Source organism: Capricornis sumatraensis, chromosome 18, assembly GCF_032405125.1.
Source record: "Capricornis sumatraensis isolate serow.1 chromosome 18, serow.2, whole genome shotgun sequence".
Taxonomy (NCBI): domain Eukaryota; kingdom Metazoa; phylum Chordata; class Mammalia; order Artiodactyla; family Bovidae; genus Capricornis; species Capricornis sumatraensis.
In genome coordinates, this window is record NC_091086.1 from 30776143 (window position 1) to 30920321 (window position 144179).

Consider the following 144179-nt stretch of genomic DNA (forward strand, 5'->3'; position numbering starts at 1 on the left):
GGAGAATGAGAAGTGGGGGCCGAGGAAAAGGGTGCAGGACCCGTTATTACGAAACATTTTTGTTTCTAGTATGGAAAGAACGTTAATTCACAGAACCCGCTTCTTTGCCCGCCAACCCTCTCGCCTCCTGCGGCTCTGCAGCCCTCCGCGCCCGCCGCAGCTCAGACCCGCCACGGCTCGCGGCAAACCTTGGCGCTTCGGAGCGCGCCTCCGCGGACAAAGAGCTGGAGGCTGCGGGGCGGGGCCGCGGCCGGGAGGGAGGGAGGACCCAGGCGCGCGCAGGGGGAATCCCTCCCGGAGTCTGACGTCACCGCAGTTCTGGCCAATGAGAAGTCGGGTAGGGGAATTCCCGCTCAGGCGGCCGCCCAGCAGGCTTTTTAAACGGTACTCTGGGGACCACGCTCTAAGAGAGGTGGGAGGAGGGGGAGGAAAATGGAGGTTAGGAGTGAAATATGACCGTCCTAGGGGACAAGACTCCAGAGGTTTGTCGATTAAGGGTCAAGACTGGCTTATTCTTGGGGGACAAAACCAAAAGCGGTCGAGGAGAGGCTACGCTCGAGCCAGTAGGACAAACGCCTCCAGAGATGGAGTGGAAACTGGAGCGCGCCGCCCGGAGGAGGGTCCGCACTGAAGAAGAGATTCTGTGGGTGAGTAACGCTCCTCCGTTTCTTCGCCCCAACTTCCTAAAGGGGTTTCTTGTCGAAGTCACTGTTTGTAATACCTGTCTAGGACCAAGAGGTAGTTAGAACTCTAAATCTAATATTGAATTGTGTAATTTATATTCTGGAGATGGTTGTTTGCTTTAAAAGTGAATGTAATTTGACAAGCTGAGGCTCTAGAAACATTCACACCTAATATGATGATTTTTGTAAATAGTTTGTATTCCAATATGTTGCCTCTATTTTCAAAGGAGGATGTCATGCGGGTGCTCGACAAAGACATGAAGCAGAGGAGAGGTCAAGTTTCTCCCAAGGTGAGTGTCCAGTGCTTAATCGAGCTCTCTGTCTTAAATATGACTTTGAACAAACTAATTCTTGCTAAAGAAGATATTTGTTGGAAGTATGAAATGGTCTGAAAATGTAGAAAATTTGCACGTCTCATATCATCACTAACTACAGAGTCTATATCTAAAACATTTTTGTAAGTAATTGAAGATCTCTGCCAAATAACGGTAATCATTTGTATCTGAATGGTGCTTTCCAGTTTTTGCCTCTACAGAAAAAAAAAAGCTTGAATGTGTCAGGTAGGCAGTGCATCTCTAGCTGGCTGTTAAAATTTCATTTTAACAGTTGCTAGTTGCACTCCCCTCTGTTGCATTCATAATCTTGCCTTCCAAAGAATCGGAAATGGTGCCATCTTGTGGTCAAGAGGAGAAGTGCATAATTCACCGTCCTAGCTTAGTAATTTAACTGTTGATCCAGTTAATTTCACCTTGAAAGTCTGAACGCAAAGGTTTTCAGCTTCTCTTGTAATCACTGTGAAAACAAATCCAAAGATTTTCATCTTAACTTTTACACATAAATAGCTCTTTTATCTTTATGGATCCCAGGTGGCGCTAGAGGTAAAGAACCCGCCTTGCCAATGCAGGAGACAAAGGAGACGCGGATTTGATCCCTAGGTTGGGAAGATCCAGTGGAGAAGGAAGTGGCAACCCACTCCAGTATTTTTGCCTGGAGAATTCCATGGACAGAGGCGCCTGGTGGGCTGCAGTCCATAGGGTCGCACAGAGTCAGACACGACTGAAACAACTTAGCATGCATGCATATGCTTTAGATTTCTCATTATCAGGATTCACTTTTTTTCCTCTCTAAATAGTTCACATTCCTTTAGTCTTTACGCATCGATTCTAGTTTCAAATCCACCAGTTTTAGAGTTTTCTAGACCTTCACATTTTTCTGTATTTCATTGGTGACACAATAAATTCAACACACAACTTTCAGAATGCACTTTCAGAATGCAGGAGAAAACAAATGGCATTTAATTCCTTAAATTCCCTGAATACTCATATATTTATTTTTCCTGAACATAGCTGAAGATTTGTCTTATGCCCAGATTTTGGATAACCATGACTCCTAGATATTTTACTATTTAATACAAACGACTGGCTTTTTGGTCTGTAAATAAAAGTCATTGGAAAAACTGTAGTTAATTATAACTTTCTTAATTCACTTGTAAGCCATAACTATTTTCATATCTGAGCCTTAGTTTATAAACCTAAGTGGAAGTATTTTGAAATTTTTTTTTAAAGTTTTTGAATAGATGAAAAAATATTGATTTTATTTCTTATAATATTTTTGGAGAAACAGGTTTTGTCTATAAGTTTTAAAACATGTTACTATTAAGATGAAAGTTCTGCCACTGTTTCATGTTACAAATTTAGCCTCCAGTGACCTCATGGGCCATGATGAGCAGCAGTGACCTGAATCAAGTAGGCAGTGTATTGTTAGCTGGCTGCTTTGGGTCAATTCAGCAGCCATAACTGCCCTGCCACTTGCTTCTGGATAAATTCTTCTTGTTAACAAAGTACACCGGTGACCTATGTGTGATGGGTTGGCAGTGTATTGTTAGCTGGTTGAATATGTGAGTGCCATCAGCTAACATGCAACTGCTATCTTATTGCATGTATAATGAGCATCAGTAATGGGTATAATTAAATCTAGGTAATATGTGTGTGTGTATGTGTACTTTTTGCCATGAACCAGGACTCTCTTTACATAATGCTTATTACGACTTTTCACTTATAATACAATGAACAGCTTTATAATGATGAAGAAACTACTCAATAATAATCAACTATTACTTAATCATGTTAAAAATTTCAGATAATATTCTGGAGTCTGTCATACTTGTAGACAGTATTAAAGTATTTGAGAAATTATACATTTGAAGTACAAAATTTAGAATATAATGACAATTTGGAATGGAAAAACTAAAATGTTTCCTCCAATTTTCAACTAAGTCTTCAATATTCCTTTTGAATGATTAGTTTCTTAATTTGACATTAGAGTAGGTCTCAGTTACCATGTGTGTATACAGCTAAAGGTAGAATGTAGGTAACTTGCCAAATGAATCAGTCAACTAAAACATTTTCACTTGAATATGAAGAAAACTGGGGATCTAGAGGAGCTGGGGGATGGGGTTGATTGTGTAGAAGACTTGTCTCCAGTCTTCATTTTCTGTAAAATCACAGACTCATACAGTGTTTAGAAAAGAGCATGAGATTTAGTTTGTGAAGGGGGAGAACTGACCATTCAACATAATTTTAAATATTTTCTTATTCCCTTGGAGCACATTTTGACCCATGGAGCAGTTCCAGGTTTGTGCTGGGTCCCAGACACACTGTGGTCGTGTAGACATTTGCAGCAAGTTCTTGGAACTGACTTTTGCTGGTTTGGTCAATTATTTTTACCCTAAATTAGGTGTAAGAAATACATTACATTCTTTACTGCATTGGATTATAAGTTATTGGTAAAATAATTTAAATTCTTATTTAAATGTAAGTGTTTTTAGAACCATGGGTTAAATAGATACCTATGATTTGACTCTTAAGTGTTTTGCTACTTTCAAATCGTATCTCCTTGTTGTTGCCTAGTATCATTCCATTTTCAGCATCTTTGTATATAAGTATCCTTTACATGTAAATATTGTTTTCATCTTGTTTTTCTGAGGTTAAATTTCAATATGTTATTTTCTATAGACAACCACTGATCTGTTGATAAAAAATAAAACCTACTAAATTTAAGAGGCTGGTCCTTTGTGTTTCACTTTTTAAAAATTTTTGTAAAGAGCAAGACATAAAATGCCAACATTGATACTGAATAAACAGAAGACATAGTTGTTCCTATTACTGAGATGATGAGAAAGAAGAAAGGATGGAGTGCAGTAAAAATAAATGAGATCAATGGGTAATAAGGTGATTATATATATAAATTCAAAAAGAAAACGTTGCCATAGAAGTGAGAAGGAAAGAGAGGGGTCACACTTGGGATGTCAAAGGATGAGAAGAGGAAAGAGGGTTGAAAAAGAAGAGGGAGGCAGGCAACACTGGTTCAGAGTATTTTTTCTTGGGTGTTTTCTCTTGCGGCAGCCGCATTGGTGCTGGGGATGTAATTGCTTCCCATCACACCCTCTGGAAAATATCCTACTTCCTCACTACTCTTTACTTGCCCTCCCCCAGCAGCTCCTGCCCCCAAAAGAGAAGGCTTCCCTCTGCAAAGTGTGGCCTTAACTATTCAGAGGGAAGAGGGTATGTGAAGAATGGGAAGAAGTGTTATGTATTAGTTTCTTGGTGTAACAGTTGTTAGGATTTTATTGTTCCCTGGGGAAGATGAAGTCAAGCTGAGGGGTAAATATAGAGTGTCATCATATTAGCTTCACCCAAAATGACATTTTTCTTTCAAAGGGACATGTAGTCAGGACTACACGTGATTTTGTACAGGGATCACTCAGGATTTTCCAGCTCATGATGGGCAGTCTTGAAACACAGTCGTTATGTTTAAAGAAAATAGAGAAATAGTTTTTGTTTTCCTTCTTAGATTTTGTATATATATTTTTTTTCTTATTTTTTTTACTGGAGTGTCTTCCTACTTGAAATTACCTGAAGTCCAATTAGGTCATTTGCTGGGGTCCAGCCCCCGTAGGATCCAGGGAAACCCGAAGGAGAAACGGCGTTGGCGATTGCGATTGATTTAGAGAGAGATAGATAAGAATGTTGTAGATAAGAAAATAGAGGAGAGAAAGGCTGATATTCCTTGGTTTACATAGAGAACCAATAAAACTTCAAGACAAGAAGTTTGTCCTGTTCACAGAGGCCACAGGTGCCCTCCCGGTCTCCTGAGGGAGTGAAGACGCAGAACGTCTTCCCGTTCAGGTCTTAGAAACCTGGGCAGATAAGTGAACGCAGGGAGCTCCCATGCTCCAAGGGATCAGCCTGAAAAAGAGAGGGAGAGGGAGAGAGAGAGAGAAAGATAGAGAGAAGAAGAAACACGGGGTGACCAAGCTTCTGCGAGGCCCCCTGTTAATGTCAGAGGAGTTGGTGAAAGTCATGAAACAGTAAAACAGACAGATTCTGGTTTTGGGGTAGATGCTCGAGAAAGCCTAGGGAGCCCCTTGAGTTCTGAAGCCTTGCTTAACAGCTCTTCCACATGACCTTTGTCATGGGTGGGATCTCCCGTGGTGGCCTCCGGCAGTCATTATAGTGTGAGTATACAGTTAAAATGTTAGCAGCTTTTCATAATTCAGTAACTGCATATACATCCACATTTATATATAACTTGTCAAAATAGTATATTTGTGATAACAAGAAGGAGTATATATGTTATGTTTTTGCTTCAGATTTTTCTCTTTCGAGATTCTTATGATACTCTGATTAAGTCTGATTTAAATCTTTTTGTGCTAGAGCCAGCTTGTCCTAGTTGGTGAGAATCGATTGCTAAATTTTCAGAAATTTTACAAGCCCGTTATGAAACAGTAGATTAAAATTGACTATGTGCAATTGTTCACACCATAGAAATTGGAAATGCCGCAAACTGGAACTCCTCCACTAGGGATTTGGTTGTTAAGCATTCATGAGTCACCACTGTATGTTTGTTACATGGTGGTGGTTTAGTCACTAAGTCCTGTCTGACTCTTGTGACCCCATAGACTGTAGCCCACCAGGGTCCTCTGTCCATGGGATTTCCCAGGCAAGAATACTGGAGTGGGTAGCCATTTCCTTCTCCAGAAGATCTTCCTGACCCAAGGATTGAACATGGGTCTCCTGCATTGCAGGTGGATTCTTTACTGAGCTACCAGGGAAGCCCATATATACGATCAGGTCAGTTCAGTTCAGTCGCTCAGTTGTGTCCGACTCTTTGCAACCTCATGAATCACAGCATGCCAGGCCTCCCTGTCCATCACCAACTCCCGGAGTTCACTCACACTTATGTCCATTGAGTCGGTGATGCCATCCAACCATCTCATCCTCTGTAGTCTCCTGCCCCCCATCCCTCCCAGCATCAGAGTCTTTTCCAATGAGTTAACTCTTCGCATGAAGTGGCCAAAGTACTGTAGTTTCAGCTTTAGCATCCGTCCTTACAATGAATACCCAGGACTGATCTCCTTTAGAATGGACTGGTTGAATCTCCTTGCAGTCCAAGGGACTCTCAAGAGTTTTCTCCAGTACCACAGTTGAAAAGCATCAGTTCTTCAGTGCTCAGGTTTCTTCGCAGTCCAACTCTCACATCCATACATGACCACTGGAAAAACCATAGCCTTGACTAGACGGAACTTTGTTGGCAAAGTAATGTCTGTGCTTTTGAATATGCTATCTATATTGCTCATAACTTTCCTCCAAGGAGTAAGCGTCTTTTAATTTCATGGCTGCAATCACCATCTGCAGTGATTTTGGAGCCCAGAAAAATACAGTCTGACACTGCTTCCACTGTTTCCCCATCTATTTCCCATGAAGTGATGGGACCAGATGCCATGATCTTCGTTTTCTGAATGTTGAACTTTAAGCCAACTTCTTCACTCTCCTCTTTCACTTTCATTAAGAGGCTGTTTAGTTCTTCTTCACTTTCTGCCATAAGGGTGGTATCATCTGCATATCTGAGGTTATTGATATTTCTCCCAGCAATCTTGATTCACAGCTTGTGCTTCTTCCAGCCCAGCGTTTCTCATGATGTACTCTGCATAGAAGTTAAATAAGCAGGGTGACAATAACAGCCTTGATGTACTCCTTTTCCTATTTGGAACCAGTCTGTTCAGTTTTCATGTCCAGTTCTAACTGTTGCTTCCTGACCTGCATCTAGGTTTCTCAAGAGGCAGGTCAGGTGGTCTGGTATTCCCATCTCTTTGAGAATTTTCCACAGTTTATTGTGATCCACACAGTCAAAGGCTTTGGCATAGTCAATAAAGTAGAAATAGATGTTTTTTCTGGAACTCTCTTGCTTTTTCGATGATCCAGTGGATGTTGGCAAATTTGATCTCTGGTTCCTCTGCCTATTCTAAAACCAGCTTGAACATCTGGAAGTTCGCGGTTCACATATTGCTGAAACCTGGCTTGGAGAATTTTGAGCGTTACTTTACTAGCGTGTGAGATGAGTGCAATTGTGCAGTAGTTTGAGCATCCTTTGGCATTGCCTTTCTTTGGGATTGGAATGAAAACTGACCTTTTCCAGTCCTGTGGCTACTGCTGAGTTTTCCAAATTTGCTGGCATATTGAGTGCAGCACTTTCACAGCATCATCTTTCAGGATTTGAAATAGCTCAACTGGAATACCATCACCTCCACTAGCTTTGCTCGTAGTGATGCTTTCTAAGGCCCACTTGACTTCACATTCCAGGATGTCTGGCTCTAGGTGAGTGATCACAGCATTGTGATTACTTATAGTTATTAAGAATTACATTTATGTGTGTATATACATGCTATAGGTACACTATGATTAGTATAAAATTTCAAAAATGAAATACAACTTCTAGGGAATATTTCTGGCCAATTCATATTTATTCAAATCTCCAGCACACTCTGCTATATGTAACAGCACACTCTGCTGCCATTAGATGAAGATCAGGAGTTAGTAGGAAGTACTCCTCTCCACTTCCCAAACAAACTGAAACAAACTTGAAGTCACTGAATTATTAACCACTAAAAGTAAAATAGATTTTGTCTGTGTCAGAAGGGCAACTGCTGAATACTCTTTTACCTACTATTTTTCTGTTATCCTTCTCAGTCAGGCAGCCCATAGCAGTTTATTTCCCAGACTTTTTGATGCTGAGATAGAGCTTATGCTCAATTCAGGAAAGATGCATTATTTTTTCCTCTGTGTGTTTGTTGGCGGTGTTCATGAGTCATTTAAGGTCTGGGCAGCAGAACATGAGTAAATGGCTCGCTTCCCTTTTACCACATGTAGCCTGGTTGGACAGGCTTCCCAGCTGACTCAGTGGGTAAAGAACCCGCCTGCAATGCAGGAGATGCCAGAGATGTGGGTTTGATTTCTGGGTGGGGAAGATCCCCTGGAGGAGAGCATGGCAACCCATTCCAGTATTCTTGCCTGAAGAATCCTGTGACATAGGTCACATCGAGTCGGACACAACTGAGGTGCCCGAGCACACAGCCCAGCACAGCCTGGTTGGACGCCATAACCCTGAATGGACACCCATACGTCACACATTCAAACCCCCACCTCCCCTCCCTGCATCCTCAGAGTGGTGAGAGAATCAAGTCCAATCTCGTGGAGACTGCAGAATGAATAAGGCAAGCAAGTCAGGAGATACATGAGTTAAAAACCCACTTTATATGCCTTTGGAGAGAACTGATAGTTTGGGGCAGGATGGACATCTGAATTGTGTTCTCCGGGACAGTTCTGGTCTGTCTGGCAGTGGGGTGTCTGTGTAGCCTCTGCACTGCTGCACATACCCTGATGTGAGCACATAAGCACCCCAGCAGTCTCACAGCACTGCTGTGAACTCATGGAAGTCATAAGTGGGAATATATGGCAAGAATGTTCCGGAAGCAGCACTTGAAGGCTAAACAAAGTTTTGCTTAGAGGCCCAGAATTCAAATTGCTTAAAGGCTTTTGGGGGCACACTGGCAAAGGACAGATAGACTGGTTAGGTGGTTTCCATTTCTTCAGCAATAGGTTAGTATTGATTCCTGATCACTTGACTCACCTTGGTAATTCGGAAGGGGCTTTTTGTTCAGTTTGACTCCCTCTACCCCCACCATAACCAATTTACAGGTGAGAAAACTGAAAAGTAGTGGCCTGGGTAAAGGCCCTGCTGCTGGTGAGAGGGAGAAGCAGGCTTGCTTACACTGACCGCCATTCTTCAGGAGCTCCTGCAGATCCCCTTGACCTGAGGGGAACCACACTCCACCCCTACCTGAGAGCTTACTAAATCCATTCAGAGCTGAGGGTTGGACATATATGTTGAAGCAGAAGGTATTCCAGGATATATTTGGTTTAAGAACTTGTAAGTGCTGTAGCAGAATTATATACTCAGGTGGGCATTGCTGATTTCATCATGAAAAAGAATCTTCACTTTCACTCATCAGGTCAGAATTGGAGAGTCAATTCACTTATTTAGACTGGGTCTTCCTTCTTAGCCAAATTTTTTCACATTGTTTTGCCCCCACTATTCCTGTTTAATTCCTTTATGAAATGAAGATATATTTCATGGGGCTAAGGTTGCTTTGTTAGTAATTAGAAGGCTGACAAAACATAAAGATCAGGACTTTGGGAGAAAAGATATATTGTGATTCTCAACAAACTCAGTGATTGCTGACGTTTCTCATGTAATTACACTCACTCCCTTTTTTTACATTAACCATTTTGACTGTTTGGAGTTGATTCTTCTTATTATAGCCATGGGAATGATGTACCATTGAATTCTTTCCAAATGGCTAATCTAGTTTGACCAGATTAGCAACCAAAATTAACCTGTAAGGAATGAACTAAAATTAACCTGAAGGAATCAAGCTGAATGATCATATACTTATGGCTTTTTTCTTACACTTGGAATTTTCACTCAGAAATACAGACTGACTCAAGTGTTAATATTTTGATTGTGGAATTTGAGTTACTTCTGGAAAATAAGAAATATTGAAAATGATCAAGGCTTTTTCAAATGTTATGTCATTTATATTGACATTAAATGATAATGTCATTAATAAACAACTATGCAGAGTACATCATGAGAAATGCTGGGCTGGAAGAAGCACAAGCTGGAATCAAGGTTGCCGGGAGAAATATCAATAACCTCAGACATGCAGATGACACCACCCTTATGGCAGAAAGCGAAGAAGAACTAAAGAGCCTCTTGATGAAAGTGAAAGAGGAGAGTGAAAAACCTGGCTTAAAACTCAACATTTGGAAAACTAAGATCATGGCACCTGGTCCTCTCACTTCATGGGAAATAGATGGAGAAACAGTGGAAACAGTGTCAGACTTTATTTTTCTGGGCTTCAAAATCACTGCAGATGGTGATTGCAGCCATGAAATTAAAAGACGCTTGCTCCTTAGAAGAAAAGTTGTGACCAACTTAGACAGCATATTAAAAAGTGGAGACATTACTTTGCCAACAAAGTCCATCTAGTTAAAGCTATGGTTTTTCTAGTGGTCATGTATGGATGTGAGAGTTGGACTATAAAGAAACCTGAGCACCGAAGAATTGATGCTTTTGAATTGTGGTATTGGAGAAGACTCTTGAGAATTCCTTGGACTGCAAGGAGATCCAACCAGTTCATCCTAAAGGAAATCAGTCCTGAATATTCATTGGAAGGGCTGATGCTGAGGCTGAAACTCCAATACTTTGTCCACCTAATGTGAATGAAGAACTGACTCATTTGAAAAGACCCTGATGCTGGGAGAGATTGAAGGTGGGAGGAGAAGGGGACGACACAGGATGAGATGGTTGGATGGCAACACTGACTCAATGGACGTGAGTTTGAGTAAACTCTGGGAATTGGTGATGGACAGGGAGGCCTGGTGTGCTGCAGTCCATGGGGTCGCAAAGAGTTGGACACAACTGAATGACTGAACTGAACTGAACTGATCTGGCTGGACTGGAGAAAGAAATGGCAACCCACTCCAGTATTCGTGCCTGGAAAATCCCATGGACATAGGAGCCTGGTGGGCTACAGTCCATGGGGTAGCAAAGAGTCAGACATGACCAAGTGACTAAATGACACTGATCTGGCTGGCTATGGTAAAACATACCATGACCCTGTACTTAACAAAATTCGGTATGTGAAACAAAAATACATAAGGATTAGAATCTATGTATATTTCACATTTTCAATGTTTATTTTGCCTTTTATTACATAAAAATACCATTTACAGTTACTCTGGAAATGTCACACGGTATCTTGAATTCAAACAGTGGTCTAGTGTATTGACATTTCCATCAAGTACAATCCTAGAAAATGTCAAGTGAAATAATAGGATATTGAAGCACATTGGTATTCTGAATTATTTAGTGTGGTTGGATGAAGTATTTAATATATTTCATTTAGAGTCATTGGCTGCTGTTTATTTTTGCTTTAGGTAACATCTGTACTGTGGACATTCATTACCACTCACAAGATAACATAAAAGGAAAGTTACCCTTCAGTGCCATATTTAATTGTCAGAGTTAATTTAAAAGGGGATCAAACCCTCATGGAGACATTTTGTATTCTATTGCCGTATAATGGTTCAATGGCATTTTCATAGATCCTCTTTCTTTTTTATAATCATTTGTCTAATCAGAGCTGCTATTTCAGGCCTGATGACTTCAATGGGTTCCTCTGGCCTCCAGGACTTTACAACTTGACCTTCAGGGTTGACCAGATACTTCCAAAAATTCCACCTTGGTTCCTTCTTTGAAGAATCTAAAATATCAGAATATATTTTCATGAGTAAAATTTTATTCTTTGTCAAGATTTTCATTTCTATTAGTATTTGAATAAATTACAAATTTAGAATCAAGTTCTAAAATTGTCATCATTGCAAAAACTGAATTAAACAAAAAGCAAAACATCCAAACTCAAAGTCTGTGTAATCAGATGTCTATATACTTGGTGACTTCACTGAAGATTGTACTGAACTAGAATCATGAAATGAAATAAAACTAGATTTGTTGATCTGAACCACTAAAAAATTTACCTTGTCACTAGCTGAAACTTTCAGTTGCTTAACATTTTTTTTTAAGATAAAGTGACACTTTATGGTCTTTGGTAACATGAATGTATGGATTACTTTTCATAGTAAGTATATGTTTTTGATATTGTTATGTATTACATAGTAAGGAATGCTAAATAACTGTAGACATCCTTTTGATACATCTTAATTTAGGTAAGAAATGTAGAACTTTTTTCTATTTATATCATACAGGATTTGTGTGCATTATTATTGACTAGTATGAAAAAAAAAAAAGGCTTCCCTTGTGTCTCAGCTGGTGAAGAATCTACCTGCAGTGTGAGAGACCTGGGTTTGATCCCTGGGTTGGGAAGGTCCCCTGGAGAAGGGAAAGGCTACCCACTCCAGTATTCTGGCCTGGAGAATTCGATGGACTATACAGTCCATGGAGTTGCAAAGAGTTGGACATGACTGAGCAACTTCACTTCAAGAGAAAAATAGAAATAATTATTATATGCCTAGTAATGTATGCTTAGTGCTTTCAATGGATCCTCTCATTTAATCTGTATAGCAACCCTGTAAAGCTTGGCTATTATTATTATCCCCATTTTGCAGATGAGAAAAATGGAGGTCTAGACTCATGGTCACATAGCTAGTGAAGGTAGAGTCCGGACTGATATCTAGTTAGTCCTTTCTATTAGAAGAGCTCATGCTCTTAAAATAGGGGACAAGGCAAAGCAAGTAGATATTAGGAGAACAATGACAAGTTCATTTTTGTACATGAGGGGATTCAGGTTATGTGGGACACCCCATCAGAGGAGGCTTTGGAGCTTAGGAGCTAGAGCTCACCCAGGGAAAGGGGACAGAGTAAGGAGAGCCCAGGTGGCTGTGGCAGAATCCTGAGGATCAGTAGAGGTAAGGGTGGATGGAAAAAAGGAACCTGGAAGGAAGAGAAGGAGCTGGAGTAGAAGTCATAGGCACTGAGACCCGCTAGGTTCAGGAGGGTCGTCGGAATGGGAGATCAAACACGGTGATCTAAGAAGGAAGCAGAGACAGGGAGGCAGAGAAACCAAATGTTAACTATTCTTTCAAAGATGTTAGTGATGAGGTGGGTAGAAGGAACGTACTGCTTAGAGTTTTTAAAGGTGGGGGATCCTTTGTTTATGCTGGGGAAAGAACCAATAAGGGAACATGGGTTAAAAAAAATAAAAAGTAGCCTAATGTTTACTTATGTGTGCTATACTTTTCGTACTGTGCCAAGCACTTACACTGATTATTTCATTATTAGGAGTATTGCTGACTAGCTCAAACATCATTGACTTGGTAGGAGCATCATATTATTGGTTAAAGTCTTCTTAAAATCATTCTGAAAAATAGACATTTTCTATAATGGAAAATGTATTTTAAAAGATAACACTCATCTCTCTAGGCAGTATCTGTGTGAATTAGAAAAAGATACCCTTCTAGGTGGGAACAGTCCCTAGGCACATATGTTTCATTTGCCTGGGTTTCAGCTCCCATGTGACCCCTTATTCCTGTTCAGTGAACAACCTGCACACCTGTACAGAGCCATCTTGTTTGTGATCACATGATCAGTTACTATCTATTTTGGCCAATTTAAAAAGATCTAATTTTCATTTAGCCATCATTTCATAGTCTTTGTCTTTGGAGCTTCATCTAACTTTGGTGAAACCTTAAATCACTGTTACCTTTTTGATTACACAGGGTAAGTGGAGTTTCTTTTTTAGTGACAAAGGGGAAGAACCTAGGAGCTATTGTGCTCAAGTATTTGGCTCTTATAATTGAGAGATGACTACACAGGCACATACTGTGGCTTTTCTTCACCTCAGTGTACACTGGAAATAAAAGGAATAAAGACCTCACTTTTGTTGTTATTGATGGTGTTAGGCGTTATGCTGACTGTCCCTAGAAATTTGAATACAGTGTCTTTGGAAGATTCTGCTTTCATACTTAAATAGTATAGAATATCATTAGCTGGTTTGTTGGATTGGAAGACTGATTGCCTGGCTAAGGTCATGGTTTTAGCAAAATTCAAATTACCTGCAGTGGAAATGACTGAGGCAATCATCCACCTAAGTTAGATGAGAGGACGTGAGCTGAATGTCCTTTAGAATAGGGTCTGGCACAGTGGAAGCTCTGTAAGTAAGTACTTTATTTTTACTATTAACAACTTAAACCTCCAAACAATCTTAAGGGGTAGATACTATTGATGTCATTTTACAGAGGAGGAAACAGACAGAAGTTAAGTTATGTGCCTGGAGTCACACAGCAAAGGTAACAGAGCAGGGATTTCAACCCAGGTATGCTGGGGCTAAAGCTTAGCCCTTAGTCTCAATACTGCACTCCCTTTATGCTGAAAAAAGTCTTTAAATAGACTTCCATAATTAGCTTAATTACAGAGGTAGCCTAACACTACCCTCCTCCAAAAAAAATCAAGATGTGTATTTTGAATTTTACCAAAAACCACCTGGCAAACTGAGATGTTCACCCGTGAGGATAATATCTCAGATAAGGCAACATAAAATTAACCAGAAAGATTAGTTTAACTAGTAATGCTCAGCAATATTGATAAGAGATGTGTAGCCAGCTTAAAGTACATTCTTTGGGAAAATAATAAGGAAAATACACTATAGTAGATTTATTTTGCCATCCAAGAAGTTAAAACATTGATTTTAGGAAAACATAACTTCTAGAAAGTTACAGAGGATGAGAATCTAGTTCTTTGATAGTTTTATAAAACTTTCCCACTAAAACATTTAAAATGAAATAGGAAAGTATGGTCCGGGTACATTTGTTTTAAAAATGAAAGCAACTAAAAACATTAAATTGGTGAGGCAAGGTAGATATTTACCAACAAGAAATCTAAATGCAGGTTCTGCTTCGGATCCTAGAATCTTAATCTTGTGGAAGATGGGGAATGTTACTCCGAAGTTATTTCTTGCAAAAGATACTACTTCCTTGCTTGGGCGGGGCTCCGATTCTCCAAACTGATTGCATGGAAAAGCCAAGACGCTGAAGTGGAATGGTCCAAACTCTTTGTGCAGTTCCTGCAGTGCTAAGTAATTTCTGTCTGTGAGTTGGCAGTCACTAGCCACGTTTACAACTAGTGCAACCTCCCGGAAAAAGAAAAAAATCCAACCGGAAAGTGAAGCAAATAAAATATTAAAAAAAATTCTGCAAGTAGTTAAAACCCTAAACCATTTTGGAGGAATACAACCTTTGATAGATGATTATTTCATATTTTTATGAAATTTATTCGATACAGTAGATGTCCCCAGTTCTACTGAAAATCATAACCCGAATGCCTGAGTTAAAACTCTGAAAGATCACAACCATTAATAAAGCCCTAGGTACTCATGAAAGTTTTTTTTAAAATAAAAGATAAAATATGATTATTGACAGAGTGCTTTTTAATGCTGTTAGATTGTGGAGTTAATACTTTCATATTCACATTATATGGCATACTCCATAATCACATTACTATTAGAATTTCCTAAATGATTTAAAGTATTAATCCAGCACTTAAAACATCTTAAAGCAAATAGTTAAGATAATCAGTTATCAATTAGCATAGAAACTATGAGAGCACTGATGGCTAAAGTGATATACTAATTTCTCTGAGGACTAAATTATAACATGAACATATAACAGTAAAAAATAGACTGTTACGACAATAAGCAGAGAACATGGACAAACAATAGAAAAATCAGAAGGTGCAACTTACTTTGCCTTTAAACTTTTCCAGAGAAACCGCTCTTCCATTTGCATCTTTCACTTCAAAAGTATAAAAGCTGTTGATTTTAGGTCTTAGGAATTTGAGTTGTAGGAGGAATAGCATTACTGTGCACAGAACCATAGACAGCAAGACTGCAAATGCCTTTGCTTTGGGCCCTGAACATCTCAAAGGGTAGGCTGTGAGAGGCTCCATTTTGGATGATTCTAGAGGAAAGTCTCAGCAAGCTGGAATTCAAGGAGGAGCTGAAACTTGAAACCAGCTCTGCTTAACGGAAAGTCAGGAAGGACAGACTAGCTCCTGTCACTGCTGGGGAATAGAAAGCTCCTTTTCAGAGATGGAGCCAATTCCTAAATGAAGTACAAAGCTCTAAAAATATCAATGTATATACGATGTCAGTTGTAATTTTTGCTCGAAAAATGACATTTTTGGTAGCTCTTTCATATCTGCCCAACAAAGAAAATCTTTCACCAGAAGATGGTGCCCTTGTATCTTAAAAGCTGTAAAGTGCTTCCAGCAGTTGACTGAATGTGGCGGATTGGGTGTATAATACCTAGTAATTCAGAGTGGCAATTAAATTGGTCTATTAGTATGTCACCTAATCAGTAGGAATTTGATATTTATATGTATATAAAGTCATATGGCTTAAGCATACTGTAACTTCAAGGAATTTATAGTGGAAAAGGCAGTGAAATATCTGAAAAAGCTACTTGCTCCGACCTCATCCAGCTAAGGCAGAGCCAGGTGAATATAGTAAAAATAAAAAGATGAAAAACAATGACGTCTTTAAAAAACCCTCCTCTATCATAAAACAAACTGTAGTTCAGTGAGTTTTCAAATTTGTGGTTATGGTGCACAGTGAGAAATGCACTTTATGGTATAACTCAGTACATACACAGACAGGTGTAACCGAGAAGTTTTATTAAATGAGGTTTCCCCTTTGAACTGCAGCACATCCTGGTCTATTGTGTTTTTAAAACAGCCTGCTTTTGATTTCAAAATGATTTCAAGGTTCACCAATGGGCTGCAAACTCTAGATGGGGAAAAACTTAACTCTATAATAACACAGGACTTTTAGCAATTAAATAAGATGGTGGTGGTGGTGGTGATTTAGTCGCTAAGTCATGCCTGACTCTTGTGACCCCATGGACTGTAGCCCGCCAGGCTCCTCTGTCCATGGAATTTTTCAGGCAAGAATACTGGAGTGGGTTGCCATTTCCTTCTCCAGGGGATCTTCCTAACCCAGGGATCAAAGCCAGGTCTCGAGCATTGCTGGTGGTCTCCTCATTGCAGGCAGATTCTTAACCAACGGAGCTACCAGGGAAGATATTTCTATACAAAAGGCAAACACTGCTCCCCATAACCCCCTGCCCCCACCTTTCTACTTGGGTGTGTCATCTAGTTGTTTCATCTTTTGTCTTCATTTTTTTCTGTGGCTGCCATCTTCTATGGGAAGCCTAACTTTGTTGAAAATTTTAGGAGCAAATATGGAAAGGGAATTGAAGGCTGCATATCCCGAAAGCCGTGGTTCCTTTAGCCATTTAAAAAAATGCCCTGTTTAGGACACATAGCAAGTTTTGAATGAAGTTGCTTTGTTCCACCAGGGCCTGGCTGTTGATGTTGTGGTGAATTTGCAGAAAGTGCTAGGAAAGTGCATGGAATGATTTGAGAAGCTTGTGAGAGTCCTTTGCCATTGCTGTTAGATCTCTGGAGATTTAGAGGAAATGCTAAAGTGGCTGCTAGCCCTGCTCCTGCGCTGTGTGTGTTTGGAGGCAGCTGAGCAACGCACACTGCTGAGGCACCTAAACCTTCAGAGACCATAAACCACTTCACTCCCACTCTTGGGCCCTGATAAGAATGGATACAAAAGAAAACTAATCTCTTGTAAATAAAATTTCTAGTAAAAACTAAAAATATACACAAAATGTATTCTATCACTTAACTGTGATACTATTATTTTGGTGTTCTCTAGCAGAGTCATTGAAAAAGATAAAGCCCCTGTGTTTATATTACATCTGAACACTGCTATCTGTAGCTTAAATTCTCTGGTTTTCCTCCTCCAATTCTGGTCCTTGTTTGTAGCACTGCCATCACCTGGATGCTTGTTAGAAACACCGCATTTCAGTTTCATCCCAGCCTGTTTTGAATCAGGGTCTGCGTTTTTACAAGATCCCCTCATGACTCAAGAGCACATTTAAGTCTGAGAAACTTTAGACCTTAATCTTTTTCTGGTTTACAGAGCAATAAGCTTCTTTCATTTCCCTTTATCTTCCACACTAAATGTATTTCATGTCTCTGTGTCTACAGCAGCTACGTTAACTCCTCAGACTATTTAAGCAAATAGTTTTAAAATTCAGTTCACAGACCCTGCTATAATTTGAATCATGTAAATCCATCCCATTATAACTGTGCTTTGAGACAGGGGACCGAGGGAGAACTCTGGAAAGGATGTTGACTGACCATCTCCCAGCCAGGGCCCCAAAGGGTGATGTAATTTTAATAAAATCATTATGATATCTTCTAGTCCATTGTTTTCTGAGACTCTCCCATTGAGTGATCCGGAGCTGAAAGGGCTTGAGAAGGCCAATATTATGCTGTATGAACTTGCAAGAAATTGCTGTAGAAGCCACCATGCTAGTTTTTACAACCAGAAATATAACAATTGTGCAGACCCGATGTTTTATGTTAGTTTGACCAGAAAATTCACTCTATATGGAAACGACTTTGAAAGCTTAGATAAGTCTCTTGTCATGGACAAAATCAGATCAGAGTAGGTTTGTTAATTTTATGATTCTTAAGGCTTGGGAGCATGATATATACATATATAGATATATATTTATGATATATAAGTATTCATACAGGCCCATTAACCAAACATTCAAGACAACAGTTTGGAGAATTTCCACCCTAGACAGTGGTGAACACAGATTCTGGATCTTAAAAATTTCTCCTTATTTCATTTGGCAGAGTCTTTCTCTGTATATATTTGATTTCATCATCTCTTAGCTTTCTGGGGATCTGTCATCATTGCTTACATGTTCTATCCGTACTGAGACCATCTTCAGATTATAGATAAATCCACATTTAAGATTTCTCTTCATAGAGGATCATATGTTAGAAAACCTACCAACACTCTTTCAGAAGATCTAGGAAAGCTTCCAAAAGGGGGAGAAGAGATTGATGAGGTTGAAGGTCAAGGTTAAAGGAAGCTATTTGGTTAAGAATGGGCTAAAGCAGTTGATTCAGTTAATTAATCAACTCAGGCAAAGTAGAAAATTCCATAAAGTGTAAATGATGCAGGCAGCTTTACACAAGTATGGAATCAAGTTTGGACACAAAACACATGAAACAACTAGGGAATGATTATAAGGAAGCAAATAACCAAGTGCTAAAGAAATGACTCACGTTTGTAAGAGCTGTATACTACACATGATTCTAATCACATTTGTAGAGAGCAATTTTTTATATTTAATACATAGGTATGTACATAGTTATGTTAAAGGGAATCATGTGTTGTATAAAGATCTTTATAGACCTTATGTAATAATTTTTTGAAATATGAAGAAGTTAATAGCTCCTCATTATCATAACTAGTAAGAGGGACAGCTAAAATTAGAATTTAGGAATTTCAACTTCATAAGCAAAATTATTTTAAAGACATTAAACTACCTATTTTTTTGTAATAGACAAAATATGCTTCAGTTCAGTGCAGTCGCTCAGTCATGTCCGACTCTTTGCGACCCCATGAATCGCAGCATGCCAGGCCTCCCTGTCCATCACCAACTCCCGGAGTTCACTCAAACTCACGTCCATCGAGTCAGTGATGCCATCCAACCATCTCATCCTCTGTCATCCCCTTTTCCTCCTGCCCCCAATCCCTCCCAGCATCAGAGTCTTTTTCAATGGGTCAACTCTTCGCATGAGGTGGCCAAAGTATTGGAGTTTCAGCTTTAGCATTAGTCCTTCTAATGAACATCCAGGACTGATCTCCTTTAGAATGGACTGGTTGGATCTCCTTGCAGTCCAAGGGACTCTCAGGAGTCTTCTCCAACACCACAGTTCAAAAGCATCAATTCTTCAGCACTCAGCTTTCTTCACAGTCCAACTCTCACATCCATACATGACTACTGGAAAAACCATAGCCTTGACTAGATGGACTTTTGTTGGCAAAGTAATGTCTCTGCTTTTGAATATGATATCTATGTTGGTCATAACTTTCCTTCTAAGGAGTAAGCATCTTTTAATTTCATGGCTGCAGTCACCATCTGCAGTGATTTTGGAGCCCAGAAAAATAAAGTCTGACACTGTTTCCACTGTTTCCCCATCTATTTCCCATGAAGTGATGGGACCAGATGCCATGATCTTCGTTTTCTGAATGTTGAGCTTTAAGCCAACTTTTTCACTCTCCTCTTTCACTTTCATCAAGAGGCTCTTTAGTTCCTCTTCACTTTCTGCCTTAAGGCTGGTGTCATCTGCATATCTGAGGTTATTGATATTTCTCCCAGCACTCTTGATTCCAGCTTGTGCTTCATCCAGCCCAGTGTTTCTCATGATGTACTATGCATATAAGTTAAATAAGCAGGGTGATAGTATACAGACTTGATGTATTCCTTTTCCTATTTGGAACCAGTCTGTTGTTCCATGTCCAGTTCTAACTGTTGTTTCCAGACGTGCATATAGGTTTCTTAAGAGGCAGGTCAGGTGGTCTGGTATTCCCATCTCTCTCAGAATTTTCCACAGTTTATTGTGATCCACACAGTCAAAGGCTTTGGCATAGTCAATAAAGCAGAAATTGATGTTTTTCTGGAACTCTCTTGCTTTTTCGATGATCCAGCAGATGTTGGCAATTTGATCTCTGAACCAGAGATCTGCCTATTCTAAAACCAGCTTGAACATCTGGAAGTTCACAGTTCACGCACTGCTGAAGCCTGGCTTGGAGAATTTTGAGCATTACTTTACTAGCATGTGAGATGAGTGCAATTGTGCGGTAGTTTGATCATTCTTTGGCATTGCCTTTTTTTTGGGATGCAAAATATGCTTACTTAGGAGAAAACGTGAAAGGTCAGACTGCTGGTGAATGTGACAGTACTACCCTCTGGTGAAGGGGTTTTATTCATGAGGAGACATTTAGTTTTATAAGAAATCACTGTAAGGGTCTGAAGAGGGGAGGGAGTGGAGAAGAACGGCTGAAACCTTGGCCATGTGTACTGAAGTTCTCTGGAAGGGATCAGAGTCTGTAGAGCAACAAGTCAAACAGAGAGACTAAGGAAGGCAACCTTGGCCAGGGACTTAGAAAGGAAGGCATAGATGCTAAAGACACCCTGGAGGCCCTAGTGGCAGGTGTTGGCAAGACAGAATTAAGAATGTCTCATCTTGACAGTCTTTGCTTGGGTAGTGTTGCTCCCTAGGACAAGGAGGCATTGGACGTTAAAGAAGGAGAAGATAAACATTTTGGTCTTCACAATTAACCTGAAATAGTACTGAGGCCCTGAATTTGAAATGCCTTGTGGACTGCTGTGTTGGGCTTGTGGTGGTGAGGGTGGTGGTAGGGGCAGACATTCAGAGGCTTAGAAAGGGTGGTTGGGGGGATATGTTGGATAGCTATTGGGCCATCTTTGTTACTTTTGTCTCTGTCACTGGGTTCTAGAAAGATCCTGACATCACCAGCATGTCTTTCCTTGGGATGTCTGAGTTTTTCCCTCCCACTGAATATTTGTGTGTCAGATTATTTATCACTAGATATGTATTTGTTTCTATTTTCCTAGTTGTTTCATTTTGTTACTTCCTGACCTTATTTTTAACCTCTCTATCCTATTTATTTTTTGGCCCTGGTGCCCTGCATTCCTCCCGATTTAGTGTCAATATGATGTGAACTCTAAAGGTAAACAAGCCACACTGATGTGCTTGGACTATCAAGTCATTCATCCCTTTTCCCTTCTTTGTCTTATTTTTCTTATCTTCCTCTTCCTCTCTATTAATAAATACTTGAGTCATTTAAAACTATGCGACAGGCATTTCCTTAGCAGGAGATAGATCCTGAAACAAAAGTTTAAAAACATTGAAGATGAAATACCACAGTCTGCAGCAGGGTTTCTTAAGCTATAGTTATTTGTCTGCATACCATTTTTTAATGACTTAATTTTTTTTTGTTCAAATCGTCATTTATTTTACTTGAATTAATTTTCATAAGGGAAAACTTTCTATCAACTTTGAAAAAGTTAAAACATTAAAAAGCACACATTAAAATACATAACTCGTAAAAAATGTTCATCTGTGCCCTTAAAAACCACATGTCCTTCCTTCATGGAGGGGCTGCCTGAGAGCTATATATTCAACATGTTACCAGTGATTGACTTGTCATTTGTGTTGGATACAGATCTGCCTCCTCCCATGCATCAGGGGTCGGTCCTAGTTTTGCAGGGTCGGTCCTAGTTTTGTCACAGGAGAGCAACACAAAAATACGTTTTTGCTTTTATTTCATAAATTGCTTCCCTTTAAAGAAGACAGTTCCAGGACTTTCCAATGCAGGGATGTGGGTTCGAATCCTGGTGGGGGAATCTAAGATCCCACCAGCTGTGTGGCACAACTGATAAAAAATGAAGAATACAGCTCCGTTTGGGCCTCCTTTCCTCTGGACTAGATACCCCAGGTGCCTTCACCCCACTCATGTGTCGCTCTGTTACTGTGTTTTCCCTGATCTCCTATTATTGTGGTCTCTTTCCTCCAAATAAAATCAAGTTTTGAATCCTGGCTTGTCCATCTCCTTTTAAAAGAATGGTTCTAAGACTGGCTGCAGTTCTCCAGATGAGTTCCGACTTGTGCAGAGATAATCAGATTTTGCTTGCTTTTTTCCTGGACATTGTTTTTTCCTTAATAAGAGCTAAAATTGTACTACTTAAGCAAAGTAATGGCGTTATACTGTTGTCTCATATTCTGGAGGTGGTTGTTTAATACTGCCTGTCATTTTTACTTCTTATCAGTTCTTTCCCACATTAGGCCTGTGCAGTGAAAACAATCTAAATGGGAAGATTTTTCACATATTCTTATGGAATGGAATTTTGCTGACTTTGGTCTTTGTCCCAGGCTTTATATTTTTAATATTTTAACTTTCTTCTCAACTTGGGAAAAATAATTTTGATAAATTCCCATTCAAACCACTAATAACAAATTGAACAGTGTTAGGCCAGGGACAACCCCCCTGTAGTATATTGCAGGGGGATTCATTCAGGCTCACATGGATTCAATAAGACTTGTGCCTTCTGGACTGCTGTCTGCAAGCTACTTATTTCTAGTGACTTATTCCTCCTGTTGGAAAACCATGAAAAACATCTGTCTATCTAAATTTGGGGGGGCATTTTCTCATTTGTCATCATAGATCACTAATCAGTGTCCATTCTGGAAGTGTTGCCAGTGTTCTGAGGACTGGTCCCAGTGATTGAACTTATTTAAATTGCTCAGAGGAGTACTCACTGCTTAATTTATCTCACTCTTCAGTTTCTGCAGAAATGTTTATGATATGCTGTCCAATTTGAAAATCATTCTTAATGGACAAGAAAGAAAGAAGATAGCTTATTTCCCTGCCTCTAGATTGTTTCTTAAATCCCTTGTGCCATTTCAGGATTAATTGCCTCAGAGGAAAGAGATTCATTCATTTGTTCATGCACTCCTAGATGCCAATAAATATCCTGTAATCTGAGGCTAGTAAGAGAAAAGACAGAGTCTCTGGTCTTTAGGAACTGCTGATATAGTAGGACATAACAATAATCAGGAAAGTGAAACATGAGCCGTCTTAGTCTGTGTGGGCTGCTGTAACGAAACACCACAGACTGGGCAGCTTATAAACAATAGGATTTTATTTCTCAGTTTTGGAGGCTGGAAGTCTGAGGTCAGGGTCCCAGTGTGGCCAGCTGAAGGCTGTCTGCTGGGCTGCAGACTTCTTCTTGTGCCCTCCCATGGTGGAAGGGGCTGGTCAGCTCTGTGGGGCCTCTTTTCTAAGGGCACGAATCCCATTCTTTACCATCTGAGCTTCCCTGGTGGTTCAGATGGTAGACTCTCTCTCCAGTATAGGAGACCTGGGTTCGATCCCTGGGTTGGGAAGATCCCCTGGAGAAGGGCATGGCAACCCACTCCTGTATTCCTGCCTGGAAAATCCCATAGACAGAAGAGCCTGGTGGGCTACACCCCATGGATTTGCAGAGTTGGACATGACTGAGCGACTAACTTTAGGGGAGCGACACAAACACTGAGACTACAGCGTGAGCAGAGATGTTAAAAGCGCAGGGCCTGAAGACTGAATGGCTTTGTGAGTTGGGACTGCAAGTTGCCCTGAGCGGTTAGGAGGCTGTGCACTGCATGCTGCAGGGGCTGTCACACTGCCTACAATCGCGGTGGCCTGAATCCTGCATCTCCTACTTGTCGGCGCTGTGTCTTTGCTCAAGTTATCTTGTTCAAGTCTGTTAACCTTCACTTCCCAACTCTGGAGAATGGGGGAACCAATTGTACCTATCTCATGGCATTGTGATGAGGTTTTAAAGAAAAATCCTCTAATGCTTTTATCTCAGTGCTTGGCACATACTGAGCACTCAACGAATGCTGTTATTATTCATAATCGGCTCTACTGGAAGCACACACAGTGAGCCATGGAAGCATAAGGAGTGCTAAGTATTAGTTTCTAATGACTGATGTAATAAATTACCACAAATTCTGTGGCTTAAAACAGCACACGTGTTCTCTGACAGTTATGGAAGCTAGAGGTCCAAAGTCAGTTTCGCTGGCAGAAGCCAAGGAGTCAGCAGGGCCTTGCTTCTTCCAGAGGCACTAGGGGAGGAGCTGTTCCTTGCCTCTTCCAGTTTCTGGTGAGCCAGCATTTCTTGGTTGAGCAATGCTCCAGCCTCTGCCTCTGTGGTCGCATTGCCTTCTCCTCCTCTGTGTGTGGTCAAGTCTCCCTCTGCCTCCTTCTAGAGGGAGGGGTAACCCACATAATCCGAGATGATCTCTCCATCCCAAGGTCCTGACCTTGATAAACACATCTGCAAAACCTCTTTGTCATAGGAGGGAACATTCAGAGGTTCTAGGGATTAGGACCTGCATATCTTAGGGGGCCACTGTTGTATCAGGATTCTCTGGAGAAACAGAATCAACAGGATATATGACAGAGACATAGACATAGACATTAACATAGACACAGACACCAATAGAGATATAGACAGAAGTTCGTGAGGTTATGGAGTAAACCCCACAACCTTGCCATCTGCAAGCTGGAGAACCAGGAAAATGGTATGATTCGGTGCAAGTCCACAGGCCTGAGAACTAGGGAATTGCTGATATAAGTCAAGGAGTCTGAAGGTCTAAGAACCAGGAGCTCTGATATCTGAGGGCAGGAAAAGATGGACATCTCAGTTCAAGAAGCAAGAGAATTTGCCCTTCCTTTGTCTTTTTGCTCCATCTGGGCCCCTGGCGGATTGGATGGTGCCCATCCATTTTGGTGAGGGATCTCTTAGTCTACTGAATCAACACTTTCGGGAAGGAGTTCCAGCTGATCCCAGCTACAAGGCTAGAATTTGCTCCGGGAGAGAACAGTTGAAAAGCATCCCAGATGGGGGCACTGTATGGTGAGAGTAACAGTCAGAGAAACATGGCTCAGTGTCAGTGTCAGTGTGAAACTGCTTAATCATTTTTCTTAGCTGACCTATTCTTTTCATATTGATATGACATATATTCAATTCATATTCAATTGGACATACTCAAATTCTTCTTTATTTTCCCTCTTCTAAACTCAGGATTATTTTGTTTTTATATATTTAAATTGGAGCTCCAAGAAAACCTTGGATCAAGAGCATCATGTTTGGCTCAAGTTAATCTTCAAATATGGTGGCTGCTCTCTTTCTTGCCACCAAGAAGGGAGAGGGTGGCTTGGCTGGTGTTTGCAGAGGTTGCAGACCTAACCCACAGCCTGAATGGGGCCCGTAAGTTTGCTTTCCCATGGCATTTGAAAATTTTTGAATCATTTGAAGACTAAGAAACAAGAAAATTGATGAAAAGTCTCAATTTCTGTTAAAGCAGGGACAACATGCCCCTCTGACTTTCTTCTTCTTTTTTTTTAAAAAAATCATTTAATTATTCACTTTTGGCTGTGCTGGGTCTTCACCGCTGCACGGGCTTTTCTCCAGTTACAGCGAGCAGGGGCTGCTCTCTAGTTGCCGTGTGCGGACTTCTCACTGTAGTGCCTTCTCTTGTTTCAGAGCACGGACTCTACGGCGAGTGGGCTCCAGCAGTTGCGGCTCGCCCCAGGTTCTAGAGCACAGGCTCAGTAGTTGTGGTGCCTGGGTTTAGTTGCTTTGTGGTATGTGGGATCTTCCTGGAGCAGAGATCTGACCGTGTCTCCTGCATTGGCTGGAGGATTCTTGACCACTGAGCTGTGGGGGAAGCCCCTTGTCTTTCTTGGCTGAGACATGAGCCTTACAGTTGGGGAGAGATTCCCACCACCCAGTCTCCTTGTGCCTGCGGCTGAACCTCTCTAGTCGTTGAGTTGATTCTGAGGTTTCCTTGGAGGACAGTACCCTAGAAGTAGGAAGAGGAAAATCTGAGTGGGCCACATTTCTCCCTGGGGGTCTGCTCCTGCCAGTTCCTTCCCTGTTGCCCCCTTGTCTAGACTTCTGAGCGGGAGACGCCTGATTTATGTTTCCCGGGCTCTCTCCTTCCTGCTTTTCAGCTTTCCTGTTCCTACTCAAAAACAATTACAAGGGTAGAACAATTGAAAGGCAAAAAAATCAACCCCAAGAGACACTGTTCATAGACACTGTTCATGGCAGCGGAGACCTCAGGCTCCTGACTTCTCTTTTTTCTAGGGAAGGTGTCCTTTTGATGCCTTGGGGAGAGAATTCTTCTTGCCTGATGAAGCAACTGCCTGTCTGCGGTTGGGAAGGACAATCACTTTCACACATACTCACTAAAAAAAGCAAACAAAACCAATATTCCCTGCCTTAAATGTTCTCGCATATTTTCTTTCTTCCTATCTTTCTTTTATAAATAGGAAGTGGGACCATATTGGAATACTCTTGTATAGTGTCCTTTTTTTACTTGTTAGTAGAGTGTAAGCATTTTCATGTTTTATTGAATTTTATTCTACTTGAAAGATTTTAAAATTGAAGTGAAATCATAAAATATAAAAACATAAAAATAAACATTTTCAGATGAAAAATTCAGCGGCCTTTAGTACATTCACAGTGTTGTACAACTGCCACCTCTATCTTCTTCCAAAATAATTTCATCATCACAAAAGATGACTCAAAAAAAGAAAAAAGAAGACTCCATAACCATTAGGCAGTTTCTTCCCATTTCCTCCTTCCCCCAACACATGGAAACTACTGATTTGTGTTCTGTTTCTGTGGAGTTTACCTATTTTGGGTATTTCACATACATGGAATAATACAATATGTTTCTGGCTTTTTTCACTTAGAGTATTTTCAAGGTTTATCCACATTGTAGCATTTTATGAGTACTTCATTTCTTTTTATATGAGTAATATTCATATATATATATGTTGTCATATAGGAATATGTATGTATTCCATTGTACACATACTTCTGCCCTCAATTTGTTTATCCATTTCAACCTTCTGGCAATTATGAATAATACAGCAGTGCAGGGAGGAAGCCAGTTCTGACCCCAGATGTTCTGATGCTTTTTTTCGCTTTTGCTATTATTCAGTTCAGTTCAGTTGCTAGTCGTGTCTGACTTTGCAACACGCCAGGCTTCCCTGTCCATTTATTATTATACTGCACAGAATGGTTTGCCTCAGAATCCTGCCCGTCTGCCTGCCTGTTAAACTAACATGTGCCTTTGTTCAGAACCCTGTCCACCTGTGGGTGGCAGGAAGGGAGAAATTAACACATCCCTTGCCTGAGGCTTGCCATTCTAGGAGATGTTTGCAAGATTAACAGCTTTTTTACTTTGCTTCCTCACCTCCCCCCATCCCTGATCTATAAAAGAACCTGGCTTCCAGAACACGATAAGATGGTTATTTTGAGGTGCTAGCCTGTCATCTTCTTGGTCTGCTGGCTCCCTGATTAAAGTCTCTTCCTTTCCTCAACATCTCGTCTCTCAGATTCATTGGCCTGCCGTTTGGCAGCGAGCAGAGTGAGCTTGGAGTTGGTAACACTACTATGAACATCCGTACATCGGTATTTGAGTACCTGTTTTCATTTCTTTTGGGTATATACCTAGGAGTGGAATGCTGGTCATATGGTGATTCTAGGTTTAGCTTTTTGAGGAACTGCCAGACTTTTTCCACAGCAGCTGTACTGTTTCACAATCCCATAAGGAATGTACAAAGATTCTAATTTCTCTACATACTCACCAACAGTTATAGATAGATACATTTATTGATTATAGTAGTGAGTGTGAAGTGGTGCTTCACTGTGGTTTTGATTTGCATTTCCCTAATGTGTGTCATCACTTCTAATGACTGCAGAGTATTCCTTTCTATGGATGCCACAGTTTACCTGATCAGTTCTCCCGTGGTGAGCACTGAGTCCCCTCATCTTTTTCCCTTATATACTGCAGTACACATCCTCGTGTTCTCAATTGAAAGTGTGGACTGTGGAGCCAGACAGAGAAGGTTAGGGTATAGCATCTCCATTTACTCACTGTGTGGTCTTAGGCAATTCACTTAACTTCTGAACCTCAGTTTCATCATTGGTAAGATGGGAATAAATAACAGACTTGCTTCACCAGGTCTTTCTGAAGATTATATGTGAATGTGCATAAAGCTCTTAACACATGGGTTTGTATGTGGTAAGCACTCAATAGATGCTGCAATCTTTGGTTTCTTCCTTGAATTCTTCGAGGTGACATTGCTAGGTCAGTAGAGGTTAGACACATTATAAAGGGCTTTTAACACACACTGCCAAATTGTCCTTTCCAAATACTAATTGACACCCCACCAGTACTGCATGCCAGTGCTTGTTTCTAGAACCTTCAACATTAGGAAATGTCATTTTTAAAAATTGCTAACAATGGCATTCCACTCCAGTACTCTTGCCTGGAAAATCCCATGGACAGAGGAGCCTGGTGGGCTGCAGTCCATGGGGTCGCTAAGGGTCGGACACGACTGAGCGACTTCACTTTCACTTTTCACTTTCCACTTTCATGCATTGGAGAAGGAAATGGCAACCCACTCCAGTGCTCTTGCCTGGAGAATCCCAGGGACGGGAGAGCCTGGTGGGCTGCTGTCTATGGGGTCACACAGAGTTGGACACGACTGAAGCGACTTAGCAGCAGTAGTAGCAGCATTATTGTTTTAAATTTGCATTTTTTGATTACAAATGAGCTTGAATATTTTGGGAACATTTATATCTCTTTTGTGAGCTGCCTTTTTATGTCTCATGCTCATTTTCCCATGGGATGGCAAACTTTTCTACATTTCTGTAAGAGCACTTTATAGAAGGATATTAACCTAATATGGGCTTCCTTTTTAGCTCAGCTGATAAAGAATACACCTGCAATGCAGGAGATCCCGGTTCGATACCTGAGTTGGGAAGATCCCCTGGAGAAGGCTATCCACTCCAGGGTTCTTGGGTTACCTGGTGGCTCAGACAGTAAGAATCTGCCTGCAGTGCAAGAGACCTGGGTTCAATCCCTGAGTTGGGAAGATCCCCTGGAGGAGGGCATGGCAACCCACTCCAGTATTCTTTCCTGGAGAATCCCCATGGATAAAGGAGCCTGGTGTGCTACAGTCCATGGAGTCACAAAGAGTTGGACATGACTGAGCAACTAAGCACAGCATATTAACCTAACATGGGGCTTCCCAGGTGGCTTTAGTGGTAAAGAACCTGCCTGCCAGTGCAAGAGACTTGAGACACAGGTTCCATCCTGAGTCAGGAAAATCCCCTGGAGGGGGCATGGCAACCTATTTCAGTATTCTTGCCTGGAAAATCCCATGGACAGGGGAACCTAGGGGCCTATAGTCAATAGGGTTGCAAAGAGTTAGACATGACTGAAACAACTTAGCGGGCACAACTTAATATGCCTGTCATTTTGTTAGAAAATAATTCATTTTCATTTTAATTCCACATAGCTCCAGGGCATAGCTCACCACTAAAGGATCTATAACTACCAAACTCCTGTTGTTTCTCAGAAAGGATGGACAGACGTTGTGCAAGTTAGGCCTCATTTTTCCTATCTGTGAAATGGATTGGACTAGAAAATTGCTGTTTATTTTCAGATTTTATGATTTTATGTAAGCATCTTATATGCTCAGTATATAGTGTTATTCAACTTCATATTTTATATTTGTATGTAATAGTAATAAACATAAGCATAATCATTTCCTCAATTGCTTTGGTGTCTTGAGACCCTCAGCAGAGGCTCTGAGTATGTGTGTCTTTGTTAAAATATGTAATCATATGTTTATTTTATATGCATATGTAAAATAACATTTTCCCAGGTCACAAAAATTAAAAATTTCATGTATATGTATCAACGTATACATTTTGTATTGTACTAGATGAGTTGTTTATAATTCTCTTTAAGGAATCTTAATGATTGTGTCATTGAGGGTACTGTAAATCATGGATCTTTTTGTTATTAAATAGGTATTTAATGTAGTTAACACTACATACTCTAACTTCACCAGCAACTTGGCAAAGAGAGTATCAGCTGAAGTTCCTGTTGCCAGTAGCCCGATTACCGCAAGATGGCGGCAGAGCCAAGCTGGGGATGTGACAGCCCCTTCCTTTGGGGAAGAGCATTCAACTACTGACCTCCCAGAAACTGTGCTGGAGATGACTCCTGAGAAAGAGACCTTAACTCCAGGTGAGGTAATAGAAATGCCACAGGCCAGTTTTCTAATCTTAAAAAAAGATATATTTCTGAGAGAATCTGTCTTACAGAAATACCTAGTGTTGTATTTAGTAAACTGCTTTCTGTTTTTCTCCTTTTGAAGAAGAAATTTCCAAGGGGGCAGGGGAAGGGGAGGGCTGAAACAAAACCAAAAGAAAGTATGTTGTATTTTAAATATGACATTAGACACAATGAGGCACCATAGTCCTGCAGATTGGAAGGAGCCCAAATCTTTTTTAAATCAATGAAATTCTCATGTAATAGTAAGTACCAATACTGAAAATAGTTGGCTGAAGCAATAAGAGATACAGGGTAGGAGGAAGGTCATCCTAACGGCTGTCTTCTGAAAGATATTTTAAATCGAGGGGTGATTTTAATGCTGTTTCAGAGGAATTTCTGACTAAAGTGGCTCCCTTTTCTTTCATAGATCCTTAATTAACTAGTTATTTTCAAATAAGGCATTGCATGAGAAATTTAGAATTCTAAGAGATAATCAGACAAAATAATTTTATAATAAAGTCTATTTTATTTTCTATTTAAGTTTATATTGCATATTAGTCAGAAACATTGTTTTCTTGGTGTTTTGCTGGTGGGATTTCTTTCTTTTTGTTCCAGAAAGGTGAACACTGAGGGCCCTCCCATCCTAAAAGGGATGTTTGTAGAGAGGTTCATTGCTGTCATGATTTGTGGACAAAATCTGAGAGGTCCAGGATTCCTTAGGCTGGTGGACGTGAACTCTTTGTTGATAACTGGGATGATTGTCAGTACTACCATTCAACTGCAACATTTTCTTTCTCATTTGAGGTTCAGAGAGCCTGCTTCTTCTCCTCTTTCAGTTCAGTTTCAGTTCAGTCGCTCAGTTGTGTCCGACTCTTTGCGGCCCCATGAACCGCAGCACGCCAGGCCTCCCTGTCCATCACCAACTCCCGGAGTCCACCCAAACCCATGTCCACTGAGTTGGTGATGCCATCCAACCATCTCATCCTCTGTCATCCCCTTCTCCTCCTTCCCTCAATCTTTCCCAGCATCAGGGTCTTTTCAAATGAGTCAGCTCTTCGCATCAGGTGGCCAAAGTATTGGAGTTTCAGCTTCAACATCAGTCCTACCAATGAACATCCAGGACTGATCTTTAGGATGGACTGGTTGGATCTCCTTGCAGTCCAAGGGATTCTCAAGAGTCTTCTCCAACACCACAGTTTAAAAGCATCAATTCTTCGGCGCTCAGCTTTCTTTATAGTCCAACTCTCACATCCATACATGACCACTGGAAAAACCATAGCCTTGACTAGATGGACCTTTGTTGACAAAGTAATGTCTCTGCTTTTCAATATGCTGTCTAGGTTGGTCATAACTTTCCTTCCAAGGAGTAAGCATCTTTTAATTTCCTGGCTGCAGTCACCATCTGCAGTGATTTTGGAGCCCAGAAAAATAAAGTCAGCCACTGTTCCCCCTGTTTTCCCATCTATTTGCCATAAAGCGATGGGACCGGATGCCATGATCTTCGTTTTCTGAATGTTGAGCTTTAAGCCAACTTGTTCAGTCTCCTCTTTCACTTTCATGAAGAGGCTCTTTAGTTCTTCTTCACTTTCTGCCATAAGTGTGGTGTCATCTGCATATCTGAGGTTCTTGATATTTCTCCCAGCAATCTCGATTCCAACTTGTGCTTCCTCCAACCCAGTGTTTCTCATGATGTACTCTGCATATAAGTTAAACAAGCAGGGTGACAATATGCAGCCTTGAGTACTGCTTTTCCTATTTGGAACCAGTCGGTTGTTCCATGTGCAGTTCTAACTGTTGCTTCTCCTCTTTACTTGTCTACAAATATCACAAAACAGGCATGCATAATTTTGCAGGACAAAGAGTAAGATCTAAAACTTTGCAGAACATTTCTGCAAAGTTAAAATTAGATTTTGGATTCTTCCTTCCTCTTAGATTTTGGATAGCCCAGAACTTGAGGGGTTGGGCTCTAGGAACATCAGTGACAGCTTATCCAGCACATGTTTGTCCAAATAAGAAGAGATTGTCACATGGCAAAAGGCCAAAATACTTAATCCATTTGTCCCTTGGTTCCTCTGATGAACAAGTGATATAGCAGATATTTAACTTAAGAAGATGACTTGTCATGGTTTTCATTGCAGTTAAAAGTCTGGTAAAGGGCTTTCTCAGTCTTGAGAAGAGAATAGACATGGATAATAACAAGGTAAACAACATTGGCTCTTCCATGACAGTACCTTTGGAAGTATTTTACTGAAGTCATCTCAAACTAGTTTTATATCTTTGTGCGCCAGGAAGAGGGAGAGGTGAAGTGTTTTGCTATAATCATGTAGTGAACATCAGTGACTGAAAGGCAGGCATCCCATAGTGACTTCCTGGCAGGATGTTCACCACCTGCGCAAACCAGCTACTCTTCTCACCATCATTTTAAACTTTGAACTGTTTGTATCCATTCTTCAAATGCGCAAATGTGTTCTTTCCATGCAGAGTTAAAGTGTTTCTGTTGCTGCTGCTGCTGCAGTTGGAGTCAGGTCTTTAATCTTGACATTTCCTCCTGGTTCTGAGGCCACCGAGGGAATTTCTCACCCAGTGTTCACTCATGAACCCAGTACCCTTGACTCTGTGTCACCCCTCCACCCCACCCCGACTAGGGCTTTGGAGAGATGAGGGCCTACATGTTCATGTTCTGTACATGTCAAGGACTGACCTCCCACCAAAGGTTTAAGAGATTATGGTGGTGGTTTAGTCTCTAAGTTGTGTCCAACTCTTGCGACCCCATGGACTGTATGTAGCCTGCCAGGCTCCTCTATCCATGGGATTCTCCAGGCAAGAATACTGGAGTAGGTTGCCATTTCCTTCTTCAGGGCATTTTCCCAACCCAGGAATCAAACCCAGGTCTCCTGCATTGCAGGCAGATTCTTTACCAACTGAGCTATTATTTTAAAAACCAAATTCAAAGTTAAATGTTTTCTGGCAGGATCCTGCAAGGAACCACTGAAGACCCCCAACAAAGAAAGTTCTGGAACAAATAACTCTGCTTTCCAGTTTGGCAAGGCACCTCATGCAGTGGACAGAGGCCGGAAGGATAAAGTTGCTTCAAAAGACCTGGTGGGTGAAGAGAGAAAACCAAAGATTTCTCATCTTGAGAAGCTCAAACAGCTGAGTCCCAAACGTGAGATAAGAGCTGGCTTAGCCGCTCTTACAAATCAATAAGGAAAGGATGGGTTCCTGATAGGAAAAATGAGTGTATGAAAGACACTTCCAAAAAGAAACAGGGTTGTTAAGTAACACAAAAAAATATTTAATTAACATCAATCAAAAAAGTGAAAATGAGACTAACCATCCAAATGGTAAAGATTAAAAACAGAGGGACTTCCCCAGTGGTCCAGTGCAGGGGGTGTGGGTTTGTCCCTGGTCTGGGAACTAAGATTTTGCATGCCAAGCAGTGTGGTAAAAAAAATAAAATAAAATAAAATTATGCATACTATGTATGTTTCCTCTCAGTGCAAAGTTCTGTTGTGCAGTCTTTTCCCAATTCTTTGGAAAGTGTGTGGTAATATGGTCTGCCCTTTGTCAGATTGGTTTGACTCCTCCTCTATAAGATGGTTTTTTCAAAATTTCCCTTAAGTCTTTGTGGTTTTTTAAAAAAAATTTTCTATGAAGTTAACTTAATTATTTTAAAGATCTTATTGATTATGATTCTAATATCATAGTCCACCCTAAATCCTTTGGGCACATTAAATATCAATAGCATGATTTTAGGTTTATTGAATCCAGGGAAGAGCCTCTGAAGGAATCAATGTTTCATTTAGAAAACTGAACTAGGAATGTCATAAATTCTCAATTTAGGCAAAGTTGGTCATTTGGTGTGTGCTTCCTGTGTTTGGCATATGTGTTTTGCGGGAGGAACAATAAAATATTGTGAATGTGAAGTTTAATTATTTGAACTTAAATGCAGTTGAAAACAATTGTATTAGAGCAAGTCTTCTCCTAGGTGCTTTGCTGCTGGGTGGGGCTTCCCTGGTGGCTCAGATGGTAGAGTCTGCTTGCAGTGTGGGAGACCCGGCTTTGATCCGTGGGTCGAGAAGATCCCCTGGAGGAGGAAATGGCAAATCACTCCAATATTCTTGCCTGGAAAATCCCATGGATGGAGGAGCCTGGCAGGCTACAGTCCATGGGGTCGCAAAGAGTCGGACATGACTGAGTGACTTCACTCGTTACTTGCTTGTTGCTGGGTAAGGGTAAGATGGCCAGGGAGTTATGTTGAGGGAACTATGTGTGCTGTTGAACTCACGCCCAGGCCAGGCTATTAGCACCACTGTCCTTTCCACCCTCTTCTGGTGACTGGAGTTTTTACTGCCCTGACTTCCAGGACTTCCCCTTCCTTTCCCCTTGTGCTGTCTGGTAACTGGCAGCAGCAAAGTTGGTGGCTCTGTTGGTGGGGTCACGACAGTGCGGGCAAGTTACCATCAATACAGCAATTGTTATCCAGCCTGAACATCATCCCAGTTTCACTGGAGAACCTGGGCAGGGGATAATGGAAGCTGTTTTACTACTTTATGTAGAGCATTTATTGTCATGACTAGTTGGGAGTCCAATAGCAGCAAAAACGGTGCAGATGTAAAGCGAGGTCTTTCACCTTGGCGGTGAACAGGTGTCTTCCTGTGGTCCTCAGAGATCATCCAGCGGGTATTTCCATAGTGAGAGCTGACTAGCTATGGAGATGTTCAGAATTCTCATACCCAGCCAGCTGTATGCCACGTTGCTCATTAAAGTAATAGGAGATCTCACCCAGCGAAGAGTATCCCTGGGTGCATGGAGCGCAAGCACACTATCTGGGAAATGCCTGGGTCAGCTTTGTTGTCTCTACGGGATTCTGAAGAATGAATCCTTGAAGAGTGGCACTGAGCTACTGGCCAGCAGGGCATTTAGAAATGGTATTTTATACCAGTGCTTCTCAAACAGGGGTGATTTTGTTCCCCACAGAGCATCTGACATGTCTGAAGATAGTTTTGAGGATCAGAAGCCAGGGGGAAGGTATCTGGTAGACCACAACAATGCATTATTTGCCCATATTTCTGCAGTTGTGAAACACTACTGTATATTTAAGTTTTCTACTTTGAATACCTAAACATCCATGATTCATTGACTGGCAGTGCCTATTATATGACATAATATCTGGGAAGAAAGCCAAAATATCATAGTGATGCTTCGCGGAGAGACTTCTGTCTGAATTATAGTGATCCAGTGATTAAATGTATCATTGAGAAGGAGAAAAAAAAGAATCTTCTCTGTTTTGACTCTTCACTGTTATATTTCTAGAATAAGTACTTTTGTTTCCCCCTTTTACTAATTTGCCTCTTTGTTTTTGATCAGAGTTAGATGTAAGAATGGGGCTTCCCAGGTGACTCTAATAGTAAAGAACTCGCCAGCCAATGCAGGTAGATGTGAGGATACAGGTTTAATCCCTGGGTTGGAAAGATCTCTGGGAGGAGGGCACGGCAACCTACTCCAGAATTCTTGCCTGGAGAATCTCCACGGACAGAGAAGCCTGTCAGGCTGCAGTCTATAGGGTTGCATATAGTTGGACAGGACTGAAGCAACTTAGCACACACGCACAGATATAAGAATGTCAGGAGGGCTCATTGTATACTTGCCCAGAGAAATAGCAACTTGATTTTTGTGCTCATGTAAATTTAGACAATTGACTTAACCTGTCTGTGAGTTGATGTTTCCATTTCTCATGGGAAAAGGAGTTAGTGGAAAAGGACCTTTAAGATAACTAGTTTATCATTATCAGAGAAATGCAAATCAAGACCACAATGAGGCACCATTTCACACCAGTCAGAATGGCTGCAATCCAAAAGTCTACAAGCAATAAATGCTGGAGAGGGTGTGGTGAAAAGGGAACCCTCTTACACCGTTGGTGGGAATGCAAACTAGTACAGCCACTTTGGAGAACAGTGTGGAGATTCCTTAAAAAATTGCAAATAGAATTGCCTTATGACCCAGCAATCCCACTGCTGGGCATACACACTGAGGAAACCAGAATTGAAAGAGACACGTGTACCCCAATGTTCATCGCAGCACTGTTTATAATAGCCAGGACATGGAAACAACCTAGATGTCCATCAACAGATGAATGGATAAGAAAGCTGTGGTACATATACACAATGGAGTATTACTCAGCCATTAAAAAGAATACATTTGAATCCGTTCTAATGAGGTGGATGAAACTGGAGCCGATTATACAGAGTGAAGTAAGCCAGAAAGAAAAACACCAATACAGTATACTAACACATATATATGGAATTTAGAAAGATGGTAGTGATAACCCTGTATGTGAGACAGCAAAAGAGACACAGATGTATAGAACGGACTTTTGGACTCTGAGGGAAAGGGAGAGGGTGGGATGATTTGGGAGAATGGCATTGAAACATGTATACTATCATGTAAGAAACGAATCGCCAGTCTATGTTCAATACAGGATACAGGATGCTTGGGGCTGTTGCATGGGGATGATCCAGAGAGATGATATGGGGAGGGAGGTGGGAGGGGGGTTCAAGATTGGGAACTCATGTACACCCATGGCAGATTCATGTCAATGTACGGCAAAACCAATACAGTATTGCAAACTAAAATAAAGTAAAAAAAAAAACAAACAAAAAAAAACCTAGTTTAATTCCTCCCCCCCCAAAGAAACTAACACAACATTATAAAGCTATTTTGTTGTTGTTTAGTCTCGCAGTCGTGTCTGACTCTTTGCGATGCTATGGACTGTAGCCCACCAGGCTCCTCTGTCCATGAAATTCCCCAAGCAAGAATACTGGAGTGGGTTGCCATTTCCTTCCCCAAGGGATCTTTCTTACCCAGGGATCATGTGTGTCTCTTGCATCTCCTGAACTGGCAGGCAAATTCTTTACCACTGTGCCACCAGGGAAGCCCATAAAGCAATTACAAGTAAATAAAAATTAATTAAAAAAAGAAATAATATATTAGTAAAATGTTCAGTACTGTGTCCATTACATGGTGGTTATTTAATAAATAATGGCAACTATTGCAGTGTTGGTTTTGACAATGTGTAGTCTTTAAACTTTCCAGTGAATTATCAGTTTTACTTCTACACCATGTAATACACCTGAGACGTACACAAATGTTTCTGAATAAGTATTCTCTTTGTGTTTGTTTTCAGAAATGCTTAAACCAGCTATTTTCAACCCAGAACGTGGCTCAGCAGGTTAATGGGAGCATACAGTTCTGTGAGCGATCCCAATGCACTTGGAAAGGTGTGGGCCAAAGATTTCCCATCTGTCCTGCTTTCCCACCCTCCTCTCTCCCTGCATCCTTCATTTTTTCCTTATCTTAAAATATATTATTTTTACATTAGAACAAAAATCAGCATAATAATAAAGTTTGGATAATTCTCATAATCCTCTGTCTTAACTATCCTGACCCCTATCCCCCACTTCCTAGAGGCAACCACCTTAGCTCTGCCAGCTATGCCCCCTGGTATTTACATCTAGTTTCTAAGTAATATTTGTAAACTATAAATTTATTTTTTTATAATTTTAGACTAAATTACAACTTTCTAGCATAGTCAGAACTTAGTTCTCCTGTTTCATTCACTTCTCTGTCTATTTGTATTATACTTTAACAAAGTGAAATTAGTATTTAATATTTATATCATATTACTATACAGTTATTATTTGTTGACAAGCCAAATAGTGTACTCTAACTGTACCTCTTTTCTAGTTTAACTCTTTGTTTTTCCTGGAATTAAAAAGTTGCTTTCTCTTTTCATTTATTAGATACCTATGAAATGATGACTGTGTTCCCTAAATGCTCCCATGCTTTGTTCCACAGCCATCAGTAACCTTTTCCATGTACCTGCCCACATGGGTCCTTGTTTTCCTTGGTGGCCTCCTACCCAGAACCTGCTGAATAGGCCACTCTCTTGGTGAGTGCCACGGCTGTGATTCTGGGACTCCTCTCCCATGCTGGATCCACTGTCCCCTGGCAGCCGTGTTGTGCTCTTTCTGGGTCTGCTGGTCTGAACGTGTGCTTATTCCACTGTCACTCTTGAGTCATAGTTTGGCTGGCTACAGACGCCAGTCTTACTCAGAACTTTGTGGGAAAGGTATTGCTTTATTGTTGTTGTTGCTGAGCCAGTCATATATTGTTGTGACTTCCTATCCTTTCTATGGCACCTGCTTTTTCCCTCTGAATACATATAGAAAAAAATTTATTGTTACTGTTTTAAAATTTCATGATGATAAAGGTTCGTGTATATTAAAAAAAAGCCTCACGGTAAACGACAAACTCTAGTGGGTCTTTCAGTCTTGGACACCTGTATCTGTTAATTCTTGGAACGTTTCTTGAATTATTCTTTAGTAATTTCTTCATCTTTGTTTCTTTCTTTCTGAAATGTTGGCCGTAATTGTTACTCCTTGTGGATTAATTCTCTTATTTTTTTCTATTCTATTTTTCATCTAATTTTCTTTCCTTCTACTTCTAGGTGTTACCTCATTCTGTGTACTAGCCTTGCCAGTTAAATTTCTTTTGGCTCTCCTAGTTTTAATTTTAAAGTTCCTTGGACACTGTCAGGCCTCTCTCTCTCCCCTCATCTCCCTCCCCTTGCCTTCTCCCTCTCTCCTGCGCTCATTTATTTCCTCTCCATCCTTCCTGCCCCCTTCTTTCCTTCCTTCCTTCTGTCTTTCCAGCATCCTGTTCATGCTTCATGTATATACTATTTTCTCTTATTTCTCTGAAAAATTTCATATAAAGCTTTAAGAGGTTTGCTGTTCTTCCTGAATTTTCTTTCTTTGCTTAGGTCTTCCCCCAGTAGTTTTGGTTTCACTCTTTCAGAGTTAAAGCTTTCTGAAATGTGTGGTGTTCTGGAAATAGAACTAAAGAATTGTGGGCTACTAAAATCATGGCATCTGGTCCCATCACTTCATGGGAAATAGATGGGGAAACAGTGGAAACAGTGTCAGACTTTATTTTGGGGGGCTCCAAAATCACTGCAGATGGTGACTGCAGCCATGAAATTAAAAGACGCTTACTCCTTGGAAGAAAAGTTATGACCAACCTTGATAGTATGTTCAAAAGCAGAGACATTACTTTGCCGACTAAGGTCTGTCTAGTCAAGGCTATGGTTTTTCCTGTGGTCATGTATGGATGTGAGAGTTGGACTGTGAAGAAGGCTGAGCGCCAAAGAATTGATGCTTTTGAACTGTGGTGTTGGAGAAGACTCTTGAGGGTCCCTTCGACTGCAAGGAGATCCAACCAGTCCATTCTGAAAGAGATCAACCCTGGGATTTCTTTGGAAGGAATGATGCTAAAGCTGAAGCTCCAGTACTTTGGCCACCTCATGCGAAGAGTTGACTCATTGGAAAAGACTCTGATGCTGTGAGGGATTGGGGGCAGGAGGAGAAGGGGACAACAGAGGATGAGATGGCTGGATGGCATCATGGACTCGATGGACATGAGTCTGAGTGAACTCCAGGAGTTGGTGATGGACAGGGAGGCCTGGCGTGCTGCGATTCATGGGGTCGCAAAGAATCGGACACAACTGAGCGACTGAACTGAACTGACTGAAAATCAGTATAACAGTTTTCACACAATCTATCTTTGCTCATGCTCTTGAGTTAAGAGGTTGTCATTTTTTGTTTATTCAGAGAATAAACACTTGGTTTCTTTTGACATGTGCACATGTGTGTATGGGTGTGTGTGTGTGTGTGTGTGTGTGAACTTGACATCTTTCAACCAACTCATCTCTTTCTAAACTTTTGCTGTGTCTCTGAACCCTGACCCCTTATGGGGTTTCTGCAAGACAAATCAGCTTGCTTTTCTTTACCATGTCCCCTCTATAGGCATTTGAGTTTCATTTTTCATGTTCCTTCTGGTCAGTTATCAAACCTTTACCCATTTTGCAGAAAATTATTGCAGTCTCTTCTTACTGCTCTATTCACTCCCATACTCTTTGTTCTGATATCTCCACACCTTAAAAAGTCATTAGCTGTCATTCTGGTGAGGTTGAAAATAGAAGGCAGAGGAAGGACACTTATGTGACCCTTCCCCTGACTTGACTGCAGATCTGTTGCTCTGCTTTAGAGAGATCATTGGTGGTGACACTGAAGAAGATTTGAAAGGGAGAGCTGTTGGAAGCAGAGACTAATTAAAAGGAACATTTTATGTAGGGCTCTATTGTTAATTCTCTCAAGGAGATTTAAAATGTGAAATGCATTCCAGATAGGCCAGATAACTAATCTTAGGAAAATGGATCACTGGGATAAATTTTATCCAGATATTATGCATATAAAGTATTTCTTTATGCCTTGTCTATATTTGATAAGACTCTGAAACCTCACAGAGGACACCTCCTGTGACTTGTAAATATACCTATTGGACCCAAAGCTGGTACAAATCTTTGGGTGGTGATGTCATGGGTGCGTCAGGGCAGGTCTGCAGCCATGCAGTGGAGAGATGTTGCTCCTGTGGTAGTTTCTAGAAGGCCTTCCTTCCATTCTGCATTTAATGCTCCCAATGTCATTTAGCCTGCATTCCATCATGTGTTCTCCTTCTTACTTCCCCTTTCCATCTTGGAAGTCTTTTTGTCATTCATGAAATTGTTATCATGGTTGGAAAATAATTGATTAGGGGGCTTCCCTGGTGGCTCAGAGGTTAAAGCATCTGCCTCCCATGCGGGAGACCCAGGTTCGATCCTTGGGTCGGGAAGATCCCCTGGAGCAGGAAATGGTAACCCACTCCAGTATTCTTGCCTGGAGAATCCAATGGACAAAGAAGACTGGTAGGCTACAGTCCACGGGGTCGCAAAGAGTCGGACACGACTGAGCGACTTCACGTTCACTTTGACTTTCTAGCTCTGTGAGAGAAACTTAAGACAACCAGTGGTTCAATTAATTCATAAATGCCAAGGAGACTTGCCTGTTACATTTCCCTCTGGGAGAAGATAACTTTGTGCATGCGTGCTTTTCATTCCTCTGTTTCCCAGCAGTATAAAGGGGACAAACAGTTAGATCATAAAAATAGGCACAAAAGTTGAAGCCTGGCTTAATATTCTTTTGGGTGGTTTGGGAATATACAGTTGGAAGAATGAGTGAATCATATCCTTTCCTTCTTTATGCTTTTCTTTATAATTGTATTTTCTTAAAAGCAAAATATCTGGAGACATGTCTTATCTTAGCTCTCCCACTTTCTTCTGATCTGATCAGTAACAAGTTCGTGTTTCTGTAACATGCTGAATATTTGATGTAGAATAAAAATGATATGATGTGTGTGTGCTTATTTGCCCAGTTGTGGCCAACTCTTTGTGACCTCTTTGACTGTAGCCCACCAGACTCCTCTGTCCATGGGATTCTCCAGGCAAGAATACTGGAGTGGGCAGTCATTCCCTTCTCCAGAAGATCTTCCTGACCCAAGGATCGAACATGGGTCTCTTGCATTGCAGGTGTATTCTTTACCACTTGTGCCACGTATATTCTGTAAAAGCAGAGAGAATATACCTTTATTATTTTGATATCCTAGGAGATCTATCTACCACTGTGTATGTATGTGTGTATTAATCTCTCTGTCCATCCTATTTTTTCAGAGAAGTTTTGAATTCACAGCAAAATTGAACATAAAATACAGGGTTCTTGTGTATACCTTGCCCTAACATATGCACAGCTTTCCCCACTATCACCATCCCACACTGGATTAGTACATTTGTTATCATTGATGAACCTCATTGACACTACTATTATCATCCAAAGTCCATCGTTTACACTAGGGCTCACTCTTGGTGGTGTATATTTTATGGATTTTGACAAATATGTAATGATACGTATCCACCATTATAATAGCAGATAGAAGCATCTTACTGTTCTAAAAATCTTTTATACTTCATCTATTCATCTCTCTCTCTTCCTCTAACCCTGGCAAACTTTTCACTGTCTCCAGTGAAAAGTTTTCCTTTTCCTTTTCCTAGAATGTCATTTAGTTGGAATCATACAGTATGTAGCCTTTTCATATAGGATTCTTTCACTTAGTAGTATGCATTCAAGCTTCCTCCATGTCTTCTTATGGCTTGACAGCTCATTTCATTCTAGAACTAAATGATATTCTTTGTCTGGATGTACCACAGTTTATTTATGCATTCACCTATTCGAAGACATCTTGGTTGCTTCCAAGTTTTGGCAATTATGAATAAAGCTGCTATAAATATCTGTGTAAAGGTTTCTCTGTGGACATAAGCTTTCTATTCACTTGAGTAAATATCAAAGTTTGCAGTTGCTGGCTTATATGATAAGAGCATATTTAGTTTCATATGAAACTGCCCAACTATCTTCCAAAGTGGCTGTATCATTTTGTATTCCCACCAGCAATGAATAAAAGTTCCTGTTGTTCCACATCCTTGCCAGAATTTGGTGGTGGTCAGTGTTTCAGATTTTGGCTGTTCTAACAGATGTGTAGTGGTATCTCATTGTTTTAACTTGCAATTGTCTAATGAAATATAATGAAAAAGATGTTGAACATCTTTTCTTATGCTTATTTACCATCTTTCTTGGTGAGGTGTTCAGATATTTCGCCCATTTTTAAATAGAAATTTTTGTCTTTTTGTTGTTGAGGTTTAAGAGTTACTTTGTATATTTTGGGTAAGAGTCCTTTATCACATATATCTTTTGCAAATATTTTTCTCAGTCTGTGGTTTATCTTCTCACTCTTTAGGCATGTCTTGTGGAGAGCAGAAGTTTCTAATTTTAATGAAATCCAGCATATCAGTGATTTCTTTCATGGATCATGCTTTTTGTATTATATTTAAAAAGTCACTACCAGAGAATTCCCTGGTAGTCTAGTGGGTAGGACTCAGCACTTGCACTGCGATGGACCTGAGTTCAATCCCTGGTTGGGGAACTAAGATCCTATAAGCTGTGCAGCATGGCAAAAGAAAAAAAACGTCATTTCCAAAACTGAGGAGATCTAGATTTTTTCCTGTATTATTTTCTAGGAATTTTATAGCTTTGTGTTTTACTTTTAGGTCTACCTACAATCCATTTTGAGTTCTCTGTTTTTTTTTTTTTTAAACCTTTTATTTTGTATTGGCATATAGTTGATTAACAGTGCTGTGATAGTATCAGGTGGACCACTAGAAACTCAGTAATACATATGGATATACCTGTATCCATTAGGCATAGTTGACTCTCAACTTTATGTTAGTTTCAGGTGTACAGCAAAGTGATTCAGTTATTTTTTTCCAGATTGTCTGTGGATATTCAGTTTTTCTAACACCATTTGTTGAAAAAACTAATTTTCTCGATTTTATTGCCTTTGCTCCTTTGTCGGAGATCAGTTGACTCTATTTTTGTGGGTCTATTTGTGGGATCTCTATTCTCTTCCACTGATATATTTGTTCTTTTGCAAATACTACACTATCTTGACTGCTGTTATTCAGTCGCCAGGTCGTGTCCAACTCTTCACGACCCCATGGACTGCAGCATACCAGGCTTCCCTCTTCCTCATCATCTCCTGGGGTTTGCTCAAGTTCATGTCCATTGAATCAGTGATGCCTTGATTACTGTAGCTTTTTAGTGAGTCTTAAAGTCAGATAGTGGAGGTCCTTCAGCTTGAATCTTCTCCTTCAATATCATGTTGACTTTTTTCCACATACACTTTACAACCATCTTGGCAATGTTCACACAGTAACTTGCTGGGATTTAACTTGTAGAGCATTGTATCTATAAATCAAGGTGGGAAGAGCTAATGTTAATAATACTTAGTCTTGTTATCCATGTACATGAAATACCTCTTCATTTATTTAGATTTTTTTGATTAGAGTTTTGTAGTTTTCCCTTATACAGGTCTTGTACATATTTTGTTGGATTTATATTTAACTATTTAATTTGGGGGGGGACTTCTTGCCTGGAAAATCCCATGGGCGGAGGAGCCTGGTAGGCTGCAGTCCATGGGGTCATGACACGACTGAGCAACTTAACTTTTACTTTCATGCATTGGAGAAGGAAATGGCAACCCACTCCAGTGTTCTTGCCTGGAGAATCCCAGGGACGGGGGAGCCTGGTGGGCTGCTGTCTCCGGGGTCGCACAGAGTCAGGCACGACTGAAGCAACTTAGAAGCAGCAGCATGTAAATGATATTGTGCTTTTAAAGTTGCAGTAGCTTGTTGCTAGTATATAAGAAAGTAATTGACTTTTGTATATTAATCTTATATCTTTTTATAATCTGCCATTAGTTCCAGAAGTTTTTTGTTGGTTCTTTGGGTATTACTTAAAAAAATATAGAATGTTATATTAGCTTCAGGTATGCAACATTAATGATATATTTATATATATTATAAATGATCACCACAATAAATCTAGTTTACAACTGTTACCAGATATAATGACAGAATTTTTTTCTTGTGATGAGAACTTTTAAGATCTACTTTTGAAGCAACTTTCAACATGCTGTACATTAAATTCTCATGATTTATTTATTTTGTAACAGTTTGTACTTGATTTTTTTGAACCATTATTGGCAGTGCTTGAGTATATGTTTCTAGTAACCATGTAATTCTCACCACTGCAGGTTTTCATAGTTAGTACTGAGTCTATGAGTAACAGTCTGGCTTCTTCGTGCAGCATTGTGAAGCTCTCTTTCATTTATCAGAAGCTATGTGGTCATAGGGACCACAAGTCACCTAGGTGGGCTCATTTCCTGTTGATCATGTTATTCTCAGTTTGATGCAAGACAGGTGGTTGGAAAGATGAAAAGACAGTGGCTTGTGGTTTAGACTTAGTGGGGTCTTTTGATGAGAAGTAAAACTGAGCACAAGATATAACCTTAAATTCAGATAGTCATGGGTAACACTAGCCTAAAGTAACTCTGTGTGCTCTGGTACAAAAACAGTGAGAAAAAGAGTAAAAATCAATGAATCAACAGTTTTATTGACAAAGACTCAGAGCAGAGCTTAGGTCTATTAGAGAATTGTTGATATTATAGACACATGGATACATGAACATTGCTTTGGTCTTAAAATCTCAAGTGACAAAACAAATATTCAAAGCATGATGTAGTGTCTCTGTGTGCTGCCCACAAGCTCTGTCATTACATTTAGGTCTGGTACTCATGTGCTTTTTATTATAAATGTCATTGAATATTTCTTTAAAGTGTTTAAATAAATTGTGAAGTCTGTTTCTTCCTTTCCTCCCCCTGCAGCTTGTAATTCAGTTTTTTTTTTTTGTAATTCAGTTTTATCATGATGACCACTTTCTTCTTCACTCCAATATCTCTTAACTTGCAAGGATTAATATTTTGTTTTCAGGATTATAGTGTAGAACTGTTTGTTTCTTGCAGGCTGCAGCGATGGAATCAGAGATGGATACTTCCAAAGATTCAGTGATATAAACTATCCCATACTCCAGCCAGAGGTGAAGATTCATCTTACAGGTCTTCGAAATGACTATTGTATGTTATTGTTTAGATCATGAATTAAAACACTGAAATGACAGAATGTATCCTGAGCTGTAGCATAAACTTGAAATTTGATTCTGGAAGAAGCAAATGGCCTTGTGCCTCATGCTTAAACGGTGTACCATCCAAATATGTTTACTACTGTGAGTTTTTCATTGTAGAATTTTCATGTTCAGGAATGGGCATTGTTTGTCTTGGTAGGGCACAAGAAGCACACACTGTAATAGAATGAACTGTATAAATGATGACCTACTCCTATGCTTATATTTTAAACATGGATAAATCCTACCAGTCAAACAACTGTGTTGGCTATTTGTCTTCTTATGTCTCTAGCTTGTGATCTAGTTGGGAAAATGAGACTAACTCGCATTGAACTGCTACCAACATGCCAGTGTAGAGTATAAATAATAAATTGTGGGGTATAAGGAGCTGTAAGACTGCATATAGTTTGGTGATCTTCGGAATTGTCTGGAAAGACTTTGTGGAAATACTAAGAGTTGAGATGAATCTTAAAAAGATGGGTAGGCTTGGAGGAGTGGAAAAGAGAAGACAGAGCATTTTCAGCAATGTTAGCAACATAAACAAAGGCAGTTCAATTCAGTTCAGTTCAGTTGCTCAGTCGTGTCCGACTCTTTGCGACCCCATGAATCGCAGCACGCCAGGCCTCCCTGTCCATCACCATCTCCCGGAGTTCACTCAGACTCACGTCCATCGAGTCCATGATGCCATCCAGCCATCTCATCCTGGGTCGTCCCCTTCTCCTCCTGCCCCCAATCTCTCCCAGTATCAGAGTCTTTTCCAGTGAGTCAACTCTTCGCATGAGGTGGCCAAAGTACTGGAGCTTCAGCTTTAGCATCATTCCTTCCAAAGAAATCCCAGGGCTGATCTCCTTCAGAATGGACTGGTTGGATCTCTTTGCAGTCCAAGGGACCCTCAAGAGTCTTCTCCAACACCACAGTTCAAATGCATCAATTCTTCGGTGCTCAGCCTTCTTCACAGTCCAACTCTCACATCCATACATGACCACAGGAAAAACCATAGCCTTGACTAGATAGACCTTAGTCGGCAAAGTAATGTCTGTGCTTTTGAATATACTATCTAGGTTGGTCATAACTTTTCTTCCAAGGAGTAAGCGTGTTTTAATTTCATGGCTGCAGTCACCATCTGTAGTGATTTTGGAGCCCAAACAAATAAAGTCTGACACTGTTTCTACTGTTTCCCCATCTATTTCCCATGAAGTGATGGGACCGGATGCCATGATCTTCGTTTTCTGAACGTTGAGCTTTAAGCCAAATTTTTCGCTCTCCTCTTTCACTTTCATCAAGAGGCTTTTTAATAATAGTCAGTGGCAATGAGGAGGATACTTTGGGGAGTGGGGAATAGGGGCTGGATGCAGATTATAGAGAAATTTCAAAGTGTGATGCAGATTTTTAGATTTGTTGTGCAAATTCTCAACTAAGTGAAACATCAAAGGAAAATTCATGGCAGAGTACGCCGAATGCATTTAGTAGAAGAATTACCAAAAAGTGAGGGACTATTTTCTCTGCATGAGGAAAAATATATGGGAGGAGGGATAAATTTAAGATTATTCCCAGTTTTGAAGCAGGAGAAGGATGGTGTCACCGAGAAGACAAGTTAGCAGGAAAAATGGTATGAGGAGGGAAGACTTTTCTTGCAGTATTACGTTTGAGGGAACAGTGAGACATTTAAGAGTGTCTGGGAAATCATTATAAATGAGGTTGGTGAAAGAGGGGAAAGGCTGGAGTATAGGTCAGATGACTATGTTTGAAGTTGACAGCTAGGGTGAGCTCTTCTGGTGAGGGAGAAAGAGCAGAGGGATGAGGTTTGGTTCTGGGGCATGTTTACAGAGAGGAATGAGCAGGTAAAACACAAAATCATTAAAGGGATCAGTTCCCCTGTAATTCTTCTCCTATACCTCCTTCTCTAAGAGAATTTATTGCTATGACTAATGAAAAGTGAAGAATTCATTTCAAGAGATGTTTAAAAAGCACACCATTCATTAAAAAACAAGCAAAACCCTTTTTTCCCCCTCTTCCCCTTCAGGCCATAACCCCTTTTGTCTCCCTTTGACAGCAAACCTGTCAAAAGATGTCCATAATTCATAATTTGTTATTTCTTTCCCCATTTTGTTTTTAATCGTTGCTAGTTATGATCAACCTAGATAGTATATTGAAAAGCAGAGATATTACTTTGCCAACAAAAGTCTGTCTAGTCAAAGATGTGGTTTTTCCAGTGATCATGTATGGATGTGAGAGTTGGACTGTGAAGAAAGCTGAGCACCGAAGAATTGATGCTTTTGAACTGTGGTGCTGGAGAAGACTCTTGAGATTCCCTTGGACTGCAAGGAGATCCAACCAGTCCATCCTAAAGGAGATCAGTCCTGGGTGTTCATTGGAAGGACTGATGCTGACGCTGAAACTCCAACACTTTGGCCACTTCATGCAAAGAGTTGACTCATTGGAAAAGACCCTGATGTTGGGAGGGATTGGGGACAGGAGGAGAAGGGGATGACAGAGGATGAGATGGCTGGATGGCATCACTGACTCGATGGACATGAGTTTGAGTGAACTCCGGAAGTTGGTGATGGACAGGGAGGCCTGGCATGCTGTGATTCATGGGGTCTCAAAGAGTCAGACACGACTGAGCAACTGAACTGAACTGAACTGAGTCAGTTCTTAAATCTCACCATTCCATTGAAACTGCTGTTTGTAACATCACCCAAAATTCTTCACTGCTAAATCTAACAACCACTTTTTGGAGCTCATTTACTTAACTCTGTCCACCATAGTTGAGACAATTGGTCACTCACTTCTCCTTGATATCCCATTGTCTTTGTTTGCCTCCTAGTTTTCTGTTAACTCTTGCTTGGTCTTTTTTTTTTTTCCCTCTGATTTCCCTCCTCTTCTGTCTCTTGGTCTCTTAAATTTCAAAGTGCACCAAGTCTCATTCCTTGGACATCTCTTCTTTCTGACTTCTATGTTAGTTGATCTGTTGGCTTTCTGGCTGTATCTCCTTGTATTATGTTTTTAGTTATTGCTTTAGGGACTGCCATGCAGTCTAAATTTTCTCAGTCTACCTAGAATTACTGCTGCCTATTTTACACAATATGTAAAAATCTTACAGTCTTGTGTTTCCCCAACCCTCAGCTTTTTTGGGAGAGTTACTTTAGTTGTCTATGTTTTAAATCTATGTCCACTGAAAACTTCACCATTGTTAAATGGGTTAAAAAGCCATTTAGTTTAAAAAGCCATACATATTTATGTGAGGGAAAAATGGTCCTTATATTTACCCAAATATTTACCGATTATAACATTCCCCTCCATTCCCAAAGAGCCAGATGTTCCTCTTATATAACTTACTTTCAGTCAAAAACCTTCTGTTAGTATTTGCAGATCAGGTCTCTTATTGAAGGCTTCTCTTACCCTTATTGTGATATATTTGCTTGCTATAGAATTCTGGCTTGCCAGATATATTTTCAGCATTTTAAAGATGTTGCACTGACTTTTGGCCTCTGTGGTTTCTGGTGAGCACTCATTTGAAACCTTGTTCTCTTGTTTCCAAGACCTGAGCCCAATTACATATATGTTAGAAATGTTGTTGTCTGCCTACAATGCGGGAAACCTGGGTTCAATCCCTGGGTCGGGAAGATCTCCTGGAGAAGGAAATGACAACCCACTCCAGTATTCTTGCCTGGAGAATCCCATGGGCGGAGGAGCCTGTGTAGGCTACAGTCCATGGGGTCGCAAAGAGTTGGACACGACTGAGTGACTTGACTTTCACTTTTAGATCTGTGGATATTATTCCACCAAACCCTAAGGTTCTGTCCATTTCTTCAAAAATTTTTTCCTCCATGTTTTATAGATTGGATAATACGTGTTTTCCTTGTACTTACACACTTTCGGGTTAGGCTGAGGTGTGTGTGGGTTCATACACTCACAGTTAGAGGATGCCTTTCTGTGGACCTCTCCCCTCCCAGGCTTTCTCCTCACACTTTGGCCACCTCGAGCTCCTTTCTCTGATTTCTTTGACCAGAAACAAGGTAGGCTTTCTATTAGTTTGAACTACTGCTGTGATTCTCTGATTGGGGCCCACCCTCAGTGCTAAGCTGTGTAAGGAGAAAAGTGGAAAACTCACCCCTGGGTGGATTGCCTCCCCAAGTTTTCACTTCCTTAACTCGATTTACCTGCTTTTGCTGATTTTCCAGAGTTCTCAGGTGTTTGTTTTTAGAATTTTGTTTTGTAGTTTGCATCGGTGGGAGGGATGAGCTATAGGGAGCTTAGACTGCTCTGGTGCAGCTGGTGAGCTTCATAGTTTCATACTGATGTGTGTCAATCAGGATAGGAGTTTCTTATAAGAAATAAGATCAGGTGTGGCTTAGTATGTGGTCACACAAATATGGTTTCTCTGAGCACTCATGTAATTCTTAGAGTGTAAGATACAGAATACTAAGAACTTCCGCTATCACAAATGAGCCAGAGATCACCCCTTCTAGATTTACTGTAGTTAGGCTGTCTTTTGATTAGAAGTGATGGTGGCAACTCTCATCTGGATATTCTAGGTCCAAGGATGTCACCATAAGAATTATGTGCTTTTAAACTTTAATGATCTGTCAGGTGAAATCCATGTATTACTTATAATGGTAGATGAAACTGCCAAGTCTTCTAAATGCATCTAAATAAGTATATATGAGCATAAATGATAAGCGTTATTGCTTATCTTGATACAAGCGTTATTGTGTATCTTCATATAAGATTCTATTCCAGCTTTCATTTTTGAACTTCTAATGATCTGATTGGATGCATGATTCTGTTTTCCAGCTGACTGTGGGGAAATCATTAATCTTTCTCCTCTACCTATAAGTAAAATTGTTTATTTGAAAATATTTTTATTTGGCTGTATAGTCACCCCAATCTGAAATGCTTTCTTATAGATCTGAATATCCTGGACTGGAATTTTCAAAGCCTTGTTGCCATAGCCCTTGGATCTTCTGTGTACATCTGGAATGGGGATAATCACCACAGAATTGAAAATATGTGCTTCAGTCTCCCTTGTAACTACGTGTCTTCTGTGTCCTGGATGACAGAGGGGAACTGCCTGGCCGTTGGTACCAGCGAGGGAGAAATACAAGTACTGGACAGCGTTTCTGTCTCATAGTGTGCTCTGTATAGTGGCTGGATAACCAAGGTTGACTTTTTTAAAGCTTTTTTTTTTTTCATATGCACCATTTTTAAAATCTTTAATGAATTTGGTACAGCATTGCTTCTGTTCTATGTTTTGTTTCTTTGGCTGCAAGGCACGTGGTATCTTAGCCCCCTGACCAGGGATCAAGCCCATACCTTATGCACTGGAAGGCGAAGTCTTGACCGCTGGACCACCAGGAAAGTCCCTAAGATTGACTTTTAATAACAGATTGACTATTTAATAAAATAAACTTATAGTGATGTGGTACTTGAAGCTATGGGGTGTAAGAGGATATGCCATTCTGGCATCTTTTTTGAATGCTGTTTAATGAGGATGTAGGGATACTCTGCTTTGTTTTTTCACACAATCTTTCCTTGTGTCACATTTCCTTTTATCCCCTTATTTTTTTTCTCTCAAACTAAAGTTGGGCTTATGAGATCCCCAGTTGTTAGAACATTGGAGAGAAGTCCTAAAACTGAAATAGATTTCTTACCTAAAGCCAAAATCAGAAGTAGAGTTACTTAAAAGTAGTGAATTTTTTTCTAATAGGCTCTCTAAAATGGGAGCTTAGGAAGTTTCCATCCATCTAATTTCCCATGTATTATTATTATTGCTTATTAGCAACAGATAAACAATATTGCTTGTGCCCAATGACTCTGGAGGGCCACAGATGGCTCTACTGTTTTTTAATCTCTGTAATGAGCCTGTGAGGGTCATGTTGTGATTTCTTCTTATGCCAAAGTTCTCATTCCTAACATACGGCTTAGAATATCATTTATAGCTGGCAGGAAAGGAGTCTTTTAGCAGTAAATGGAATTCCTGACCCTAGAAATTGTGTAGGCACTCAAATTTTATTTGTTGATAACTGTAGGTGGATTTCCAGCTTTGGAATTCCCATAGTCTGAAGGAACTAGAAGTATCAAACAGTGATTTTCAACCTTTTGCAGTTGACTGAATTAACTTCAGTTCAGTTCAGTTCAGTTCAGTCGCTCAGTTGTGTCCGACACTTTGTGATCCCATGAATTGCAGCACGCCAGGGCTCCCTATCCATCACCAACTCCCGGAGTTCACCCAAACTCATGTCGCACAGAGTTGGACACGACTGACGCGACTTAGCAGCAGCAGCAGCAGCAGCATGTCCATTGAGTCGGTGATGCCATCCAGCCATCTCATCCTCTGTCATCCCCTTCTCCTCCTGCCTCCAAGAAACTTTTAAAATAAATGCTGTATGCCCAGGCTCTTACTCCCACCATTGAATCAGAATGTCTAGCACCCAAACTCTGCTCCCTAGATGATCCAAATATGTAGACAGCGTTAAAAACTGCTTTAGGGTTAGAGGTGCTGAACTTTCACGAGGGCTGGTGTATCAACATTAACTGGCTATTAGCTCTTTGAGAAGATTGTGGGTTGTGAAAATGCCAAATAACCATGCTTTTTCTTTTTTTTTTTTTCAGTTATGGGATGTGGTCACTAAAAAGCGACTGAGAAATATGCTTGGCCATTTGTCAGTAGTTGGGGCTCTAAGCTGGAATCACTATATCCTTAGCAGGTGAGAAGCATCTTATTGGAACCAATTAAGTTTGCATCACCAATTGATTACAGGTGAACAGAACTATAAAATTTGAAACCAAAGTAAAACCAAACAGACATGATTAGTAGCAGTCATTATCCTACCATAACTGTCAGCTGTTCAGACCTTCTGGTGATAAAAGTGGTCCCATGGTGGCTCTGTGTCTGCAGCGTGTACTCGTACTGGGATTGTGAGGTTCAAGATCACAGGTGAAATGATTGTTAAAGTAAAATGTAAAACTCTGTTTAAGCAGAAAGTTTCTCTGTGTACTTGCTAGAGGGATATTTTGTTGAAATCAGTATTTATTGCTGTCAGTATCACTAATGTGGAATATGTTAAGCTTTCTGGGGGCATAATTCCAATTCACAGACCCACAGAGGTTAGAGCTGGAAGGAACCTCATAGAATAACCAGTTCTGTGATTCTCAAACTTGACCATGTGTCAGAATGGCCTGGAATGCTCCTCAAAACCCAGATTGCTGCCCTCTCTCTGAGAACTTGAGATTCAGTAGGTCTGATGTTGGGCTGATAATATGCATTTCTAATTTCTCAAGTGATGTTGATGGTTTCTCACTTTTGAGAACTAATGATTTAGTTGTCTAACTGCTTCTTTTTGACTAGAAAAGTTAAATGACTTGTTCCTGTTAGCCTACATAATCAGTCTAAATATTTATTTAATAAGTAATTCATCTTCATACTGTATTTCTTAAATAAAACTCAGAGCCTTCTATAATTTCTTTCAGTGGCTCAGATGTAAACTGAGATTTAAAAACTTTGTGATTATAGCCAAACTTAAAACTACTTACCCAAAATGCCCTTATAAAGGAATAAATATTTACCCTGAGGTGTTGTTGCAGCCAAGTCAATTCTATACTTGGGTTTCTTTTACAATCTACACTGTGTAAGTTTAGTTTCATTATCCATGAGGAATATGAGCAAATATTTTCTTAAAATAATAGCAGCTAAAGCATCTGCCTGTAATGCGGGAGACCTGGGTTTGATCCCTGGATCGGGAGGATCCCCTGGAGAAGGAAATGGCAACCCACTCCAGTACTCTTACCTGGAAAATCCCATGGACGGAGGAGCTTGGTAGGCTACAGTCTATGGGGTTGCAAAGAGTTGGACACGAGTAAGCGACTTCACTTTCAAAATGTTTGGAGTACTCTGTGCCAGGAACTGTGCTAACTCTTAATGTGTATGAAAGTGAAAGTGAAAGTGAAGTCGCTCAGTTGTGTCTGACTCTTTGCGACCCCGTGGACTGTAGCCTACCAGGCTCTTCCGTCCGTGGGATTCTCCAGGCAAGAGTACTGGAGTGGGTTGCTCTTTCCTTCTCCAGGAGATCTTCCCAACCCAGGGATCGAACCTGGGTCTCCCGCATTGCAGGCAGACGCTTTACCGTCTGAGCCACCGGGGAAGATTCCTTAATGTGTATAACTGTGTTTTAATCCCTGCAATAATACTAGAAATTGGTTTATATCCCCCGCACCCTCTTTTTTTGAGGAGTAAACTGAGACAGCAGCCTGAGGTCACATGGTTAGCATAAGGGGAAGAGTCAGGCTTTGAACCAGGTGGTCTGGCTGCAGAGTCTATATAGTTCATCAGAACTCTATTCAGGGCTGAGCCTACGTAGTTTTTAAAAATTCTGACACTGTACTTTGAGAAATTTCAAGAAATAATTGTAGGCACTTATTTATTTTCTCCTTGGAGAAAACTAGTGCAGAAATCATTATCAGTATCACTCATTATCTTTGAGTGATAGGACCTTTATCATCATTTGGATCCAAATTTGGATCCAGTGATTTTGAATCATATTGCAGTTTGTTGTGACTTTCAGATAGTTTTATAATCTTTTAGATGATAGTAGAATGAACAAGTAGATCTGCAGATTAATAGAAAAAGGAAATAATACGTTTCTATGTCTAACATATATATGGTATATACACCATTTCATTGAGATAATATGAAGTATTGAATTCCAGAAAAGTAATATTTCCTGTGTCCAATACATAAACTACTATCTGGGAAAATATGATAATCTTCTAAATTTATTTTCTCCATGCCTGTCTGTATCATATTAAAGCCATTGGAGATATCTATCAAAGGATATATTTCTAATATCCAGATTTGAAACTGTCAGACAAATCTACTTAACTTGTGAGAATAATCACCCAGACAGAATACTCCATCCTTATTAAGTCAAGAAATGTCTATGTTTTGAATCTATCCTAAGGGGTTTTTCGGGAGTATGAACAATACTTCCCTTCATGTTATGCTTATGCAGCAGCAGGGCTCAAGTTCTCTGTCCCAACCTGCCCCTTTACCTCTTGGCAGTGGGTCGAGACTGGGCCGTGTTTATCATCACGACATTCGGGTAGCCCAACACCATGTTGGAACTCTTCAACACAAACAAGCTGTGTGTGGTCTGAAGTGGGCGCCGGGTGGCAGGCTGCTTTCCAGTGGCTGTAGTGATGGACTGCTAACTATATGGCCCCATGATCCAGGTGCAAATGCACAGAGTCACCCACTAAAAGTCATACATCAATCTACAGCAGTCAAGGTAAGAAATTCAACAGTTTTGAAAGGTGTGCTTGGGCTCGTGGTTAAGCATGGGATCATCTGGTGTAAAGGTTAGTTAAAATATAGCTTTGCTAAAGTGACAAGGCAAAAGCTCTCTTGCAGAGAGCTGCTTCCTGCAAGGAGTTGCTTATATTCTTAGATGTCTTATCAGAAATACAGTGAATTGAACTAAGATATTGTCGACTACAAATTGACACTTGCCATTGGCTCTTGCCATCTGCCTCTTTAAGAATTAAATCATGTACTGCTGCAGCTGCTAATTTTCAATACTCTCTGAAGGATTTCCCTGGTGGCTCAGATGGTGAAGAATCTCCCTGCAATGTGGGAGACACAGGTTTGATCCCTAGGTCACAAGATCCCCTGAAGAAGGGAATGCCTACCCACTCCAGTATTCTTGCCTGGAGAATCCCATGGACAGAGGAGTCTGGCAGGCTACAGTCCACAGGATCACAAAGAATCGGACATGACTGAAGCGACTTAGTGTAGCGTGAAAGGAGTTTAGGGTGAAGAACAGAAATGAAACAGTATGCTTGGGGAACACAGGCAGAACAGGTGTTCAGAGAGTTCAGGAGCTGATTTTTTGAGCCCAATTCTCATATCTCCCACATCTAGAAAAGCACTAAAATCCTTCATGGTCACGACTGCTCCTTGTGACTAGCAGAAACCTTCTGCAGAAAATACGTGCTTGAGTGCATGTACTCACCAAGGTCACATATATACTGACCTTCCCTCTACCTCTTTGGAGGAGTTTCTCAGAGGTATCTGAGCTGCTGTCTCCTGGGCTATCGTCCTAATTTTGCCCCATGTAAAACTTACTCATAACTCTTCCTGCAGTGCATTTTTTTTAAGTTGACAGTAGAGTTTCTGGAAACCTGAACAAGTCAAGCCTTGTGGCATCTACTACCTGGAGAATCATAAAAACAGTCACTAGTGTAAATGTTTTCACAGGCACTGCAGACTAGCCAATTAGTGTAACGAGCAGACTTCAGATGTTGACATCTGTGTGATTCTGCTCATGATGGAGCTTCTAGTTTTGCCAAAACAGCTTGTTTGTAGTAAAAGCTAATTAGAAATAGGGTACTGAAGAGAATGATTACTAATAAATATAAAAAATACTAATATTCATCCTGTGATAAAACTGAGGTTCCTGGGCTCAGGAGAATTTCTCAGCCTCTTTAAATTAGATGCAAAATTTTGTGTTTACTGAAATAGCTCTCTTATTCAGCCCAGTAAAGGTTGTAATAGAATGGTTATTTGAAAAAGACAATTCAGGCAGGTAACCGTAAGATATAGTACATATATATTGTAAATATTTAATTCAATTTATTTTATTCAACAAACATTTTATTTCAATTCAATTTTAATTTCAAAATTAAATTGTACATTTATTCATAATACAAGGCCAAGGTCTTTACTTTGAATGAAGTTTGGCTGGTTAGAGTTCTTCACTGTCTTTCTTGTATTGAACTACAATCATATTTCATTGTCTGTGGTTTCTAATTATATTTATTCTGATATCTATTATTATGTAACAAATTACCCTGAGTCCTAGTGGCTGGCTTAACATAATTATTTTATTGTCTTTTATGGTTTCTGTGGGTCAGACTTTGGAAAGGGCTCTTCTGAGCAGTTCTGGCTCAGGGTCTCTCATGAGGTTGCAATCAGACAGTGACTGAAGCTGGAAGTGCTAGGAGCCGGGACAGTGTTGGCTGGCCAGTCACCCTTCCCTCTTCATGTGGTCTCAGAGCTTCTCTACATCGTTTGGGCTAGTCCTACCACATGGGCTTCCTTACCACGTGGCTGCCTTAAGGGAGGAGGACTTCATGGTTCAGGGCAACAGGGCCAGTGCTTCAGAGAGCAAGGCGCAAGTGGCCTCGTTAGGGGAAGCACACTGACTGAAACCGCCCACCCTGGCCGGCCACCATAGTAACCGTTTGCATGAGTTGTTTTACGACAGGAGGTCCTGGTAAGGAACACAGAACTAATAAGCCACCACCAACTGGAAGAGTTCAGGAAAGGTCAAAAGGAGACACCACAGGTCCGACTACCTCCCAGAATCCTTCTCTCTGGCATCCATCTTGGCTGAACAAGGTGTGCACTACCAGGAAGGACTCTGAGTCAGAATGATTGGCTAAAGACAACCCAGAAACTAATCCCATCACCATAAAAAAAATGGAGACTATGAGCCATGTGGCAGAGCAGTTCTCCTGGGTTCCCTTACCCTCCTGCTCTCCACCTGGGTGCCCTTTCCCAATAAATCTCTTGTTTTGTCAGCACATGTGTCTGCTCGGACAATGCATTTCTGAGTGTTAGACAAGAGCCCAGTTTCAGGCCCTGGAAGGGGTCCCCCTTCCAGCAACAGCATCACCTTTTATGACCCAATTCCAGAAGCCATGTAGTGACACTTTTGGTGCAGTCAGTTGTTTGCAAGCCAGTCCCAAGCCCTCCCAGATTCAAAGGGAGGAGAATGAGATTCTACATATTGATGGAGGATGTTGGCAAAGTTCTAGATGGGAAATTAATTTTTAATGATAAATGAGCTTAAACTGAGGATGAGATTAGTGTACTCATCTGATCCTGGTGTTGTAAAAAGTTACTACTATTTGGAAAAATTTATGTCAGCACTTCTGAAGCTCGGAATTTACCTAAAAAATAATATATTGGAAACAAAGACATATGCCAGAATATATTCATTAGAGTATTCTTTATAAAAACAAACAATACAACCCCCTCCCCTCCCGCCCCACAACTTTCTCCAAAAAACTCAACCCAACCCAGTGCAAACCAAATGAAAATAAGATGAAGATCAGGGAATTCCTTGCGGTATGGTGGTTAGGACTCTGTACTTCTACTGCTGGGGGCCCGGGTTTGATCCCTTGTTGGCAAACTAAGATCTCACAAGCTGCACATGGTGCAGCCAAAAAAATATTGCCATTTGGAACCAAAAACAAATGAAAAAAAATCAACCTGAGTGTAGCATTAGAACAAACATTAATTAGAGTATAATAACATGATAGAATAGTGTGGGATAATTAAAAATTATAATTTTGAAAAATATGTTAAACGTGGGAAACCATATTGTTGTAGCCACGTGTTCCAGGAAACAAACTCACTCAGAAGGACAATGCAGATAGTGGAGTGCAGTTTATTGAAGAATCTAAGCTACTCCATTTTGTTAACAGAAAAACTCCATTTTGTAAGGTTCCGGGAAAAGAGCCTTTGGAAATCCAAGAGCCTTTGGAAATTCCCTGACCTCACCCCACCGCCCACGAGCCAATCGGACCCCAGACCAAAATCTCCTGACTTAACGCTCAGGAACTTGTGGTCTACCTAGACAATAGGGACCAATCAAGAACCAACACACAACCATTCAAAAGAAAGTGACCAATCAGACGTTCCCCTACCTAGAAATCCTTTTTTCCATGTATACTCCCTATATAAGCAATGTAATCCACGACCTGGGGCTCCTCCCTATAGCTGCTGCGTCAATATCGGTGGGAGCCCCAGCTCCAGCTTGGTAATGAAAACTCTCTTGCTTTTGCATTGGATATCGGCTCCCTGGTGGTCATTGGGAGATTTCGAGATTTGGGCATACCATTTATTACACCGGCGGGCCCAAGGCAGAGTCTCCTCTTAGCCAAGGACCCCAGCCAGCATTTGTAAAAATCTTTTATACCCCATGTGTACGTGTCTGAACCCACCACTCCAAATTCCTTGAGACTTACATAAACCAAGGAAAATACAATCCAAATAACCCCATCATTCACGTGCTGTGTGCTCATGTGCTCAAACAGTCAAACAATTAGCCAATAATCAATAAACCTGAGGTAACACTGATAGATACATAAAAATTTATGGCCTGTCTGGAGGAAGGGGTGATTAGTGTATGTTTTCTCTTAGGCGATGAGTAACCTAGATACGATCTTCGAGGTTCCCCGGTCTGGAGGGGGTCTTATCCTTCTGTTGTTTTTCATAGGCACTAAACACAGAGTTCAGAGCCCATTGGAAAGGTGGCTGAGCATGATCAGCATCAACAGGCCCTATGAACTCCTGCTTCAGTATAAGTGAAAACATCAGAATTAGCAATAGTAATTTATAACTGAAGAACAGGCAGTTTTATTTTCTGAACTGTATTAGTGAGAGGGCTAGCAGCCTTGGTAGGAGGCCAGAGGTCCCCAGGAGGCAGGAGGAAGTGAACTGCAAGTGGCAGAAGTTTTCTTTTTTTTCTTTTCTCTTCTAATCCTTTCTTATCATGGCAACACCTGGTTCAACCTGAACTTAACTTTTCCCAGGCCTTGAGCTAAACAATGTGATTTTTCTTATGGAAATGTTAACAGCTTTTCTTAAGCTATGTTAATGACACTATGTATTTGCCTTGGAATCTGCCTTTCTTCAAATTGGTTCGCCCAAGACTCAAACCTTGAACTCATAATAGATCAACAAACTAGTACCTCTTACTCATGGAAATGTTCTCTTAAGCTATGTTAAGGAAACCATGTATTTGCTTGGAGATCTGCCTTTCTTCAAGATTCATGTGAATTGCTTTATGACTGGGGATGACTCACTTTGTGTCAGTGCTATCTCAAATGCATGTTGTGGGAGAGGGGCCTGGTCCAGCTCTCTCAGTTTTGAGGTGTTCCTTTATCCGATTAGCAAGCTGCTAACAGGTACAAAATGCCTTGCTAAAAGCTAGCAAGGGGGCACTGTTTCTGTCCTCTTCTGATGTTTATATCAGAAGCTTTCTCTATCTATTTTATACTTCAATAAAGCTTTGTTATACAAAAGCTCTGAGTGATCAAGCCTTGTCTCTGGCCCTGGTTCAAATCCCTCTCTTCCAGAAGACATGAATCCTGGTGTCGTTCACAGCTCGTAGCAACCTTTCATTAAGATTTGAAACAAGATTTTTTGTGTTGCGAGCAAGCAGGTATAGCTCTCCATTCTCTTCTGTTCTCTTCTCTGACCTAGAACCTAATGACACAGGTAGACAAACCAGAGGAAGACTGCATTTTGTAATCAGATTCTAGAGGTACATGTCAAATATTTTAGCAGCAGATTTTTTGCCCCAGAGGATATGTTGAATGTAGCTTTTCAAACATATTATTGTGTAATTTTTCTGTTTAAAATACTTGCACTTGTTACCTAAATTTGAAGAAGACAATAGGTGATTTCTAGTCCATGAGAAGTAATCTCTGGAGGGGGCAGTAGCTCTTGCCTTTGGATCAGAGGTTCTGGAGATCTGCCATGGGGGCAGACCTCTGGAACTTCTGGTTATATGTGTGCATCTCATTCATGAGTTCACCTCCGAAGCTGACCTGCCTGTGTGATTATTTGGAACTTTAAAGGCCATTGATTGGTGTCCCTGGCAGACTGAAGTCCTCGCTGTTGGAGGAGGAATGAAGGATGGACGCTTACACATCCTGGACATAAATACTGGGCAAAGCATCCAGACCCCAAGCACAGACTCACAGGTAAATGTCTTTTCTGGAGTTCACCTTCATTCTGATCTTCTGGAATCTTGTGAAACTAATATATGATAGAGCATAGGACCCAAACACACCTCTCTTTAGCTGCTGAGTCTATAGGAGTTTCAGCTCTTAAGAGTTTCCTTTTGTAAAACCCTTTTCACCTGTGAGTTGCAAGTTAATTTAACTTGTGTATTCTTTTTTTTTTTTTTTTTTTCATTTTCTTTCTCACCTCTGCTTTAACTGTGAAAATTGGGAGCAGTCTGACTGGACAGTGATCATGCTGTTGTCGTTCAGTTGCTAAGTTGTATCCGACTCTGCAACCCCAAGGACCACAGCACCCCAGACTTCCCTGTCCATCACTGACTCCCTGAGTTTCCTCACTCATGTCCCTTGAGTTGATCATACCATCCAACCATCTCATCCTCTGTCGTCCCCTTCTCCTCCTGCCTCAGTCTTCCCCAGCATCAGGATCTTTTCTAATGAGTCAGTTCTTTGCATCAGGTGGCCAAAGTACTGGAGCTTCAGCTTCCACATCAGTCCTTCCAATGAATATTCAGGGTTGATTTTCTTTAGGATTGACTGGTTTAATCTCCTTGCAGTCCAAGGGTCTCTTAAGAGTCTTCTCTAGCACCACAATTCGAAAACATCAATTCTTCGATGTTCAGCCTTCTTTATGGTCAACTATCACATCCACACATGACTACTGGATAAACCATAGGTTTGACTACATGGACCTTTGTCGTCAAAGTGATGTCTCTGCTTTTTAACACGCTGTCTTGCTTTGTCATAGCTTTACTTCCAAGGAGCAAGTGTCTTTTTATTTAATGGCTGCTGTCACTGACTGCAGTAACTTTGGAGCTCAAGAAAATAAAATAATCATAGTCCACTTCAATTCATAGGTTCATTGTGCCTAAGTCTCTTTGTATATTTAGTTTTTTGTTGCTTTGGGATAAACTTACCTGGAACTAACGTAATTCCTCTAATACCCTAACCCTATATGTAGACTGGAAGTAGATGTGGACAGAACATACTGCCTAAACTTAGTTTAAAATGCATTCAATGAGTCAGAAATTGCCATAATTCTATATTTTGGGGGTCATTATTACAGATTTGTTCCCTAACCTGGCTACCTAAGACAAAGGAGATTGCAACTGGCCAAGGTTCTCCCAAGAATGATGTGACTGTGTGGACCTGTCCTGGTCTGGCCAGGTCACGTGGATTTTTTGGTAAGTATATAAGTAGGTAAAATGACATGTATCTATTGCATGGTGAGCTGTTATTGGTGGAAAAAGCTATGAATGGAAGATTTTCTTCTTTTGGTTCTTTGAAGTATATATTTTATTGGGGGGGAAAAACCCTACTTACCACACCTCAGGGATAGATGAGTGTTTCTGAATTTGACTAAGATTGTTCATCACTTATAATGGTCATTTTTTTTTGCATACGTGTAGGGATAATGAAGTGATAATTGTGGACAGTTTTCAAACTGTGTTTCTGAACTCTGGAGTTAGCATTATAACTCATTTTACCCTATTTGGAAGAAAAACCAGCTGTGCTAAAATGTGTGGAAGATAAGAAAATATGCAAAGGGTGAGACATTATTCTATGCGGGGAGACCATTCCAGAGCATGAGATTCTGGGGGAGCCTCTGCCCTTTCAAGACAGACTGATATTGTTTCCTGGTGTGGATCTGTAAACACTTACTGGCTACTTCTTGAAAGCAAGACCTCATGATGGAGAACAGGACTCGGACCTTGTTCTCAAGAGTCTTAAATTATCTTTGGGTGCAATCTGAAATATTAAGGGGGGCTGAGGAAATTAGAAGTGTTGGTTGTTGAAGGAACAGGGCACTGCCATCCAGTCTCTTGTAGACCTCTGATTATATATTCTGTCTTCTTCCTCTTGCCACTCAACTCATTTTCTGATCATCCCTCAAATGTATTTATCCAACATTTATTTATTAATACTAAGCGTCTATTATGTACCAGGCAATTTTGATGCTGCTGGGCATACACAGGTGAACCAGACAGACAATATCCTTGCCCTCTTGGAGCCTATACTCCTGTGGGAGGAGGTAGACAAAAGTCAAATATACACGATATTAGGTGGTGATGATACCATGACTCTCTGGAGATTCTGGGAATGTTATTTGGCAATGACAAAACGCCTCAACAGAGAGTCTTCCTGCTTCTGGTGCTCATCCTGGCTAGAGCTCTGCTTAGCCTCAAAATAACTTTCTATCCTTCAGCTGTTATACTGTGTGACTTGGTGAATAAAAATACAGACAGCTCTTGACAGAGCCATATCAGTGCCAGAATGGGTGTAGGAGAAGCATGAGGTGGTCCTTGGCATATATTAATTACAATTAACCAGACCTTTTTAGTTTAGGGAAACATTAAATCAAGCCTTAAAACTTAGGTGGGAGTACTGATAGATAACTTTTGCATGAATTTGCTGATGCTCAGAATAAATAAGGTATTAGTGCTTTTATTATTTTTTCATTTCTCTGGTCATAATAAGTTATACTTTTTAGTTTTAATGATTTGTGAACTTTTAAAATATTAGACAGCAGGGAGTACATTTAACCCTTCCTCCTTCCTTTAAGTCGCTTCAGTTGTGTACGACTCTGTGTGACCCCATAGATGGCAGCCCACCAGGCTCCCCCATCCCTGGGATTCTCCAGGCAAGAACACTGGAGTGGGTTGCCATTTTCTTCCGCAATGCATGAAAGTGAAAAGTGAAAGTGAAGTTGCTCAGTTGTGTCTGACTCTTAGTGACCCCATGGATTATAGCCTATAGGCTCCTCCATCCATAGGATTTTCCAGGCAAGAGTACTGGAGTAGGGTGCCATTGTCTTCTCCCAATGTTTTTGGTTAGAGAAGATGCAGTTAATTTTGAACTTTTAGACACTAATTTTCATCTCTAACTCAGTAGTTTCTTCTATGTACAATATTTCCCTAAAGCATTTAGCAGGAAGATTGTTTTACAAATGCACATCATGTGGTCAGATAAATTTGGAAATTCTGAGTTAAATAAGAAAAGTTTTTCTTTCTTAATGATGTTTCAAAGCCTTTGATACATTACGTGTGTTGGGAATCTCCAAGAGGAATCATTTGGTGTTTCCAAGCCAGGCTTCAAGAATATGTGAACTGCGAACTTCCAGATGTTCAAGCTGGTTTTAGAAAAGGCAGAGGAACCAGAGATCAAATTGCCAACATCCGCTGGATCATCGAAAAAGCAAGAAAGTTCCAGAAAAACATCTATTTCTGCTTTATTGACTATGCCAAAGCCTTTGACTGTGTGGATCACAATAAACTGTGGAAAATTCTGAAAGAGATGGGAATACCAGACCACCTGACCTGCCTCTTGAGAAACCTATATGCAGGTCTGGAAGCAACAGGTAGAACTGGACATGGAACAACAGACTGGTTCCAAATAGGAAAAGGAGTACATCAAGGCTGTATATTGTCACCCTGCTTATTTAACTTCTATGCAGAGTACATCATGAGAAACGCTGGACTGGAAGAAGCACAATCTGGAATCAAGATTGCCGGGAGAAATATCAATAACCTTAGATATGCAGATGACACCACCCTTATGGCAGAAAATGAAGAGGAACTAAAAAGCCTCTTGATGAAAGTGAAAGAGCAGAGTGAAAAAGTTGACTTAAAGCTCAACATTCAGAAAACGAAGATCATGGCATCTGGTCCCATCACTTCATGGGAAATAGATGGGGAAACAGTGGAAGCAGTGTCAGACTTTATTTTTCTGGGCTCCAAAATCACTGCAGATGGTGACTGCAGCCATGAAATTAAAAGACGCTTACTCCTTGGAAGGAAAGTTATGACCAACCTAGATAGCATATTGGAGAAGGCAATGGCACCCTACTCCAGTACTCTTGCCTGGAAAACCTATGGACAGAGGAGCCTGGTAGGCTGCAGTCCATGGGGTCGCTAAGAGTCTGACATGACTGAGTGACTTCGCTTTCACTTTTCATTTTCATGCATTGGAGAAGGAAATGGCAACCCATTCCAGTGTTTTTGCCTGGAGAATCCCAGGGACAAGGGAGCCTGGTGGGCTGCCATCTATGGGGTCACACAGAGTTGGACACTACTGAAGTGACTTAGCAGCAGCAGCAGCAGCAGCAGAAGATAACATATTAAAAAGCAGAGATATTACATTGGCAACAAAGGTCCGTCTAGTCAAGGCTATGGTTTTTCCAGTGGTCATGTATGAATGTGAGAGTTGGACTGTGAAGAAAGCTGAGCACTGAAGAATTAATGCTTTTGAACTGTGGTGTTGGAGAAGACTCTTGAGAATCCCTTGGACTGCAAGGAGGTCCAACCAATCTATCCTAAAGGAGACCAGTCCTGGGTGTTCATTGGAAAGACTGATGCTGAGGCTGAAACTCCAGTACTTTGGCCACCTCATGCGAAGAGTTGACTCATTGGAAAAGACTCTGATGCTGGGAGGGATTGAGGGCAGGAGGAGAAGGGGACGACTGAGGATGAGATGGCTGGATGACATCACTGACTTGATGCACACGAGTTTGGGTGCATTCTGGGAGTTGGTGATGGACAGGGAGGCCTGGTGTGCTGCGATTCATGAGGTCGCAAAGAGTCGGACACGACTGAGTGACTGAGCTGAACTGAACTGAAGTTCTTTGGGAAATCTTTGTATGGGAACATCTCAAGATCTTGCTCCATGAACACCCTTCAGTGGACAATGCCACATGGTGTGGGGCTGCTGAGGTCTTCAGCTTCTATGTGTTTTTACTGTGAGTCAGTATTTCCATCATGGGTCAAGATCAGCATTGAAAAAAAAAGAAGTAGAATGGTATAGAATGGGAAAATGGAAAAGTAGGTTTTATTTTATGAAACTTTTGTCATTGTCATCAGTACATTTGCATGTCTATGTGTGGGGTCGCCACATAAAATGTAGTTTTGACAATGAATTGTGGTCAAAAAGCTGGAAAGAAGCTATTTTCAATTATGGTCATGCTTTTAGTAATTCTGATCCTGTTACCCGCAGTCGTAATTCTCTGGAGGAAAATTTTAGTTAAAGAGGTTCTCATCCGCCTGACTATAGAAGAAAGATGCCTTATAATTTCCCCTCCAACCCTCCCCTGCCCCCGCCCCCGCCACCACCCCGCTACGCCCCCCACCCCGCCAAGGCTGTAGTTTCTAAGCTTTGAAACAGTGGTAGCTGACTTTCTAGCTTATAAGTGAGACCTGGCCTTTGACTAAGTTCCATCAGTCCATCACACATGTGTCAGTACGTGGGCTCACTTATGGCTGTTGCTGCATAAAGAAAACCAACCTTTCAATGCTTCCAGTGACAGTAGTACTCTTGGAACGTGGGAATGTAAATTCCAAACAAGAACTTCATCTGAAATAAGGTGGCATTTCCTTCTATCTAGTAAACTAAGATTGTCATGAATGTGAAAGAAGTATTTCAAGAATGCTTTTGTTTCCATCCAAAGGCCATTTTCCTAACAAGTTCTGGAAGTAGCTGTCCATCTTTTTTTAAGTCAAGATATTTTTCAAAGTCTGTTCTATAAAAGATTTGGACTTTCCCCCTGTTATTTCTTTTTCCACTTTCTCTCCCTCCTTCCTTTTCATCTTAATGCACATAATAAAGAACGCATGAGTATTTATCACTGATTATATTTATTGAATAGAATTTTCTTTTTAGGTTTAATTTTAAAGCATTAGTATCAGTTCAGTTCAGTTCAGTCGCTCAGTCGTGTCCGACTCTTTGTGATCCTATGAATTGCAGCACGCCAGGCCTCCCTGTCCATCACCAACTCCTGGAGTTCACTCAGACTCATGTCCATCGAGTCAGTGATGCCATCCAGCCATCTCATCCTCGGTCATCCCCTTCTCCTCCTGCCCCCAATCCCTCCCAGCATCAAAGTCTTTTCCAATGAGTCAACTCTTCGCATGAGGTGGCCAAAGTACTGGAGTTTCAGCTTTAGCATCAGTCCTTCCAAAGAAATCCCAGGGTTGATCTCCTTCAGAATGGACTGGTTGGATCTCCTTGCAGTCCAAGGGACTCTCAAGAGTCTTCTCCAACATCACAGTTCAAACGCATCAATTCTTTGGCGCTCTGCCTTCTTCACAGTCCAACTGTCACATCCATACATGACTACTGGAAAAACCATAGCCTTGACTAGACAGACTTAGTCGGCAAAGTAATGTCTGTGCTTTTGAATATGCTATCTAGGTAGGTCATAACTTTTCTTCCAAGGAGTAAGTGTCTTTTAATTTCATGGCTGCAGTCACCATCTGCAGTGATTTTGGAGCCCCCCAAAAATAAAGTCTGACACTGTTTCCACTGTTTTTCCATCTATTTCCCATGGAGTGATGGGACCAGATGCCATGATCTTCGTTTTCTGAATGTTGAGCTTTAAGTCAACATTTTCACTCTCCTCTTTCACTTTCATCAAGAGGCTTTTTAGTTTCTCTTCACTTTCTGCCATAAGGTTGGTGTCATCTGCATATCTGAGGTGATTGATATTTCTCCTGGCAATCTTGATTCCAGCTTGTGTTTCTTCCAGTCCAGCGTTTCTCATGATGTACTCTGCATAGAAGTTAAATAAGCAGGGTGACAATATACAGACTTGACGTACTCCTTTTCCTATTTGGAACCAGTCTGAACGATCTATATTTTCCTAACTAAATTAAGTTGTTTTTCATTTATATGGTGTGTGTGTGTGTGTGTGTGTGTGTGTGTGTGTGTGTACTCAGTCCTATCTGACTCTTTGTGGCCCCATGGGCTGCAGCATGCCAGGTTCCTCTGTCTTTTACTATCTCCCAGAGTTTGCTCAGATTCATGTCCATTGAGACAGTGATGACATCTAACCTTCTCATCCTCTGCTACCCCTTCTCCTTTTGTTTTCAATCTTTCCCAGCTTAATAATGGATACTGGCCTTTAATAGAAAAAGAAACTCTTTTTAATGCTGAGTTTGGAGCATGGTAAACAGTTAAAACTTTGAACTGGATTCTAGTTCTGGCTCTATCATTAACAAGCTGTGTGACTTTGAACAAAGCGTTTGATATTCTTAAAGTTTTTCTTCAACTCTAAATTAAAAGGATGGCATTATATCAATGAATTTAAACATTTTTTATGCACCAACATGCCTAGGGCCAATCCCGTGTCCTTGGGGGGTGTCTCTGTGTGTGTTGTATGTGTCTGTGTATGCATGAAGGAGAGCACTGGGAGTTCTGTGTGTAGGTGGAAAAAGCCCTAAGTATCTAAGAAATGTCTCCTTTAGGAGTGGAATAGTGTAGCTATACTCTTTGCTGTTGAGAATCTTGTGTCAAGAGAACAAGATTATTTCTGAAATTCCAGCTCTCAATTGAATTGTAAGCCATACTGCTCTATGAGGGGGTGACCACCCATCTCATTTGATTTTATTTGTGCCCCCAAATGCCTACCCACTCAGAAACATATCCCCTACTTCTTTCCTACTTTGTCCTAGTTCCAGCTTTCTTTCATGGAGTCAGCTTTGTCTCTTTCCATGTAAAGTTTTGATCATGAAAGTCATTGTTGGATTAGGATAGGTTTATTTTCCGAGGAACATTAGTCCTTTAAGAGGCTCAAGTCAAAAGGACCAAGTAGGTTTCAGAAATGCTGCCTATTATAGCCTCTTCTCCCAAATATTTATAATGCATATGAAAGTATTAGTCTCTCAGTTGTGTCCAACTCTGCAACCCTATGGACTGTCACTCCAGGCTCCTCTGTCCATGAAATTCTCCAGGCAAGAATACTGGAGTGGATTGCCATTTCCTCCTTCAGGGGATCTTCCCGACCCAGGGATCAAACCTGGGTCTCCTGCATTACAGACAGATTCTTTACCTACTGAGCCACTAGGGAAGCCCTATAATGCATATAGCAGTTTTGAAATAAGGAATCCTGTTTAATTTTCTTAACTTGGAGCTCCCAAATTAACATGATCATTAAAGACTCATTTCATTTTTAAATACCGAACAACCTCATATAAAACTTTTGTCTCACAGAATGTTCTTTGAGAAGTGGTCAGTTGGATAACAGAAAGAGGGGTATTGTCCTCAGAATTTCACACAAAAGGCTCATGTTTGCTTTGTGGGACAGATTTTTGTATCCTTTTCCATTAAGCTGCATGAGTTTATTTGATTAGCTTCTTGAAACCAAGATCCTAAAGGGGTTACTTTCAGGGGAGGATAAAAAGAGGGATGGGGTATGTGGTAGGAATATGGCCAAGGGAATTCCTGGGAGTTGGTGGAGTAGAGAAGATAGAACTAATAATGGTAGAAGGCATGAGGTTGTGGGGAACTAAAAGCTGGTCCCCTCAGAGCTATCCAAGTCAAGTCCCTGGAACCTGGGAATGTAACTTTATTTGGTGAAAGGGTCTTTGCAGGTGTAATTAAGTTGAGGATTTTGAGATGAGATCATTCTGGATTATCCAGATGGGCCCTAAATGTAATAGCAAGCATCTTATAAGAGGCACACAGAGGAGAACAGACACACAGAAGTGGAGGCGACTTGACCACTGAAGCAGAGACTGGAGTGATGTGGCCACCATTCTGGGACGGTCAGCAGCTGCCAGAAATAGAAGAGGCAGGGAATGGCGTCTCCAGAGGAAGCCAGCCCTGCCAGCCCCTTGATTTGGGACTTCTGGCTTGTGAGAGAATATATTTCCGTTGTCTTAAGCCATGCAGCTTGTGGTAATTTATTACAGCAGCCCCAGGGATCTAATACAAGGGGGAAACACCCTGAAGGGGCAACGGTGAAGCAGAACTTGGCCACTTTAGGCTGTTCCCCAGAGCCCACGCTGACTGTGTTTTCTTGGCAAAGGTGCAGTGGGAGCGCCAGCCCCAAATGTGGCAGGTGTTTGGAGAAGCCCTTTATCCTGGGATGGGATTCATGGCCCCCAGCTTAGGTTGCTTCCCAGTCCTAGGCAACAGCCCTTGACACACGGAACATGAGCTGTCTGTCTGTCTTCCCACAGACCACCGAGGCCGAGTGCTACACCTGGCTTTGAGTCCAGACCAGACCCGAGTCTTTTCTGCTGCAGCGGATGGCACAGCCTGCATATGGAATTGCTGCTAGTCACTCAGCCCCTCCCGGCTTCAGCTTCCTCATTTTGACACGAGAATAATGATATTGGCCTTGCCTTCTCCATGGCATTGTCACGAGGCTCAAACAAGATGGCGCTTTTCCTGAGGTGAATGCCTGTTCCCCTGACCTTTTTCTCAGGTTACTTTACTTGCTCTGTTTCATCCCACCACAACTTCCAGATGTTGTCTCATTCTGTGCTCTTTCTGCTTTCCTCCTCCTCCGCTTTTCTTCTTCTCTCTCTGTCTCCTCCTTGTTAGAGATGCATTTTCACTGATATAGTCCCAAGAATATCTACTGCAATGATTTGTAAACTCTTCTTTCCCCCTTCACTTTTTTTCTAAGCTCCAGCCTTATACTTGGGTCTCTGGAGATATATGTGTGTATATATATATATGTATATGTATATATATATATTATATATATATATATAAATTTTTTTTTTTCTTTTTTCTCTATTTTGGCTGTGTGGTGTGGCATGGTCTTAGTTCCCTGACTAGGGATCAAACTCATACCCCTGCAGTGGAAACTTGAAGTTGTAACCACTGGACCACTAGGGAAGTCCCTTGGTTATTTCTTCACTGAGATCCTTTTCTGTCTTTAGCTCAAACTCAATACATTAAAAACACAACTTATTCACTTGAATAAGCACAGCTTACTCATTTAAATGTTGATTAAAGTGCGCCTCTGTGTCAAGCATAAGGCTTCCCTGGTGGCTCAGTTGGTAGAGAGTCTGCCTGCAGTGTGGGAGACCTGGGTTCAATACCTGAGGTGGGAAGATCTCCTGAAGAAGGAAATGGCAACTCACTCCAATATTCTTGGCCTGGAGAATTCCATGGACAGAGGAGCCCGGTGAGCTATAGTCCATGGCGTCACAAGGAGTCGGACATGACTGAGAAACTAACTTTAATATGGATTAAGCATACGGATTATTTCCTCCAGACAAGGACTTCCTTGAGACTCCCTTTTCTCTCCTCATGATCTCCTCTTACCCTAGCCATCCCATCACTCAGGGAGCCTCCTGGTTATTCAGTTTTCTCCTTGTTCTCTATCTTTTGTTTCACCCTAGTAACTCCTCGGAGAAGGCAGTGGCAACCCACTCCAGTACTCTTGCCTTGGACGGAGGAGCCTGGTGGACTGCCATCTAAGGGGTTGCACAGAGTCGGATGCGACTGAAGTGACTTAGCAGCAGCAGCAGCAGCAGCAGTAACATCCTACACACCTGATGACCAATTTGTGGCAATTGCCTCATGGGTTTCCACATTACTGTTAGGTTTAATTTCTAAAAGCACTGTGCTGATCCTCCCAGTCCCCTGCTCATAAACTCTCAGTGACTCCCCATCATCTAACCCCCTTGACCTCAACCTTGGAATCTGAGCCCAGAATCTGAAGTTAGGGGACCTATACTTAACTAGGCTCTGCCATAAACTTACTGAGTGACCTTGGGTATGCCACGATATTTGCAAATAGGGCTTTGGATTTGATAGCTACTAAGGTTTTTTGAAGCTCCATCAGGTCACTGTTCTTTTTAACGGTAACCCTCACTCACCTCCTGTGTTATCGCTGGGCTGTCATGATTTCCTGCCTTATGCCTTTGTTGGAGCTCTCATCCAGTCTGGAATTCCTGTTCCTCAGTTCCTTTGCTCTGTACCTTCACTTAAGTCCTATCCTCTCTAGGAAGTGTTTTGAAATAATGTTACCTGGCTTTGAACTCTTGGTATCAGCCTGTGTCACCTACTTTGTGTTATTATAACTATTCTAATTGTTTTAAAAAATCTTTTATTAGTATGGGAATCTTTATTTAAACTTCAGCATGCTTATTTCTTTCACAAAATTGTATCGAGGAGTGGAGGGAGCACATGTTATATTTTTTGGTGCCCTCTGGAATGTTTTGCATGTGTCAACTAACATATGTTGATTAAATTATTACTTTATCATAAATGGCTTTTACTAATACACACACACTCCTTTAATATCTCTCTTCAAAAAAATAATACCAAATAAGTGAAAGTGAAGTCACTCAGTTGTGTCTGACTCTTTGTGACCCCGTGGACTATAGGCTACCAGGCTTCTCCATCCATGGGATTCTCCAGGCAAGAATACTGGAGTGGGTTACCATTTCCTTCTCCAGGGGATCTTCCCGACCCAAGGATCGAACCCAGGTCTCCTGCATTGGAGGCAGACGCTTTAACCTCTGAGCCACCAGGGAAGCCCAAATAATGCCTTGATAATTGAAAAGTGGAATAGTAAATACAAGGAGTATTAGGACTCTCCTGACAAATTGACAATGTATTCTGTTCTTTACCCTGTTTTTAAACTCAGAAAATCTGCTTGGTAGTGGTAGTAATTCTTACCTTACAAAATTTTAGGTCACCAAAAAGTGCAAATGTGATACATCCCTCTAATGCACACTCTTCTTTTTTAAGATAATGGCTGTCATTTGATCTTATTTAGCCAAGTATAAACTATAAGAAAAAGTTTAGCAGGGAAAGGAGCAAAATGGTGAGACCATTTCCAGTTTCCCCCACCATTCTGATATGGCTACATCTCTCTTAAAAATCTCATGAGACTAAGACATGACCAAAGGACCAAAGATTACTTCTCTCAATTAATACTGGTGTGTGAACAAGGTTCTCATTTAAGAAAAACAGCAATGTATCTTTTACCGCTGTTAGTTTTATGGAAGTCTGGAATATGGTTTCAGTAAAGAAAAAATGAACTCAGACAATACACAAAACAGAAGATTTAGCTACAAAAATTGTGTAGTATAAAATTTTTATGGAGTTATAATTCACATAAAGGATATAAATCTTAAGTGTATAGCTTAATGTATTTAATTTATGAATAGATTAAGATCAAGATCTGAGTAAATCATCCAGATCAAGATGGGAACATTTCTTTTACCCCAGAAGATTCTTTGTGTCACTTAGTCAACATCCCTCCATTATTCCAACCTTGGTTACCATGAATTAGTTTTTCTTTTTGCCAATCTTCAATAAATGGAATAATACAGTAAATATTCTTTTATGTGGAGTCTGGTTTCTTTTATTCAACATTAAATTTGTAGGAGTAGTTACTGTTGCTGCATGTAACTATAGTTTGGTCTTTTAATTGCTAAATAATATCACATTGTATATACAACAATTGTTTTTCTATTTTATTATAGATGGACATTTATTTTTAATTTTAACTTTCAAGAATAAAGTTGCTATGGACATTCTCAAACACATATTTGGTGGAGAAAAGCCCTCATTTCTGTTTGGACTATACCCAAGAGTAAGAATTGTTAAGTCAGAGCATATGTATTTATTCAGTTTTAATAGACACTGTCAATTTTCCTAAGAAACTCTACCAATTTACACTTCCACCAGCAATGAACAAGAGTTTCACACAACTATTTTTAAGTGAACTTCAAAATCTGTAATAAATGTTGCCAGTAGAGCATATTCCATCCATCTTCTTATTGCTATTAAAATCCTAATTATGGATTATAGCAGACATCTAAAATATCATCCTAGTGACTCTCTTGTCTCTTTTAGATATCAGCATGAGATTTCATTTCTAATATAAGGGTTCTTATCACCAGCTTCATATTAAAATCATTGGGGAAACATAAAAAGAACACTTTGTCCTGGTTCTCATCAAATTAAATAAAAATTTCTAAAAGTGAGGCATACATTAAAAAGAATACATTTGAATCAGTTCTAATGAGGTGGATGAAACTGGAGCCAGTTATACAGAGTGAAGTAAGCCAGAAAGAAAAACACCAACACAGTATACTAATGCATATATATGGAATTTAGAAAGATGGTAACGATAACCCTGTATGGGAGACAGCAAAAGAGACACAGATGTATAGAACAGACATTTGGACTTTGTGGGAGAGGGAGAGAGTGGAATGATTTGGGAGAATGGCATTGAAACATATATACTATCATGTAAGAAACAAAATCGCCAGTCTAGGTTCAATACAGGATACAGGATGCTTGGGGCTGGTGCACTGGGATGACCCAGAGAGATGATATGGGGAGGGAGGTGGGAGGGGGGTTCAGGATTGGGAACTCATGTATACCCGTGGAGGATTCATGTCAATGTATGGCAAAATCAATACAGTATTGTAAAGTAAAATAAAGCAAAATTAAAAAAAATAATAATAAAAATAGAAGTGAGGCATAGACATTGGTCATTTTAAAGAGCCTGGTAAGTCTAATGGGCAGCCATGGTTGAAAACCAGTGGACCAGTATTTTGGTTAGTCTGTAAGCTATGTCCTTTCATTTGTTTTAAGAAGCTGTCTCAGTGTTGCTGTACGTTCTTAGTTTGGACATACCATGTGTTTATATGTATATGTTTACAAATGTATACATACACACACATAAGATTTATATTCCAAAGTGAACTGATGGAAATCAAAGGAATCTGTTCATATAATCTCATCTTGATGCAGCTACTGGGCTGATGACTATCCACTATGTTCAGCATGCTGAATGAACATCTTGGTTTCTCTCCCAAAGGAAACTTTCAGACCATGATTCAGCACTCACTCCCTAGTATGAGATGGCAGCCACCATAACCATGTTGATTGTACCTACCCAGGCTCAAGGACAAGGAGAACCAAGAAATCACCTAGCTAACCCAAAGCTTAAATTCAAACTACTGAGAAAGGAGGCTGACTTTCTCTAGCTAAGTGCCTTGTTAATGTTCCCTAGAATTTTAATTTCCATTTCTCGCCTGCTTTGAAAAATACTCTAAGGAATTTCCTGTTTCTGCTTCTCCCAATGGGCTCAGGTTCTTGTATATAAATCTGAGTAGCAAGTGTTGATGTGGAACAATGGCCTGTGAAGGGCAAATATTTCCTTTTAATCCAAATACTCCAGATTGGCTGCTTCTGTTTCTTGCAGAATTGCTGGGCCCTTGACTGTACTTGTTACTAGACAGACTGACCTTAGTGTTCCTTCTGCTGGGCCCGGCCCACTGAATCAGTGAAGTGAATAATTCAAGTCAAATTTGCATGTCACTTGTCACATGGATTACACGGCTGACCCTGGTCCCTTGATCTGTCCCTTGCGTTATCCACAAGATCTCTGTATTACTCTGTTCCACTTTGCTGGTGGATATCTGCCTGCTATATGTTATAGGAGACAAGTACAGTGATAGAAGTTGATTTTATTTATAATGAAATTAAGAAATGACAGCACTGGGTGTATATCTGAAGAAAACCATAATTCAAAAAGATATGTGCATTCCAATGTTCACTGCAGCACCACTTAACAATCACCAGGACATGGAAGCAACCTAAATGTCCATCAGAGGAATGGATAATAAAGATGTGGTACATATATACAATGGAATATTACTCAGCCATAAAAAAGAGCAAAGTAATACCATTTGCAGCAATGTGGATGGATGTAGAGATTGTCATACTGAGTGAAGTAAGTCAGATACAGAAGGTCAAATATCATATGATATCACATGTATGTGGAATTGAAAAAAAAGGGTAAAATGAACTAATTGATGAAACAAAAGTAGAGTCACAGATGTAGAAAACAAACTTAAGGTTATCAGGGATGGGGGAGTGATATACTGAGAGACTGGGAGTGACATATCCATACTACTATCAGTTTATTTAAAGTAGGTAACTAATAAGAACCTGAACAGGGAGCTCTATTTAATACTCTGTAATGGCTTATATAGGAAAAGAATCTGAAAAAGAGAGGATATATGTGTAACTCTGATTCACTTTGCTGTACACCTGAAACTAATACAACATTGTAAATCCACTATACTTCAATACAGTTTTTAAACAAGTGACAGCAAATGAAATACAAGTATCTAAACTGCTTGCTTCATAGTCTTAACTATCCAGTTGAGGTGTTTCTTTGAGAGAAGGATGTAGACGCCGGGCCCTCGAGGGTCTCCGCATCTCTTCGGAATGCCAAAGGCAGTGATGCCTCTGAAAGTGCCTTCACATATCAGAGGGCTTCCAGAATCTCCCTTGGGGAAAACAAGAGGAATGGTGGAGATCAGCATCAAGTGTGACCACTAGCAGCATGGAAGAAATGCCATTCAATGTGAAGCATTTAACATGAAGTTAAGACCAACCTTGACTTACTCGATGACGAGTGCTTAAAAAACCAAAATGTTGAGGAATATTCAATGATATAGTCAATTTTTTTTCTTGATTTGTTTACAAAGCAGTGAAAATTGAAATGAAACTTGAATTATTATTTGTGGAATCCAGTGATTTTGGGATAAACTCTCTGATTTAGAAACTCTCCTTTTTGTCATTTTCTCAAAATACTGAGTAACTCAAAGCATAAAACAGTCAAATGCAGATGGGCCATTGAGGCAAAAAATAAAAGTTATGTTTTCTAGTTCTTCTGGGAGTTAATTGTCTTCTCAAAGGAACAAAACCAAAGCAACTCGTTCTTCACCTTCTCAAACAGAAATTGCTCCCTTGAATCTCTCTCTCTCTTTGTTTAATGAGAAACATTTAATGAAAGAAGTTATACCTCTTAAGAGCATATGGAATGTGAAAGACTCAAACTTCATCAATTCATCAATACAGTAACCATTGAAGGGAAAATTACATGGTAAAGCTTGTGTCTATCACCTTATCATAGGCTCAGTGAATATTAAAATTAGACCTTGGAGGTCCATCCCTTCAAACTCCCACAAATGCCTTTCTTCTCTAGCAAACACTGTTCATTTAGTCAATATTCATGGAGTACCTACCAGGTGCCATGCAGTCTTCTAGACACTAGGACTAGGTCAGTGAACAAAATAGATGAAAAGTACTACTCTTGTGGAATTTGCACTATTCTTTCACTCTTCCTCTTAACTCTCTTAGGCATCTGATGCTAGATGGATGCTCCTGGAAGTCACTGATTATACTTCAGAGCTCCCTCCCTAGGAGGGGGGCTTCAGTTAGCTGTAAGTCATGCTTTGTTCTTGTGACTGCACTACCCAGTATGTGACCTTGCCTTCTCTCCAGGAACTCTGTGTGACCCCATGGACTATACAGTCCATGGAATTCTCTAGGTCAGAATACTGGAGTGGGTAGCCTTTCCCTTCTCCAGGGGATCTTCCCAATCCGGGGATCAAACCCAGGTCTCCTGCATTGCAGGTGGATTCTACACAAGCTGAGCCACAAAGGAAGCCACAAGAAACTCTAGATCAGCATATTTAAAGATATTTAAAGTTTAGAGACCCGATTGGCTGTTTCCCTGCTGTGGCTTTAGGGATGACTGGTGTTGCTCAATGAAGAGTCATTGAGGCTTGTACCTGGAATTCTGCAAACGAAAGGTTCTGAGAGTGCAGTTCCATCCCAGTGAGGTGAGAAGGGACAAACCAGTGCTCAGGGCTTAAACCTTAGTCAAATGCTCTTCTACCCCTATTTTTAAGCAGAGACCTGTCCCACCCCTTCTCAGGGCACACTGAGAGGGAGGCTTGCATGTTCTCTGGTATGGAGTGCTTGGAAGTTGTTTCCAAAGGTCGAGCTCGGCTCTAGGAAGCTATGCAATTTACTCCAAGATCTTCAGTCAGTCTTGGGAATGTAGGCATTTCAGACTTACCTGGCTAAATGGCAGAGGAATTATTAGGGGGTGCTCAGATGGGGAAAGGCACTGAAGGCCCTAGATGAACCCTGACTTCAGCTCTCCTGAGTGTTACATATTTTTTTTCAGTTTAGATCTATATACGTTAACATGAAAAATGAGCAAAAATTGCTTCTTAGTGGTTTTTTATATAAAGTTAAGAATATGCAAGTAGTTCAACCCAGGCACTAGCAGTGAACTTGTTATTTTTGATGAACAACTCATCTGAGCTGAGAACATTAATTTATTTGACTGGAGTTTTATCAGACTTCTTTTAAAAAGCACTAGGACCCTGTAGAAGCCAACGCAAAGCATGACGTCACACTCTCTATATCTGCATGACTTAACCCAACAGCTCAAGTTTGGGATCTTATTTTACTTACATGGCAGGAGTCTTTTCCACCTCGGAGGCTTCCAGCACAAATCATATTCAGTCCAATCACAGGATTATGATTATAGTGTGATTGATCATTGCAGATTTTTCTGTCTATGATGGTGACATTGACTTCTCTCAAAATATCGGACTTAGGGGAATTGTTGTTAAACTGTCCCCACCCTGCAACTCGACATGCAGTTCCTGCTTTCACATCACTGCCCACTTTGGGGAGCCGAAGGATAGCCACGTTTTTATTAAGTGTTGCTTTTTTGTTCAGCTGTTGGAAGGTAAGCAAAAGAGTTAACAGAACAAGATAATAAAAATGTCACTTTTAAAATTTAAGTTCTAGCCCAACTGCCAGGGACCCTCTCATACAGTTATCAGGCCACTAAAAAAGATTTCCATGTCAGAAGCCAGACTGTAGGAGCTTCTATGACTTTTGAATCAATCAAAAGTAAAATCAAAGGTTTGTACCTTTAGAAGTTTAAGATCGCCTTCATGTGTGTTCCGGTCATAGCACGGATAGGGAAACTCTCTCTTAACAACCCTGATCTGTTTTTCAGGCTCGTTCTTGCTTATTGAGTGAGCCCCAAGAATGATCTGGGATTTCTGGTTCCTGAAAACAGATGCAATACTGTTAATTTGGTTAACTCTTTAAAATAGGAGCTAAGCATATTATGGGCTGATCAGTTTCATTGTGCCATCTATAAATGTGCTTGCTGTGGAAATACCTGTTTGTGACTCAGAAAAAAATGTATACTTTTAAGAATAAAAGTGAATTGTTTATGAATTTATCATTATCATCATGCTGACCTGCAGCTTATTTATAACAAGCTGAACTAGGTTCATTGAAAATCAAATGATAAGAGAATTCCATGGAGGACTTCCTCGATGGTCCAGTGGTTGGAGTCTGCCTACCAGTGCAGTGGACGCAGATTGTACCCCGGGTCTGGGAGGGTCCCCTATGCCGTGGGGCAGCTAGGCCAGTGCACCATGGCTACAGAAGTCCGTGGGCCCTAGAGCCTGTGCTCTGCAACAAGAGAACCCATTACAGGGAGAAACCCACACACAGCAAAGAGAGTAGCTCCTGCTTGCCGCAACTAGAGAAAGCCTGCTCACAGCAATGGAGACCCAGCATAGCCAAAAATTAAAATAAATATGTAATAAATATTGAAAAAAAAAGAGAATTCCATGGTAGCCAAGCCAAGTCTTGGGATCTCTGTTGGAGTTATACTGCTGTCCCCTCAACCTTCCTTTGGTTGTAATAGAGAATCTGGTTGCAGATGACTGGAAAACAAGTCTCAGTGGTCTAGCAACAAAAGCAAAAGACACTATGTAGTTGTAGAACTAACGCACTGAAGAAATCTTAGTAAGAGGACAACAAGCTTATCTTAAATGGGCAAACTTTCAAAAATAGACTGCTTAATGGAAAACCCTATGTGCATGGCACTGAGTGTGTATATTTGAGGGAAAGGTGGTCTAAAGGGGGGGCCCCTTCGGATCTTCCTTTTCTTACTCCATGCTGAAGATTCATTTTGGTTAATAAAATCAAGATACTCTCTGATGTATTAATGATGAAGGCCAGTATCATTCATAACTTAGTATAAACTACACCAACAATATATTCACACTGCTGTTTTTCCAGTACACAGCTGATATTAGTCTCACTTAGACCTTAGAACAGTGCTTTCAGTAGAGTATACTTTGATGATGAAATGTTCTATAAGTCCTCACTGTCCAATATGGAGCCCCATGTAGGCTACTGAGGACTTGAAATGTGGCCAGTGAGACCGGGGATCTAAATTTGTCCTTTGATTTAATTTTAATGAATGCAAATGTATATAACTATAGATAACACATGTAACCAACATGATTAGAGGCTGTCATAATGGACAGCCCAAGTTTAGAGGCTTGATTTAGGGAGGGAAGAAAAGACCAGTCCTCAAAGAGGTTTGAAGGCCGTGGTTGACCATGGTTATGAAATGGCTGAAGGTGTGAAAAGTTTTAAGGAAACAGGAAGGTTTTCAAAAGAAGCCTTCTCTACTTGACAGTGGTGCTCAGGTCCCTGAGGGCACACTGAAATTTTTCGCCTTTCTGCACCATCATGAGGTCAAGACCAGAAGCCAAGACTTGCAGCCCTTGAGCCTGGTGGCTCCGGAGGAGATCTTCCAAAAGTGCTCTGGATGCTGCTTCTTCTTTGGTCTGATTCTCTGGGGCTGAGTCTGGCCTCAACTCCCTTTTGGGGTTTTAAAGCAAGCTGCAAAGATGTAAATGCTGTGAAGATCCTGTGGCTTTAATGATATTTACTCTCTTTGTTGATATTCCCCCAAGTTAGACTATCTCCACAAAAGTTTTTTTTTTTTTTAAACCCAAGAACTTACAGGTCACAGTGAGCTGCAGTCAATACCCAGTCTTCGGCAATCAAAGCTCCGGCACAGATATTTTCTGCCTTAAGTAGCACCATGTAGGGTCTTGAATGAGGAGTCACTTCATTTCCTCCAATAATTTTTTCACAGAGATCTATTCAAAAGACGAAGACAAGTCATATCAGTGACCACCCTAAAGAGCTCTACTTATAATCACGTTTCTAAGGCTAGACATGCTTTTCCCACATAGAGAGGAGGAGGGATGAGAGCATATTCCACCCCTTCATGTCAATTTCAGATGTGGGCGTGCTTGCTAAGTCTCTTCAGTCATGTTCAACTCTTTGCAGCCCTATAGACTGTAGCCTGCCAGGCTCTTCTGTCCACGGGATTCTCCAGGCAAGAATCCTGGAGTGGGTTGCCATGCCTTCCTCCAGGTGATCTTCTCGACCCAGGGATCGAACCCGTGTTGCCTGCAGCTCCTGCACTGCAGGCGGATTCTTTACCGTGGAGCCACTGGCAGAGCCCAGATCAGATACCTGAATGTAAATCCCATTCCTGTTGGAGTCTGAGAGGTCTCGCTCTTTCACCCACAGAAGCCATGCCATTGGCAGGTCCAGGGATTATCAGGCTGGAAATCTGTCACAGCCACTGGCCTCAGGCCTCAGGACTTGTAAAGGGCAGACAACTGTGCATGAGTTTATACCAGTAACTGGTGCTACAGGAACTGCTGGTGTCTGCCCATCCCTCCCCTTTTCTGGCTAAGTATTAATCTGGGGGAAGCAGAGTTGCTTTTATAAGCTTGAAAACCTCCCTTTTCACCCCGAGCTCTTGCAAAACACCACAGCTTACAAACTGGCATTAGCACCTTTTAGCTGTAACTGTACGCATGAGTTTTTTGGTCATCATGAGTCTTTTCCTTATTGAAATTTGTACCCTTCTCATTCATAAATTGAGAGACTGTCTTTCGCACCTGAAACTCTTCTTCAATCTCCAGACTGAACCACGTGGTTTAATCTAAGCCCCTTTCTAATGAAGAGAAGTGAGAAGATGCTATAAGGAGAGAATTCTGCTTTAGCCAAATTTCCTTGGTGATAGACCAAGAGTAGAGACTATTAGAGAAAAGTGAAATGGAAGCCCCAAATCACTGCAGATGGTGTCTGCAGCCACAAAATTAAAAGATGCTTAGTCCTTGGAAGGAAAGTTATGACCAACCTAGACAGCATATTAAAAAGCAGAGACATTACTGAGGGCAGGAGGAGAAAGGGACGACAGAGGATGAGATGGTTGGATGGCATCACCAACTCAATGGACATGGGTTTGGATAGACTCTGGCAGCTGGTGATGAACAGGGGGGCCTGGCATGCTGCAGTTCATGGGGTCGCAGAGTCAGACATGACTGAGTGACTGAACTGAACTGAGATGGAAGCACAAGGTAAACCATCCCTGTTGGTTGAAAGGTTGTTGTGCCCTCTTGATATACTCTCAGTGCCACCTTCTACACCAGATGTTCTTGGATTCTTCTCAAGCATTGCTCCTGACCATTGACTAAGACTCATGGTTCTCTCAGTAGGGTACTGTGCCTGTTTCTCTATTAATAAAGCCAACTTATTGCCAGATTTACAATGAGATGTAAATGATGAGAGGGGCAGGGAAAATGGGTGTCCAGAAGGGCTCTCATTTCCAGAAGGGAGTTGGGAAGGGGAAATCCTAGGCTCTAGAAGTAAAAGGATAAGGAACTTAGCGAAACAAATAGAACTTCACCTACATCTCAATTTTCCTGACGGATATCATGAAGAGATGGATTCCAAAGATGCATCTTTGGACTGTCTGAGCTGTAGAAATTGTAAACTCAGTACAATACTTCATTTTGCAGAGTCCTGTGATTGGTGAGCACAGAAAAAAGTCCTCATCTCCCACAAACTAGGATTCAGGAAGAGGAATTAGAACAGGTGAAAAGCTTTAAAAACTAGCAATTCTTGGTCCCTACCTAGAATCAAAATAAATTAAAATCAGATAGGACCAGGGCTGAGATGTCAATATTGTTTCAATGTCTCCAGAGGATTCTAATGTGTAGAAAAATTGAGACAACCTGTCTAGAGGATTAAATCTTGCTTTGCTGTGTCTGTTCCATTTGGGAACCCATACTACTCTCTCTGACTGAAGGAAACAGAGTAATTTGCATTTGCTGTTTCCTTTGAAGAAAAGATACGATTGGATTTTTTTTTAATCTGCTTGGTTTCAGTGTTTCATAGGACATAGGCTTCCCCAGCGGGGGAAGTCCATCCGCCTGCATGCAGGAGACGTGGATTTGATCCCTGGGTCGGGAAGATCCCCTGGAGAAGAAAATGGCATCCCACTCCAATATCCTTGCCTGGGAAATCCCATGGACAGAGGAGCCTGATGGGCAACAGTCCATGGGTTCACAGAAGAGTTAGACGTGACTTGGTGACTAAACAACAACAATAACATGCTCTAACATAGTCGCTGGAACACGCTTATATTTTGCTGCTGCTCAGTCATGTCCAACTCTTTGTGACCCCATGGTCTGTAGCCTGCCAGGCTCCTCTGTCCACGGGGATTTTTCAGGCAAGCATATTGGTGTGGGTTGTCGTGCCCTCCTTCAGGGGATCTTCCCAACCCAGGGATCGAACCCAGGTCTTCTGCACTGCAGGTGGATTCTTTAGCATCCTAGCCACAAGGGAAGCCCATGCTTATATTAATAGTATTCTGTTCATTCTTCTGTTTCTAATTTCCTGCAACCTTATTATTTCTAAAATTTCTCCTTATTTTTAGATGCAGAGATCTTCCTTGGGAATTTTTGGTAAGATAGGTTCCATCAGCCCTTGTCCACTATTTCCACCTCCAAAAACTGCCAGACCATGGAGAAAACCCAAGCTCTACACTGGTTGGCACAGTTCAGCCTAGCCCCAGAGTCGTTATCAGTGCCTAGAAAGATTTTAGGGAATTTCTAGAGCTACTCAGGGCTATTGTACCCTATTACCCTTCTAGAGATAATCCCATGAAGTTTACAGTGTTTTAAACTAATGCCTGTGCAGCTCACATAAAATCAGGCTAGTTGGTTACTACCTAGTGCATCAAAGAATACACTTAATACAAAACTCTATAGCACTGCCAAAGAGTCGATGCTCCCCGTGTCCTAATGTTCCCAAGGACATACTAGCCTAGAGAAATAATGATGAATATTTGAATCATTTTGACTTGGGGGGTACATCTAGGTCAGGTTTTTTTTTAAAGACTGATGGATTATTGAAGTACAGTTGATTTTCTGCAGCAAGAAAGGCTGAGGTGTCGCTATTCCTTTCCTTAAAGGTGCTATTTGTTTTCCTAATTTCAGAGCTTTATGTCTGTTTGATTACTTGTTTTTACAGTCCTTTTGGGCAATTTGCAAGCCACACATTGGCAGCACTGGTGGTTCCATTATCTTTTATAAAGGAATTATAAAGAAGAAAGGAGGATTTTTCCTTCTAAAATAAAGATATATGTAGACTTTCCAGATGCCCCAGTGGTTAAGATTCTGTGCTCCCAATGCAGGGGCACGGGTTCAATCCCTGGTCTGGGTACTAGGATCCCACATGTTGCAACCCAGATCCAGTGCAACCAAGTAAATGAATGAATAAAAATTAAAAAAAAAAGATATATGTAGAATCCAAGGAAGAATGTTAAGACTTGCAGAAAAAAACCTCCTCTTAGAACACTTAGTTAATATTGCCAAAAAGTCTACTCCATTTTACTTAATTTATTATAGCGGAAATGACAAGGATCAGTCTTACCTTCAGGAATTAGGAGAAAAACGACAATCGAGAGAGTGGCTGCCAGAAAGATAGAGGAGCTCTTCATTGTGGCTGGTGTCCCCACATCAATCAATGTGAAATCTGTTTTCAGTTCTTGACTAGCTCTTATTTATACACTGAGAGTACAAAGGATGTGGTTTCCTTTCTTTTCTTTCTTTCCCATTTCAAAGTTAGGCATTAGGGAAAGGAACCCCACAAGTGAGAACGGTGAGTAATCGCTCCTCACCAGAGGGTGTGACCCCCCTCGGCGAGGACCTCTGCAGGGAGAGGGTTGTAAATCCGTGGCAGGCGGGGACTATGGGGCTTTGTTGCCATCAGAAGATAGTATATAAGAAGAGACCTCAAATGTTTCAACTGAGATTTTGAGCGTTCTAGTTTTCATCAGCAACATTATCTTCTCTATCCATTACCTATCACAAATGAAAGCTCTTTATAGTTTTTAATCAGAGATTTAAAATCGGTCACCTAAAAATTAGTCACTAGCCAAATGTCTCTTTAGTTATCGCCGAGGATTTTGCAAGAATGAATCGGCCAAGTACACATGGAAATGTAGGAGGGAATCTTATTTATTCATAAGCTCCGGCCTGGATTTTCCTTCTCCACTTTGTTGAGGTAATTTGTTGTGCCCCTATCTGGAGTCTGGCAGGTGGGGACAGAGGCTGGTGGGGTTAGGGAGCACTGGTTTTTTCCAGGCCGGCCTCTGATTGTGCTTCCCTGAAGGTTTGACTTGACAACTTTAGACGTGTGAGAGTATCTGAATTTCTTCTCCCTCCCTCCTTCCCTTCCTCTCTCCCTCCTTCCTTTCCTTTCTCCCTTCCTTCTTTCTGGATTTAGCTAACAAAGGAAAATGGGAGTCAGATATCACTATTTTGTTCCGATATAAGAAGGATCATTCTCAGTCTCTGAAGGAACAGTATTCAGTATGCTTTCTATTAGAAATGTCATCAGCTCTTTTTCTGAGCTGAGGATGTGGTCTTTATTATACTACATAAATAGTAATGTGTTTGATCAGGGTGTTGGCTGTTAACCAGCTATCCCCAGAGTTAACACCCTGAGGCTTTCAAACTCAGAGCTTGCTTTTTCAGAAATCACGTGACCTTGGAAGGAAACCCCACTGAGACCCCTGTGTTTCTTTTTCTCAGCTATCACTGGTGCATCAAAGGTGAATCATTTTCAGTAAAATAGTGGGATTCCCTGCTTCTGGTTTTGGTGAATAATTTTAATGCAGACTAAAAAAGTCAATTTTTAATTGACTATAAGCTACTGAAAAATTTCCTAAAGGAAATTTTATATAGTTCTGTTTCTTTTTATGTGAATATGCTTACCCTCCCTCGACATATGGTAATGTTTAAAAAGGTATTTATTGATTTTGTTTTTGACTGTTCTAGGGCTTTCTTGCTGCATGTGGGCTTTCTCTAGTTGCAGTGAGCAGGGGCTGCTCTGTAGTGCAGGAGCTTCTGTTTGCAGTGGCTTCTCTTGTGTGGAGCACAGGCCCTAGAGCGAAGGCTCAGTGGTTGTGGAGCACAGGCTTAGTCATCCTGTGGCCTGTGGGATCTTCCCAGACCAGGGAGGAACCCGTGCCCCTGCACTGGCAGGGGGGGCTCTTAAGCACTGGACCACCCATGGAAATACCTCATGATGATTTTTAACAGCTTTTGAGATATAATTTACATACTATCAAGTTCACTCATTTGAAGTGTATCATTCACTGGCTTTCAAGCTATTTTGAGTTGTGCAACCATCACCATAATCTGATTCTAGAACACTTATCATTCCCCAAGAAAGTCTCATAGCCATTAGCAATCACTCAGCATTACCCTCCTTTCCCTGACTCCCCTGCCCTAGACAACCTCTAATCTAATTTCTGGCTTCTTAGACTTGCCTGATTTGGACATTTCATATAAATGGAAATGCACAATATGTGGTCTTCTGTGACTGACTTCTTTCACTTAGCATGATGCTTTTTATTCCTTTTTATTGTCAAATAATATTCCATCACATGGAAATATATTTTATTTGCCAATTTAGCAGCTGATATGCTTTTTGTTGTTTCTACTTTTTACCTATTATGACTAATGCTGCTGTGAGCATTTATGTACATGTTTTTGTGTGGACATATGTTTTCCTTTTGGGAGTGGGGCATAAACCTAAGAGTGGGATGACTATGTCATATTTTAGCTATGTTTAGCATCTTGAAGAACTTCTACTTTTTAAAGTGGCTGAATCATTTTATATTGCATTAACAATGTATGAAGATTCCAGGTTTCTAAACTATTGTCAATATTTGCTATTAGTATTATTTTTTACAATTGCCATTCTAGTGAGTGTGAAGAAGTTTCTAATTGTGGTCTTGATTTGCATTTCTGTAATGACTAATGACTAATGTTGAATTTCTTTTCATGTGCCACCAGGAGAGTCCCATAAGTATAAATTAAAAAAATTGTAAATTAAGGCTACCTATTTATACTCTTGGGAAAATGTTTAATTTATTCCAGTTATGAGTGAGCCTTTGCAATATTGTAAGCCAGTAGTTCTCAAAGTGTGGTTGGTGGACCCCTGGGTGTTCCTGAAACTTTTTCAGGGGTCTTTGAGATTAAATTAATTTTCATAATAATGCTAAGATGTTGCTTGTTTCTATACCTGTGTGTTAACATTTTCACTAATGTCACAAAGGCAATGATGGGGAAAACTGCTGGTGTCTTAGCACAAATCAATGCAGTAGCATCAGACTGTACTAATAGTCACTGTATTCATTGTCAAAATGTCTGTAGTAAATGTCTTCTTAATATTCTCTGTGATGTGGGAAGTGTGCAATGTATGTGTGAAGCATGTTGGTTGCACATTAAAGTACTATGGTTGCTTTGATGAAAAACACTAGTGTAATTGTTTGAGTTGCTAATTGATCTATCTCTTCCATGGAATACTATTTTTATTTGAAAGAATGCGGATTCATTTTTGCTATGCAGCAGCAGCGACAGAGGATGAGACGGTTGGTTGGCATCACTGACTCAATGGACATGAATGTGAGCAAACTCTGGGAGATAGTGAAGGACAGGGAAGCCTGGCGTGCTGCAGTCCATGGGGTCACAGAGTAAGTCAGACATGACTGAGCGACTAAACAACAACAAGAAGCTGATACAACATTGTAAATCAACTATACTGCAGTAAAATTAAGAAAAAAAGAAAGCTGACAGGCAAAATATGATTATTCAGACTTTGATATTTAATGACAGTTTCTCAAATATGAATGAAGTGAAACTGTCACTTTAGAGAAAACAACTGACAATGTTTGTTGCTAACGATAAAATTAGAACTTTGGAAACACTTGTTTCTGCTCTCACAAGCTTGACATCTTCCCAACACTTAAGGACTTTCCCAATCAGATGGTAGTGATATTAATAAATGTATTTTTAAAATATTGTGCAATGAATGTGTCAGAACTTGGAAAATCTACATAACTCAATGAATTAATATTCTCCAAAAGAGCAATGCATGCTATTATACGCATTTATATTTGAATTTGCTGTCCTCTTTCCATGGTCGTAGAGAAGTGAATCAGCTGTTGAGGACAAGGCCTGGAATCATATTAATTAATGTATTACATAAATATTAATTGAACACCTCTGAGGTGCTAGACACAGTGCTAAATGCTGGAGATAAGACATAAAGGTGAATAAACATTTAATCTTTGCCTTATGGAGCATAACGTCTACTAAGAAAGAAATTTATAAACATATGAAATGTTTTTAAATTGTGTTCGTGATGGACAGGGAGGCCTGGCGTGCTGTGGTTCATGAGGTTGCAAAAAGTCGGACACGACTGAGCGACTGAACTGAACTGAAAGGAACAAAACTGGGTTCTGAAGTGGAGAATACTAAGAGAGGGTCTGACTCTGAGAGGAAGCCATGCCATGCCAAGCTGCTTCAGTCGTGTCCGACCTTACGCGACCCCATGGACGGCAGCCCACCAGGCTCCTCCGTCCACAGGATTCTCCAGGCAAGAATACTGGAGTGGGTTGCCATTTGAGCAGCCAACATTAAAGCCAACCTGAGAAAACCTAGTGGGGAGTGGGTGTGTGTGCAGGTGTGAGTGTGAGTGCCTGTGAGGGTGGGGACATATGTGAGAGTGTGTGTGAGGGCACAGATCCTGGTGTGTGTGTGTGTGTGTGACTGAGGAAAGAATCTTGGCACAGCCGGAGTGAAGTGAGTACAGAGACGCCAGCTTGTGCAGGGCCTTGTACACTGTGGTAAGTTCACTGTTCTTAATGTTTGTGCAAAGGCCTCCGTTAGAGGATATTTTATTTACACATTTTTGGATCTGGGTGATTATCGGCCACTCTGCTCATGACAAATTGAGGACACGGGGGCCAGAGAGCTTGAATGATTTCTTCAGAGTCGTGCGGTGAGTTAGAGGCAGCGTGCAGTTAGGGCCTCTTGCCCAGGTTCGTTGCTCTGCTTACTCCACCAATCAACGCTGCAGATGAATTGCTTCTGCAGTGGGGTTTCTGCTAAGGACAGTACAGGTCACTTTTGTACAAGTTGTCTCAGTGTCACCAGTGGGGAGGTTGCTTAGGACCGAGTGTCTTGTAGATAGAAAGCATTCAATATTTGGGATTTTCTCATTGGATACACAGAAATGTCTGTTTCTTTCTTTATTTGGCTATGCCGAGTCTTAGTTGCAGCATGTGGGATCTAGTTCCCTGACAAGGAATCAAACCTGGGCTCCCTGCATTGGGGGCTTGAATTCTTTGCCACTGAGCCACCAGTGAAGTCCCTCTACAGATTTTCAGTTTATAGATGTGAGAATGGAGGCACAGACTAATACTCTGCTCAGGGTCTTACACTGTCTAGTGATGGAGCCGGTGTCCGACCTGTAGACCAGTGATCTTCCCACCAGATTGCTGTGATGTCTGTGGCATTCTAGTCGGGAATCCAAAATTTGTATTGGTCTGTCTAAACAGAGGGCAGATCTCAGGAGGAAGACTCAGAGATAATTGGGATGGCTTCTGGGAGAGTGAAATATTGTTTATCTTTCCCCCATCACTTCTCAACACAGTAGATAGCCTTACTCTGTTACGTGTTCTTTAGAACCCAAAGCAGATGTCCTCATACTTATGGATTTCTCCTTGCTTCCTACTAGTCTTCAAACATTTTGAAAGCAGTGGTCACATCTTGATATTTATAAATCTGGACAGAATGCCTGGCACATGGTGGGCCCTCAGGAAATGTTTGAGGAATTAAATGGGAAAAGTCAGCCAGAATTATTACAGAATGAGCATTTATAAATTAGCTCTTTGGAGAAACAGTGCAACAAAAAGATTAAAAATGGTAGGTAATAAAAAAGGCATCTTTATTTATTATATATCACAGTCTATCAAGAATAACATAGAACTAAACTTAGTGATTGCATATATAAATTGTCTAGCTAAAGCAAAATACATACCAAAGTACTGGCTGGACTGCAGCCCACTCGTCTATGTAATTTTAGTCTACTTGTAATTAATAAGTGATGCAGTTTCCCTGAATTATCTCTAACCTCAAATTCTAAATTTTCCCACTATCTAAAACACACACTGCATTTTATGAATACGTTCCCACTGTATTCATAATTAGAATTTTTGTAAGAAGTTAAGCGATGCAGAAGCATATAGTAAGAAGTGAATAATCCCTCCTTATCTCTATCTTTACTCTCACACTGAATACAATATCAGGCTCTGAATTTCTAAGAACAGAAATATTTTGGATCTTCATTTGGAAGAAAGAATATTCTAACTTTCTCAAGATTGGCTTCCTTTTAAGAATGAACACAAAAGGGACAGTCCAAATTCTGAATAAAACAAAAAGTCACAAAATTGGAGTTTTTCTCGGGACATCTCTCACCATGGATAGAGAACATGTGATGACTCAGTCTTTGCTGACTGGGGAAGAGTGATAGCAGGAGGTCATTTCTTTCATTGCTGAATTTATTTTAGACAGGCGGCAGTTTGTATGTGAAATTCAGAGGGTTGCAAGATGCTTCTTTGGATAGGTCAAGTTTAAAACACTTTCACTTGGTTACTTCGATTTTCTGCTTTGAAGTAGGAATGTTATATGGCTCCTGCAATGGTTTTCTTTATCCAGTTGAGGTGTTTTTTGGTAAGGAGGATGTAGATGCCAGGCTTCTGGGGGTTACCACACTTGCCAAAGGAAGTGACACCTCTGAAAACATTATCACATATCAGAGGACTTCCAGAATCCCCCTGAAACAGAAAGTTACATGATTTAGACAGGAGTGCTTTCCAAGGATTGGAGAAGGCAATAGCACCCCACTCCAGTACTCTTGCCTGGAAAATCCCATGGATGGAGGAGCCTGGTAGGCTGCAGTCCATGGGGTCGCTAAGAGTCGGACTCGACTGAGCGACTTCACTTTCACGCTTTGGAGAAGGAAATGGCAACCCACTCCAGTGTTCTTGCCTAGAGAATCCCAGGGATCGGGGAGCCTGGTGGGCTGCCATCTATGGGGTCACACAGAGTCGGACTCGACTGAGCGACTTAGCAGCAGCAGCAGCAGCATTCCAAGGATATTTAATCACCCTTTTAGTCATTCATTTATTCACTCATTCACTCACACATTTTCTCTCTTTCCTTAAAGGCTAATTTATATCTCTTTTATTAATTGTCTGTCCTCAGCATCAATTACACAGATCTGTTAATATTTTCCAATCATTTCCCTTTTGCAAAAGACAATTCTGGAGATGTGCAAAATTTATTTTCATCGGTAAAACAAAGACAAAGCAGCAAGGGAAGCCTTTAACAGTGAAAATAACTGTCTCCCTCAGTCGCCCTGTATCCGCTTTTCTTGGTCAGTAGATGTTAGGGGAAGAGACTGGATGTTGGGACTGCCTGAGGCATGAGATGGGATTTGAATTACACCCTGCTTTAAAGAAGGACACAGGGTAAGCCATCTCAGACCAAGGAGTACTTGTGAGAGTTCAAACAAATTTTAGGGCTCTTTTCCAGGTCATCAGTTTTCATTTCATATTCTCTCTGACCCTGCAAACCACTTCTGGAACATGAGTTCTAAATAAGGCCGAACCCTGGTCAAGCCTATTCTCGGCACATGGAAAGGCAGAACAACGCAGGAGCTGGGAGTCAGGTGGCCTGGGTTCAAATGTGTCTGACATTTTTTCGATCCCATAGACTGTCGCTTGCCAGGTTCCTCTGTCTGTGGGATTTCCCAGGCAAAGATATTGGAGTGAGTTGCCTTGCCCTCCTCCAGGGAATCTTCCTGACCCAAGGCAGGAGGATTCTTTACCACTGAGCCACCGGGGAAGCCCCATCTATATAATAGGATTGATAATAATAGTGTCTATCCCATGGAGCTATTTGAGGATCAACTGGCATAGAATATACAACTTAGTATAGTTCTTGGCATCTGATAAATGCCAGCTGTCATGATCAGCAGGACAGAATCCATGTGCTGTGCTGTGCTTAGTTGCTTAATTGTGTCTAACTCTTTGCAACCCCATGGACTGTAGCCTGCCAGCATCCTCTGTCCATGGGGATTTTCCAGGCAAGAATACTGGGGTGGGTTGCCATGCCCTCCCTCAGGGGATCTTCCTAACCTAGGGATCAAACCCAGGTCTCCTGCATTGCAGGCGGATTCTTTACCATCTGAGCCACCGGTAAGCCCACAGCACCATAAGTGGTGGTTAAATGCGATCCTGATCTTTGGTAATGAGAGGAGTTTCCCTGGATGGTAGGCTTCACCTGGGACAAGGGAGCACACAGCAGCCCAGTGTCAAGCAGACATTCTTTCAGGCCTCGGATATAAGAAGGAATCACAACAGTCCACCTTGCTCTTCTTAGGCATGCTATTTAACCTGATTTCCCATTGCCCAAAATGGTTAAAGTTTTACTTTACTTACTTCACACGAATCATCTTCACCTTTTCTTCCACCAGCACAGATCATACTGAGATCAATAACTGGATTAAAATTATAGTGCTGGGCATCATTGCATATTTTCCTATTTATCACTGTAACGTTGGCCTCTCTCAAGGCATTAGACATTTGACATGCGTCTTTTTTGGTGCTTCCCCATCCTGCCACATGACACTTGGTGTGGGGTTTGACATCATCTCCGTCTCCTGCTCTTGGTAGCTGAAGTATTCCTACAGCTTTGGTCATAGTTGCTTTACCTTCCAGCTAGAAAAGAGACAGAAGACGCAGTTTAAGGCAGTAACCAAACCCAGAAAACAGCTCTGACTTAAATAGATAACTTGCTTATTTAGTATGTTCTTATGAAGAATATAAATCAAAACATGTTCCAACCGAATTGACCATCAGTTATTGGTTTTTTAAAGTCACAGCATACCTTTTCAGGCATGTTTTGCTAGGATAGTATAGTAAACTTCAGTCAGTTGACCCATCAATGATGAAATTTTATTGGTGGTGGCTGACAGTTCTGTGGTTGAAAAGCTGTGTTGGAGCGCTCAATCATTATTTTATTCAGGTGATCTTAAGTTTGTGAACTGACTGATATCAAGGCCAATGAAAGGAGACCAGAGCTCCAGGTGCAGGGGGGCAGGGTGGGAAAGGGGTCAGTGACATTTTCCACTTCAGTGGAAACGTGGCTTCCCCTCTTCTGAGCAAGCGCAACCCACTTGCACTGCCTTCGAGGGTTCACGCACACTTTGCCCTTTGCTTTCATTTGCCAGACCCTCTTCTTGCCTCACTACCTTGCTTTCTCTCTTTTTCTTCTGAAAACTCAAGGTCAGGAGAGTAGGGAGTGTCATAAAAGTTGAGAAGAGAGTAGAGGAAGATAATTCTAGTTCTTTCCTTCTTGCCTCAAGCTGTAGGGAGTCCTAGTATTGCGGACCTTCTAAACACACAGGAGCACAGCAGCAGAGGCCACTGCCACATTCCTATCATTGCATTGCTTTCAGGCCCCACTTCCTGACTTTAGACAGTCCCCACTTCCTCAGTGCCCCCTCTGAGTCAGTAATGTGCCCCCCCCCCGCCCCACTAGAATTTAGAAAAAGAAATGGCCACAGCTTAAACTCTTTCCACAGAACTTCAAATGCCCACTTGCAACACCTGTCCTTCTGTCCTGCTCACATTCATGCTTGTTATCTGGTTGGATTGACAAGGAGGCAGCAGAACCCCCAGAAGGACTGCAGATCTGAATGAATGGATCAGAACTGGAGTCAGGATGCATATACTTGTAGACAGCTCTCCTGGGGTCAGGCACACAGACCAGTGATGGGCACATCAGTAGGTTTTCACACTGGAAGGTTAACCATGGGGAGGTCCTGACACCCTCTTTAAGATTTCTCCAGCAACCTCGCCTTTCTGGCCACAGTGTCAGAGGTGAGAGGGTTTCCTGACTCTACTTCGCACCCCTTACTCACCGCACACTCTTATAAAGATATTGAAGTCCTAAAGGAGACTTGACCACTGCTACCACTTTCTTGAAACCTGAGTTCAGAATCTTTTCCCTTGATGGGTTTGCCACTGTCTGGCTTAATTCCATTCCTTATCCAAAATTATTCAGAAAATGTTTATGGAAGGTCTACCGTGTAGTAGGCACTATACTCCCTGGTATAGGGGAGAAATAAAAAGATAAAAATATCTGTTCTTTGAAGTTGACATCGCACTGAGGGAGACAGACAAACAATCTAAAGTATTGAATATATCAGAAGTGCCCTGCGGTGGAGAAAAGGGCAGGAGGGAAGCAGGCCAGGTAGCGCCCTCTACTGGGCGGGGGAGGGAGTTACGTTGCCCCGTGCAGGAAGCAGGACGGGAGGGAATTAGAGTATGGGGGAGGAGAGGAGACCTGAGAGAGAGGCAGGGCCTAGAGTCTCAAGGAAGAAAGTGTGAGGGTCGCTGATAAGTACGGAGGGCAAGGAGTGTGGGGAGTTTGCCAGAAGCATACAAAGCTCTAGGTCCTCTCTTTACTCCTGATATGGGAACGTGTGGATTCCTCGAGCTTCCTCTGAAGTCTTACTGGGGAAATTTCTCCTCAACCCCCTCTGGAAGACTGTGGATTGCACACTCTGCCCAGTTCTGCCTCCTTGATCGTACTTTCTGCATAGCAGTCAGGTAATCCTCCTAAAAACAAGTCTCATCATGTCACTGCCCTGCTTAAAATACTTTCCCATTTCCTTCCCCATAAAGTTCAAACTTCTTCCCATGGTTTACAATGTCTGGGTGCCCTCTTTCTTAAATTTCATGATAACTTCCCTTTCTTCCCTCTTCCTCCAAATGCATTTTCCATTAAAGACTCCTCTTATACTTCCTGCCTGGAAGGCCCTTTCCTCTTTTTGCTTCCTGACTCCTGTATCTTCTTTAAGAAAGCTTCCCTGACCGCCTGGACACGGCCCGTGTTCCCTCAGAGCCCACTTCTAAGTCATCTGCATCACTGATGAGTCACATACAGCCAGCTCAGAACTGTTGATGTATTTGTCTGTCTCTCCCACTAGAAACTGTGAACACTTTGAGAACAGCACCTGTTTATCTTAGGAAGAGAGAAAATCTTACTGGCACTTACAGCTGGGCCACAACTTTTCCTACTGATCATGAACACTTTTATAGACCACCAATATCAGATAGGACTTCCCTGGTGGCTCAGACAGTAAAGAATCTGCCTGCAATGCAAGAGACCTGGGTTCAATCCCTGGGTCGGGAAGATCCCTTGGAGAAGGGAATGGCAAACCACTCCAGGATTCTTGCCTGGAGAATTCCATGGACAGAGAAGCCTGGTGGGCTACACTCCACAGGGTCACAAGAATCACAAGAATTGGACACAACTGAGCAACTAATACTTTTGCTTTTAATATCAGATAAGGTAAGCCTAAAGAAAGGAGCAAGATTCCAGGCCACTTTGCAGTCATGTTTGAGTACAGGCAAAAGTAAGGTCATTGTGCCCGCCACAAAAATGACCAAACATCCCCTATTGGTTAAAATGAGTAGCCGCTGCTTCTTATCAATCACAGATTTAGCCTCCTAGGTAAGTAAGATTCACTGAGATGCTCCATCATAGAATTACCCCACTTCCTGACAATAGTCAGTTCAGAGCAAACTCCTACTTCCTAGAATACTCCTTCTCATCTGACATGAGCCCAAATCTTGGGATAAGTCCCATCTAACACTCTTACAAGCCACTCCATGATTCTTAATGGTGTGCAGTCGCCCTTGCTGAGCAAGAGTCAACAAATGCAACTTGGTTTGACTGTAATTGAGTTGCTGGTGGCATTATCACTTTGGATTGACAGGTCTTACCACAGTAGGACTTTCGTCAATATTTGTTAAATTGAACTGACTTCCAATCAGGTGAACATTTGTGTAATTATGTTGGGTCCCCGCTGTGCTTCTTACCCCTACATCCTGGCATTAGCCAGTCTTGACTATGAGGCCAGTGTGTAAAACTGGTTTCAGGTTAAACTGACCAAATTTCAAAATTTTGCAATTTCAAAATAGTCGTTGAAAAAAAAAAACCATGTTTACCTGAAGTAGTTGAAGATCCCCTTCAAATGTCTGTGGATCAAAGCATGGGTAGGGAATTGCCTTTTTAATGGAAAATACTTGGTCAAGTTTCTCTTTATGGGATGTAGAGTGGGCCCCAAGAATAACTTGAGGATTTCCCTTCCTGGAAAAAACAAGGATGATATAATTTATGTGACAGAACAGATGAAATTAAGTATGAATTTAATTTATTAAATCCAATCAGTTCTTTTAGATGGTTTCCTATATATAAATAAGCACAGCAAGTTAGGGGGCATTTATGAGGCTTTTTTTCTTTAGGTGTTTTACCTAAAACTCCTATGACATGTGTTATCATAGATGGTTCAACTTCAGGTCTTTTCAGGGAAGAAGCAACAGGAGGGGAATCCCAGGCCTTTTGACAGCAGCAGGAGCATTGTGTTGGCAAGGCCTGGAGAGGTGTGGTCAGGTGCTGACCACACGGGCTGCTGCAGAAAGAAGAGCTGCCAGTTTCTCCATCTGCCTTGGATTTGTGGAATCAACACCTAATGGAAGAAACTCAACCTAAGAACTAGAGACTAAACCCAAGAACTAGAGACTAAACCAAAGAATGAGAGCTGAATTTATTTCTTTGTGGTAGTGTAACTACCACAAGATAGTGTAACTTGCTTGTCCTCGAAAATGACAAAGATGGAAAAGGGCCTAGAACTGAATATGTAGAACTGAAGAAATGAATTTTGACAAAATAGTGAAATTTTAAAGCTGAATCTAGGGGACTTCCCTGGTTGTCCAGTGGTAAAGAATCTCTCTTGCAGTGCAGGAGACGCAGGTTCGATCCCTAGTTGGGAAACTAAGATCCCACATGCCTCAGAGCAACTAAGCCTGTAAACTGCAACTACTGAGCCACAACTAGAGAGTCTGCATGCTACAATGAAAGATACTCTTTGATGCAGCAAAGATGCCATGCAGCCGAAGAAAGAACTAAAGCAAAAAACAAAACTTCAAGCTGGTTTTAGAAAAGGCAGAAGAACCAGAGATCAAATTGCCAACATCCACTGGGTCATGGAAAAAGCAAGAGAGTTCTGGAAAAACATCTATTTCTGCTTTATTGACTATCCCAAAGCCTTTGACTGTGTGGATCACAATAAGCTGTGGGAAATTCTCAAAGAGATGGGAATACCAGACCACCTGACCTGCCTCTTGAGAAACCTGTATGCAGGTCAGGAAGCAACAGTTAGAACTAGACATGGAACAACAGACTGGTTCCAAATAGAAAAATGAGTACATCAAGGCTGTATATTGTCACCCTGCTTATTTAACTTCTATGCAGAGTACATCATGAGAAACGCTGGACTGGAAGAAACACAAGCTGGAATCAAGATTGCCAGGAGAAATATCAATAACCTCAGATATGCAGATGACACCAGCCTTAAGGCAGAAAGTGAAGAGGAACTAAAAAGCCTCTTGATGAAAGTGAAAGAGGAGAGTGAAAAAGTTGGCTTAAAGCTCAACATTCAGAAAACGAAGATCATGGCATCTGGTCCCATCACTTCATGGGAAATAGATGGGGAAACAGTGGAAACAGTGTCAGACTTTATTTTTCTGGGCTCCAAAATCACTGCAGATGGTGACTGCAGCCATGAAATTAAAAGACACTTACTCCTTGGAAGGAAAGTTATGACCAACCTAGATAGCATGTTCAAAAGCCGACTAAGGTCTGTCTATCAAGGCTATGGTTTTTCCACTGGTCATGTATGGATGTGAGACTTGGACTGTGAAGAAAGCTGAGTGCTGAAGAACTCATGCTTTTGAACTGTGGTGTTGGAGAAGACTCTTGAGAGTCCCTTGGATTGCAAGGAGATCCAACTAGTCCATTCTGAAGGAGATCAGCCTTGGGTGTTCTTTGGAAGGAATGATGCTAAAGCTGAAACTCCAGGACTTTGGCCACCTCATGCGAAGAGTTGACTCATTGGAAAAGACTCTGACGCTGGGAGGGATTGGGGGCAGGAGGAGAAGGGGACGACCGAGGATGAGATGCTGGATGGCATCACTGACTCGATGGACGTGAGTCTGGATGAATTCCGGGAGTTGGTTATGGACAGGGAGGCCTGGCATGCTGTGATTCATGGGGTCACAAAGAGTCGGACACGACTGAGCGACTGAACTGAATCTAAACACACACACGGAAGGAAATAAACTGCTAGCCCCCAAGTCTAGTTTGTGAACCGAATGATAGCTAATCTGGGAGAGATGGGCAGAAGCTTTTCTTGATTTACTGGACAGACTTTGCACTAAGTGGGCCTATTAACCAAGCCAATGGTGATCGTTACAGTGTACATTGTGCTGCAGTCGCCACTTGATAAATTCTCATTTGACACAACATAGTGCAGATCTCCTTGGATCTTCTTTGTGGGGGGCTAGTTTTTAAGTCTTTTCTTTTATTCATGCAATTTATACTAAAATGAGCAGGGAAATAGTAGGTTCTAGTTATCAACAACAAGTACTGATGAAGAAAACAGCAGCATATCCAGGTGATAAACATTATTCTGACTTTCAAATCACAATTAGGGAAAAATTAGCTTGAACCATAGGAAATGACTGTTTTGAAAAGTCAAACAGTTAAATATCAGCAATATATGGTTCAATCTAATATGTAGCAACGTGGGATAAGACTAACTAGATCACAGTAAGTAAATCACTTGTAATCATAGAGAACACTTAACTTGCTCAACTATGTAAAATACATTTGTGAAAAAAGCCTGAAATAAAATATAGCAAAATAGTAACAGTGATTATGTGAAGTTGATAAGATTAGGAGTGCTGTTTTTCACCATTTTGATTTTCAAAATGTTAATAATATTGCTATTTATAGTTAAAAAAATAATATGAGAAAATAGTCATACAGTTCAATTTTATTCTACAGGATCTGGCCTTTGCTTATAGAGAAAGAATGTACTTGCACACTTTCTTCTCCATCCCTGCCTAGTTCTGGTTTTGGACTTCAGAGCCCTCTGACAGCCCCGGCCCCGCCCCTCCCCTCCCCGCCGGCTGTCTAGAGTGGGAGGAGCTCAGAATCACTTACAGGTCGCAGTGAGCGGCTGTCAACACCCAGTTTTCTTTGATCAAAGCCCCTGCACAGAGTTTCAGCCCTTTGATTAGAGCCATGTAGCGTCTTGTGTGAGGGGCCACTTCATTTCCTCCTATAATTCCCTCGCAGGATACTGGAAAAACTGCAAGAGTGATTCAGAGTGAAATCCTGTCTTACCGAGTTACGTGTCCCCCTGAGAAAGTTCTGATAATCATGAACAGATCCAGAACGAGTACTTAGACATGCACTTTGTGTCCAGGGAGAGAAGATCAAAGTGGTCCAGGTGGTTCGGAGTTTTTACAATTTTCCAGGATAGCTTCAGATAATAGTATCTTGAATTTAAATACTACTTCTCTTCCTCAAGAATTCAGATCACCTTTAACCTAATATCCATCTCCTTCCTATCCCTGGGAGGCAGAAACTGTCAGGCAATAGAATCTCTTTTATTAAAGCTCAAAAAGCAAAAAGATTAAAGACTTACCCAATAGCATATGGGAAGAGCAGATGGGGGAGAAACCTCATTCTCCTTTTTCTGCCATCCCTCAGCGGTTCACTTCCTACTACAGGCTTCATTGTCTCAGTTTGGGGTTGGACACTGTGTTATTGACCTTAAAAATCTCAGTGTTCCATGATGAGATTATTGTTGGGAATGATGGTTTGGTAAATTGTATTAAATTTGAAGAAAGAACAACAACTATAGTAGCAATAATAGTGAAAGCATCTATGATTTACCAGGCACTGGTAAGTTTCAGACTCTGGTTCTGTTGTTTGCTGCAATGCAAGGTGAGTGTTATTATTCCCATAGATAAGGAATGTAAAGTTTAGACAGGCAATTACCTTGCCCAAGTTCACACAACTAATAAATAGTAAAGCAGTCTTCTAATCCAGTTCCTCATCATGAAAAAAAAAATATACTCTATCCATTGTGAAGAACTGTTTGTCTGAAGTACCTTTGTTATTTTTGAAATGTAGAGCCATTTGAGAATCTAAATAAAGTACAGACACAGATATGCGTGTGAATATTTGCATACAGTGCATTGGGACATCGGGGTCTTTTGAAATGGTGGCACGACCCCTGGAGTTCCTCTCTAGTGTCAAGTTGAGACCGCATCCTCTTGAGGTGCGATGGGAACGCCGGGATTCCTTGGTGGCTCAGAGGTTAAAGTCTGCCTGCAATGTGGGAGACCTGGGTTTGATCCCTGGGTCGGGAAGATCCCCTGGAGAAGTAAATGGCAACCCACTCCAGTATTCTTGCCTGGAGAATCCCATGGACAGAGGAGCCTGGTAGGCTGCAGTCCGTGGGGTCGCAAAGAGTCGGACAGGACTGAGCGACTTCACTTTACTTCCTTTCTTTCACTTTGGGAGAGTCATGGACTTCTTAGTGCCCATTCAGACCCTTGAAGGAGCTCATGGATCCCACATTAAGAATCCCAGCTCTGAAGGTATCACTGAGCTATAAAATATCATAATGTGTGGTTAAGAACATGAACTCTGGGTTCAAATCCCAGACCTACTACTTACTAGCTGATTACTTCAGTAAATTGTCTTAACCTCTTTGGCCTTAGTTTCCTCATATGTAAATTGGGCTGATAACAATAATACATAAGAAGAGTGTATATCAAACACTTAGAATATACTTAACTGTAAGTTTTATTAAATGTTGACACACACATATATGTAGTTCATTGGATTATTTTACATTGATTTATTGCTTTCTTTACCATTCCCACTACTGGAAATTAACATAATTCATCCTGAAAACCAAAATTTTAAGATTTATCTGAGAGTTATGAGTTGTGTTAGTCGCTCTGTTGTGTCTACACAACTACAACCCCATGGATTGTAGTTCACCAGGCTCCTCTGTCCGTGGGATTCTCCAGGCAAGAATATTGGAGTGGGTTGCCATTCCCTTCTCCAGGGGATCTTTCCAACCCAGGGATCGAACCGTCTCCTGCACTGCAGGTGGATTCTTTATTTTCTGAGCCACCAGACAGAGGGTAACTAAGCTCTCCAGTTGATAAATAATCTATCCATCCCAAGTTTAATGGCTTTGTTGGTTTTTCAATTGCCAGTTTTGCTCTGTGGATCTGGCCTGAATTGTGAGACCCTCCAGATATAGTTATGCTTTCATATTTTTGCTCTAAACACAATAGGTTATGTTTTCATTTTAAAAAGCAATATACCATTTCAATAGCAAAGACTAAAAGTAACATGAAATATTATTAGAAATTAAGTTATGATTTCTTTTTTACTTTTACACAATACTGAACAAAAGTAAACCAGTATAAAATTCCATTTTCTTATAAGCAAAACTGAAAAGCATATGAAAATATGTCTTACCTCCAGAAATTAGAAGGAGACAAATGGCAGGAGGAAAAGAGAAAGGAAAAGGAATATTCATGGCTTCTGTTATTTTCTTATGGAGACTATTTAGTTTCAGGTACTGATAGTAATATATAATGAAACACAAAGGATGTGGGTTTTTTATTTTTTTCTTTCTCTGCTTTGTGGCTAAAGACTTTGGTGTTTTATAACTGGAAAATATAACTTTATTTTAGAGATGCTGTGGTTACTTACTTGTTTCACATTTCTTTCAGGGTTAGACCTTTCCTACCTTAAAGTGTAAATGTGAATCCATGAGACTGTGATAAACTGAGAACAATAAACAGAAAATTGCTATTTAGGGGCAACTTTTTCACTTTCAAATATGAGTTTATTTTAAAAAGCTGAGAATCAAGTCTATATCAGAAATTGTTTTGAAATAGCATCTTTAAACTTATTCTAGTGGGGAGAGGACAGATAGTTGATCCTTTTGTTGTTGAGACTGCTGGGTAGTCATTAAGGGGAAACTGAGTTATATTCTTAATGCACACTGTTCAGCTATAAAAGCGCTAAGTGAAGATACAGGTGAATATTTGTACATGTAGAAAGGAGAAAGAGACTTTGAGCTATCACATCAAAGGCAGAAACTGTAAAAGTTTGATTTATGACATAAAAGGTGAACCTTCTGTACCTAGACACATCAAGCATAAAGCCAAATTACAAACATTTTCAACCTATGTGACACAAATGCCTATTTTTATAAAGCAATAAGAAAAGATGAATACCTGGAAAGAAAAATGGTCAGAGAATTCGAACAAGTAATTTACAAAAAAAGAAATAAAAGTGGCTGCTATATTCCTAGTCTATGGAGGAATCAATAAACACATATCATAAGTAACCAATAATAAGAAGGAATTTAAAACATTTAGGTACAAATTTTGCCTGTCAATTACTAAAAATTAGAAAACAAAAATACTCTCTGATTTTGGAAATTCTCTTTGTTGATGGCATTTAAAACTGCTACTGTCTTCCTGGAATGCAATACATATAAAGGGCTTACTAAATTTTGCATGATCTTTGACCCAACAAGTCATATCTATGATTCATACTTTAAAAAATTGTGGAGATGTATTAGTTTCATTGTTGCTGTAACAACAATCTTTAAACTTATTCAGTGTGCATTGTTGCTGTAACAAACTACCACAAACTTAGTGACTTAAAACAATAGACATTTATTATTTTATAGTTCTGTAGGTCATAAGTCTGATGTGGCTCTCCCTAGGCTAAGGTGTCAACAGAGCTGCGTTCTTTTTTGAATGCTCTAAGAAAATCCATTTCTCTGGCTTCTTCAGTTTCAAGAGGTTGCTTGCATTCCTTGGCTTGTGGCCCGCTTCCAGCTTCAAAGCCATCAGTGGTCGGTGGAGTCTTTCTCACATTGCATCACTCTGACACTGAGTCTTCTTCTGCCTCTGCTTCCACTTTTAAGGACCCCTCTGATTACCGTGGGTTTCCCAAGTGACTTAGTGGTAAAGAATCTGCCTGCAATGCAGGAGACGTGGGTTTGATTTCCTGGGTAAGGAAGATCCCCTGGAGAAGGAAATGGCAACCTCTTCCAGTATTCTTGCCTGGGAAATCCATGGACAGAGGAACCTGGTGGGCTACAGTCCATGGGGTCACAAAGGATCAGACACAGCTTAGCGACTGAGCCAGCAAGCACGTGATTACAATGGGCCCACTCAGATAATCTCCCTATTTTAAGGTGGATTGATTAGCAATGTTAATTTTATCTAAAACCTCAATTCCCCTTTGCTTTGTAAACTCACATTCCCAGGCTCTAGGGATTAGGATGTGAGCATCCTTGACTAGATGGGGAGCATTATTTGACATATATCGTATGTTGGCTCTAATTAATCTGTACAACCATTCTGTGCAAAAATTAAATATTAATAACATGGAAAGTGATCACAAAACTATTGCCATAGCAGACAATTCTTGTGTGTTACCGCAGAAGCCCTTGACCTCATGTAATCCATGAACCTTGGCCACTTGTTCTTCTCAGCTTACTCTGTGGAGACCAATTCTGCATGGCCTTGTACCATATCAGGCACCACCTGAAAACACCTTGCTTCATGCCTGCGTGACACAGCTTTTGCCTCCTACCACTGGAATCCACTGCTGCTGCTGAGATCTAGGAGATTTCAAGTCTTTTAAGGAAATTTATTTACTAGTAGGAGATGGAATCTAATGGATAAATATTCTTTGAAGCACTAATTCTTATGGTTCTGGGAAGAGAGTCTGAGCAACCAGTTGTGCTTGATGCCAAGTTTCCAGTCCAGCCATTCACCCTTGTATTGGTGCTTCTCCTCAACATTCCTTTCCTTTCTTTCCACACCACCTGCTACCCCCTTCTCAAGAATTCTCATCTCTAAGAAAGTGGTAGCTCGTAACTTCCGCCTCTGGAAACTCAAGCTGACAGTTGGGAGTGGCTCTAGGAGTTGGGAGTGACCTTACACATTAGATCCACAAAGTAGGATTTAGAGTTGACTGAGACTCACTGATCTGAAACACAGGGGACCCCACTGGTGGTGGTAAGTGGACGCCTTTGCTTCTCCTACCCTATGGTGTGGGATCTGGGCAGCCTGTCCTCTGCCTCCCGGTAAGGGACACGTGTGGGAGTGGGATTTCCCTGAAGTGGGACAGGTGCAAGAGGGGTAATTGTAACTTATTCGATCATTTGAACTTTGGACTTAGAGTGAACCTTGACGGAACTGTTACAGTGAGAAGAGACTTTTATGAGGTTCCCACCAAATCTTTCTAGTTGTAATTCGGTCATTTAGATGTGGTCTAGGGTCAGAGGTTTCTGTGTGGTAGGTTTTCTAGGTAATCAAGCTACAGATCATTTTTCTCCGCCTGCTCCCCAACCGTCAGCTTTGCAGATCATGTCACCCTATTAGATCACAAACCACCCCGCTGTTGCTGTATCTACTGTGACCACTGGGACAAGTCCCCTTCACTTCATTTCTTTTTAAATGTCACTTTATTTAGATACAGTTTACATATCATGCAATTCACCCACTTAAAATATTACAATTCAATGGTTTTTAATATACAACTATTAATTTTTAAAATTGTGGTTTTATATACATATGTATATATATATACACACATATATATAAAATCAATATATATACACCATAGAATTTGCCATTTTAACCATCTGAAATGACAATTCAGTGGCATTAATTATATTCACAATGTTGTAAACCTATTACCAGTTATCTAGTTCCAAAACTTTTTAGTCACCTTTAATAGAAACTGTAATCATTAAGTACTAACTCCCCATTTCCTCTCCTTCCAGACTCCAGAAAGTAATCTGCTTTCTGTCTCTATTAAATTGCCTATTCTAGATATTTCATGTAAGGGGAATCATACAATATTTGTCCTTTTATTCGGCTTATTTCACTTAGCATGATGTCTTCAAGATTAGTTCAGTTGTAGTAAATATTAGAATTTCACTCTTTGTTATGGCTGAATATGCTACATATTGTTTATCCATTCACCTGTTGATGGTCAGGCTTCCTGGGTGGCACCGTGGTAAAGCATCAGCTACCAATGCGGGATATGCAGGTTCAATCCCTGGATTGGGATAATCCCCTGTAGTAGGAAATTTCAACCCACTCCAGTATTCTTTCTTGGAAAATTCTGTGGATAGAGAACCCTAGTGGACCACAGTCCACTGCGTTGCAAAGAGTCAGACACAACTGAAAGCGTGAGCACACACTCGCACTGCTGATAAACATTTGGGTTGTCTCCATTTTTTGGCTATTGTGAATACTGCTCCAATGAACACTGATGTACAAGTATCTGTTTTAATCCTTGCATTTGGGTATATACCTAGGAGTGAAATTGCATAGTTGTATGGTAATCTGTGTTTAGCTTTTTGAGGAAGTCCCTCACTTGGCAGTTTTCTTTCCTTTCTTTTTTCTATTCTAATTTATTTATTTACTTGTTCATTTTTCATATTTGTTAAAAAAAAGGAGTTCATTTTTTACATTTGTTAAACTGAAGTATAGTTGATTAAAAAATTTTTATTGGAGTGTAATTGATTTGCAGTGCTGTTAGTTTCAGATGTACAGCAAAGTGAATCTGTTACACACCCGCACTCTTTTTGATTCTTTTCCCATTTAGGCCATTACAGAGTATTGAGTAGGCCTCCTTGTGCTATACAGCAAGTCCTTATTAGTCATCTATTGTATATATATAGTAGTGTGTATAGTTACATCTCCCAATTTATCTCTCCCTCCTTCACTGATCTGGATTACGTGGACATACAACTCTTATTCAATTTCTAGAACATGAAATATCCATTTAGTTATTCATTCAATTTAAGATACATATAAAGTACCTGCCATGAGCTAGATCTGGGAATTACTGCCTGAATGGATCTTATGGCCTAAAGAAAGACTTAGAAACACTGATGTTCAGTGCTGTGGTCAATGAGGACAGCAGGGTTTGGAAATAAGAGAGCCCTGCCTTTAAATCCTAGCTCTGCAATTTAACATTCACATCTTTCTGAGCTCAGAGGTCCCTAGCTCATTGGACTGTTGGAAGGACTGCTGTGAAGTAATGGCTGAGATACTTAGTCTGGGGTGATCCCAGGTATTTCCCCCAAAGTTTCCCAGGTGATTATAAAGTGGCAGTCAGGACAGGGAAGTGCTGTGGTAAAGTGTTACCTGGCACATAGAGGGCCCTCAGCAATGTTGCTGGACCTCCTGGGCTAACCTGGAATCATCTCCAGATCACACTCCTGGCCCGATGCTGCCCGGAGGCTGGTTTCTTCTTTATTGAGACTGGGGTGGGGAATGGATGGAGTCAGGAGGAGGAGGGTCTGCTGCCAGTGAGTCAGAGATTGGCTGGGCTGGAGCTGCCTGAGGCCTGTTTCCCAGGAACAAAGAGGGTGAGGACTTTATAACCCTCCCGGCCTCTCTAAGCACTTGGAGACCAGGGATTTAGCTCAAGGCAACACACTTCCCAGGTTTACTTTTCACCAGAGCATGTGTGGTGCCTTCCTCTCCTTCTCTGAGATTTAATTCAGTCTTTCAGCTGCCCTGAAACAACAAGGTGCCTATTTTATTTTTTGTGAGAATGCATACTTTAGATGACATATGGAAGCTGAAGGTGAAGGTGAAGTCGCTCAGTCGTGTCCGACTCTTTGTGACCCCGTGGACTATAGCCTACCAGGCTCCTCCGTCCATGGGATTCTCCAGGCAAGAATACTGGAGTGGGTTACCATTTCCTTCTCCAGGGGATCTTCCCGACCCAGGGATCGAACCCAGGTCTCCCGCATCGGAGGCAGAGGCTTTAACCTCTGAGCCACCAGGGAAGCCCTAAGATGGTGTAAATTTACCTTTCAAAGGTTTTCAAATTGGCAACATTTGATAATTAACTGGTAGCGGGGACTGGGTGATAGATATATAGGGATTCATATATTATTCTTTATACTTTTGCACATTAAAAAAATAGAGACTTCGATGGTTTTCCTGTGCTTTCTGTGTTATTTGAACCTTTGACAGAAGAGTGACCGTTTAGTATATTCTTGCTATTCATAGGGAGATGTATGGTTGAACTTGGCCAGTTTACCAAATATCTTGTATCACCAAGCAGAAAAATTTGGCTAATTAGAATGAGTTATAACGTAAAAAAAAACTTTAAACTCCATTTGGCATGCTAAGTCCCTTCAGTTGTGTCGGACTCTTTGCAACCCTATAGACTGTAGCCCACCAGACTCCTCTGTACATGGAATTCTCCAGGCAAGAATACAGGAGTGCATAGCCATTCCCTTCTTCAGGGGATCTTCCCAACTCAGGGATCGAACCCTGTGTCTCTTGCATCTCCCACAATGGCAGGTGGGTTCTTTACCACAGGCTTTATTTCTGGTCTGGGTGAATTTGAAGAGATGTATAGTATGCTGACTTTTTATAGCTTCATTGAAAGCAATACAGACACAATTTTTGTAGCCATGAATTGAACCACTTGAAAGCACAGGTGTTGGGCGGGGAGTGATAGCTCCATGTTTGAGTTAGACATATCCCATCTTATTAAAGTAAGAATGTTTGAAGGATGAAAACCACACTGATGCTTGGGAGAATAGAACTAATTATTGGGTATTGGGTTATTGTTTTTGCTTTGGCCACCGGGCTACTTTATTAGATCAGATTCAGTTACCTCTGAAGAAGGTGTTTGAGGGTAAATGGAGACTGAGACCTCTTTATCTTCTTAATTGACATTTGGAAAGGGATGGGGTAGGGTCACACAGTGCGCTCGGCAGTGGGATGGGGGTGAGGTGTAGGGGGATGGTGGTGTGGAGTGAAAGTTATATGTCTGTGCCATAAGTTGACTAATTATGAAAACAAAGGGCTTCATTAGGATGCCTTTTGTTAAAATGAAAAATTTCAACTAAGCTGAGGAAAGAGTGAATGAGGTAATTCTACCAAGATGTTAAACAAGAACATCTCCAGAATGGCACCATTTGCTGTTATTGTTGTGAAAGAGGAATTGTTTACTCTCAATTTACGGGTGAGGAAATTGAAACTTGGCTGGGTAAATAACTTGCCCAAAGTTGCATCACTAATAGCTGACAAGCCAGAATTTGAGCCCAAGACTGCCTGACCGAGAACTGACCGTTGCCCTTGAAGCTGGTGAGTCACCGGATCAGAGACCTGATAGAGCACGTGCCCATCTAAGGACGTGTTCCTAAACTGTGCCTTTGTCCATCTACGACCCCTTTTGTAAACGATATTACTGTTTTTGAAACCTCTAAATGAAAGGGGCTTTTGGCCCCTGTGCCAGCCTGTGTCCTCCTGGAGACCACTCAGGTATGAGCTAAGTTTCTGCTCATGTATGTGTGAGACTTGTCCAGCTGACCTTGAGCAAGGTCTTTGTCTGACAAACATGGGTTAAGAGAGGCTCCAGGCTCTGCTGATCCACCCCAGGCTTGGCGCTCACTCCTAAAGTGTTTAGTCACAGACTCTCCAGGCCAGGTGCTTTTCCCAGGAGAGCCCCAGCTTCATCTCTAAGTTGCTGGCACCGTTTTTAAAGAGTAAGATGAAACAGCAGTTATCATATAGCTGAATTACAAGAAAGAACTAATTTTCCTTAACTAATATATAAGCAGAACTCTGCCACATGTGATAATTTCCTGCAGCTTTCTCAACTACCCTTTTTATATACTGATGCGTAGTGAGGTTAAATGACACAGCTCATTGACTGCGCTCTTGGAATGCAGATCCAGGCCAACACCAGAGCCCGTTCTCTTAATCACTGTGCAGTAGTGCCGTATATTCAACAGTGATACCTGAGCAATGGTGATGTTTGCCCAACGTCTAAACAACAGTGGTATCTAAAACTAGCTCCCTAAAATGAGGGAGCTGGTCAACCCAGCTCAGTCTGAGTGTGCAAAGTCTGGAGAACTGCAGAAAATCTGGATTTTGTGCCCTGTGGATATTGTTGTTACCATTCGGTCGCTAAATTGTGTCTGACTCTTTAGTAACCCCCACGGACTGCCAGGCTCCTCTGTCTGTGGAATTTCCCAGGCAAGAATACTAGAATGGGTTGCCATTTCCTTCTCCAGGGGATCTTCCCGACCCAGGGATTGAACCTGTGTCTCCTGCGCTGGCAGGCAGATTCTTTACCACTGAGTCACCAGGAAGCCCTCTCTGTGGATTGTCCCCACTCTCATCCATTTATTTACTTCGCGGCTACATTTTCTGTTTCTTTAGTGGGAGGACAGTTAGACAAGAGTCCTGGCAATGACTCAGAAACTAGAGGAGAATTTGCAAAATTAACTTTCAGAATGTCATCTTGGACGAATACATACCAATTTACAATTTCCTTGTGACTGTTTTTCCATGAAGTGTGGGAATCTATGAGGAAGTGTGGAGAGGACCCTGGGGCTCAGGGGATAGGGGAAAACCTCTGGTGGTGACTGGCTGGGCAGCTGCCTGGGGGGCCTGTAAGAAGCCTGATTTTCTGCTTCTTGGGGTGACTGCCCAATAGTCTGGCATAGAGGGGAGTTTCCATAGAGTGACTTGATTCCTGGGCCTAGTTACAACTGGCTGACAGTGCACTGGCAAATACTACCGCTGCTTTAATCGCTGAAGCTTCTAACATAATCGCAGCAGTCCATGTTTCAGGGTAAGGGAGACACCTACTGTTCATTTAGAGGAAGGTAGCTAACTTTAGTCCTTTGAATTCAGGGCTGTGTGCGCGCTTGTGTGTGTGTGTGTTGTTGTGGTTGTTGTTGAGTTGCTAATTGTGTCTGACTCTTTGCAACCCCATGGATGGCAGCATGCCAGGCTCTTCTGTCCTTCACTATCTCCCAGATTTTTCTCAAACTCATGTTCATTGAGTTGGTGATGCCATCCAACCATTTCATCTTCTGTAGTCCCTTCTCCTGCCTGCAATCTCTCCCAGCATCAGGGTTTTTTCCCCAGTGAGATGGCTCTTTACATCAGGTGGCCAGAGTATTGGAGTTTTAGTTTCAGCATCTACGTGTGTGTTAATGGGAGGGATTTGTAATCACAATGCTTGGTGGTGGGAGTAGTGGGGTGAATGCAGGGTTAGTTAGAGAGTTCTAGGATGCCAAAGCTGCAAGAGTTCTTGGAGACCATGTTATAGAGCCGGGTTGTCTGATATGGTAGCCAGTAACCACATATAGCTGTGTAAATTAAGTGGACTAAAATTTAAAATCCAGTTTCTTGGTTTCAGTAGCCATGTTTTAGCTACTCACTATTCACATACTGTTGGTGGTTGCAGTATTGGACATCATAGATGTAGAACATTTCCATCCTCTTAGAAAATTCTATTGGACAGTGCTGTTCTAGAGTCTTTGGGACCAATCCCCTTGTTTTTGTTTTAATTTTTTTTTGAGCAAGACATTAACTTTTATTGTTTCATCTACAAGGCTTGAGATCATTTGTTATTACAGCATGACTTAGCCTAAGCTGGCTAAAACAGTTGAAAATTTTAATAACGAAATAAAAATAGATCTATATAAAAGTGCATGCAAATTCCTTTCTCAAACACTTCAAAGCACAACTCAATGTCTTAATATATATTAAAAATGTTTTCTAACAAGCTGCCTTTGAGCCCTTGCCCCTGTGCACGGCACCGGCACCGGGAGTCAGGCTGCAGCGCCAGATCAAGTTCTTGGGCATAACTGGGGTCGTCTGGGCCCACAGCATCACCTCCTGGCCACTCAGCAACCAGCAGTGCTGAGGGGCAGTGCCTGGGCTGCCAATGGGTGAGAGGCTGGGGCCACTCGGGCTTCAGCTCTGAAAGCTAAGGTGGAAATTTCTTCAGAAAATGTTGGGGATCCTGCAGTCTCTGTTAGTGCCCCGCAGGTCCTTGTCTTCCCTGTTAGTCAGAGTGTCATCTCCGCCGATTTCCTTTTTTAAAAATGAGAAAACTGAAGCTCAGAGAAGGGACTTGCCTAACTGGTTTGTACTGAAGCTGGGCCCAGGGCCCAGGTTATTGGCACTTCTTGCCTGGTGCCCTTGAGGCATTTCCTAATTAAGTTTATGGCACTGTGCCAGGTATGAGGGGTTAATGAATGGTACCTTTCTGATCTCTTGCCCTTCTGCAAATCAAAGTCCAACCACATGGGCTATACCAGTATTTTTCAGATATTTTTGAGCAGGGAAGCTTCTCTTCCCCATGGAATCTGTGGAAAACTAAAATATAAAGTAGATGAAAACCAGAGCTGCTTTTGCTGAAGCACAATGTGTGTGTGTGTGTGTGTGTGTGTGTGTGTGTGTGTGTGTATGTGTATGTGCGGGATGGGGGGCTGGGTGGGTCCCACGGCCTTGCTGTCCCAGTCTCCTCCTCATGGTTCTGTCACCCTCTTGGGATGATGGAGCTCCTGGAAACTTGTGGTCTACACTCAGGCTCCTTAACTGGAGGAATCTGGGCTCTCAGGTTTGAAGTGACTGTAAGGCATAGGGATGGAGATGAGCAGAGAGGGGTGATGGGGGTTATTGCTTGTCTAATGTTTCAGAGGCTCAAGGGGTATAGATAGAGGTTTGAAGATGATGACATGTCCTCTCATTATAGCCTCTATTTCCTTCAAGGGTGGAAAGGGGCGGGGCAGGGCAGAAACACAGACATTTGGAAACTAAATGGTTGGTGGCAGAGCTTTCCCCAGACTTGGTGGGCTTCTCTTGTAGGATTTCATGCATTCATTCAGTCACTGGTTTATTCATTTCTTTGTGAGATATTTACTGACTTCCTATTATGGGAAAGAGGCTGCACTAATGTTCTGAGTGGAGTGGGTGCTAAGGTAAATCAGATAGGGACCTTGTCTTAAAGGAAATTAGAAGCCAGTAAGGGAGAGAAGATAGAAATACCAATACCTAAAATACAAGATGGGGCTTCCCAGGTGGCATAGAGGTAAAGAATCCACCTATCAATGCAGGATACCCAGGAGATGGGATTCCATCCCTGGGTCGGGAAGATCCCCTGGAGAAGGAAATGGCCACCCACTCCAGTATTCTTGCCTGGAAAATTGCATGGGCAGAGGAGACTGATGGGCTACAGTCTGTGGGGTTGCAAAGGAAAATACAAGATAAAAAATGCCAAATGCAAAAATCTGAGTTTTGCCAAAGTATTATGGGATTGTGGAAGAGGAATAAATTACCTCTAACTTGTGACTGAGCAAGGGATCGTGGAGGAGAAGAGTGGATTTAGAGTGGGGAGAGAGGGTGGAAGTGTGTCTCTCCTCATGCCTGGAGCTGGGAAAGTGGGACGCAGCAAGCAGTTCAGTTTGGTGGGAGCAGGTTATTAAAAGCAATTCGATGGTTTTTGTCTTACCCAGCACCTGCACCTTCGAGAACAAGGTAGAAGAAAGTATCTATCATGTGGAAGAAAGTATCAGGCCCAAATCTTGCCTCCATTAGTGCAAATGAGAAAGGAGTTAGGGACAAAAGCTACCTCCAGTCTTGGAGCCTTCAGGATTCTGCTGAGGAGAGAAATCTGCCAAAAGACCAACTTGAAAACCTCCTTCCTCACTGGCTTCCTCAGCAGATCCTGACGCCCGTTTCAAGCAGAGGGGAGGGGGCAGGCAAATCAACTGTCCACACAAACACCACTGGTGGATCCCTGCTGCCAGCTCTTCCTGGGGATTGAAAGCTCCTGGTTTGGTGAGTTGGCTCCTTTGCATAAACCCTAGAAACCCACAACTGTAAATAAACTGTATCTTGGAGAAAGAGCTGAAGCGAAACCATTCCAGCTTTTGGACCTAACACTGCCTTTGTTCTGGCACGAGAAAGACCCTGGGTGTGCACAGAGTGAGGATGGGAAGAACATGAGAGGGTCCTGAAGTGGCTTCTGCTAAAATATTTTCACAGGCTCTAGATGTTAATTTCCAGAAACTAAGTATATACAGCTTGGAAGATGTTGAGAAAATTGATGAACGTCTTGGAAAAATTTACCAATATTGCTGTATAGAATAGAAGTTAATTCTTTTATTTAGAAAAACTTAAAAATTTGCAAGATTTTTAAAAAATTACAGTAAAATATAAATAAAATAACATTTACCATTATAACCATTTTAAGTGTACAGTTCAATGGTATTAAATATGCTCACATTGTTGTGCAACCTCCAGTATCAACCATCTTCAGGACTTTTTCCATCTTCCTAGATTGAAACACTATATCCATTAAACAGTCATTCCCCACTCCTCCTTCCCCCAGTCTCTGGAAACTACTGGTTTGCTTTCTGTCTTCATGAATTTGACTACTCTAGGTACCTCACATACTGTGACCCCATGGACTGTAGCATGTCAGGCTCCTCTGTTCATGGAATGCTCCAGGTGAGAATACTGGAGTGGGTTTCCATTCCCTTCTCCTGAGGATCTTCCCAACGCGGGGACTGAATCCAAGTCTCCCACACTGTGGACAGAATCTTTAGCATCTGAGCCACCAGGGAAGACCTATACCCCAGGTACCTCATATAAGTAGAACTGTACAACATTTGTATTTTGGTAACTGGCTTATTTAACTTTGCATAATATTTTCAAGGTTTATCCATGTTGTAGCTTGTGTCAGAATTTCCTTCCTTTACAAGGCTGGATAATATTCCTTTATATGTGTATACCACATTTTACTTCCCTAATCATCTACTGATGGGCACTTGGGTTGTTTCTTTTAGCTAATGTGAACATGGGTGCATAAATATCTGTTTCAGTCCCTCATTTCAATTCTTTTGGGTAGACACCCAGAAGTGGAATTATTGTATTATATGGATAATACTATTTTTAAATTTTTTATACTGTTTTCCATAGTAACTGCATTTTACATTCCCACCAGTAATGCCCAAGGGTTCCAATTTCTCCATATCCTCGTCAATACTTACTGTATTCTGTGTTTTTTAAAATAATAATTGTCATAATGAGGATGAAGTGATTGAACACTTTTTGAATAGTAGTGATGTACTTAGCTTTCCAGAGCATTGATTACAAAGAAGTTTAATGTATCTTGTTTCCCCAGGTACTTATTCTGTTTCACATGGATGTTACACTGATTGATTTCTTTCTGAAACTTGGACAATTAAATCTGTGTTTCTTGAAGCAAATAGAAAAACAATGACACAGCAATGGGATGAGATATCACATTATTGTGTCTGATGCTCTTGGGACCTGGCCACACATCCTCAAGACTTCTGGCTCATATACTCTACCCCCAAACTTTCAGCTGCAGAAAGATCTACAGATCTTTACTTGTGAGCTTCCTCCAGCTCTTGGGGTCTTCTCAGCTTTGAACAAGGCAGCCTCAAAGTGTTGGGGAGTTAACACACACTGGGAACAGCCCTCGAACCAATGATTGAGCCCTGGTTGCCCAGGGTGATAGCCTGCTCATTGGGATCTTTCCTTGTCTCACTTCCTCAGTTTTCTGACTGCTTCTTGGAATCACCTCCTAAAGAAGCTATTTGCATTCACGTCTCTCTCAGCATCTGTTCTGGAGGAACCCAACCTACGACAGTCATTACAATGATGGCTAGGTGGACTTTGCTGTTGCATGGTGAAAAGTTTCTAAAATAATGACACATGAAAAGACTGTAACTAGATTAAAATTATGCTTCTGTGAAAATAAGCTCCATAACTGCTTATAATTTATATAAAAAGGTTTTTTTCCTGCTGAAAGTATTCTATGTGTGTTTCCCTTGTGAAGCTATTTATACTATGTAATAAAAATGAATTTCCTTGAACATTTCAAGGTTTTGGTCATCTTGCTATATTTAGTATTTGAAAATGTCTTGTCTCTATTATCCCAAGAATGGCTTGTCTTTCACAGATGCCTTAGGTTACACTTATTATTTCAGATTCCTACAATGTCCCACCTTGGAAAGATGGCTTCATGCTGGTTCCTGGGTATATTATTGTCTTTAGCTAAGCATCAGCTTAAAAGCTAAGTGAGACTTGAAACTCTATTCTCCTTGCTTTACATATGTAGGGAAATATTTATTGCCTCTTCCCTTTGTGCTGAGAGTCTCATTTGTGAAATTTCACCCTGTTGAGTCGTATACCTTTCTAATGGGAAATATTTTAAATTTTGTTTGATAGGTCATTCTTTGACTTTCTTATTTCCAAATGTCAGTTTCGTGAGTGTCTAGAAGGAAGATGATTTAAGGATACCTGGTCAAATTAGGTTTAGTTATGTGACAATGTGATTTGCCATAAATTGCATATTCTGTATGTCTTAAGTGAGGATTTATTGTGGAACATGAAAAGTATGTGGTCAAGGAGTTATTTTTAATTTTTTGAGTGTTATTGGAGGTCTAAATGTTTCACAGCAGACTCACTAAAATTTTGAAAATCAGATGAAATTTATAGGCAGGAGCTCAAGGAAGGGGATGCTGTCCAGGGGGAAAAGGCAGACTATGAGGAGGTAACTTCTGATAAGAAATGCTATTTCCTCTGAAGCTTTGGGGCCTGATGATGGCTAGATTTAGTTGTTGGCCAGCAATCCTGTAAGGGCTTCCCTGGTGGCTCAGAAAATAAAGAATCTGCAGAGTAAAGCAGAACTGAGTTTGATCCCTGGCTCAGGAAGATATCTTGGAGAAGGGAATAGCTACCCACTCCAGTATTCTTGTCTGCAGAATTCCGTGGACAGAGGAGCCTGGTGGGCTACAGTTCATGGGGTTGCAAAGAGTTGGACATGACTGAGAGACTAACACTTTCACTTTCAATATACTCAATCCTGTATACCTAGGTGAAGATTTTCTCAGAGAAACTTAATCCATCATGGGTGAGGCCATTATCAAGTTAAGGAGAAACCGACCTGAGTTTGATATTTGGTTGTTGCAAAATAAGTGGTAGTGAGTTGCTTTTCTTTAATAACTCATGGAGGTTTGGAGGTCTACAATTTATAAACTCTGTAACTCTTCCAACAATACGTATATTCCTAAGAAGGTCTCCCTTAGAAATCTGAATAATGCAACAGGGTGCTGAATTTCCAGATGGTTAGTTCATTTTGCCTGGCAGTTTCTTCTTTAGATAGCTGTCTTTGCATCGGGGGTGCTGAGCTTGCTCCTGAGGGATGGAGAACCGAAAGCCAGTGAGAGAGCACCAGGTACCACTGTGTGTCTGCTTGGCAGTGCGTTGGGCACCAGGGACACATCCATGAACAGAATCCTCAGGGGCAGGGATTAGCCGTATCTTTGATCTTTAATTGCTCGAACACATCCTGCTGATTTCCGCATGTGTCCGTCTGCCTCTTTGATAGCCACATTAAATTTAATATAGGGTTTGTTGGCAGTGAAGTGGTGCTAAGCCACCAGTTCATCTTATTCAACTACAGTCTTCCCCCATCCATCCTCTGTCCCCCATTCATGGTGTCTGTGAGACAGATAAACTATAAAGATGGTACTCATTATATTTTATTATGATGGACATGTGGAAGGCCTTTGATATATTCCACAGAGGGCTCAATAGAGAAGCCACAGTTTGACAAATCATTAAGTAAAATGATACAGCAAAACTCTTCTGACATAGAATAAGTAAAAAGTAAAAACAAAACCCCTAAGGCTGCATCACAGCTTCTTTTTTTGTGTGTGTTACCTCCTTGGATAATTCACCCTTATGTAAAAACCCATCCTTTTACAAGTTCACCTTTCACTCAATACTTATCCATAAAAGGAAACATTGGCTCAGTACGATACTGGTCCTGGCTTATTCCAACTCACAAGAGCCAATTGTTAAATTTTCAGGAAATTTGTAAGCCAGTTGTTAAACATAGTCAATATTAAAAATTAAATTAGATAAACTTGCGATTAAACAAATTATATAAAAGAAGGATAATTAATACTCTAAATCTATCACATCTTAATCATTTTATGATGTTCAAGACCATCCCCATGGAAAAGAAATGCAAAAAGCAAAATGGCTGTCTGGGGAGGCCTTACAAATAGCTGTGAAAAGAAGAGAAGCAAAAACCAAAGGAGAAAAGGAAAGATATAAGCATCTGAATGCAGAGTTCCAAAGAATAGCAAGAAGAGATAAGAAAGCCTTCCTCAGCAATCAATGCAAAGAAATAGAGGGAAACAACAGAATGGGAAAGACTAGAGATCTCTTCAAGAAAATTAGAGATACCAAGGGAACATTTCATGCAAAGATGGGCTCAATAAAGGACAGAAATAGTATGGACCTAACAAACAGACGATATTAAGAAGAGGTGGCAAGAATACACAGAAGAACTGTACAAAAAAGATCTTCACGACCAAGATAATCACGATGGTGTGATCACTCACCTAGAGCCAGACATCCTGGAATGTGAACTCAGGTGGGGCTTAGAAAGCATCACTACAAACAAAGCTAGTGGGGGTGATGGCATTCCAGCTGAGCTATTTCAAATCCTGAAAGATGATGCTGTGAAAGTGCTGCACTCAATATGCCAGCAAAATTGGAAAACTCAGCAGCTGGCCACAGGACTGGAAAAGGTCAGTTTTCATTCCAATCCCAAAGAAAGGCAATGCCAAAGAATGCTCAAACTACCGTACAGTTGCACTCATCTCACATGCTAATACAGTAATGCTCAAAATTCTCCAAGCCAGGCTTCAGCAATATGTGAACCATGAACTTCCTGATGTTCAAGCTTGTTTCAGAAAAGGCAAAGGAACCAGAGATCAAATTGCCAACATCTGCTGGATCATTGACAAAGCAAGAGAGTTCCAGAAAAACATTTATTTCTGCTGTATTGACTATGCCAAAGCCTTTGACTGTGTGGATCACAATAAACTGTGGGAAATTCTGAAAGAGATGGGAATACCAGACCACCTGACCTGCCTTTTGAGAAACCTGTATGCAGGTCAGGAAGAAACAGTTAGAACTGGACATGGAACAACAGACTGGTTCCAAATAGGAAAAGGAGTACATCAAGGTTGTATATTGTCACTCTGGTTATTTAACTTCTATGCAGAGTACATCATGAGAAATGCTGGGCTGGAAGAAGCACAATCTGGAATCAAGATTGCCGGGAGAAATATCAATAACCTCAGATATGCAGATGACACCACCCTTATGGCAGAAAGTGAAGAGGAACTAAAAAGCCTCTTGATGAAAGTGAAAGAGCAGAGTGAAAAAGTTGGCTTAAAGCTCAACATTCAGAAAACGAAGATCATGGCATCTGGTCCCATCATTTCATGGGAAATAGATGGGGAAACAGTGGAAACAGTGTCAGACTTTATTTTTCTGGGCTCCAAAATCACTGCAGATGGTGATTGCAGCCATGAAATTAAAAGACACTTACTCCTTGGAAGGAAAGTTATGACCAACCTAGATAGCATATTCAAAAGCAGAGACATTATTTTGCCGACTAAGGTCTGTCTAGTCAAGGCTATGGTTTTTCCAGTGGTCATGTATGGATGTGAGAGTTGGACTGTGAAGAAAGTGAGTGCCGAAAACTTGATGCTTTTGAACTGTGGTGTTGGAGAAGACTCCTGAGAGTCCCTTGGACTGCAAGGAGATCCAACCAGTCCATTCTAAAGGAGATCAGTCCTGGGTGTTCATTGGAAGGAATGATGTTAAGCTGAAACTCCAATACTTTGGCCATCTTATGTGAAGAGTTGACTCATTGGAAAAGACTCTGATGCTGGGAGGGATTGGGGGCAGGAGAAGGGGATAACAGAGGATGAGATGGCTGGATGGCATCACTGACGCGATGGACATGAGTTTGGGTAAACTCCGGGAGTTGGTGATAGACAGGAAGGTCTGGTGTGCTGCAATTCATGGGATCGAAAAGAGTCGGACACGACTGAGTGACTGAACTGAACTGATTAATATTTGTACTTTTGAGGTGTTTTATTTCAATCATATCCGTGCTGTATTATGATAGGCTACTGTGCGTCTCTTCCCAACTTCACGTTTGGTGATATCGTAATGGTTGTTTGAAAGCAGCTGAAATTGGCAAACACTGTAAATTAGGGTTCCTCCCCCGAGGGCCAGCCTGTTGCTAACCATTTACAAATACACCACTGACTCTGCTTTCAGGGGCATTGCACTTACGCCATCAGAGAAGGCAATGGTATTCTTGCCTGGAAAATCCCATGGATGGAGGAGCCTGGTAGGCTGCAGTCCATGGGGTCGCTAAGAGTCAGACACGACTGAGCAACTTCACTTTCACTTTTCACTTTCATATATTGGAGAAGGAAATGGCAACCCACTCCAGTGTTCTTACCTGGAGAATCCCAAAGACGGCCGAGTCTGGTGGGCTGCTATCTATGGGGTCGCACAGAGTCGGACACGACTGAAGCGACTCAGCAGCAGCAGCAGCAGTAGCACTTACACCATACTTATGAGATCTGGGATAATCGCAAAGACTGAAGCATCACCCCAGCATTTGGTGGGGTTGCTTTCCTCTTCTGCTGGCAGACTAGTACACTGAGGCACAGAGGAAATGGTGTATCTGGGATGCTGGCACAGTCTAATGGGCACTAAGTGGCTCAAAGAAATTTTCTGTCTGCACTGAAGCTATGGTTCATGGCTTGTTTTAGGTTAGGCAGAGACATGGCTGTAAAAACTCTTGTGGGTACACTTGCCAAGCAGCCATCTTGCTGAACAGTGTGCTTTTTACTTTCTCAGTTTTGCTATAGAGTTGTGAACTTTGAGTACATTCAATGGATGCTGCCTAATGTGCTACAATCATTTTTGAAGGGACACATATGACTGCCGACATTCAGTGATCACATGACTTAGCTCTCCCTGGCCAAAGATATTTCTGCCTGTTCCCAACCCTCTGGTTCTCCACTTGCAGGCTTCTAGCATCTTCTTCACAGATGGCACCATTGGAGTGTCCACTTCATAAAATTTCCTCTCATACTATTCTTGGATTCTAACTTAATCTGCCAAGTTCGCCACACATTTCCCCAGAATTCACCCCTTCTCCTTTAGTAAACATAAATTTTGAGGTCAGTCCAACACGGTGCAAATGCCAGCTCTGCTATTACTAAATGCTGTTATTGCGGTCATCACACCTGAGTCTAGTTTACTTATCTATATAATGGGTGTGGACTGAATAACTCTTCTGTCTCACTCATTTGAGTATATGTGCTCAGTTGCTCAGTCATGTTTGACTCTTTGCAACCCTGTAGCCTGCCAGACTCCTCTGTCCATGGAATTCTCCAGGCAAGAATACTGGAGTGGGTTGCCGTTCTCTTCTCCAGGGGATCTTCCCTACCCAGGGATGGAACCCAGGTTTCATGCCTTTCAGGCAGATTCTTTAGCATCTGAGCAATCAGGGAAACCTGCCACTATGTGAATGTGAATGTCCCCACTTAGTGAGAGCAGGACCTCCACTTCCTCTTTTCAGGATTCTGGGGGGTTGGCTGGTGGCTGTGACTTCATCAAGCCCCATCCCACCGCATCTGTGTCTTTGCAGTCACCTGGGTGCCTCTTTGCTTAGCCTCTGGCTACTGTGCATGTAGTTCTGGATGCCCCTTCCCCAAATCTTCATATTGCTGCTCTTCTGTTTCACTGGGCCACATGTGGACATATCCTTTCACGTAAGTTTTCATAGAACTGCCGGGCCAGGCTGTATCCTTTAAACAGATATAATTGATGATTCAAAGGTAAGAAAAGAATTATAACAGGAAGAGTGATTGTCAACTGGCTACTGAGTGTGGCTGCCCTTGGGACTCACAGGCCCAGGATCTTCTGCCTTGGTTTCCACCTGAGCCCAGGCTGGTGCCCTAGAGAAGGGGCAGTGTTCCTCTCCCCACACCTGGGACAAAGGAAGAACTAGTCAGCTGAAGTATAGAACAATAGAAATTTCCTAATATGAACTGTAGAGAGAAAATAGACTGGGAAAAAAAGAAAAGGAACAGAACTTGAGGAACCTGTGGATCCATAATAAAAGATCCAGTACTCTTGCCTGGAGAATCCCATGGACGGAGGAGCCTGGTGGGCTGCGGTCCATGGGGTTGCTAAGAGTCAGACACAACTAAGCAACTTCACTTTCCCTTTCCACTTTCCTGCATTGGAGAAGGAAATGGCAACCCACTCCAGTGTTCTTGCCTGGAGAATCCCAGGGATGGGGAGCCTTGTGGGCTGCCATCTATGGGGTCGCACAGAGTCGGACATGACTGAAGTGACTTAGCAGCAGCAGCAGCAGCAGCAGCATTCATGTCATAGGAGTTCTGGAAAAAGGAGATAGAAAGTGGGCCTGAAAAAATTCTTCAAAGAAAAAAATGACTGAATATTTCTCAAATCTGCTGAAAGACATAAAGCTAAATCTGAGTCAATCCTAAACATGGTAAGTCCAAATAAATCTACATTGAGACATATCATAGTCAGACTTCTAAAACTACAGACAGAGCAAAAGTCTTGAAAAGAGTGTAAGGGAAATGACATCTTACCTTTAGGGGAAAAAACAATTCAAATGACTCAAGATTTCTCATCAGAAAACATGGAGGCCAGAAGGAGGCAGCACAACATTTTTCAAATGCTGAAAAAAAAGAAAAATTGTCAACCCAGAACCTTATATCCAGTGAAAATATCTTTCATGAGTAAAGAAGAAATCGAGACATTTTCAGATGAAGGAAGATTAAGACAGTTTGTTCTTAGAGGAAGTTGTCTCAACAGAAAGGAAATGATAAAAAGAAGGAATCCTGGAACACCAAGATGGAAGAAAGAACAGCTCAAGCAAAAATAAGGATAAATAAAAAAAATAGGGATAAATATTTTCCTTATCTTGCATCTTCTAAATTATGAACTTGGACACTCAACTAAATATATTATATATCTATTGTTGTAAGTAGAAGTTTAGCTAAAAGCTCTGAGCAAACATTCTGTAAGTTCTGTTTTCTCCCCGCTCATAGCATGGGTAGTAAACAATCTAATAGGAGTGAAGTTTGTGGTCCTGCCTTAAGGTCACCATGCTGCTGCTGCTGCTGCTAAGTTGCTTCAGTCGTGTCTGACTCTGTGCGACCCCATAGACGGCAGCCCACCAGGCTCCCCTGTCCCTGGGATTCTCCAGGCAAGAACACTGGAGTGGGTTGCCATTTCCTTCTCCAGTGCAGGAAAGTGAAAAGTGAAAGTGAAGCCACTCAGTCATGTCCAACTCTGTGAGACCCCATGGACAGCAGCCCACCAGGCTCCCCCATCCTGGGGATTCTCCAGGCAAGAACACTGGAGCGGGTTTCCATTCCCTTCTCCAATGCATGAAAGTGAAAAGTGAAAGTGAAGTCGCTCAGTCATGTCTGACTCTTTGCGACCCCATGGACTGCAGCCTACCAGGCTCTTCCATCCATGGGATATTCCACACCATAAGTCTTAACTTATATCTTCACTCTGGGCTTCCCTGGTGGCTCAGACAGTAAAGAATCTGCTAGCAATGCAGGAGATCTGGGTTCAATCCCTGGGTTGGGGAAGATTCCCTGGAGAAGGAAATGGCAACCCACTCCAGTATTCTTGCCTGGAGAATCCCAGGGACAGAGAAGCCTGGTGAGCTACAGCGCATGGGGTCACAAAGAGTCGGACACAACGGAGTGACTAGTGCTTAAGGTCAAAGGATCATGAAACACACCACAATAGGGGACAGCCTGTCCATGAGAGTCCCCAACAGAATTGTTGATTGTCATCAAAGGGCCAAATCCTCCCATCGATTACAGCTGCTGCTCCTGTAGCCTGTCAGACGAACATGCTGTTCCAGCCAAAGCCCGTCAATTTCAGTCCCACTTCCTTTATATGCAGGCCTCCCATTAGGAATAAGATTAAGTCTGGAGCCTTTGTTTAAGGTCTTCCTTCCACTTAATATTGTTATTTTCTTTCTTGCTCTTTTGTTCTATCATTTTAGTTTTTGGGGCAGCAGCGACATAAATAAACTTCATGGGAAAATGTTTCTGAGGCTTCAAATTGCTGGCAGGCACAAGTGGACCACTAATTGGCTGAGAGACACACAGCAGTCCTCTCTCTTTGGGGTATGATTGTGGCAATGCCTGGGGAACCTGGAACTGACAAACTGTTGACAGAAATGTGCTTTGGCTGGATAAAAAGGGTAATTCATAACAACCAAGCATGGAAAGAGACTCAGTTCTGCCACATCTGAACAGGAAGCGTATTTTGCCATCCATGTAGTGCAGCCTGCATGAATTTTGCTTGAGAAAAACTGTGGCTCTGGCCTTTTGTGATATGTTCTATGATCTTTCTCCCATCTATTTTCCACTCATCACTTTTTTCTTCTATCCCATGCTCCTCCTTCAAGGAGCTACTTGTTGTTCCCCACTTTCTGCCTCTATGCCTTTGTTCATGCTGTTAATTTTGCCTGTAACAACTTTTCCCTCTTATCTACCTGGAAAGCTTCTACTCATTCTTTAATCTAATTCAATAGCTTCTTCCTCTGTGGAGCCTTCCCTGAATCTACTCCACTTTCATCTGTACCCCATTCCAATGACTTGAATTCTCCTGGGTCTCCTGTAGCACTTTGTATGGCACTATTATTATTATTTAATTTATTTAGTTTAATTGGAGGCTAATTACTTTATTGAATGGTTTGCCTCCTAGTAGCATATTTTTTGGGCTCCAAAATCACTGCAGATGGTGACTGCAGCCATGAAATTCAAAGATGCTTACTCCTTGGAAGGAAAGTTATGACCAACCTAGACAGTATATTAAAACACAGAGACATTACTTTGCCAACAAAGGTCTGTCTAGTCAAGACTATGGTTTTTCCAGTGGTCATGTATGGATGTGAGAGTTGGACTGTGAAGAAAGCTGAGAGCCGAAGAATTGATGCTTTTGAACTGTGGTGTTGGAGAAGACTCTTGAGAGTCCCTTGCACTGCAAGGAGATCTAACCAGTCCATCGTAAAGGAGATCAGTCCTGGGTGTTCATTGGAAGGAATGATGCTGAAGCTGAAACTCCAATACTTTGGCCACCTCATGCGAAGAGTTGACTCGTTGGAAAAGACTCTGATGCTGGAAGGGGGCAGGAGTAGAAGGGGATGACAGAGGATGAGATGGCTGGATGGCATCACGGACTTGATGGACATGAGTTTGGGTAAACTCCGGGGGGAGTTGGTGATGGACAGGGAGGCCTGGTGTGCTGCAGTCCATGGGGTCACAAACAGTCGGATACGACTGAGCAACTGAACTGAACTGAATTACTTTATAATATTGTAGTGGTTTTGCCATACATTGACATGAATCAGCCATGGGTGTATATGTGTCCCCCATCCTGAACCCCTCTCTCACCTCCTTCCACATCCCATCCCTCAGGGTTGTTCCAGTGCACCAGCTGTGAGTGCCCTGTTTCATGCATTGAACTTGGACTGGTGTAGATCACTATTATTGTTGTTCAGTCACTCAGCCCTGTCTGACTCTTTGAGACTCACAGGGACTGTGGCAAGCCAGGCTTCCCTGTCTTTCACCATCTCCTGGAGCTTGCTCAAACTCACGTCTATTGAGTCAGTGATGCTATCCAACCATCTCATCTCTTCTGTCATCCCCTTCTCCTTCTGCCCTCAATCTTTCCCAGCATCAGGGTCTTTTCTAATGAGTCAGCTATTCGCATCAGGTGGCCAAAGTACTGGAGCTTCAGTTTCAGCATCAATCCTTCCATCGAATATTCAGGGTTGATTTCCTTTAAGATTGACTGATTTGATCTCCTTGGAGTCCAAGGGACTCTTCTCCAACACCACAGTTTAAAAGCATCAATTCTTCAGTGTTTAGCCTTCTTCATGGTTCAACTCTTACATCCACATGTGACTACTGGAAAATAGTCTGCTTCATTTTATATTATCTCCTCCACTGGACTGAGAAATGTGATCTTGTTCTTCCTTTTAACTTCAGGGACTGATCAGTGTTGAACATGTGGTAAGAGTTCAATAAATTCTCATCGATCTAGCAAATAAGTAGATGAGGATACGTGCAATGTCATAGTGATAAAACATTGCCTAACACATCGGTGTTAGAAAAAAGGAGTATAAGGTGCAAGGCCAGAATTCCACTTCTGGGAAGACATAGTAAACATACTTTATCCTATTCTTTCTTAGATATTATATAAGAAACAAGCATAAGGAGACTGTGAAAGTTGGAGAGAAGAAAGACTGCTTAGGACTTGGAGATCCAAAGAGCTCAGTGGTGAGTTCTTCAGGTTTTCTTTCTGTCCTTATTATCCCAGACTTGTAGCTGAGTGAGCTGGCAACCTGGAAACACCAGTGTATGCGGACAAAAGAAGGCCCCAACAAAAGCTTGCTCTATCTAGTCAAAGGGCCAGGAAAGGAGCAGCCTAGAAAGACAGAAAACTTGGGGGAAAAAAAAACTACTCAAGTCAACCTTCACAAAAAAACTCTAGGTCCCTTGCCATGCCAGCGGAAACCAGGTGGGAATCTTAGACTTCTACCCAGTCTATAATGAGTTTTCCCAAGTTCCTCCTACCTGGAGTGCTGACAGAGAAAACTGAGTAAGGAGCTGGGACTTCATTCCCACTGAGAGGTAGTGAGTGGCCTGTGCCCGTGGGGTGTCAGTAGAGGGCATGTGGGGATCAATAATCAGGCAGTCCTAACCCTCCAAGGCAAACACGTTTCAGTGGGGATATCGTGGGAAACCAGAACCGGCTCCTCAGCCCAGTAGTAATGAAGGGGTCCCTTGCTCAGGCATCAGTGAAGCCTAAGTGGGAAAACTGGACTTCCACCTCCACTTGCCAGAAATGAGGTGGCAGCCTTTCTTTTCTCACTGGAGCAGTGTCAGAGGAAGACAGCTAAAACTGAGGGTTAAAGTCAGATTTGCTACCCAGGATCTTTTTGGTTTGCACCAAAGAGAGGTATTTCCTGTTAAAACCTTGGATTCATTTACTTACTCATGAAATGTTAATTGAATATCTACCATGTGTTAGGGTTAGTGCATGGCATTAAGGATAGAACTCAGAACAAGACAGACATAGATGTGATCTCTGCCCACAAAGAACTTGCATTCTGGTAGGGAACACAGATTTCACAGAAACAAATATATTTTAGCATAATAAAATTAAGAAGCATTAATAATAGTATAACAAGAAAACCATATCATCATTAACCCTTTGGTGGTACTTACTGTATACATGTACAACCACCCAGAAGCCACACTCTTCTCTTTCACACTGGTTATCAACACTTCCAACCTCTTGATCAAAAACCATTCCAGAAAACAAACACAAGATTCTCTGATTCACTGAGAGTATCCTTTTAAAAATGGATCCTCATGATAAATTAGCTAGAAGTTTTTAAATTCAAAGTTCATCAATAGATAAGAAGTCTTTGAATACATAAAATATTCACTAACCTATAGGATTTATACTTACCTCAGCAACATTTCCCAATTTTCACTCATGAACTTAACTGGTATATTTATAGATTTTACACATGAATGATTGTGCTTTTTACTTAGCAAAAGTTTATTGAGCATTTACTATGTGTCAGACTCTGTACCAGGTTTTAGGGACACAAAGATGAAGACAATACAAAGCATTGAGAATAGAGGCAGGGAGAATTTCTCCCTCAGCTCTCTGTGTGAATCTTACAAGAAAAAAAAAAAAACACAGAAAGAGACATCCTACTTATTATGGCGTTGTTGGAATTGGAAAAGACTGGAAATAGTCCAAGTGTCCATCAGTAGAGGACTGGTTGAATAAATATTGGTATATCTATACAATGGTGTACCTTGTAGCTGTAAATGAAATGAGGACTATCTCAGTATAATGCTAGGACGTAATCTTTGGAATACCGTGTTAACTTCAAGAAAAGCAAGGGGGATGAAATGTGCAAAGTACGCTATCATATAAAAATAGAAGGGTAAATAACAACTTGTCATAAGAATATAGTTATCTGTTAGAAAGGAAAGGAATAAGACAGTGATCAAAGCTACACTTCTCTGACTATTTATTTTGCAGATTTGACTTTGAAACTATATAAATGTTCAATATAATTAAAAACAAAATTCAATTAAAAAACTAATTTCTAATAATTGAAAGCAATGAGAAACAAATATACCTGTGTATCAAGTTGGTTGCATAACCACACAAATAAAAACTCTTTTAACTGTCTGTATAATGCAAGATTTTGTCAGTGAATTCTTAGTGAGATATACCCTAGGAAAAAAAGCCCTGCAAAATAAACAAACCACTTCAGAACAAAGTAAAAAAACCCTTAAACTGTTTTTAGCAATTGTATTTTTGGTGTATCGTCATTATGTGTGTATTTTGTGAAATACAGATTATGTGTATATTTTGTGAAAGAGCTAGTGAATGTCCTTTTGTATCATTGAGAATTGGGATTTCAGCATGAGAAAAAGGAGCTATGAATCCAAGAATTTAAGTACATATCCTGTGTACCTAAGTTCACATAGTAAGTATTGGTGTTAACTGGTTATGTGTTTTAAAGCAAACATACAAATTCCTTTCTCGTCTATGTCTATAGAAAAGGGCTAGAAATGATGATTGATCCACTAGCCAGGAGCACTCTAGTGAACTGATGGATCTAGACAATGATTAATAACTGCTAACACCACAAGAAAGACAGGTACTTTTTGTTCCTAGCAGAAATAGAAACTGAACCTCAGTCTGATCAAGCCTCTAGATCTTATTACCAATTCACAGAAAACAGAATGGAGAGAGAGGAACATGCTAAATGATGCTGTGTGTGCTAAGTTGCTTCAGTTGTGCTTTACTCTTTGAGACTCTGTGCACTGTAGCCCCCCCCCCCCCCCCAGGCTCCTCTGTCCATGGGGTGCTCCAGGCAAGAATACTGGAGTGGGTTACCAGGTTCTCCTCCAGGGGATCTTCTGTGGAGATGTGATAATCAAGAGACACTCTGGTAAGCTGTACCAGAAAAATGGCCCAGCTTCTTCAACAATTAAGTTACAAGGGGGAAAAAATCATGGCAGAAAAACTGTATGTTTAAAGAGACCAGGTGGCGCTAGTGATAAAGAACCTGCCCGCTGATGCAGGAGATGTGAGACACTGGTTCGATCCCTGGGTCGGAAAGATTCCCTGGAGGAGAAAACGGCAACCCACTCCAGTATTTTTACTTGGAGAATCCCATGGATTGAGGAGCCTGGGGGCTACAGTCCATGGGGTCACAAAGACTTAGACATGACTGAAGCGACTTAGCAAAGAGACCAAAGAGGCATAGTCATCAATTTCAATATATGAACGCTATTTGGATATTAACTTGACTAAGTTGCTTGCTTAAAAAAACTAGACAATTGGTGACACTTGAACATTGACTGGATGTAATCTGACCTTAATGAATTAATATTAAATTTAAAATGTTCAAATTAAAAAGTTAAAAAAACCACAATAATAGTTATGCTTTTAAAGAGACACCTTGTCTTCTGAAGACACATGTTGCAATATTTATAGGTGGCATGACACAGACAGGGATTTACTTCAAAATATTTCAGAGGTGGGGGAACTGAATGGGACAGACATGAAACAACATTTACCATAAATTGAGAATTGTTGAAGTTGGATGATAGATTCATGAGGACTCATTTCAGCACTCTCTCTGCTTTTACAAATGTGCAAAAATAGTCATGCTAAACGGTTAATAACAAAAAAGAGACCACCTACTTAATAAAAGGTTTACTTTCTGAGTTCATTAAGACTTGGTCTGACCATGTTTAGGACCTGTCATCTGGTTCCCGTTTCCTTAGATACTAACAAATATTATTATGAAAAGAAAAATGAATTTGCTGAGATACTTTTTCCGTGTGCTCCCCTAATGTAAGAGAAATCGGGGGCTGCCAAACCTGTGAAACTGAAACTGGGGTGAGGAGCCTAGTGTGGTTGCTGACTTGCTCTTTAGGGTTCTGCTTCTTCCATTTGGTCCCTGATACTGATACCCAACAGCCATCTGTGGCTGTGGCTTGGAAATGATGTGGCATCTGAAAGGGAGGGAACTCCAGCAGTAGGACTGTGTCAACTGCTCAATAAAGAACATAAAATATTGCCTCCGTGTAGCATTAGTAATTGAGAAACAGTTTTGAAACTTGGGTCATGGGTTTTTAGGGTTCTTAGGAACCTTATAACTTTTCTAGTCCAAATCATTTGTGGCAGATGAAAAAAAATGAAAGCCCAGAGACATGAAGTGACTTGGTCAAGGTTGCAGAGCTCCTGGCAGAGCTGGGGTCAGAGCTCACATTTTGCTGGTTTCCAGAGTTCTGTGCCCTTTTCTCCAGACTACATCTGGAATGGATTGTACCTTGATGTGTTTCTAGGAAGGAGTTTATACAATAAGTGGTCTCTGGTGTCAGATAATCTGAGACTGAATCCATGTTCTACTGCTTTCCAGCTGTGTGACCTTATACAAATTATCAATGTCTGTATAACATCTATAAAATGAGGATAATTATAGCATTTACATCATGGTATCATTGTAAAAACTCAATGAATCAGTATGATTAAAACTCTAAGACCAAGGCCTGGCACCATTCAGTCACTGTTGGCTGTGACCTAAGACTGCACTCAAGTAGCAGTCACTGGGCATGACCAGTAGGACTTAGGCAGAAGATCATCAGGTTTCCCTGGTGGCTCAGTGGGGGAAGAGTCTGCATGCAATGGTTCGATCTCAGTTCGATCTCTGGGTTGGGAAGATCCCCTGGAGGATGGCACGGCAACCCACTTCAATATTCTTACCTGGAGATTCCCCATAGACAGAGGAGCCTGGTGGGCTACAGTCCATGAAGCTGCAGAGTCGGACTCAACTGAATGACTAAGCACAGAACAGCACAGAAGATCATTAGGCACTTGGTAATTTCAAATAGAGCCTGCTTGCTGAAACTACTCTGGAGTGTGTGAACTATTTCTTAGGATATTAGAAGTCTTCTTCAATCTAGAGCTGATACAGTGCCTGAAAGTCTCAGCCCTGGTTAATGAAGTTAAAGACTGTTTTATGATTAATTGTTATCTAGAAGTAATAAGTGTAACCATTAAGTCATCATACACCTCATTGTCAATTCACTCATCATCCAAGAGAGAGCTAGTCAGTTAGCCAAGCCTTTATGGTAGGAAGCACAGTCAAGAACAATACTGAGGAATGTCAACAAAAAAGATGCACAACGTGATGCTGCTGCTGCTGCTGTTAAGTCGCTTCAGTCGTGTCCGACTCTGTGCGACCCATAGACGGCAGCCCACCAGGTTCCCCCGTCCCTGGGATTCTCCAGGCAAGAACACTGGAGTGGGCTGCCATTTCCTTTTCCAATGCATGAAAGTGAAAAGTGAAAGTGAAGTCACTTAGTCATGTCTGACTCTTAGCGACCCCACGGACTGCAGCCACCCAGGCTCCTCCGTCCATGGGATTTTCCAGGCAAGAGTACTGGAGCGGATTGCCATTGCCTTCTCTGGCACAACGTGATAGTTGCTAGTTAAGTTTTACTTGGGGCGAAATGAAGACTGCAGCCTGGGAAATAGCACCTCAGATAGCTCTGAGGAACTGTTCCAAAAGCAGCAGTAGGGGAAGGTCAAGATATAAGGTTCTGGTGAAGAGGGAGTTCAATGCAATCAAGTACTTACTTTATAAAAGATTTTCCACTAGTCCTGAGGAGCTGATGTCACATGAAGGGATTTAATACTTTTCTAGGTATGAGAAGATGCAAGATTGGGACCATGAAATCAGTTCCTGAAAATATCTAACTATCTAAAAACCTGCTCCACCAGTTTCCCTGGAGCACAGACTGCCTTACTTTCCACCTGAATTCCCTTCAGGGAGCGTTGAAGGTCGGCAGCTGCAGCAGCACAGGCAGATGGCAGATGCCCTTGTGGTTGTTGTTCCGTCGCTGGCAAATGCTCCGGGTGAGTCACAACTTGTAGTTGACAGGAACCTGATGAACACCTCCAAGGCAGTTATGGTAGACACTGTTGGTGCCCATATCCCCTGGCTATCACTTCCGTATTCTGAAGGCTGCTTTCTCAGAAACCTTGAACTCTGCTTTAGGATGCTTTATTCTGTAGCTCTGGGAGTACATTCAGCCCATGAGCAGGGCAGGCTGGAAATGCAGAAACATTAATGACCCTGGAGTAACTCTCCAACATCTCCAATGACAGTGGGTGAGTTGGTGGCTAATACCCCAGTTTCCTAGCCCCACATTTGGAACACACTCTGAGGTGTGTTCTGCACTGTCTCCCAGTTCCCCCATGGGATTGAGTTCCCTTGCCCATACTGGTAATCAGCATAAAAAAGTGCCCTTTATTACCTGTTTATTCTCACTCCTCTACTATCCGAGTGGTTTCCTAGTGGTATGTCTCATAACTAGGTTACTTGCACACCGAAATTCTGGTATCAGTTTCAGTGTGTGTGTATGGAGAGGTCTCCCTCGTTGGTGGCTCAGATGGTAAGGAATCTGCCTGCAATGTGGGAGACCTAGGTGTGATCCCTGGGTTGAGAAGATCCCCTGGAGAAGGGAAGGGCTACCCACTCCAGTATTCTGGCCTGGAGAATTCCATGGACAGAGGAGACTGGCAGTCTACAGTCCACGGGGTTGCAAAGAGCTGGACACGACTGAGCAACTTTCACTTTCTTTTTCACTTTTATATCACCAAGAAATGCTCTGATACCAGCTGGGGTGTCCTACAATTTAACTCAATTCTGATGGTGTCTGTCTATCAGAGAGAGCATCAGGTTCCTCAAGTTAAGGGCTCAGTGCCATAAGACTGCCCTTGCTTTGGATGCCAATTGAAATTCCAAGTTGTTACTTGTGTTTTTGACTGACTTGCTATAAATCAGAAGTTCCTATGACTCCCTTGATTAATATCTGGGAGTGGCTCTCGGATTCAGGAACCATGTTTACTCACTGAATTGTCACTTTATTACAAAGAATACTAAAGGATACGAATTCACAGTTCAGATGAAGAGATACATAAGGCGAGGTTCCGAACAAAGAAGCTTCTGTTCCTGTGGAATTTGGGCCTGGTATGGTGGCATGTGGAAGGGCTCTGTTTCACCAGCCTGGAAGCTCTTTGAACCGCCTCCTTTCAGGTTTTTATGGAGGCTTCATTACACAAGCATGATTGATTAAATCATTGGCTATTGGTGACTGATTCAACTTTCAACTCCTCTTACCTCTCCAGAAATCAGGGGGCAGAACTGAAAGCCCCATGGTAGGTTCCCCTGACAACCAGCTCCCAATCCTTAGGTACTTTCCAAAAGTCATCTCATCAGTCCTTAGGTACTTTCCAAAAGTCATCTTTTAATGTAAACTCCATTATGGAGGAAAGGTGCTTGTTATGAATAGTATGACACCCATTTCACCTTTGTGGCTCTCAAGCAATTTCAGGACCTGAAGTGAAAGTGAAAGTCACTCAGTTGTGTCCAATTCATTATGACCCCATGGACTTAACAGTCCATGAAATTCTCCAGGCCAGAATACTGGAATGGGTAGCCTTTCATTTCTCCAGGGATTCTTCCCAACCCAGGGATCGAACCCAGGTCTCCAGCACTGCAGGCGGATTCTTTACCAACTGAGCTATGAGGGAAGCCCCAGGACCTGAAGACAGGAGATCAAATATTGTAACAGAAGATGTTCCCATTGCTCTTATCACTAAGGAAATTCCAAGACTTTGGGGATCTGTGAGCCAGAAACCATGGAGAAGACCAAATAGATATTAGAAATACGCTTTGGTCATTTGAATGACCAAATATATATTTTTTACATGTCATGATATCTCACATTCAAATCTGTACCTCAGGATCTGCTTTTGGGCAAGTCCAAAGTAGGATAGCAGCCTTCTAGCATTTGGCTGGGGCTCCCCATGCCTCTTGATCTTCCTGCCTCTCCCCATTCTCCTCATCTGCAACCACAATTTCAACCCCCAAATTTAAGGGTTGTTTTTTCTTTTATTTAATTATTTAATTTTGGCTGTGCTGGGTCTTCGTTGCTGCCTGTGGGCTCTCTCTAGCTGCCGAGAGTGAGGGCTACTCTCCAGCTGCGGTGCAGCGTGTTCTCATTATGGCCCTCTTGTTGCAGGGCACAGGCTCTGGGGCACACCAGCTTCAGTGGCTGTGACACAGGGGCTTAGTTGCCCTGCAGCACGTGGGATCTCAGTTTTGAAAACCATGTTCCCTGTAGGCAGCTTCTTAACCACTGAACCACCAGGGAAGTCCTAGGGACTATTTTTCTGCTGTAGCTATTAGTATTTCTATGGAAATCTCCCTGGGGTAAGTAAGGAATAGGTATTCAGAATTAACAGTATCACAGAATCCTCCTAAAATAAGCAAGCCACATAGACTGACACTTGGGAAGGGGGAAAATGTCAAAATAAACCATTTCTTTGTAGAACTCAGGAATTCAACCTTCTTGACGACCAATTCCTAAATAAAATTTGGGCTGGAAGCAAATTGTCTGACATCTCTTGCATCAATACTACCATTAACAAAATTTGCAAGTTGTATCCATTCTCAGACTTATTGACCCTGATAGTATTTTAATAATTACATCAAGTTCAGCAGGCTCCTTTGAAAGTACAATTTTATACAGATTTGGAAAATATTACATTTCTAAATCTTTTATGCAATGAACTGACAAGAAGAAGCATCTTATTAAAATTAATGAAATAATTTACTCCTTAAAGTTCAATATTGCTGAAAGCTAAGTAGTATTTAGACAATGATGACAAGGCCAAAACAAGTAACTGTGAAAGTAATCTCTTTCAGACCAGGCATACTAAGTGCTTTTGTAACCTTTTTTTTCCCTTCCTACAAAGTAATGACAAAACTTACCAAGTCTAATATAAAGGATTGGCTCATTGAAATTTTAATTAAGTAATAATATTCAATGTTTATATAGTTTTTTTTTACCATAGTGCTCCAAGAATTATCAAATAATAATTGAACTTTCTAAGTCACCTACTTCACTGCCTCGTACCCCTCATCTTTATGAAGAATTAAAAAAAAGTAACTTCAAGCATATGATAATTATATTGTTAAAAGTTTCTAGAAGTAGAGTTTTATCAATTTGTCGTCCATTTTTTTCAATCATTCATCATTACAATAAAATTTTCTGTTTATCCATCCATTCATCCACACACTCACCCATATACTTACAAATTTTTATTAAGCAACCACCACATGTGAGGTCTTATGGTAAATTCTGGCTCTACAGTGGTTATCAAAACAGTTATGGGTCTCAGCTCTCATGGAGTTAGTAGTATAGTAAATTCTACAGCATAAATTCTAATAAGATTTATGTGATTATACTGTTTCCATCCAAAATAATTTTTGAAATATGTTTTTCCTAATTAAGATTCAGATGGTTAATTTCAGGTATAATACTTTTAGTTGCACAGATCTAGAGATAAGAACATTTGAAAAGAGAATGGAGGCCTTGTCTGAATACAGCTGAGTTCAACAAACACAAACCTGTATTCTGTGCAGATTAATGTGGTTAGATCACATTATGAGGTGTGTCAGTGTGGCAAAGCAAGGCAGTGGCTCATGGAAACCAATATATTAGCTCACTTCTGTTTTAATGTTGTTCTGTTAAGTTTAAAAAAAAATAATTAAGAGAACAGAGGTTACAGGCAAGGCTAAAATTTATGATGCTTCCATCTTAAAATTCCTATGTCAACTTGGGATTTGCAAATTTTTCTTCCCTTCCTTGGTCATTGATGCTTCTAAAAGGGCAGATAAATAATCATTCCTGACTCATAGAGCAAGCTGACTCATCTCTAGCTGAGAGAAATGTACCATTTCCTCCAGAGATGTGTTTGCTACATTGCTTAGTCGTAGATATCTCTATGCTGGGTTAGGTCCTGAGAGAGTTGAGTTCTCAAAAAGAGCAAATGAGTTCACCTTTATTTTCAATGACATGATTTTTACCACAGCAATTGCTGTAGCCTTTTTTTTTTTTGGTCTAGTCAGAGATGGGGAGTACGAAACTGGTGATTTAGATATTTCCTTCCCTCTACCTTAGGAAATCGTTGACAAACTGCTAGTGAATCAGGCCTCATCTGTACTGGACAAGAGTGTTAAGAGGAAATTGTCCTGCAGGGATTCTGAATGACTCACACTTGACTGAGTTTTCTTTAGAACAATTTTTGTATTACAGGTGTTTTACATTGATACATGTTGCCATTATGACTACTCTTGCATATCACTTTTATAATAATTTTTGGAACATAGCATATTTATTTGCATGTTCACGTTAGCTTGTTAGACCCTGAGTTCCTACATGGCAGGAATTGTCTTTTCCTCTTGCTATTTCCAGGGATCAGCACAGTGCTCAGTTAATAATGAGTGGCTCAGCCGTGTCTGACTCTTTGCGAGTCCATGGACTATACAGTCCATGGAATTCTCCAGGCCAGAATACTGGAGTGGGTGGCCTATCCCTCCTCCAGGGGATCTCCCTGACCCAGGAATCGAACTGGGGTCTCCTGCATTGCAGGCAGATTCTTTACCAACTGATCTATCAGGAAAGCTTGCTCAGTTAATAGAGGTGCTTGATAAGTGTTTGTTGTGTGAATGAATGAATCTCTGAATGCTCAATAGTGAGGACTCAGAAGTGCATTTGGGTTGGTTATTAACGTGGCCACTCTGCACTGTTGGCTGGTGTGACCACATGTGAGCCTGCTTAGGTTTTCTACAACATGGCTAATATTCATGGTATTTCTATATCCAGTGTTCTTCCAGTGGAGTTGCTCTTGTAGTTCAGATGGAAAAGCTGCTGTATTATTTCAAATGGTTGTGAAATAATAAAATAAATAATAATCTCAAATGTCAGAGAAAATTATTTTCATCGAACTTAAAAAACAGTTCTACAAGATCCACTTACAAAATATACACAAAAGGAGAAAATAGTGTTACAGACTACTGAGTACCATGTATTATTTTTATAGTAGGAACAAGAATGTTTGCCATGCAGCAGTATGTGGTTAAGATAAAAATATCTTTTCAAATAAGTCAGGGCATATTTTTCCATGTTAAGCCACAGGATGAAACAACAAGAAGGAAGTGATTTATTGATTATAACATTTAAAAGTTACTTTTCTGAATCAACTCTTATTTTAATAGGGCTAAAATCATGAGGAAGTTTGGAGGATATGGGCATAAGGGCATAAAGACATATGCTTGTCACTGTTTGGAGCATAAACCAGGGACAGACATTTTAAGTTTCTGATTTTATCTGTTAGGATTGGTCAAGGATGTATAATGGACTTCCTCGGTGGCTCGGTGGCAAAGAATCTGCCTGCCAGTGCAGAAGAGGCAGGAAATACGAGTTTGATCTCTGGGTCAGGAAGATTCCCTGGAGGAGGCCATGGAAACCCACTCCAGTATTCTTGCCTGGGAAATCCCATGGACAGAGGAGACTTGTGGGCTGTAGTCCATGGGGTCACAAAGAGTTGGACAAGACTGAGCACTCACGTATAAAGATGTATGTAACAGAAAGTTCCAAATAATCGTGGATTAAACATATAAATGTTTTTCTTTCATGTAAAGGAAGTTCTCAGGCAGAGAGTACAGAAGTGGTATAGAGGCTCTCTCTGTTTCATTGTCACTAACACTTGGTCTCTATTCAAGTTTGCCACATGGTACCAGGATTTTTGCTGAAATTCTAGTCATCACATCTACAATCCAGGCAGAAGGAAGGAGGAAGGGGAAAACGGCACTCCTTCCTGCTGAATCAGCTTTCTTTAAAGGAACTTCCTGGCTAAAAGTTTATTAGTTTTGCTTATCCTTTCAAAGAACCAGGTTCTTGGGTTCAAATGTTGTTTGGAATTTTTCTTGTTTCCTGAGGTAAGCTTGTATCATTATAAACTTCCCGCTTAGAACTGCTTTTGTTGAGTCCCATAGGTTTTGGATGAAAAAGCTTAGGAAACCAAAAACAAAAGGAAAAGACAACCTATGAAATGGGAGAAAATATTTGCAAATGATGCTACTGGCAAGGGATTAATTTCTAAAATATACAATCAGCTCATACAGCTTAATATAAAAATAATCAAAAAATGGGCAGAAGACATAAACAGACATTTCTCCAAAGAAGATATACAGATGCCCAACAGGCACATGATGATCGATACTGCTACTTATTAGAGAAATGCAAATCAAAACTACAATGAGGTATTACCTCACACCAGTCAGAATGTCCATCATTAAACAGTCTATAATTAATAACTGCTAGAGAAAGTATACAGAAAAAGGAACCCTACTACACTATTGGTGGGAGTGTAAATTGGCACAGCCACTTTAAAGAACTCTTCCTCAAAAAATGAGAGTTACCATATGACTGAGCAATTCTACTCCTGGGCACATATCCAGAAAAGACAATAATTCTAATTCAAAAGGTATCTGAACCTCAGCATTCATAGCAGCACTATTTACAGTAGCCAAGACATGGATGCAACCTAAGTGTTCATTGACAGTTAAATGGATAAAGAGGATGGGTATATAGGTATGTATGTATGTGTCATGGAATGTTACTTGGTCATAAGAAAGAATGAAATAATGCCATTTGTAGCAACATGGATGGACCTAGAGATTATTATATTAAGTGAAATAAGTCAGAAAAGGGAAGACAAATATCATATGACATCATTTATATGTGAAACCTAAAGTAAATGACACAAATGAACTTATTTACAAACCAGACATAGACTCATAGACATAGGAAGCAGACTTATGGTTATCAGAGAGAAAAGGAGTGGAGAAAAAATATAGGAGCTTGGGATTATTATATATACACTGCTACACATAAAATAAGTAAGCAACTAGAACCTACTGTATAACATAGGGAACTATATTCAATGTCTTGTAACAACCTATAATGGGCAAGAGGCTGAAAAAGAAGTTCCATGTGCATTTGTGTGTGTATGTATAACTCAATCACTTTGCTGTACATTTGAAATTAACACACATTGTAAATCAACAATAGTTTAAATTAAAAAAATTAAATTAACAGAAAAAAATAAAGTAACTTTCTGGAAGCTCTCAGCCAATGATTTTTACTTACATCTCCTGGACCATTACTAACAGTGAGAGAGCCTGGAAAAGACCATCTTTTAGCTGTGTACATTTGTAACTCCAAATAAAATTTGAGGTTTGTTACCAGGGAATAAGGAGATGGCTGTTGAGTAGCAAATCAGCAGGCCCTGCTACTGAAGAAACCAGATAAAACACAGGTAAAAAAAAGCCATAACACTTTCTGGGAGTTATTGGATGATCAGAGTACCAATGGGAATGTGTATGTAGAGATACTCCAAATGTGAGTATCTGTGGCCAGAGCAGGGATGGCCTGAGTACTCTTTGAGGGAAAGGCAGGTTGTAGATCTGTTGAAATGTCTCATGGGGTAGTTAAAATTCATTATGTTGGCAAATTTATCAAGATTCATTGTTGATCTTCATTGAAACTTGATTTTTTTTTAAAGCACACTGAAAGTAGATATGAGTCTTAAAGAGAAATTCAAATACCTTAACTTAAGGTAACTTAAAGGTAAAAAACAAAAAAAAAATCATAGATGTAAGAAGGCAAAGTGTTTATTATTATTTTGCAATAAGAAATAAATTTCAGGGAGCAAAATGCTCACAGAAATTTGCTTGGTGAGCATGGAATTAGAAAAAGACCAGATAAATCATCTGAATGCCTAGTGGAATTAGGCTAAAGGCAGGATTGGCTTGCTGTGGGATCAGAAGGCAGGTGTAAGGACTCATTTCCCTGTCTTCCCTGTATCCCCAGATGTCCTCCTCTCCTTCTGGTTGGGATGTTCTTGAGAGATGTTCACTTTCAAGCTGATTACAGCCTATCTTGTAGACTTGGGAACCTTACTGTCTCTTCAGAGTGATTTGTGTATTTCCACTCTACCCAAGTATGTATGGAGTTTACAATTTTAATTCTGTTAAAATTTAACTCTCAGAGGGCAACTTAATTCTACTTACCTCTAAGTTCACAGGAGATGCCTCAGTAAAGCCCCATATGCTGCCTCTAATAGGCTGTTACATAGACATTTACTGTTAAAGCCAGAAAATGAACATAACCCTTTTGTGGTGGAAGATAAAAGGTGATGAGGAGGGTATGTCAGTCTAGAGTTGACTGGTATGACTCAGCAAAAAGACTGAAACAGTTAACAGGAAGTCAACGTGTGAAAGCCTGGAAACAGAGCTGAATCTTGACCACTATTCAAGGAAGACAACTGTTGAGCCAGAATGACTTGGTACTCAAAGAACTCATAAGACAGCCCCTGGGTAGCTTTCACGTGTGTCTCAGTAATCTTGTGGAATTGTAAGCTCTTTGAGAGATCTGAATATATTGCCCTCAGACAGTCTGTTTTCTCCCTCATCACATGTGTGTCCTTTCCCAAATGGAGAGCTTTGTCAAAGAGGAAGAGGGGCCTGACTGACAGAAAGCAGCTCTCCTTTAATGAAATAACTTTCTGAAACAATCAAGCTCTGAAGTACTATTCTGATTATTTTAGGGTGAGCTGGAATTTATTTTGCGCAAAAACTGTGAAAGAGACTAACTCTGCTCCCCAGTCCTATGTCGGTTTAATTGCTCACATGCATTAATATTGATTATATTTGGACCTAATTGTTTTCAGTGCTGTCACTTTTTATTAAAACTGGATAGACATAAAATAAAGCATGAAGCTTTTTCCTGTGTCTGTGAGGAATGCAAATGTGTTTTGTCCACAGTCATGAAGAAAGGAGAAGGTGGGATAACTCTGAATGGCAATACATAAATGTTCCCTTAAAACCCTTGAGCAGTTTAAAAATTTTTAAATTTTAAATTAAAGTTAAGAATTAAAAAAATTTAAATAAGAGCAGTTTTAAAATATGCCTCTTTTTGACTCTCAACTTACCTTTGAGGCCATAGATGGAATCAAATAAGCCCTCAAAGACAGAATTCCCCACACTAAAATGCCATATTCTTTTAGGCTATTTTGGGAAGGTTTTTGTATGTTTAATAAAATACTACCTCCCTGAAAGGATGAGGGATACTTTTCAATTGTGGGCTCCATCATCAGCTGCTGGTCAAAATAAACTGTTTATCTTCCAATTTCAGAGTCACCAGACCTTCCATAGCTGTTGATAGAAACTTCCTCTCTGGCAATCTGATCCGGTTGGACTATTGGATGTGAACAGCATGGAGTCTAAACTCAAAACACAACTCTCAAGTTTTTAGCAACAAATTATCAGGATACTCACCAACTGCAATCAGAGGAAATCTCAATAGTCCTTTTGTTATATTAAAGAGACTTACAACAATATGTTCCATGGATTTGAAATTTAGATGAGATAATTATTTTTTTTACCAGTGAGTCCAGAGTTTCTATAAATCCCCCCTCTATTTTTCTTATGAAATATAGTCTTGGATTTCTAGGTCATAATCAGTATACTTTCAATGAATCAAAATGACACTAAAGTGTAATTTTTAAAGAATCTTTTTTTTTTTACTTTATTCTCAAAGTTCTATAATTTTAATTAGATTGCTTTTTAACACAGTGCTTCCATTTGTAAGTATTCATAGTCAAATAGTGCTGGTTAATGTTTCTAAAAGCCAAGACAACAAACAAACAAGCGTAAAAGTATCTATTTCTATATGACTATAAGAAAACTCAATGACGTCACATGGAAAAGAGCATTATTTCTCTTCTGAAACCCAGGTTAAATGTAAAGGCCGAGATGAATCCTTTGGCTGCTGACCATTGAAGGAGAAGCCTGAATTATGCTCCCATGCTCTGCTACCACCCATTCAAATTAGAAATTGTTATCACTGTAATCACTGGACCACTACAATCAAGGACAGCTGAGACCCGCAAGTGCCCCTACTGAATTGCGCTTTGGTCTTCAAGTGTCAATTTGTATTGAAGGATTTGTAAAAAAAAAAAAAAAAAGCCATGAGACTTATTGTTCTTTTTTGTAAGATGTTATTAAGGATGTTTATTATCAGTGGCTTTCAGATTTGAGAATTTATTAGAATCAACTACATTGCTTTTAAACAATGCAGATTTCCAGGCCCACCTCAACCCTGTTCAATCTGAATCTCTAGGTAAGGAGCCAGAAGAGTCTATATTCCAAAACATCTTCTCAGGTTATCCTGATGCCTTTGGTAGAAACATATGAACCATGGCACTATGTCTTTCTTAAGGGGATCATGGAAGACAGTTCTGTTTCCAGCACCAGAGGCGCTGCCTCTGGAAAAACAGTATTTTTATTCCTTGGATACTGTAATTCATATAACTGTTGTGTTGGTCTCTTTGCATTGACTCAGGGCCAAATATGGCTCCTTCTAGCAAAAGTGTAGGGAGGAAATTGTGATACTTTGAGTATTAACAACATTCCTATGTTCATCTTCTCTTTCTTACTCTCATTTCCTCCTTGTCTCAATCCTTCACCAAATTTATTTTAATTAATTAGCTAGTTAATCACACTTATTTACTTTTTGATCCTCCTCACCCATTTCTCTTACTCCTCACCCTCCACCTCTGGCAACCACTAATTTGTTCTCTGTATCTATGATCTTTTTGTTAAAAGATTCCACATATAAGAGAGGTCATTTAGTATTTGTATTTCTCTGTCTGACATTTCATTTAGCATAATGCCCTCAAGGTCCATCTATGTTTTTGAAAATGGCAAGATTTCATTACTTTTTATGGTTGAATAATATTCCATTATGTGTGTGTGTATGTACGTGTGTGTATAAACCACAATTTCTTTATTTCTCATCCATCAATAGCCATTTAAGTTGTTCCATATCTTGGCTATTGTAAATAGTTCTGCAATGAACATGTTGTTGTTTACTTGCTAAGTTGTGTCCGACTCTTTGCAACCACATAGACTGGAATCTGCCAATCTGTAGGATTCTCCAGGCAAGAATACTAGAATGGGTTGCCATTTCCCTCTCTAGGGGGGTCTTCCTGATCTGAGTCTCCAGCATTGGCAGGCACATTCTTTACCTCTGCATCACGAAGGATGACTGCAATGAACATGGGGTGCGTATATCTTTTTGAGGTAGTGTTTTAATTTTCTTCAAAGATTTGAAAGTGAAATTGATGGATCACATGGTATTTCTATTTTTTTCAGGAAAAATTGTTTACAATTTCACATTTTTTAAATTGCCTTTTTTTAAATATGTTGCTTTAAATCCTGTTGAGAAGAAAATGTGACATAAAAATAATAAGCACTATCTAAATATTTGTATAAACCTTGATAATTTTTTCTTCACTTGAGCTGGGATATTTGAATTTAGTGTTTCTTCAGACATGACTTAGCAGCTGAACAACACCAATAATTTTAAAAATACAGCTTTAAGAATGATACAGCAGAAATAACAACGTAAACGTGGTTGAAGGTGATGCCACAACTGTCTTTTTTAATCATCTTTTTGCACTTTGTGGGGGTGTAGATTGAGTTGGGGGACATATCATTCCCTGTATCTTATTTCCATATAAGATGAACAGACACTCTTCTAAATTTTATTCAGAATAAAAGCAGCATAGAAGAAATACATCAGTGGTACATGTGAAAAAGAACTTGATTCCTCAACAAAATCAGTCCTAACAGGTCAGGAGTGGACCCTGACTGTGCTCCACCTTAACTACATTCAAGTACGTGTGCAGATAAGTTAGCCTGTGGAACACATTAATGAAACAAAAATGAAAACAAGCAACTGACAGAGCCAAGAAAATCATCTGTAGTCTTAGTCCACATGAGATGGGGCCAAGTTGCTTTTGATCCAAGCTTGGTATTTCCGGGTTAATAGGATGTAGATTCCAGGTTTCTTGGCATCACCACATTTGCGACCTCCAGAAACTAAGGCCTGTAAGGCACCTTTGCAGACCAAGGGGCCCCCTGAGTCACCCTGGAAAGAAGAAAACGGGCAGATATTTGGCAAGAAGATGTTGAACTTTTTGGACTATCAGCTGTTAATAACCATCAAATGATTATTATCTGGGTCATTGGTTTCTTTGTGTCCTACAGAGTGCCTGATACAGTCCCTGAGCAGTATAAGTTCTCTGTGTCTCTCTCTCCATCCAGAACAAAGGTTTTGTCCATTTGTCTCTCTGCCTCTCTTTGTCCATGTCCCTGTCTCGAAGACTTTGTACATGTACATGTCTTTTAGCAGTCACTGGGACTGTTGAGCTTTATTCATTAAGAAATGGGTAGACAAGGAAGTTTGAAATAATCCACTGAAATAAAAGACATTTTTAAAATGAAGAATTTCATTTTGGTGTTCATGGGTTTGAAATCAAGTTGCTATTGAGGCTGACAGGAAAAAGCAATGTATTAGAGTAAATGTCTTGGTGGTGGGCACTCTACCTTCTCTATTATTTTTTCCCATTGTCATATGGTTGAACATGGGGCTCTGCACACACCCAACCCTTAGTAAAGACTTGCCCAATGAACAGATTCTTGAGGACTCACTCTGACAACAAAACATGTAACAAAAATTCTGTCAAGGAAAGCGACAAGGGAATAGAGAAGGAAGCCTGACTTTTCAGATAAGGAGCTGGGTTTTGAATCTAAAGAGCAGGCTTTGCCTCTGCTGCCATGCAGGTCCAAAAGTGCAGTACTTTGTGCTTGGTTGGCCCTGAAAATAGAGATTTGGAGGTGACAGTCTTGGGGTATTACAGTCACACATGATCTTTGAGATCATCAGATCCTCCCCTTAAAAATGCTTAATATAGCATGATGTGAATATATTTTTTAAAAGTAATCCATCTGTGCTAGGTAGCCTTCATCACCTGTTAACATGGTGGTGATTTAGTCACTCAGCTGTGTCTGACTCTTTAAGACCCCATGGACTATAGCCCACCAGGTTTCTCTGTCCATGGGATTTCCCAGGCAAGAAAACTGGAGTGGGTTGCCATTTCCTTCTCCAGGGGATCTTACCGACCCAGGGATTAAACCTGATCTGCATTGCAGGAGGATTTTTTACCTACTGAGCCACCAGGGAAGTCCTTTTTTTTTTTTTTTTAATGCCTCAAGAAACAAAGAATTTGAAAACCATGACTGTTTTTCTTTTAGTCAGTTAGCAGTCAACCTTATTTATGAAACACAGAATATTGAATATACATTTGAGCTTTTTGCATTTGAATTTTATAAGACCTCTCTATTAATTAGTTTAGGGGCTTATCCTGTGGCTCAGCAGTAAAGAATTTGCCTGCAACGCAGGAGATGCAGGAGACATGGGTTTGATCCTTGGGTCGGGAAGATCCCCTGGAGGAGGGCATGGTAACCCACTCTAGTATTCTTGCCTGGATAACCCCATGGACAGAGGCGCCTGGTGGGCTACAGTCCATAGAGTGGCAAAGAGTAGGACACCACTGAAGTGTGCATGCACATATTGATTAGTTTAAAGCTGGGGTGGGTCAGGGATTGAGAGATTATTTTCTAGTCACCACTTGTGACCTCAGGGTTGGTAGGCTTTCTAAGGAGGATAGTACACCTCAGAGGAAGCCTGTAAAAGTTATCAGATATAGTCCATTACCCTGATTAACAAACATTAATGAGTGCTAACTGTGTGTTTCACAAGTTCTATGGCTTATTTGTAGTGGCAGATGAGAAAGCACAGTGGAGGCTGTGCAGGATTGGAGAGCACCTTTTCAGAGTTGTGATGCTGTGTTCGCCACACCTCTCCTCCTTGCTGCGAGTGTGCGGATAGAGCTTGACTATAGCTCAGCACCCTGAAATGCCTGTTTGAGTGAGGGATTCTTACCTGACAGGAATCCTTCTGGCCTCTGGCGTCTCCTGCACATAGCATGGTTCTAGTTATAATAGGGTTGTGGTTGTAATAATCTCGGCTGTTGCACGTTTTTCGACTTATGACAGTGACAGTGACTTCTCGCAGGGTATCAGAAGGGCTTAAGCATTCTGGATCAGTGGCTCCCCAGCCAACAACCTGGCATTTTGTTCCAGCTTTAATATCAGTTTTAGCTCTTGGGTGGAGCAGTTGGACATGTTCGTTGAGTATTGCGGCTGTGTGAAGCTGACAGATTGAAAAGAGAGTAAATGATCTTTTGTCCCCAGTAGTATTTTGTGATTAGTCTGATCGGTGTATGTGTGGTCCCTCTGTACTCTGAGGGCGTCCTTTTTCTTGAATCTACTTTGGTGGTAGCCCACAGCTGCATTTGTGGTTGTTGCTTTTCTGA

The 144179-nt window shown here is 41.0% G+C and overlaps 5 protein-coding genes across 8 annotated transcripts in view; 1 reads left to right on the forward strand and 4 right to left on the reverse strand.

Moving 5' to 3' along the window:
* Positions 1-584: 584 nt before the first annotated feature.
* CDC20B (cell division cycle 20B) lies at positions 585-69560 on the forward strand. The gene is made up of 12 exons (XM_068990727.1): positions 585-647; positions 911-973; positions 29945-30164; positions 33163-33293; positions 37378-37471; positions 45537-45647; positions 50605-50801; positions 52310-52404; positions 54756-54981; positions 60344-60469; positions 61575-61692; positions 69460-69560. Exons 1-12 carry the CDS (start codon positions 585-587, stop codon positions 69558-69560), a joined length of 1545 nt encoding a protein of 514 aa, XP_068846828.1.
* On the reverse strand, positions 10804-15546 carry GPX8 (glutathione peroxidase 8 (putative)). 4 transcript variants are annotated; one of them, XM_068990689.1, is made up of 3 exons: positions 15342-15546; positions 14469-14730; positions 10804-11349 (listed from the first exon to the last, which is right to left on the reverse strand). In XM_068990689.1, the coding sequence occupies exons 1-3, from the start codon at positions 15543-15545 to the stop codon at positions 11186-11188; spliced, it is 630 nt and encodes a 209-aa protein (XP_068846790.1). In that variant the 5' UTR covers position 15546; the 3' UTR covers positions 10804-11185. The 4 variants fall into 4 exon arrangements, with proteins under 4 accessions (XP_068846790.1, XP_068846792.1, XP_068846791.1 ...); XM_068990691.1 differs by having other exon boundaries at positions 14469-14604; positions 15495-15545; XM_068990690.1 differs by having other exon boundaries at positions 15495-15545.
* A 5836-nt stretch (positions 69561-75396) lies between the features above and the next one.
* GZMA (granzyme A) lies at positions 75397-83759 on the reverse strand. Its single transcript, XM_068990697.1, has 5 exons — positions 83693-83759; positions 79917-80055; positions 78010-78151; positions 77543-77812; positions 75397-75558 (listed from the first exon to the last, which is right to left on the reverse strand). Exons 1-5 carry the CDS (start codon positions 83757-83759, stop codon positions 75397-75399), a joined length of 780 nt encoding a protein of 259 aa, XP_068846798.1.
* Positions 83760-89798: 6039 nt separating this feature from the next.
* LOC138094614 (granzyme A) lies at positions 89799-100663 on the reverse strand. The gene is made up of 5 exons (XM_068990712.1): positions 100603-100663; positions 98257-98404; positions 95199-95340; positions 91620-91898; positions 89799-89951 (listed from the first exon to the last, which is right to left on the reverse strand). Exons 1-5 carry the CDS (start codon positions 100661-100663, stop codon positions 89799-89801), a joined length of 783 nt encoding a protein of 260 aa, XP_068846813.1.
* A 41064-nt stretch (positions 100664-141727) lies between these two features.
* GZMK (granzyme K) overlaps positions 141728-144179 on the reverse strand; it is a 10062-nt gene continuing 7610 nt past the window's right edge. Inside the window, exons 4-5 of the mRNA XM_068990742.1 lie at positions 143747-144016; positions 141728-141889 (exon numbers count right to left, since the gene is read on the reverse strand). Of these exons, the coding sequence (XP_068846843.1) occupies positions 141728-141889; positions 143747-144016 (432 nt within the window). The remainder of the gene's footprint in view (positions 141890-143746; positions 144017-144179) is intronic.

Excerpts from the sequence above, each read along its gene's own strand:
- CDC20B (XM_068990727.1), top strand. The coding sequence starts at position 585 with ATGGAGTGGAAACTGGAGCGCGCCGCCCGGAGGAGGGTCCGCACTGAA. Across the intron at positions 33,294-37,377 it reads AAGTTGCTTCAAAAGACCTG|AAATGCTTAAACCAGCTATT; the intron begins GTGGGTGAAGAG and ends GTTTGTTTTCAG. Across the intron at positions 60,470-61,574 it reads CCCCAAGCACAGACTCACAG|ATTTGTTCCCTAACCTGGCT; the intron begins GTAAATGTCTTT and ends TCATTATTACAG.
- GPX8 (XM_068990689.1), bottom strand. The coding sequence starts at position 15,545 with ATGGAGCCTCTCACAGCCTACCCTTTGAGATGTTCAGGGCCCAAAGCA. Across the intron at positions 14,731-15,341 it reads TGGAAAAGTTTAAAGGCAAA|GTTGCACTAGTTGTAAACGT; the intron begins GTAAGTTGCACC and ends TTTTTCCGGGAG. Across the intron at positions 11,350-14,468 it reads TGCATTTAGATTTCTTGTTG|ATTCTTCAAAGAAGGAACCA; the intron begins GTAAATATCTAC and ends CTGATATTTTAG.
- GZMA (XM_068990697.1), bottom strand. The coding sequence starts at position 83,759 with ATGAAGAGCTCCTCTATCTTTCTGGCAGCCACTCTCTCGATTGTCGTT. Across the intron at positions 80,056-83,692 it reads TTTTCTCCTAATTCCTGAAG|ATCTCTGTGAAAAAATTATT; the intron begins GTAAGACTGATC and ends TCTTTTGAATAG. Across the intron at positions 77,813-78,009 it reads GCGATCTTAAACTTCTAAAG|CTGAACAAAAAAGCAACACT; the intron begins GTACAAACCTTT and ends ACCTTCCAACAG.
- LOC138094614 (XM_068990712.1), bottom strand. The coding sequence starts at position 100,663 with ATGAATATTCCTTTTCCTTTCTCTTTTCCTCCTGCCATTTGTCTCCTT. Across the intron at positions 95,341-98,256 it reads ACAGCCGCTCACTGCGACCT|GAAGGGAAATCCTCAAGTTA; the intron begins GTAAGTGATTCT and ends TGTTTTTTCCAG. Across the intron at positions 89,952-91,619 it reads GTGAAGATGATTCGTGTGAA|GGGGATTCTGGAAGTCCTCT; the intron begins GTAAGTAAAGTA and ends TTTCTGTTTCAG.